We start from the raw sequence: 144,179 nt of genomic DNA, 5'->3' as shown, positions 1-144,179 counted from the left end.
AACGCTCTGACGATATGGGCGGTTTGTACTGACAGTCCAGGTCAGAGCTCGATTCCATCTTTCTTCATCACACTTGCGTCTGAGCGCAAAAAGAAAATGAAAAGGAAAATTCTTCTACCTGAATCTTCACTGAAAAAAACAAAACCAGGAGAACAAGACACTCTGATTTTAGCTTTACTTAAAGCACAAATTAAACACCACAATACGGGAAGAAAACCCGCACTTTAACACGTAGCACTTCGCCGAAATAAACAAACGCGAGTCAAAGAATTCACCACGCAGCTTCGCGTTCGACAACTTCTCACACACACTCTAAAAGTATTCACAATGATATCATACATTCTTTGTCTCCACCTTCTGGGAATTCGTTATTGACAGCACCAAGGTTCTTTAATATTATGTTTCCTATAGTGAAATCGTCTTTCCTTTCCCGTCTTTCCTATCGTCAAGATGATAGAAAAGACGGGAAAAATGGGAGGAGTTACGAGACTTTCTGCGTTGTATGAAGATCTACTGAGAACTTTCTCGCCAAGTTAATTGGCATCATCGGTTCATTCTTATTTCTGTAATTATGGTAGACGGGGTGTTGCTGAACCAAAGAATATGTATAGTTCAAGGAGGTTAGGATAGAAGGAGGGATTACTCAACCGTGAATCTTCGCGGCCATGTTACTACTATGACTTCTGCAAGGAAGTCTGTCATTGCAACATTTTATTTTTATTTTTGAAGCATGGGATCTTGTGTTGTATATGGATGTACGAACCGATTTTCTAAAAAGATTCTTGGGTTTGCTTTTCATGCGATCTTTAATGCAATTTGATTAATATATTGAAAAATATCACAGTGTCATGTTATTTTCTTTCCAGATGGGAAAAAGAGACTTAATAATAATCAAAATATGTTAAATATATTTTAATGTTTCTGTTTATAGCTAATATCTTCGTTCCTTAACATACAATGATATATGCAAGGATTAAACTATAATTTGAACGTTTTAAGTAATTCGTTTTATAATTTTCAAGGAAAGTAATAAATCAGTTGTTACTATTTTTATGAATTGTAAATACAACGATATTTTCCGAATACATACCCCGATTTGCTACTACAGATAATCCCTTATAAAGGGAAAAGTATCTCGGCTGTCTCCCTAGAGGAAACACGTTATCGGATGACAACCACAGCCTGCTCTACCATAATAAGCTGTTTCTCCCTTTTTTGACGTCAAGGCTGTTCTCCGAAGAATATCCGGAATTTAAAACAAGAAAATATTTAGATACACTTATCAGGTTCAATGTTCCGTCTTACTTTCTTTGGGAACATGCAAGGACCTGACTCGGAACAGAGAGCTTACTAAAGCTATGGTAAATAACTGTGGGAAGTAGACAGGATACACAAGAAGGGTATACAAAACCCTTTATTTTTCTCTATTTACAATAATTTCCGTACTTCGGAATACAAAGACCCACTACTTGTGGTCTAAACGTAAGAATATAAAAATATAACTAAACTTAACTTTGAAGTAATAAACGTGGAAGATTGGCCTTATATTAACAGGAAGCCGTATGTAGTACAGAGAACTGTTAACACTACAATACGTTTAAAATTATCAAGAGGATTAAACCTCTGGTCTGGAAGGCAACCAGCAACTGAGTAAAACTTCTAAGGCAACCGGCCTGCTTCGTCTAACTCCTTCCTCTCTCTCGCTTGGCAAAAAGCCACAACTTAAGTACTTGGCGTTCGCCAGACAAATTTTGCATAAATAAGTTAACGCTTTTAATTCTGGCCGGAAGTAGAAAATAAGAAGTGATAGTAAAGATTTAAAATAAAATAAACGTTAGTAAAACTTAAGATCCTTACATACTTCCCGCCAGAGTTAATTAGTTTGAAACTGAGGTCTAAAACGACCTTGTTGAAAACTTTTAGCTCTAGAATATAACGCGAGGCCAACCTTTTACAATCATAACTTCGTTAGAAACTAGAAAATTTAAAAGAAAGAAATTTGTTACAATAGCAGCTCCCAGGATCTACAACAATCTTTTTTTTTTCTTTTCATCTGTATTGCATCTAAACAGGAGCTTTATTCAATTCTGGTTCCTTCCAGAGATCTGGAAGGAAAACTAGTTTAATGAAATGTTACACAATGAAATGGCAATTAACATGCATATTTATATTTATCTTAACATTCTTATTTCATTCATGACTATTTTAATTATCTCTCCCCGTGCTCTCTGACATGTGTTGTAAAAGAACAAACACGAATGTGTTTATGTATACGTGTTCAACACTTCCTCCTACAATCAAAACAATAACGTGTTAAAATTCAACATACCAAGACCTCGTAACATACCCTAATTTCAACTCTAAACCCTGAGGTACTATTCTGAAAGTGGCTAACTCTGAAGTGTAGCGTCAGAGAGCCTAACTACATTCATTCAACCTTTAACACATATTCACCATGATTTAGTCTTTTTACAGTCACACGAATAAAAAAAGATTTTTAACATTACTTTCACTTTTACCATATCACGGTTTCTTAACATTTAAAATAACAGTTCACATTGTATATAAGAACATATTAACATGCCGTTAATTTTACACATTTGAAAACATACATTAGTAGTACATTGTTAACTTCTATTCTTTTCAAAGCAAGTGCCAATTCTTTCTACATTGAAATACTACATCAAAAAGTCTTTCAGACTAAAACTTTTCTTGCCAGAATGTTTTAAATAAAATTTATACAATAACTTTTACAATATGTAAGTCTTTACACATCGCTATTATACATCAACTTTAGTTTTACGCTCGAGTAATTGAAACACATAATACCAAAATCGGTAACAACTCATTTATCGCCTTTTTGGCGATAAAGGTAGACCTCGCATGAGGTAAAACTTCTTGAAATCTGCCACTTGCAGTAAGAATGAAAGATTAACTTAAGTTTGCAAAGTAACATAAAATTTTACTTATCTTTGTGATATTCGGACATTCTTTTCTGAGCCCAGTCCTGGAAGGTAGTGCAGATTCTCGTTTGATTTATCCTCCTTCTTGTGCGGGCTCGCCCTTCAGTGCCTTCCTCTAGAAGCTTTCTTTTTTCTCCAGTTCGGTCACCCTTGAATACCTTCTTTTTCGCCTCTGCCTGTGGTCTTGGCCGTTTGATGGCAGCTGGTCTTGGCGGAACCGGGAAACTTCTTTCGAGTTCCTGCTTGGACCTCGTTGCTGGCCGTTCAAATTTTCCTTGTAACTTTTCCTCCGCCGCTGGTGGCCCTTCCGCAGTTCGGCGACATTTGCTGCGGAGAGTCCTGTCGGATGAGTAGATCTTCCGTTTTAGAGCCGGGTTATAGTTGCCGTCATTTCTCCTGGCTCTCTTTGCATACGTCGTTCTTCTCCGTTCTTCATTCTGGGGGTGTTCGTGAGCTCTCTTTTCTGGACGGTGGAACGGCTTCTTTTTCTTGTTACCTTCAATTTTCCCGCGGGGAAACTTTCTTTTCACTTGCTCCTGCCTCTTAATGGCTTGCCCTTGTACTTGTCGTTGTTCCAACTCTGGAGCTTGTGCCTGCAGTGTCTGCCGTTCCGGATCCTTCAAAAGATCTGTAAATATTTGCATTTTATTACGATCATAGTAGGGTTTGATTTGATCAATGTTTGCGGAGCAGGTTTCACCATTCTTGGCTTTTAACACTACTACAGCGTGAGTTATTTTTTCTATGACATATGGTCCTTCAAATCGTGGAAAAAATTTGGCAGTTTTATCTTCTGGTGCTGAAGAAAGTGAATGCTTAATTTTTAATACTTCATCCCCTACTTTATAAGTTACTCCCCGTCGTTTCAAGTCATAATATAGCTTTTGTTTTCTCTGTGCTACTTCAGTATTTTTTTTTTTGCTTCTTTAATTAGTTTTTCTATATCACCCATTTTAAATTCTGGGGCTCTTTGTTGCACATAAAATAATTTATCTAACGGCGTTATAATCTTTCTGCCTAAAAATAACTCAGCAGGAGTTTTGCCCGTTGTATCATGTTTTGCGGTCCTAAGGGCGAAAGCAAATTTATTGACATAGTTATCGCAGCTTTTATGAAAATTTTTAACATAACTACAGATAATTTTCACTATATTTCTATTGACCCGTTCCGCTATATTTGATTGCGGCAGATACGGGAGCATTTTTAAATGACGTATGCCCAGTTTTTGGCACATGTCTTCAAATACATTACTTACAAATTGAGGACCATTATCCGATATAACTTTTAGGGGCGCCCCGTATTTTAAAATATATTTATTTAAAATAGAATCAGTAACTAATTTCGCGGAGGCTCGTTTTAAGGGAACAATTTCGGTCCACATACTAAAATGATCAACCATAACAAGGAGATAGACTTTTATTTAACTGACTTTTTGGGAAAGGGCCCAATAAATCGATGCCAATTATTTCATTTGGAAATACGGATTTAATACTATTTAGAAACCCGGCCGGGCGGAAATTAATATAATTAACTGCTTGACATGTTGGGCAGGACTGGACATACGCCCTTGTTAACTTTTGCAGTTCAGGAAAATAGACCGCCTCGCGTACGCGTTGGATAGTTTTTCGAATACCAGCATGAGAAGCTAAAGGACTGTCATGGAGCTCCTGCAGGATATTTAATCTAAGACTAGCTGGGATAACAGGTCGAAATTCGTTGTTGGAATTTGTAGTTTTTGTATAAAATAATAGACCATCTATTAGTTCGTAATGGGCCGCCCTATTTCTTATCGCCACAATATCTTGGTGGCTAAAATTTTCAGGATCCTTTAAATACTCATAAATGCTGCCAAACTCAGGATCCTTACCCAGTTCGGTTATTACAGTTTCTCGGGAATTTATTGTACATGCTGTGAGCATTGCCACCTTTACAGTATTACCTTCTTCATCTATTTTAATTCTGGATAGGACATCTGCTACGATATTTTCCTTTCCGGGGGTATGCTTGATTACCAGATTATATTCTTGTAGCTTGAGTGCCCATCTTATTAACCTTGGGGATAAGTTTTTCCCTGAGTACAATCTAGTTACCGCCGCATGATCAGAGTACACTGTTATTGGCGCCTTTCCAAAATAGACTCGGAACTTTTGCACTGCTAACAGAACTGCAAGTGCCTCTCTCTCGGTCGCGGAATAGTTTCTTTGTGTTTGATTTAAAGTTCGGCTAAAAAATGCCACGGGCTGCTGATTTTGCGAAAGTACCGCTCCTACCGCATAATCCGAAGCATCCGCTGAAATTTCTAAATTCTCATTCTTTTCAGGAAATTTCAACACCGGGGCTTGCGTTAATGCTTGTTTTAATTTTTCGAAAGCACTATTGGCTTCGGCTGTCCATGAGAATCTTGCCTTTTTCCTTTTTAATTTTAACAATGGTTCAGCAATAGCTGCAAAATCTTTTATAAAGGACCTATAATATGAACAAAGTCCTAGAAAAGAAGAGAGCTTCTTCGCCGTGTTTGGAGTCGGATACTTTTGTACAGCGATTATTTTTGATTCGTCTGTCTCGATTCCTTTCTGAGATATTTTGTAACCTAAATATTTTAATTCAGGGGCTGCAAATTTGCTCTTTTCGACATTAACTTTTAGACCGGCCTCATTTAATAAAGAAAACACCTGTCTTAAATCCTGTACATGTTGGTCGAGATTATCACTAGTAATAATGATATCGTCTAAATAGATAAATGTGGACTTTCCAAGAACAGGCCTTAACACAATGTCCATACATCGCTGAAATGTTGCCGGTGCCCCTGAAAGGCCAAACGGCATACGCAAAAATGCATAAGTGCCAGACTTGGTTATAAAAGCAGTCTTAGGCACGTCCTCAGGCCTAACCCCTATTTGAAAATAACCAGTCGTTAAGTCTAAAGTCGTCATATATTTGGTGGATGTTATGTTCCTTAGAATTTCTTCAATAATAGGTAACGGATATACCGGATATTTAGTTATGGAGTTTAATTTACGGTAGTCAATTGCGAATCTCCACCTTTTTGGATGTGTCAAAGGATAGTCATTATTTTTCTTACATAAAACCACCGGGCTAGCATAACTACTTGAGATGGGCGTTATGATCTTTTTACGTAGCATATCGGTGATATGCCATTCTATAAATTTTTCCTTATTCTTATCATACCGGTATGCTTTGTGGCGAACTGGCATTGAATCTCCGGTGTCAATACTATGGTTAGTAACCTGAGTAAATCCTGGAATATCACTAAATAACGAAGCAAATTCACTTACCACTTGTCGGATTCTTCGTTGCTCTTCATTAGGCAGGTGGTCAAGGTTTAACATGGGCGGTTCAGCCTTTTCTTCACGAACTGGTTTCATTGTCAGCTTAAGGGACACTTCATTAAAATCTAGCGTTGCTTGTGCCTCTGAAAGAAAATCTATTCCTAAAATAATATGTGCTTGCAGATTCTTTACTATGAAAAACATAACCTTTACTTGTTCGTCCTTGATACGGACATACAGCGGTAATTTCCCTATACACTTACATCTTTCTCCTTGCGCAGCTAACACTGTCGTATTATCCGAATTATATATACGATATTTACGAAAATACTTCCTAAAAAAATCTTCTGCCACACAGGAACACTTCGCGCCTGTATCGAGGAGTGCGGTGGCTGGGATATTATTCACCAACACTTCAATCTTCGGAAGAGTCAAATTTTTCACCATTACTGTATTTAACTTGAAGGAAGAGGGGTTTTCGTGGCCTTCGGATTTCCGCACCCTCCCGTCAGCAGAAATCCGTTTTAGTTTAAATTATTTTTCATGTCCGTGCTTTCCTTCTTTTTCCACTGGCCTTGAGACTTTTTTTTCTGGATTGCTATTGAACTGTCGACGTTCGCCGGCTGTTTTTGAATGCTCGGGTTTCCTTGCCCACTGATTCGCTTTGCTTCCGTAGCCGTGTGCTTGAGTTTGCTGTAGTCTTGGCGCACCAAATTGGTTTCGCTGTTGATATTGGCGTCTTCTTTCAATGTCCGCCGTTCTTCTACTTTCAAACTGGATTGCTAGCTCAAATAACTTTTCCAGTGTAGTCGGATTTCTTAATTCAATAAAGTCTTGCACTTGGGGCAGTAACCTCGGCAAAATCACTTGAATTATCTCAGGATCCGGACGGTTTCCATACAAGAGTTTGAAGACGTGAATTTTTCTTAAAATAAAGCTTGAGAGATTTTCGATTCTTTGCTGATATATACTGAAAAGTTCCGTTTCTAATTTCGCACGATCCCTTACAACAGGGAAGGCTTTTAGTAGGGCAGTCTTGAAATTTTCGTAAGTATAGGTGGGACTTCCTGCTTGACCCAAGAGACTTCTGCCTATACATTTGAACCAATTAAGCGCTTGGCCCCTCAAAGCGCTGGTAGCTAAGGTAACTTTTTGAAATTCGTGCACGGGGTAGAGCATGAAGTGGTCATCCAATTTTTCAAAAAAACTGGTTACCGGTGAGTTTCCATTAAATGTTGCTTCTGGTTTCATCGAAGCGCGCATGGTCTGGACGATGTAACCAAATCCTTAAAGGGCGGCAGCTGGCATTTCTGGATTCTGAGCCGCTTCTGCAGGCAGCACAGGTTCTTCTTGAAACTCGGCCATGGTTATTCTTCTTCGTTGGGCGCCACTATCAGGTTCAATGTTCCGTCTTACTTTCTTTGGGAACATGCAAGGACCTGACTCGGAACAGAGAGCTTACTAAAGCTATGTTCAATAACTGTGGGAAGTAGATAGGATACACAAGAAGGGTATACAAAACCCTTTATTTTTCTCTATTTACAATAATTTCCGTACTTCGGAATACAAAGACCCACTACTTGTGGTCTAAACGTAAGAATATAAAAATATAACTAAACTTGACTTTGAAGTAATAAACGTGGAAGATTGGCCTTATATTAACAGGAAGCCGTATGTAGTACAGAGAACTGTTAACACTACAATACGTTTAAAATTATCAAGAGGATTAAACCTCTGGCCTGGAAGGCAACCAGCAACTGAGTAAAACTTCTAAGGCAAGCGGCCTGCTTCGTCTAACTCCTTCCTCTCTCTCGCTTGGCAAAAAGCCACAACTTAAGTACTTGGCGTTCGCCAGACAAATTTTGCATAAATAAGTTAACGCTTTTAATTCTGGCCGGAAGTAGAAAATAAGAAGTGATAGTAAAGATTTAAAATAAAATAAACGTTAGTAAAACTTAAGATCCTTACACACTTATAATTCTTTCTTTTGCATAAAGTTTTAGATATCTATCAATGAATGACAGCAGTTATTCATTAAACAAACAAAAAAAAAAAAAAAAAAAAAAAAAAAAAGCTTTTTCTTGTGATTCTAGTTTCACGCGGAAAAACCAAATTACCCTTCCATAATCAACACAAATGTAAACAAACATCTCTTCACGACTTGTCGGAATGTGCAGAAATAACAAAAGTGTCTCTGCGCAAGTAGTCGGGCATTTAGCATTCCTGATGAGCCAAAGTTGTATCAAAGAATATGTATTGTTCATAGACGTTCTTTAGCTGGTCTATTCTAACCTCCATGGTATGTATGGTGGTATGGGTATGGGTCTACTCTAACCCATGGTATGTATGGGAGTGCATAGTCTACATTGTTTTGGGTCAGTGCTCTGTGTGTAATCCTTCAAGAAGCATCACCTGCCAAAGCGAGTATTTTTCACTTAATTTTTAATAATTTTCATCTATTGCTATTTGCATATTTGAATGACTACCTTTTTATTTATATTCAATTTTTAATTTTTTTAACTTAAGATTATTTGTAATTTTATATTTAAGAAATTAATATTTATTTCTGCATTTTCTTCTGTCTGCTACTAAACCTTTATTCCTGTACTTTATCAGGGTTTTAGTTTGATATATTTTTAGCTTAAATTTATCATAATTTTTAATTTAAAAATAATACATTTAATTTAATATTTTATTTGCTTTACTTAATTTCACTTTGTTAGGTTAAACTCTTTTCTTTGCTAGGGCTGCTTCACCTTTACTGCAGAAATTCAAGTATTTCAACATAACAGGTATATCGTTGATAAATGATGAAGATAATGCAATTTTTCTAGCAACCGAAGCGGGCTTGCCTCTGAAAAAGGAGGAGGCCTCATCTTCTCCAAATTGGAAGCCACGCCAGGAAAGAAACCAAGCTTGAATGACGATGGATTTACAGTAATAGGAATCGAGTGTCCAGGAATGTTTAACCCCGTTGTAGGCACATTTTTTGAGGGAACTAAAATTCCAATCAGGGAGTGCATGGTCTTCATATTACGCTTTGCATTGAAGATGAATTTCACGTTTATTAAGATGAATTTTATATCCTGGAGAATGGAACAAAATTTGCCAGAAATAGATGATGAAACAATATGCGACTTTATGTCCTAATGTAGAGAAATTTGTGACGCATTCGCATCTCATCTCAGTACACAACTCGGGAGCAGGTAAAGCAATTAATTTTTTTTCATGTTCCTTATTTTTATTTAAAATTCTTTATTTATTATTTAAGATTTCATTTCTTTCAATCCGTACTGTTTGTATTTTTTATATTTAAAAGATTCTTAATTTTTTTCTGTATTTATTTTGTCTCACAACCTTACTGATCCATCTATTTAATTGAACTTTTAATGAGATATGCATTTCCCTTATATTTTAAGTCCATCAGCAGTCGAGTGATAAAATGACTGAATACTAGTAGTTTAACCGTAATTAAGATCCTAGCAAACAGGTTGGCATCCCTTCACAGGAGTAGTCACAGTTTTCCCCAGGTGTAACATAAATATAAGCCAGTTTCTCTTGAAAAGTACTCCATAAAGGCACCTCTCCTTTTAGGCAGATAGCCCTTTATTACATTGTCATAATCTAAATAATCATAATTAATTAAGACACAATAACACGCCGAATAAATACTAATTCAGAAGTCAAACAACAAAAATCAGCGTTAATTTGCAAAATTTTCACAGTTTTTGACTAGTTTCGATGGTTTTACCGAACCATCATCTTCAGCTGCAAAACCGCAAATGAACAAGATAGGAAATAATGTTTAGATAAGATAAGAAAGCCTGGACAAGAATAAGCAAGTGGCGCCATCTGTTGGCGAAACCAGAACTAAAACATAATTTCTCTAAAAGCCGAAGGCAAATTTGGATTGGAATTAGGATCGTTAACTAGAACAGAAAGATTTTTATGAATGTGAAATGCCTCTAGAAAATCCAGTTCTCCAATGGAAGATGTTTTTTGAATAATTTTGGCAGCAGAAAAATTGAAAGTGTGATTTTCGGACCAACAATGTTGAGCAACAGAAGACTTCTGTGTTTCCTTTTTTCTAACATATGCTTCATGTTCTTTGACACGAAATTTTAAGGCTCTCTTAGTTTGGCCAATGTAAATTAAACCGCACTGGCAAGGAATCCTATAAATACCCCAGGAATTCATATCCGGAATGGGGTCCTTGAGTATAGAAGTTGGAATTTTATTGATGGGAGAGTAAACAACCCGAAAGTTAAATTTCTGCAAAATATGTGCAACTTTATAGCTAATTGATGGAAAGAAGGGAATGACAACAGAATTTTTATAATCTCCTAAAATAAGAGTGTGGCTTTTGGTGTGTTGAGATGAGAATTTTTTAACTGCTTGATTAATAATGTTGGGTGAAAAGCCCCTGTCAATAGCTATTGCTTTTAAATAATTTAGTTCTTCATCAAGGGCCAGTTTGGAGGAGCAAACTTGAAGAGCACGGAAAACATAGGAATAAAATGAAGCTAACTTTTGTTTAGTCGGATGACATGATTTAAAGTGTGGTGGAAGGCAAACCGATGAAGGTTTACGGTAAACTGTAGTACTGAAGTTGGATGTGTTACGTGTGACCAGAATGTCGAGAAACGGAAGAGAATTGCAAGTCTCAAGTTCAAAAGTGAACTGAATAGCAGGATCAATAGAATTCATTGTTGAAAGAACTCTATTTAAATCATCTTTATTACCTTCAAACAGGGTAAAAGTATCGTCTACGTAGCGGAACCATGCCGGGAAGTTTAAAGTTTCAAACAATTTTGATTCATAATAATGCATGTAGATATCAGCCAGGATGGGACTGAGGGGGCTTCCCATGGCTAATCCCTCAGTTTGCTTGCAATATTTATTTTGGAAAACAAAATGTGTTTGTTTCAAACAGAGTTGAGTGAGAGAAATTAGCTCATCAATTTCGATGCAAGAGAAATGAAATTCGCGAAGTCTGGTTTCTAGACATCTTAATGCACCCTCCACTGGGACATTGGTGAATAATGATTTTACATCAAAAGAAACCATGAGTAAATTACGAGGAGAAATGTTTTTAACCTTTTTTACAAACTCTATTGAATTTTTTATGGTGTAAATGTTATTGTCTAATAGAGTGGAAAATCTAGAAACTAAATATTTAGCTAATGGATACGAGGCAGTACCTAAATTTGATACAATAGGGCGGAAAGGAATACCACTTTTATGAATTTTGGGAAGAGCATATAATCTGGCACAATTCGCAACAGATGGGATAAGCGAATGTTTTAAGTTGCTTGAAATGATTTGCGAAGATTTGATCGCAGTTTTTATTTTGGATAAGTCCGAAGGTGAAGGATCTTTAGGGATCGGATTATATGGTCCTTCGTTTAAGAGTTTAGTGACACCATCGATGTAAGTGTTCTTATCCATGACGACTATCTGGCCACCTTTGTCGGCCTTTGAAATGACAATATCCGGGTTAGAATGAATCTCGCGCATTGTAGCTCTTTCTCTCGCAGTTAGATTTGGTTTCAAAGGTTTATTATTGAATTTCACATTATGAGCGATATGATGCCTAATCATTTCTTTCTGTGAATCTGAAACTTTACTGAACTTGAAAGCTTTTTCGATAGGAGCCAAAATCTTTGGAATCGAATACTGTGAAAATTTTGCAAATTAACGCTGATTTTTGTTGTTTGACTTCTGAATTAGTAATCATAATTAGTTATATTTCAGGGTATTTATGTATTAGCCAATACTTACAGATGCATCGCTAACAATAATATGCAAATTGTTAAAATCTTATAAAAATTTTTATTTAATTTCCAGTTTGCCAAAGAACAGCAAGTATTCCAGTTACCATACTTTAAACTGTAGATGATAAAAATCGTATAATGGAAATGTAATATTATAGACTGCTTAAGATGTATTCGAGCTGCGAACTGGCTAGTGGAAAGTCGCTTGCCTAGTTATGCAGCAGAATTCGTGTGGAGGAAAGCTGCGAGTCAGGTTAGGTCTTTTAAAAATAACACTGAAAAGATAACTTGAATATGCGTCGGGTATTTAAAAAAACATGCCTACAAATTTCCCACGAACAGTGGTTATTGAAAGGTGTGGCATGAATCATGTGGGATAAAAATAGCAGCATTTTGTAACCAAATTAATAAAAAAAAAAAATTATGCTTGTTATTTGCGTGGAATTCAATCCTGAAACAGAAATGTAAATAAACTCTTGCAATCCGAATCTGCACCTTTTTATAAAGCTGAATGTTTAATCGAAAGATTATGTCGTTTTTTACAGTAAATGAGAGAAAATATTTCTTAAAATATAATTGAGAAACGTTAAAATTTAACTTTAGAGATAACAATCTTTAAATATCTTTACAGATAAATATATAGAATTTAAACAGAAACGAAAATGTAAAGTTAACAAATCAGGTTCTCAAAAATCAGTTGATAGAAAAGATAATTTTCCGGAGGAATGTTTTTTAATGTTTTGAATTTCACAATCAAAATGGAGATACGAAAAATTAAAAAAAATTGTCTTCCGATATTCGAATGTTAATTGATGAAAAATTAATGTCATTGGGTTTTGATAATTTAAAGGCATCAACTTATAATTTAGCCCTTTACTATGTAGGGTTATTATTAACCAGTTATTTTAGGATTTAGATCTTTACTGTCACCTCTTCCTTCCATTTCCTCACCAGAATGCAAATCAGGTTTAGAGTATTTAAGCCAAGATTGTTGGACTGTAACACAGCGTTGCTCCTGCCTTGCTCGGTTCGCCGATGTAATCACTTAACAGTATTCGCTGAGTTTATGAAGTTCCTGCTTTCTACAGCTCTCCTGTCTTGCTACAGCGTCCTGATTGCCAATAATTGCTTATCAATTATCAACTTTTCTGGGTTGGATTTTAATAACTCACATAATTACCTCTAGACTATTTTCTCTAGACTTCTGCCGTCAGGTGGTTGTTAAGGAGCCAACTCCTGTAGAATTTTGATAGCTTCAGATATATCTTTTTGGTTAAGCATTAGTTAAGTTTTATTTCTTAGTATTCTTGAGTACAAGCCCAAGTTGAGGCTTTTATGTTCGTCCTGAGAAAGGACCATCTGTGAACATTATTTTGACTAATAAAGGGTAATTAACGCTTCTCAAGTTTACGTGTCTGTCTATTGAACAAAAGCGATTATTCGCTTACCAGGTCTCAAGGTTCCACATACTTAGCCGTAAATTCTAGGTTGGAAGATTACATTGGCACTCGGATAAATTTTGCGAGAAGAGAACGAGAAGTTTGCATTGCCCCTCTGACCTTTCAGGTCGCTCAAACGTCGACAAACCCGATGGAGGGATTCGTATTCATCGTCGAAACAATGCGAGCCGCAATGAAGCCAGCCGCAACATTCGACAGTAAAGGCTCGGTGATGACTTTCCTGGAGAAGCTGAACCTCGATTTTACTTTGTATCCAGTAAACCAGCTGCAGAAAGTTACAATAATTACGACGAGCCTAAAAGGCCAAGCTCTCAGCTGATATAAAGGAATTGGCAAGTTTTTGTTAGGGGATCCAGGTTCGGAAAGTTACACGTTCGAAAATTTCAAAGCAGCACTATTAAAAGCATTTACAGCAGTGAACGATCGTGCGAAGCTAGAAGCGTAACTGTTTAGCAAGTATCAAACTAATTTTGATGACTTAACGGAGTTTATCTTTAGAAAAATTCAAATTTTCAATTAACTGTACGGAGAAAGGCCGGATAGTGAGCTTATTGAAGTGATATTACTGCGTTTACTCCCGTAAATACAGGACTTTCTCGAAGTGAGAAACCTGCAGACGTTGGAAAACTTGTTTCAGTTAGCGGTAAAGTTTTAAAGCAGAAGACCCGCAGAGAACGCGCATGCAAATCAGTTTCGCCAGTATTCGGCGTTTTCTCCCCAGAACTAACCACAAGTTCAGCAGAATTCGTGTCCGCAGACGGGAAAGGGTGAAAAGCCCGGTAACAGAAATACTGGTCAATCTAAAGCTTTTGGATCTGAAAAGCAACAGAAACAAGGGACAGAGAAGGAGAAGTTAAACTAACCGCGGTAATCGAACAGGGACCCAGTCACCGAGTGGGAAGAAAAGTCCCTCAAATTCACCTAAACACAGTAGAGGTACAAAATTTGGCCTTGCCGAAAATACATATTTTACTCAATGATGTCCCGAGTACCGCCCTTCTCGATACAGGAGCTCAGTGTTGTTACCTCTCGCAAGAGTTTTTTTTTTTTAAAAGCATTTTCGTCCTTATAAACGGGAAAGCAACGGGACAACGGGTAATTGCTGCCCAAGGAAGACAATGCATCTGTATGGGAAAAATTGGGTTGCATGTGCAAATTAAAAATGAGGTGCAAAAAGTCAACTTTTGGGTAGTAAAGGATCTGTTAACTTCGGTAATTTTGGGGGTTGATTTACGCGCAGCTAGTGCTAATCTTAATTTCCAGAATTCTACTTTGCTGGTGCACATGGACGCTGTGGAAGAAGAAGAGGCAGCAATGCCAGAAGTGGCTCTTGATCACCGCGGACTAGAGGAAAAAGAAAAAGGTCGAAAAATTGGTAAGAAATTTTTATACATTATTCAACGACAAACTTGGCTTCTTTCAAGTAGTTAGTTACCCATGCCACTGACACAGAAAACGCCCCTCCAGTCCGGTCTAAGCCGTGTAGGTATGACAGCGTAAAAGAAGACATCCTTTAGCAGCATATTAAAAAAATTCTGGGTAACAAAATAATCCAGCCAACCATAAGTTTATACGCAGGTCCTGTGATACTCTGTAGAAAGAAAAATGGGCTATCAAGCCAAAAAGTATAACAAAATATCCCATGTATCCCCCCTCCCGATAATTGATGAAATCATTAGAAAAATTCGTTCTACTAAACTCTTGACGACATTAGACCAGACATCAGGCTACTTTCAGGTCGCTATGAAACCCGAGGATGTCGAAAAGACAGCTTTCATTACGAAATCGGGCGTTTATGCCTTTTTAAGAATGCCGTTTGGCTTAAGTGGAGCTCCGGCTACATTTCAGAAGGCCATGAATATCGTTTTAAGGCTAGTCTTGGGTAAAAGTACAATAATTTACCTGGATGACATAATGGTCACCAGCGAGACTATAGACGAACACATTAAACATTTGAGGAAGTTTTTACTTTGTTAAATGAGGCCGGCTTCAAGGTAAACCCGATGAAGTGCAAATTTGCTACCAAGAAGCTGCGGTATCTAGGTTACAAAATCCCCAAAAAAGGGTATTGAGACCGATAGTTCCAAGATTTCAGCAATTAAAAACTACCCGCCTCAAACACGGCTTATTATAGAGTGTGTTCATGTGTTCTTATTATAGAGTATCCGTAAAAGATTTTGCGAAGATAGTTGAATTCTTATTAGTTCTTAAGAAAACTAGACTCACATGGACAGCCGAGGCGAACTTGGCTTTTGAACAATTGAAAAATGCCCTAGTTCTTAAGATCGCAGAAGGGGACCAAAATTTAGAGATAGCTGCAGATGCATGGAATTACGTAATTGGCGCGGTTCTCTTCTCAAACGGGCAGCCAATAGCGTTTTTTAGCAAAACGCTTAACCCAACTCAAAGGAATTACTCGGCAACCGAGCGAAAAACGCTCGCTGTCTTACTAGCGGTACAAAAATTCCGCTTTTATTTCGGAAGTGGCCCGATAACAGTATACTCGGACCATGTTGCAATCGGGCCGCTTGTATTCGGGGAAGAATCTCTCCCCCCGCCTTATACGGTGGACATTAAAAATGCAAGAGTTTAATTTGATCACAAAAATACACCAGGGAAAGAAAACGTAGTTGCCGATGCCCTATCAAGAATTAAGATTGACGAAGAAGGGAACACAGTTAAATGCCCTATGCCAGTGGTCGGCAAAGTGCGGCTCCAGAGCCGCATGTGGCTCTTTGGCTCCTTAAGTGCGGCTGGTACAAATATCCACAGAAGGCGCAATAATATTTTCATTTAAAAAAAAACTCTTGGTCAGAAAAAAAAATTACATCTTATTTTGATAAATTAAAATTCTTCTATAAATCGAAAACATGTATAATTTTTTGTTTGAGTAGAAAGATAAATAGGTAATTAAAATTTCATATTGTTGTAAAAATACGTAACGAACATCGAGTTTAATTTTATTAGTTTTCGTAAACGTAAACATAAACCATGTACAAGCTACCGGCATGCGCGTGCATGCTTTTTATAAAGTAGTGAAGGTACAAATTGGCATCACAGAGCAGTAGTTGCAGTGTGAAGAGTTTTGTCTTATCCACCGTGTCTGCCGTTGTCCTGTCTTAAAAAGTTGTTGTATTTTTTATATAGTTGCACATCTTAAAGGTATTTTTATACGATTTTATTACACCTGCTATGTATGTTTGTGGTTCCGGTACAAAATTTGTAATCGATTTTTCGATAACTTCTATTTGTCCAAATGTTGGAAGTTTTCTTCCAGTTTTGGTCATATTAAAAGTTTTGTTATTCTGATGATGGGAAAAAATATTTTTTTTTAATTTTTAGTGCAGTTACATATATTAATAAAAGTATATTTTAAAAAGATTTTTTTAAATTTTCATTTTCACCAATTTAATAATGATAATAATTTAAAGGTTTTACTGGTGGCTTTAGAAAAAAATATATTTGGAGTATTTTTATAGCCACCCCAATTAACATAACTATCCAAAAAAAAAAAAAAAAAAAAAAAAAAAAAAAGCAAAGAAAAACGGAAGATGAAAACCGCGAATTTAGAGTGGACCGAGAATTTTGCGTTTATTCAAAACTTGGATGGACTTCCGACATGTCTTATTTGTAAGAAGAAATTCGCGCATAAGAAGAAGTCAAATTTAGAGAGACACTTTACAAGAAATCACGCGTCATTTAGCACTAAATATCCTACCGGTGATGCAAGGAAGAAAGCATTTGAGGAACTTCAGAAGAGTCCTACAACTTCTGTGTTTAATAACTGGATGCAATATTCCAGCAATATTAATATGAGAAGTTTTGTTTGTAGCCAAGAGATTGCTAAGAGAGGAAAACCGTACAAAGACGGCGAATACATAAAAAATGTTGTATAATGCATCCGAAGAGCTATTTGGGGATTTTAAGAATAAAACAGATATTCTGAAAAGAATTAAAGAGTTACCATTGTCTGCCAAAACCATTAAAGATAGAACGATTAAAATGTGTTCGAATATAACCACCCAGCGTATCGAAGATCTGAAATTGGTTTCGGCTTTATCAATAGCAGTTGACGAGTCTTGTGACATAAATGATACAGCGCAAGTTTCACTTTTTGTAAGATTTATGTCTCATTCAGGCCCTAAAGAAGAACTGTTAGGATTATTTCCACTCAAAGGTCAGACAAAGATATCGCCAATGCTGTAATTGAGTGTATGGATAGACATCATTTTCCCCTCGATAAAATTGTGTCGATTTCAACAGATGGGGCCAAAAGTATGACCGGCGTAAGAAATGGGGTTGCTGCTATTTTGAAAGAAAAAATTAATCACGAGATACTTGTTTATTTACCATTGTATCATTCACCGAGAAGCGCTTTGTGCGCAAACATTTCCGGAAGAAATTTGTAAAGTTATGGAATTAGTGATTACCATTATCAACTCCATTTTAGCTAAAGCTCTTAATCATCGCCAATTCAAATAATTTTATTAGAAATGGAGAGTGAGTACTCTGAGCTTCTGCTTCATAACAAGGTACGTTGGTTATCAAGAGGGAACGTTTTAAAACGTTTCGTGTCCCCTTTTCCGGAAATTAAAGCATTTTACCTTGAGAAGGGCGTTCACTATCCAGAACTAACAGACGATCAATGGATCCAAAACTTTTATTTCATGGTAGACGTTACGTCTCATCTAAATCAACTTAATCGTAAACTACAAGGGAAAGGAAACTTAATCTTTTCGATGTTAGAAGAAGTAATAACATTCGAAAACAAATTATCCATTTTTGCACAGGATTTTAAAAGGGAAATATTGCTTCACTTTCCGAGCCTGCTGAAGCATCGCCAAGAAAATAATTCCTCTATTGATAAACATCATTTTAAATATGAGGGAAGCATTTATCAGCAGGTTTCAGGAATTTAAAAACAGCAGAGCAACTTTAGCTTTTGTCAAAATGCTACGATAACCGAGTTGAAATTTTCTCCTTTTGAAATTGACATTGGTAGCTTTGAAATACAATTGCTGGATTTAAAAAACAAGGAGATATGGCGCTCTAAATTCGAACGTCTTTGTGTTGAATTGGAAATATTGGAGAAGAAAAAACGTGATCTTAGTTCACGAAGTGGTCTGCTTTGAATGACCTAGAGAAGGAAAACATGATCATTTTCAACGCTTGGAATAGTATTCCTGACTCAAGACCTGACAGCTGACTTCGATCAGCTGAGAAAGCTCGCGTTTGCTGTTCTTTCCCTTTTCGGTTCTACATATATATGCGAACAATCTTTCTCAAGCATGAACCTTACCAAGAGTAAACTGAGAAGTCGTCTTATTGATGAGAAGTTGGAATCATGCCTAAAATTAAAAACAACAACATACAAACCTGACTTACTCAAACTTTCCAAGGAGATGCAAGCACATTATTCGCATTAATAAATATTTACTAAGTATTAAATTTAGTTTTATTTAAGTGTAATAAAAGTTTACTAAACAAGCAGATTTGGTTCCCAATTTTTTTAAATATTTGTAATGTTCATATTTGGCTCTTTGGCTAATAAGTTTGCCGACCACTGCCCTATGCTGACCTCGAAAGTTACTGAGTCCCGTCAGACAATAATTGAGGAGTTAAGAAGGCACCCTGAATTCAAGGATAGTTACGCGTATCTGGAAGATCCTGAACATATTGAATATGTGAACTTAACAGCTATTCGCAATAGGGCGGTTCATTATGAACTAATTGATGAATTACTGTTTTACACAAAAATAACTAATGAGAATCAAGAATACCGACCAGTGATCCCACCGAGTCTACGTTTAAATATTTTAGCGGAACTTCATAATTCGCCAATTTCAGAACATTTAGGAATCAGAAAAACCATACAAATGTTCCGCGGTTGCAGAGAGTGCCTACGGCGTATGTCAGGTCATGTCACTTGTGTCAATTAATAAATGATGTTCATTACAGCCCGGCCGGGTACTTAAATAGCATAAAGACCACTTTTCCAAACGAGATGGTTGGCATTGATTTGACCGTACCTTACCCTAGAACAAAAATAAATAAAAACAGATATTTGTTAACTATAGTAGATCATTTTTCGAAATGGGTGGAAATAGTCCTCCTTAAACGAGCTTCATCAAAAATAGTCGCCGATTCGTTTCTAAATAAGTATATTTTAAAACACGGGGTCCCAGTAACAGTAATTTTGGACAACGGTAGACAGTTTGTTATAGTAATTTATTTTAAAATCTTTGCACAGGACTTGTCATACGCCATCTAAAAATGGTACTATATAGACCGCAATCGAATACTGCGGAACGCGTAAATAAGAATATTGTAAAAAAACTATTGGGGGATACGTTAAGAATTACCACGACCGCTGGGACAGCTGTGTCAATGAATTAGGTTTTGCCATGAGAACAGCAAAGCATGATACTACACAAAAAACCCCGCAGAACTGTTCCCAGGGATAAAGATTTTAACGTCTTTGGACAAACATTTCTTTGTACAGCAAGGGCAAGAAGAATTCAATTTGGAGGATATACAGGCAATTATTGATGAAGCAATTAAAAATTCCGATGCAGCAAGGCAGAAACAGAAGATTTAGTATGATAGAAATAGACGGGACGTAGAATATACGGTCGGTCAAAAAGTATTGAAGTTACAACATTCGCTATCATCAGCAGGGTAGCGAAGTTTGAACCCAGGTTTGAAGGGCCTTATATTGTTGAAAGAATTAAACAGGCCACTTTTTATTTAAAGGCGGCAAATGGCCAGCAAGTAATTGCTAATATTGATCAGTTAAAACTGTTCTATAATCGTACTGATTTCTAAGTTTTACAAGATTTATTGTAGGATCCTGGAAATGAGCCAAGAATACCACCAAGTCAAACGCCGAACTGGAATCCTCCAGCAGCAAAAAGGAAGCAGGACGAGAGAGTGGAGGAATCACCGGCCAAGCAGATCCAACCAGCAAAAGGTACAGGTTCAGCGAAAAGGAGGTAAAATAATACCCACGAAAGAACCTGCCAAAAGAGTGGAGTCACGAACAAGACCAGTACCAGGGGTGAAAAGGAAAAGACAAGCTGATGACATTCCAATAAAACGAGTGCAACAACGATTGCCGGAGTCAACAAAGGACTGTTTGCGTTTCCCGGCGGCAGCCATAACAAGAGAGGTCAAAGGAGCTGCAGACCGAAGAATGAGTTTCGAGATGCATAAACGATCAGCCGACGCGAGAGCCGTTCCAGTCCAACAAACAAGACCCAAGGGGAGATGGGAAGATCCTCAGCAACGAACGCCCCCCTCTCCCCAAAAGAGAAAAAGAAAACTTTAACTTCAAAATCTGCAGCCCGGCACGAAAAATCCCCAGGCTTATGGACAAAGGGAAAAAGCGGAAAGGATCACCATGGACGGTGCAGACCATCAAAGCCGAAGGAGGAAGCTGCAACTCTTGAAGTACCCAACATTTGAAGAGTTCTGTCTCATGAGAATGAAGGAGTTCAGAAGAAAAAAAAAAGATAAGTGAAAAATTTCTTTGCTTGCCTAGTTTACATTGAAAATTCAGTTTATGTCATATGGCTTAAAGTTACTAAATGCTGTTAAAGCAAAAAGTTTTAATTCGCAAGTTGCGAGAACTTAGTTGTAATTAATTATCTTTTAAGCAGAAAGATTTTTGTATTCGCAAGTTAGCATGAATTTAGTTGTAAATATTTCTTGTTAAGAATTCGCAAGTTTGCGAGAATTGAGTTGTGAATATCGTTTAGTCGGAAACACGTCATTTAACAGTGAAATTTGTTAACTTAAAATTAAGATTTTAGGAAAAGATTGTAAATTGTATATAGCAACTATAACGATGATGTAAAATGAATTTAAAATGTGATGTGTTAAATATGTAAAATGTATATTGAAAATAGAAATTTTAAATGTCAGTTTTGAAGTACTTTAAATTTAAACTTGTACAAAAGGTAAATTTTGGCCAAAGTGAAAAATGTGGAAGAAATGAACGATTAGAATGTGTGTGTTTAACGTTAGGGCTCTCTAGCCAATACTTAAACGTTTAAATCAAGCTCTCGTTTAGCACATTAGGATAGTTTTTGTGTGTAGGGAGTCTTCTAAGGTCAAGAAAGTCAAAGTTTAACAATGCTGGATGATGTTTAGGGATAGCGTGTGTTCGCGGTAACACAACAACGTTACGTTCAGTACAGTCAGAACAAATTTCTGAAGAGCATTGGGGAAAGAGGAGTTTAAGTATGAATGAATGAAAATTGTGCGAGAGTCAAAAGATGTCAATACACAGTAATGGTAAAGGAACTGGAAATATTTGTAAAAGACGTACTAATACTGTTTCCTTCCTTCTGGCTTTCACAATAACACGCGTAATAATTTGCCATCCCTTATAAATTATTCCCCAAAACTTGGATAAAATAATTTTAATTACGTTGAATTTCTTAAATTATTAAGCATTATTTCTAAAATTATTAAGCGAACAAAATAGTCGGACTAAGTTTTTGGCCATTCAATTTGCTCTGACTTCCATTTTAATCCAAATCCCTTGTTAATTATGAGGTAATTACTAAATATCGTGTCACTAACACCACTGAATATTTCCTTGTAGCATTCATAAATGATAGAACAACAAAAATTATTATCGAAGCATTTCTAACCTCATGTAAAATTACAGCTACTAAAACGGGTACAGCTTTCTGTAATTTTGCTGCGCAAAAAAATATTACATTTCACTTAAAAAAGAAAGATCATCCACTGCCAGTCTTCCAGTTTAGTTAATTAAATTGCCAAATTTTAACTGCTTATGAAATTAAGAAATTCCAGAAATTTGCGATACATAAAAAAAAAATTAAAAACTAAGGATTTCTTTTACTTCCAAAATAGTTCTAATGTCCTTTAATAGTTTAATTTCCTTTAAATGAATAGAAAGTAATTTAAAGGTACAAACTTTACTTATTAAAACATCTAAATATTACGATTATCTAGGAGATCTTGTGAAATCTTTTAGGGGTTATTTATATTTTGAAAGGCACAGTTCAGCAATAGCTCTTAAAATCGGCTCAGAAACTAGTTTTGTTAATACCAGAACATTTCTCATATATTTGCCATCAAAAGCACTTAACGCGGTGCTACAGCAATGACCTCAACTCAAAATAATGCCAATAATAATTTCGCAAAATTTCTCTCCTATAATAACTATGAATTACAATTTAAATTAATTACAATTTAAAGAACCTTATTCTGATCTCTGACTTCTTCAACATATTTAAAAATATTCATGACATGCCCAATACTTTAATTAGTTGTAAGAAATAACAGTCATAATCTGAAACGTTTAAAAAAAGGCTTATTTCACTCATTAATTTGAAAAGGCATGAAATTAATTATGCTTTCGTATTTTTCATTACTTAAAATTCCTCAGTAATAAAATTTTAACTTCCTAAAAATTATTAACGCATATTTCTTTGGTTTAGGTGTTTAGGAAAAGTTTTCTTTACTGATTTTTCTTTATTTATTTTTGACTGAACTGCACTTTTCGTAGTTAATTTATCGATTTGCTAATGGATCTAACTGCAGTTTCTCATCTACATTTTATTTTCTTTGAAATTTTTACTTTTTTTTAATTGAAAATTTTAAATTTATTACATAATGCTTACAGAGGTAAGTAAAAAAAAAATACAACTGCACAACACAAAATAAAATAAACTTACAAATTCACAGATGACACATATAAGAGATAAATTTACAGAAGAAAGAGAAAGCCATATTATCTTGGACAAATACGTGAAGAGGGAGAGGAAATGCAATTTTCACAGAGTTTAACCTAGAAATGAGTTCTTTTCGTCCTTCCGTTAACTTTAAACAATAGAAAAACAAATGTTCGACATTCTGCATTCCTCCGAAACTGCATGAACACAAGTCTGTACTAGATAATCTAAATCTCTTCAGATATGAAATTTCTACTTGGATTATTTTTCAGTTACTTCACATATGTTTTGCTGGCGTGCAAATTATCATTTGCCGAGATAGGATAGTCCATTCCAGAAATTTTTACATCTTTCTCTAACTACCAGCCCACGAATTGCCCAGTAGTTATCACCTCTGAGCACTGGTAATTTGATGTAGCTTTCCCCGTCGAAAAGGCAAGCTTATATGGATGTTTTTTGTTTGCTCTATGTGTAACGTGAATATAAACCAGTTTCCACAACGTCACGCCTCCCTCTTAGGCACATAGGCTTCGCATGCTTTGTCATATTGAGATAACCTAACCTTACCTCTCACTAACTTTAAGGATAGTCAGAGTTTAGGAACGACAATTTTGTTGTTCCAAGTATTCTTGAAGATTTCTGCTACTTTCCCTCTCCCCCCCCCCAAAAAAAAATAAAACCACTGTTTCTTATTGCATCTGATTTAAAACAATTTTTTCCTTCTTTTATATTGATAGCTAGTAAGCCCTCAATCTTCTAACGAATCGAATAACCGAAAGCAATGAAAATTTGGGTATTAAAAAGTAGAGAATAAATGTAACTTTAAAATTGCATATACATTTTGAGACTTGGCTATAAAATTAAATAAACATAAATAATAAATAAATAATATTAAATAAAGGTTAAAAGAGAACGTGGATCAGACTTTGCGTGACAATGAGCAGTTAACAAAACAATTTAACTCATGACGTTAATCAAAAATTTCATTGCCTCAGATAAAAACACAGTTGCGTTCACGTCACACACATTCGCCTTTTCTAATATAAGATGGCAAGAAGTTAAACTTTTTCACGTGATTTACATACTTAGTTTTCGGATCAGTAAATGTGATAGTCTTTGCCGAGATCTGAACGACCAGTAGAACGTGAATTTATATATTGGCGCGTTTTGAAATTTGGCATAACTGTTGAAAGCGGTAATAACACCAAATGTGGTTTAGGCACTTTGTTAAAATTATTTGAAAGTGAGAACGAAGTAACTTTTTTCCCGCTCCTGCACAATGTAAAATGGGAAAAGAAAATAGGTTGCCATATATTAAGAAGTTCGCTAAGTGAATTATTCTTGGCGCAAATTGACAATGTTATATATAAATCTAATTTATAGCCTCAGTCGCACTTTCAAGACATAGAAAACGCAATTTGAATTTTGTCAATCGGCCCAGTAGAACAGGAGATATAGATCTGTCTATCTCATCTTCTTCCTCCTCTTTTTTTTCTTTTTTCCCCCGCAGTGTACTTAAACAAAAAATTATAATTTATGAAGAACTTATAAAGAACTATAATTGGTGAAGAACTGATCGAAAAATAATATAAATGTCTCACAAAAGAGTAAAAAGAAGGAAAATCTCGATAACTAAAAAGTGCTCTTATTTCTAGAGATATTTTCCTTATAAAAGTGTTGAATTCTCTAAAGTGATAGAGGCAAATTATGTATTAAGTAATGGATGGCTCACAGATCGGAAAGAGAAAAATAATATTGTTCAACGGAAAAAAAAATGGTGAGAAGGAAGAGGCGTATTATCACGCAACTGATAACTATATACGTAAATAATGTTTTACGTTGGCTGATAAACGAATACAAGCCATAAGAAATTTATAATGCAGACGAAACTGAACTGCGTTACAGAACATTTCCATAGTACAAATTACGGTTTAAAAGTGAAACAGCATATGTTAAAAAACTAAAGGAAAGAATTACTGTGCTAATTGACGTACAATACGGTCTCCACAATCCGGCAATGGTATGACAGAAGCAAAAAACTTCGATATTTGAAAGAAGCCAAGAATTTACCTCTAGCTTACTATAGCAATAAGAACTCGTAGATAAATAGTATTTTTACTGATTATTTTTAATGGGACAACGAAATGAAAAATGAAAAAATAGCTTTATTAATTAGATAACTGATCAGCATATACACCTCTAATCTATCTTTTGGAAAACATTGTCTCTTCCTGCAAATAGAACTCTAATATTCAGCCTTTATAAAAGGGTATTATAAAAGCTTTGATAGAGCTAAAATTGTGCTGGTGCCCACCGGAGCCGTGAGATAAATCATAATTCTAGCCGGAGCGCACGGGAGCCATGAATCAGAAGGCTCCGGCGCTTCTTTTAAGTAACTAAACAACAATTTCAGCAGAAATTTGATCTCGAAAATTTTATTCTTTGCAATAAAATTATATTACAAATCGCTTATTAAATTTTAATTTATCGCTTTAGATTTTATTTAATTTTAAGTATTTAATTACTTTAATCTTTAAGTATTTATCTATAATAATTAATTTTATTTAATTAAATAATAATCATCGATTAAATAATAATCGACAAATATTAATTATTAAAATTAATTAAATAATAATTAATTTCGTAATAATTAAGTATTTAATTTTTAAATTATTAATGATCTTAATAGTCATTTTTTTATTTACTTACTTTTGTTCTTCTTTGGTGACAGTCATCTAATTTTAGAATTCAATCTTGTGAAAATGCACGCATTTCGCAGGAAATAACTAAATCAATATTTCTGATAGATGCCATGCGATTTATACTCAATACAGCCGGCCAGTCTCTTAAAACATAGTTTAAAAATCGTTTTTAAATATGTATCTTTATTGAAGAAACCACAGAGGACCTGAAAGCTATAGCTATTTAGGTCGTACAGAAATAAATGACACAAATGCTACCACAGAGCGGAATACAATTTATTAACAAAAAATTTATAATACAGTTAGAAATAATCCCAGCCCATGTCAATACACTTCTGCCATCTGGCTGGGAAGTCAGGAAGAACTGTGGTAAACCAGTCTGTGGGGCTGTTGGTGCACCACCTAGTAAAACAGTTGCATGCAATACGGCAGAAGATTCAACATGTTGGTCCCTGACTGCGTCCTTCATCTTGTCAAGTAAGGCGCAGTCCGAGGTCCACCCACTTTGCACACACATTTGTCATCTCCAAATCACCATGCACAATCGCCTGCAATGTTCCTTGCGCAAGCTCTTTCTCTTCCTGCATCTTGTTGAACGTTATGTGGTTATGTGCTTGTTCTCCATGATCAAATCCAACACGGCTGCCACATTTGCTGCTATATGCGATGTTGCTGGTCGTCCGGCGCTGACACCTTTGGCTGCGGTCTCCATTCCACTACAATATTGAGAGCTTTAAGTGTAAAAACTGACGATAATATTATAGAAAATGTTAAAAAGAACAGTAGAAATTGAGAGTGAAAGTAACGCGGAAGAAAGTGATGGCATACCAATATCTATCAAAATAGGAAACTGCAATGCAAATTCTAAAAAAAAACTCTTCAACTGAAAGGTGATAATCAAAAGAAGCCAGAGGTTTTACGGAATTGAGAATACAATTGAAAAACTGTTGAGGGATACTACAAAACAAACACGACTAAACTATAACTGTTTGTGAAATTAAAAAACTCATCAATCAAGTACACAATTATAAAAATATTTTTATAAAAAATAAAAATAATTAATGACAAAATTGCGTAAATAATTTAAATTTAGCATTACATTTTAACTATTTTAAGATTAATTACCAGATGCATTGTTAGTTATTATTTTATTAGATAAGTTTAAAATTGTTATCACAATTTGCAACACACAAATCACTTAAATTCAGCCCTATGTTTAACTCAAATACGCTTAGAAGAGACGTTGCTGTTGCTCCCGTTTCCATGGATTAGCAGTGAGAAGATGGTATGGTTAAAACTTGGTTCTAGGATCAGACCTCCCGAAAGGTCCGGCATACTGTGGTCGCTCGCTCCGGGGCTTCAGGTCCATACAGGATTTCCTGCAGTGGGTCAATTAGTGGTATGGAACACAAGTGATTTTAATAAGAGGCGGGTATGGTATTTCATTCAAGCAGGCAAAAGATTTAAAGAAAGTAGATAACAAAGGAGCCCGATTTCCAGAGCTTGTTTGTATATAAGTCCTTTGTCAGCATGTCCTCTCTTTTCCGAATGCAGGCACTAACATCAACTATAAAGAAAGGTTACAGTAAAAGTAAGGGGAAGGACAGCAAAATTAGTTTTCTCCTGCTTTCCTGACTTGCAGAGAGGTAAGGAAAAAGTACCTAGTAAGTATCATATGGTTTTTTCTGACAAAGATCAATCAGCTTCTTACGTCATCTGACTGGTAAAAGATTTTCTACCATTCGAATAGGAAATATTTTATCCCTTAGATACATCAGATGTTACAACCACTTTCCTTTAATCTACTTAATAGTCACTGAACAGATTTTTCAGTGTCAATATCATAGGTTTAACTTATCATTTTCACTTCAGTAGTGCAAGTATACTTTTTTCTAAACCATTCAAACTAATAATCAAATATTAAAATTTTTTATAATTTTCCTCTAAAAATAAATAAAAGCAGAAGCGATAATGTATGAGAATATTTCTAAGAATCAAAAGTGACAGCAAAAGCTGTTCAAAGTGCAAGAAATGTGGTTCCGTACAGAGTAACCAAAAGCTAGAATAAAATCCCATGTGAAAAATGCACTTATGCAACTTCTACTCCCACCGTTTGTGTATATAATAATGAAATTCTTTCGTAAAGGAACTGCCACTTAAGAAGTGCAAAGAAAGAAACTTATCAGTCTTTGGATACATATGCAAACACGACAATTGAAAGTAAGAAGAAAATTCATGAAACAGTTCCAAAGTTATTTTTTTCATTCATGTAATATTTTTTTCTGTTGTCGAAAATGAACTTTTCAAAATTTTGTTTGATTACTTTGTCCAGGACACAAACTTCTTATTTTAAAATTTCTTGTGTGTGTGATCTTCTCACCAATAACTACACTATTAAAATCCGTGAGCGTCTGTTTGTAATATCATCTCCTCCGGAATAGCGGGAAGTTAAGTAACGAGAGAGGTACTCCCGGATCCCAAAAAATCGTGGAAAGCTAGTACGCTGAAGATAAAAATGCTTTATTTCGAAAAGTGTTGCCACTGCTCGCTTCCAAATCGTAGAGTTTGTGAATAAAAAATTTGTATGCTTTACAAAATTTGGAAAAAAAAAAATGTTACCAGACATTAAATACATTATTATAAAAGTTTATATTCTAACGTTAAAGAAAGCACGCGATTGCATGTGACGTCATTGTATATCGTAAATTTTTCGTTAATGTCAGCATTTTAAATAAATAGATACTGTTGAAAACTTTTTTGTTTCAGTTTAGGATAATTGACACGATACGTTATTGCAATGTTAATTCTTTTATTAATACTGAGAAAATGATGTTATATTACTTTAAATCATGACGTCATACATATTAACTGAAGTTTCAACAGTTTTTGTTTTCTGGTTGGGGGAAAAGATTATTTATAAATTGGTTGTTGCTTGGAAAGAATGAACTGATTTCATTCATATTGAAATGTTTTTATACATTTACCTTTCAGAGGTAAACAAAGGACTTACAAATTTTGCTTTGGCTGCAGCCCGCTCATCTGGCGAGCTTGCCCGCTAGTCTATACAGATGGATATTGTTCTTTTCTCTGGGAAATGGAGAGCATCTAAGAGAGTTTATGCAGTTGTTAAGATGAGAATTGAATAGAAGAAATTTCTGGCAAGTTTTTGAATATACAGTGGCTCCCAAAAGTGTTTGTACACTTATGATTTTCATTGAAATAGGGCTCTATCCATTAATTAAAAGTAAACTTTCTGAATGAGATTTTAATAATAAGATCTAAAATCGGTACTTTTCCGTTTCACCTGTGCAAATTTCGCCAAGCAGACATTATTGGCGACAACACACGGTATACACATAAGACATGTTAACAGATGTTAGTTCTAAGGATTTTTTGTTTTGAAGGCATAAACATTTTAATATCGTTTAAAATTTTATAAAAAGGCAATAAATAAAGACAATAAATTTGTAAAATGAAATTAGTTTAAGAATCTACTATGCTTTCATGGCACAGCATGCTGATTCGCCGGTTCATATCACGTGACTCCAAGTGATCTCATCCCACGTAAACTATGCTACAAAAATCTAATTTTCTCATTTATTTCAAATTATTAAATTTTAAGTTATCCGGTTATTAATTCATTCTACATTAATTTCAAGTTAAATCTTAATATGAAATAAAAGTTTAAATACAAGAATCATTTTTATTCGTACGAATAGCTTACTCAGAAATTATGTAAAACCGCAGTGCTTTACTTCGCTAGTACATTCGCATTAGAATTGATATTTAACAATTTACTTTGCCTTTTCTGCATTTTCGATTTCGGATGAGCGGTGTGATTGCATCCTAATTGACTTAACTACGGCGAATGGCCGTAGGGCATAAAATTGAACTATCTGGTAAAATTTCTATGCAATTTTATGCCAGTATTGAAAGAAACAATTAATCCGATAAGAAATGGCGGTGACTTATTATGAAAATGAGGCGTAAAAGGTTACCGGCGAGAATATCCTGTTTGGCATCGGTTGTACCATTTTCGGCGACTTTATCGCTTGCGCCGGCAAAACGGAAAAGTACCCTATAATCTATTCGTAACAAAATTACATGAAATATTTTTTAAATATAGCGAAACTTTATTTTTAAGAAATTAATAAACAAAAAATTATAAACATTTTACCTTAGAAAAGTCTTCGTACACTTTGGATAAAATCAAAATTAGAATTATCGTTTGCCGCTTTTTTTTTAAATTTTTGCATTGTGGTGGCATTTAAAAAATCGTTTGCTGGGTCGCAGTCGTAAAGAAATTACAAACAGCATTCGAAAATTGATAATTTTTCACCATAGTAGTGGTAAATCAATTCAATATGTCGCTAAATTAGTTAATTTATCCCATTCTACAGTGCAGTATGCGATAAAACGCTTTAAAGAAGAAAATCGGATTGAAAACAAGGTAAGAAAAGGTCGACCGAGAAAGTTAACTAAGATGAATAGTGATGAGAGATTTATTATTAGAAATTTGTGAAAAACCCACGTTTGAGTGCTGTAAAAGTTTCTGCAGAATTTAATGCAAAGTTTTCTACTTCAGTTTCACCTTAAACTGTTCGTTGAGTTCTTAGCTGGATTACATGGGCGTTCTGCCCGTAAAAAACTTTTTGTTAGTGAGAAAAACAGAAAGCTTAGGCTTTCATTCGCAAAATCAATGATAAATACACCCGAAACGTAGTGGAATAATGTCCTATTTTCTGACGAAAGCAAATTTAACATTTTTTATTCCGATGGTCGAATAACTGTATGGAGAAGAAAAAATGAGGAACTTCATTCTGACAGACAGACAGACAGACAAAGTAGACAGATGTCTTGTTTTGCACCCGCTAAGTCTTTCTGCACCGATGGGCGAAAAATCAAGCATAGGTGCGAAGGAAAGGTATATAGAAAGGGGGCAATTTCGTATCTGAGGAGAGTAAAAAGGGAACTTCGTACATCTTGCACGAGTTCAAAAGGTCAGGAAGAAAAGATGGGACAAAATAAAATTTAAAATAAATGGCCCAAAAATAATAGAGAGGAAAAAAAAAAAAAAGGCCTATAGAAAGAAAGGAAAAGAAGTAGAAAATATCCTAAAATACGATTGTGTCCATGAGTGTAGTTTAAAGGAGGAAAATTTGTCTTCATTTACAATAAACAGTGTCTCACAAGTGTGTGTGTGTGTGTGGTGAGTGTGTTTGGTAATGATGAATAGATGTGTTACTGAGGGAGAAAAAAATATTGACGGTGTTAAATTGCTTCGTATCAAGGTATTTAGCATGAAATACAAAGTAATATGTATGCTGAGTATGTGCAAAGTAATATGTATTGCATCCTGAGATATCAACAAAAGTCATCATACAAAGTATATATTAATTTAACTAAAGTAAATTGTGCTATTTTCGTTCCCAACATTTTCATACATTTTTGCAAAAAACAGCAGCAGACAAACAAGATAGAACCATATACAATACAAGACCACAACCGTACACACACACACACACACACACACAAAAAAAAAAAAAAAAAAAGAGAGAGAGAGAGAGATGTGTATGTAAATTACTGAGTATATGTATAAAAAACACAAATTAAACATAGTATTTATTGATTTATATATCATAATTTATTACAAGATTTATTATTTTGCTATCATAATTTATTACTACTTAATTAATTAATTACACAATTAATTACTTAATTAATTACACAATGAGGGACACTGTTGTTTATATAAGCTCATAGTTCTAAGAATTTATTTAAGGCAGTGACGAATAATCCATCCGTTACATATGGACATTCAACAGATAGCAAGGAACAGTATGAGAAAAAATTGGTGAGGTATAATATTATTTAAAGGCAAAAAATATTTAAGCGATCTAAAAAAAAAAAAAAAAGAATCCAGAGGATCCGAGAGGAAATAGCGCGATGCCGTGAGTCCCCTATTTTCCCTCTCACGAGATTCCTCAAAGCAAGATAAGGGGGCTTTGTAAGTGACGACAGACATGAACTGATAACGTTGGCGTCTGTTCGGAATTGTTTAACAAAGGAAGCCACAGCAATTTCAAGTATTTTTTAATGCTAAAAACTGATTAAAAGTTAAAATTTATTGATTTAAAGGCACATATTTATAGAAATTTGATTGAGTTTAGATGAAAGAAGGGTACTTATCTTAAAATTCCAGCCTTTCGTTGTACTTCCTCACATTGTCCGCTGTTTCATTCTTATCAACATCGCAACTGAAAAACTTTTGAAAACGTGTAGGTATTGTAGAAGAATCAGTATTTCAATGTAATTTAATTGATATTCCCCAAGGGGAAAGGAATTTTTTTCACTTTTTTACGGAGCGCTGCGAACGTCCAGCCGCTTGCCTCGGTGATCGCAGCGCCCTCGGAACTTCATTCTAAGAACTTAGTTGGAACAGTTAAACATGGCGGTGGAGGTGTTCTTGTTTGTGTGGGGGGGAGGGATATGACAGCATCAGGATTAGGTAATTTGGTATTTATTGATGGCATAATGAATCACTCTCTTTATTTAAATATTTTAAGAGACACTTTAAAATTATCAGCCCAAAATTTGGATATTGGAAACAACTTTGATCCTAAGTATACGGCTGGCTCTCAACGTTCACCTGTAGTGTCTCTATAATTGCCCACAGGTTTTGAAAACACCACCTCAGTCACCAGATTTAAATCCCATAGAACATATTTGGAAAGAGCTGGAGGTTAGAGTACAAAAACACGACATTAAAACGAAAAGCGAACTCAAAACAACCATGATGGAAGAATGGATGAACATTGATACAGAAATTAAACAAGCAAACAAACAAAAAAACTAGTAAAATCTATTTCCAGACGTTTAAAAGCTGATGTGGATGCTAAAGGATAGCCTGCTAATATTAATTTAATGAAAAATGAAAATATTTACTAATATGTCACGATTTTTTTGAAGTGTACGAAGACTTTTGTGATATAAAATGTTTGTCATTTTTTTATTATTAATTCCTTAAAAATAAAGTTTCGCTATATTTTAAAAATATTGCATGTAATTTTGTTACGAATAGATTATAGATCTGATTGTTAAAATCTCATTCAGAAAGTTTACTTTTAATTAATGATAGAGTCCTATTTCAATGAAAATCATAAGTGTACGAACACTTTTGGAAGCCACTGTAATTTTGAATTGTGTCTACCTTGAGATCACGATGGATATACGAATTTGGAATGAGCCATGGCGCGTTGATAATCTCTCTAAATGCTTTGTTTTGAAGAACTTAGAAATGTTGAAAGTGAGTTTTGGCAGCATGACCCCAGACAGGACTAGGATAGAGTAATGCTGGTCGTATTATATATTTATACAAGAGACGTTTATTTGAAGTGGCTATATGACTACTTCTGACTTTATATTCTGACGTTGAAGAAAGCACACGATTGCTTGTGATGTCACTGTATGCCAGTGCTGCCAGATCGCACGATTTTGTGCAAATTTGCTACTTTTGACAAACTTGTGCTACTAAAATTTTAGTAACTGCGATTTTGCGCAATTTTTGCGACATCCATCATTTTCTTATGCTATTTTTTGCGACTTCAAAGATTTGTTTAATATATCGTAAAATGCTTTTATTTTAAAATAATTTATCAATTAAATATAATTTATATTAAAAAATAGTTTATTTAGGCTTAAATAGAAGTTCACATCTGGCAATCTTATTTAGATGTGGGCTTTCCTTTTCAAGGCTGCACAGCCTGATGCCGGTATAACGACATGGGGGGTAATGTAAGTGAAAAAGTAAAAAGAAAGGGGAAAAAATGCTTTGGGACCTCTCACCACCCTTTCCCAGTTCTATGGTGATAATGAATCGAACCAACGAACTTGAAGCTTGCGTACCATATATTGGGTACCCAAACAGAGAAATTAATTAAATTCATACTCCTATTTATAATATTGCTAAGAACTAAGCAATGGAAATGACTTGAAAATCAAAGAAACGGCATTTTTTCTAAATAACAACAAAAATAAATTTAACAGTGTGTAGGGTTTATATTTATTTTAACTAACATTTATTTTAAGTTTAAACTATCTTTCCTGTCAAGCCTTACTTTCCCCTGGAACTGCCAATGCCAGAGTATGTAAATTTTAGTAGAACGCGCAAGGATTCAAATTTATCAGCGGAAGTATTCTGAGTTAAATAGAAAGGAAACGAGTTCGAAGTGTGCTTTCTTGCTTCACGAGTGTGGAGGTGGCTAGTTAGAAATTGAATAACCACGCGTTTCGGCCTGTGTGCTTGCCTTGGCAAATTGTTAGTCTTTCAACGTAATATTCAGAGTGCTGAATTATCAGCGGTATTTTAGAACGCGGTGAGGTTAGTTACGTTTAGAGAGCCTCGTAGTTAGTCACTTGTTATTATCTCTTTTCAGTTTCTTAGTTTTATTTTACCGCCGGGTCGGCGTAGTTTGTGAGCGTCAAGAGCACGCATTTGTAATTTCTAAAGTTGAATAAAAAGGGACTTACACCCTTCTCAAGACTCTGTCTAATTTCCAGTTTTCAGCAGTCACCACTTTGTTGCGTGCAGGTTGGAAGCGTGCAACTCAACATTGGCGCCCGACCACTTGTCGAACTGAAATGGCCGAAAATTGGATGGAAGCCGCGGGACAACAACAAAAAATGGCAAGCCAATTGGAAGGATTTGGATACCTGGTCCAGACGATGAGAGCGTCAATTAAGCCAAACGTCAATTTCGACGGAAAAAATTCGGTGGCGATATTTCTAGCAGGCCTAGACAATCACTTCCAGCTCTAAACTGTGCCTGAAAGACAAAAAGTTGCCATCGCCACATCTGCACTAAAAGGACAGGCCGCGCTATGGTGGAAGAATATAGGCAAATTTTTATTAGGGGAATTTGGAGGCCAGACATATACATTTGAAAATTTAAAAAAATCGTTATTAAAGGCCTTCCCCATAGTGAAAGATCGAGCAAGGCTAGAAGCCGAACTATATAGTTTCTATCAACGGGATATAGAAGAGTTGACGGACTTTATTCTGCGAAAAATTAAGCTGACGGATATGCTGTATGGGAAGAAACCCGACGCGGAGATTATTGAAATAATCTTACCAAGATTGTTACCTGCTGTTCAAGACTATTTCGAAATTAGAAACCCAAGCACATTGCAGGAGCTCTTCGAATTGGCGGTCAAGTTTCAAAATCGCAGAATAGCGGAAAAAGCTAGAGGGGCATCGTATTCTCAAAGTACCCGAAGGCAATCTTCAAATGAGCAGACTAGAAATGCAAACCGCTCTTATGGGGGAAAGAGCTATCAAGCTAACTCATCGAACCTCGAAGGTCAAGGCCCAAAAATGAAATTTGAAAACAAACGTCCGCGTACCCAGAAGGCAGAAGTTGAAAGGAAAGCTTTAAACGAGTAGAGGGGTTAGTGAAAGTGAGGGTCCAGACCCCGGAAGTTTTTAAAAAACCCTCAAAAAGACACTTAAATACGGTCATCGTAAAGAACTCACATCTACCAATTATACAAGTCCTGGTTGGCGATGTACCAGTAGAAGCCCTCATCGATACAGGAGCAGAAGGTAATTTTATGAGTGATACATTTAAGAAGAATTTTTATAGGTTACGATTATTTAAAAACAAAAACACAGAAATTATAGCGGCGCAAGGAAAAACCTGTCACTGCATCAGAAAATTATCATTAAACATACAGGTAAAAGAGGAAAGCCTCAAAGTATTAATTTTTGTAGTAAAACATTTGCAAAATCCTCTTATTTTAGGTATGGAGTTTTTAAGGGCCGCGAGGGCCAAATTGAATTTTCAGGACAGTTCTATTGTGCTGGAGATGGACCAGAGGGTGGTGGAACCAGTGGAACAACCGCAAGTTGACCTTAGCCATTTGAATGACCATGAAAGTCAAGCCATCCAGCAAGTGGTGAGTACTTTTTCAAACTTGTTTTCAGAAAGGTCTGGCAGCTGTCAAATAGTTACGCATGAGATACAGTTAACTGCCGAAAAACCCTGTAGGACTAAATCTTATCGCTATGATAAACAGAAAGACCTAATTATAGAAGAACATATTCAGGAAATGTTAAAGAACAAAATAATAATGCCCATAAATAGTGAGTACGCGAGTCCAGTCGTATTATGTAGGAAAAAGAACGAGTTTCCTCCTTCGGATAAAAGGGCTTGGAGGTTTGCTATCGATTACAGAAAACTGAATAGTATTACTAAATTCCCAGTTTACCCTTTGCCTGTTATAGAGGAAATTATTAGAAAGATTAAATCTACTAGATACATGACTACTTTGGACTTAACGCCTGGCTACTATCAAATAGCTATGAGACCCGAAGACATACATAAAACCGCGTTTATAACAAAATCGGGCACTTATGCATTTTTACGCATGCCCTTTGGGTTGTGTGGGGCCCCATCAACATTCCAGAGAGCTATGGACATTGTTCTAAAGCCTGTCGTAGGAAAATCGACTTTAATCTATCTAGATGATATAATTATAACGAGTAGTACGTTGGAACAACATATTAAAGATCTAGAAGAAGTGTTTAAATTATTAAAAGAGGCCGGTCTTACAATGAACGCCTCAAAATGCAAGTTCGCAACTAAAGAACTTAAACATCTGGGTTATAAAATTTCGCAAAAGGGTATAGAAACTCAAGATTCAAAAATAAAAGCAATCAAGAATTTCCCACCTCCCAACACCGCCAAGAAACTTTCTTCTTTCCTTGGGTTATGTTCTTACTATCCGTCATTCATAAAAGATTTCGCTAATATTGTTGAACCCTTGTTGGTAATTAAAAGAAATAAAAGTAAATTCACGTGGACAGCGGAAGCAAATACCGGATTTGAAAGATTAAAAGAAGCGCTCATCAATGCCCCTGTTTTGAAATTCCCGGAGGGGGGCGAAAACCTGGAAATTGCAGCAGATGCGTCGGACTATGCTGTGGGTGCGGTTCTTATGCAAAATAGCCATCCTTTGGCATTTTTTAGTAAAACGTTGAATCATACACAAAGGAATTATACAGCTACAGAGAGAGAAACATTAGCCGTATTAATGGCTGTACACAAATTTCGAGTTTATTTCGGCAAAGCGCCAGTAACAGTCTTTTCGGATCATGCGGCTGTTGGTAGACTTTACTCGGGGAAAAACCTAACGCCCAGGTTAATAAGATGGGCTTTAAAACTCCAAGAATATAATCTAATAATAAAATATAAACCGGGTAAGGAAAACAATGTAGCGGACGCACTTTCTCGTATAAAATTGGACGACGAAGGCAACGAACTTAAATGCGCTGTGTTGACTTCAAAAATTTTAGATTCTAGAGATACAATTATCGCTGAACTAAAAGCTGATCCTGAATTTGGAAGTATCTATGCATATTTGAAAGACCCCGAAAGCTTTGAACATACAGATATCGATGCGATAAGAAATAGAGCAGAAAACTATGAAATAATAGATAATTTATTATTTTATACGAAAACAACAAACGAAAATCTCGAGTAGAAACCAGTCATCCCAGTCTCGCTTCGATTAAGCATTTTGAAGGAATTAAACGACGCGAAAACAGCAGGTCATTTAGGGGTCAGAAAGACTTTAAAAAGGGTACGCGAGGCGGTATATTTCCCGCAATTATACAAAATAGTAACTGCGCATGTCAGGTCCTGCAATCAATGTCAGTTAATAAATGATATTAATTACAGCCCGGCCGGGTACTTAAATAGCATTTGCGCTACATTTCCGAATGAAATTTTAGGCATAGATCTTCTTGGTCCTTTCCCCCAGAGTGAGTTAAATAAAAATCGTTTTCTTTTAGTAATTGTAGATCATTTTTCAAAATGGACAGAAATTGTTCCACTTAAACGCGCGTCAGCCAAAACAGTCGCAGATGCATTCTTACACAGATACATTTTAAAATACGGTGCACCGATACAAGTCATTAGCAATAACGGTAAACAATTCATTAGTCAAATATTTGAAAACATATGCACTGGACTTGGCATACGCCATATCAAAATGGTTCCGTATAGACCACAGGCAAACATAGCAGAAAGAGTTAATAAAAACATTGTAAAAATAATTCGCAGTTACCTTAGCACACATCACAAGCGCTGGGATGGCTACATAAATGAGTTAGCTTATGCTTTAAGAACGGCAAATCACGATACTACGGGAAAAACCCCAGCAGAATTATTTTTAGGCCGAAAGTTAATTACGCCTTTAGATAAATTATTCTTTGTGCAACAAAGAGAGCAAGAATTTAAACAGAAAGATGTGCGAAAACTTATTGACCAGGCGATTAAAAGCTCGGATACGGCAAGAAATAGGCAGAAAGTATATTACGATAGAAAACGCCGTGAAGCAGATTTTAAAGTTGGGGATAAAGTATTCAAGCGGAAATTTTCTTTATCAAGTGCCCCAGACAATTTTACTGCAAAGTTAGCTCCAAAATTTGAAGACCCCTATGTAATTCAGGAAATCAAAGGAGTCGTATTGTACCTTAAGAACGAGAGAGGGAAAATCTGTAAAGCAAGTCCCGACCAGGTGAAAAAATATTATAATCCAAATGATTTTGAAATCCTTAAAAGTTTCTTGCAGGACTCAAGCGTAAAAGGAGTAGAAGGTCCAGAAGTAAAGTCACCCGTTCCACCACCCAAGAAGCAGAGAACTGAAGAGAGACCTAGCCCTTCTACAACCCATGCGACGGTACCGAAAAGAAAAAACGAAAACTTTTAGACTCCAGCATTTAAGAAAAACAAGAATGCAAAGCCGCCGCGTAATAAAGAGGAAAACACCACTTACAACGTATCGCAGTAGAAATTATACATCAAGGAGAACGCTCCCAGGGCCAGAGAGTCAGGTGCAAACAAGGCCGCCGTTCCCGAAAATAAAAAGACAGCAGGAGGAACGAAAAGACCAGCACCAACAGAAGAAATTCAAGAATGACTCCAGACCGGAGGACGCCAAGACCAGCCGTCCCATGGAAAAACGGAAACGACAACAAACCGACGATTACTCCGCCAAGAGGCCAGCATGTAGAGGACGCAAAAGAAAAACTAATGTGGACGACACTCGGAGGTCAGTAAGGAGAAGACTGACGTCCATGAAACCTATAACGTGGGAACAGTTCTGCCAGAAAAGAATGACGGAGTTCCAATCATCGAAAACTCAAAGATAAGTTAAAATCTTCTGTAAATTTTTTTTTCTTTTGTTCCAAAATGTTATGCGTAAGCCTTACTTTCCCCTGGAACTGCCAATGCCAGAGTATGTAAATTTTAGTAGAACGCGCAAGGATTCAAATTTATCAGCGGAAGTATTCTGAGTTAAATAGAAAGGAAACGAGTTCGAAGTGTGCTTTCTTGCTTCACGAGTGTGAAGGCGGCTAGTTAGAAATTGAATAACCACGCGTTTCGGCTTGTGTGCTTGCCTCGGCAAATTGTTAGTCTTTCAACGTAATATTCAGAGTGCTGAATTATCAGCGGTATTTTAGACCGCGGTGAGGTTAGTTACGTTTAGAGAGCCTCGTAGTTAGTCACTTGTTATTATCTCTTTTCAGTTTCTTAGTTTTATTTTACCGCCGGATCGGCGTAGTTTGTGAGCGTCAAGAGCACGCATTTGTAATTTCTAAAGTTGAATAAAAAGGGACTTAAACCCTTCTCAAGACTCTGTCTAATTTCCAGTTTTCAGCAGTCACCACTTTGTTGCGTGCAGGTTGGAAGCGCGCAACTTAACAAGTGAAAGAACAAGGCTTTCTTAAGTAATCAGAATCTGAAACAGATCCACCACACAGAACGGAAAACTCACTGAAAAGCATTCCTCAATTAAAATGTTCAAATTAAGCAAAAAACAATGAATTAAAAAAATTAACTGCCAGCTCAAAAAACTTAATACAAAAGAGCTATCAGTCTAAAAGTGGGGAATATCTTAAGAATGGATATCAGCAAATTAATTTAAAAAGTGAAACCTAAATTAAATGAGAATTAATTAGAAAAGAAATGGATATTCAAACCACTGGAAATGAGCAATAAAGTTTTAAAATTTTCGTTAAAGCTAAGATATGTAATTAAAAAGTCTAAGAATAGAATAAATACAGTCTGTAACTTAAAAAAAACAATAGTAGGTAAATTTGTGATGACGTCAGAGGTCACGTGAGCCTGCGTAACTATGACATCACAAAAACACGTGATCTCTGCCGCTATTTGCGATTTTTCGGTCACATTAAATACAGACTTTATCCAAGGTCATCTTGATGGGAGATATCATCAAGCAAGTTGGCCTTGCTTGATTTTTTTTTTCCGTGTACAAAATTTCACCATAGATTGCGCCAAAAGAGTCTGGTTTCACCTATCAACCATAAATAAACTTCTTCATTATTCATAAATAAAGTCTTGATAAATGAACTTCCTCATTGTATTTGAGATTTTAAAAGTGTTAACTGCTGCTTTTTGATAAATTTATGCATTTCCTTTCAATTTCTTTTTATTGATGCTGGTTCGACCCGTGGTTGATAAAGAATAAGTCTGTACACCGTTTTTCTTCAGAACGCTTTGTCAGTTTTCATTAATCATGATAATTAGTATCTAATTTTATTATTGTATATATTATTATTTGCAAGACATTTAATCATTTACGAAATATTAATAAATTATTCCAAAAATGAACCTTTGAACTGCTTAGTTTCATATATGCACTTCAATAAATATACTGTAAAATTTTCTCTGAGTTCGTAGTACTTTCAGAAACTTAGCCAAACAATATAAATCTAATTATAATATTATAAATTTAATTAAATGAAAAAACCTGAATGTATGAAATGTAAATGAGATACTTTTCTTGATTTCTTCATTTACTACGATAATGTATATATAACTGTTATCACAAAAGCTGAATGTGTAGTATTAATAAAAATATATATACAGTACTTTTATCACATAAACTATAGTTCTTAATATTACTAAATCAACTTCCGGGACTAATAATGTATTTTGATGGCTTCTCGCACCAACTTGAGTTGAAAATTTTTATTTTGTACATAAAATACATTACTCTTAGCATATAAATACATACATAACTAAATATATATACAAAATATATAACTCTTATCATAAATAAGTACTTACACATGCATAAATACATACACTGTTTTCATAATAATAATATATATACAGTATCTTTATAACATAAGACTAGTTTTTAATCTTATTAAATCAACTGCTCAGACTAATAATTTATTTTGATGGCTTCTCACATCAATTTGAAGTAAAAAAGTTTATTTTATTATTTATCATAACTGTGGCTGTTTCCTCAAATAAAAGATGATGGAAAATTCACATTCGAGTAAGAAAATGCAGTACCTTATTTAAAACAGGTTGAAGCAAGACTGGCACTTTGCATCCAAGTAGCCATATTAAGTATTGTAGGGTCTTGCTAATTGCTGAGCTTCACCGTGAATCTTCCGTTCCTCATCCCCTACCACCAACTTCTTGAGAGGATTTATCCTTGCTGTGTGTGTTGAGTGTCCCCTTACCACACAAGCAATATATACTTATAATCATCCATGCCTTCTTGAGAATTACTTATTGCAACATTTTATTGACACAGGTACAGGTTGAAGCAAAGCTGGCACCCGTGCATACAGTTAGACAGTTGCTAACTGCTAAGTTTATGTTCCAGATAGAGTTCGAAGGGACAGCATCCTAGGTTGCGGCCCGAGGATCTCCAACACCAACCTCTCGATAAGACTTCAGCTCACCATGTACTTTGAGTGCGCCTTTGCTGTGCAGGTGCACTCAAAATGATTACAAACATGCATGCCTTTCCTAGGATTTGAAACCGGACACTTTGTTACAGCAGTCAGCATTACTAACCATTTTCCCATCTGGATGGCATTTTATTGACACAGGGAGATAGCCTGCTACCTAAATGATGGATTATTTTATTGTTGGATTGGTCGACATAGAGAAGATGGCTAATTTAGATGGTCACTAAGATATTTAGATGGTCACTGAGATCTCCCAGCCTTATGTCTGATTATTTTTCCTTTGGGATTATGTAAAAGATAATGTTGGTATGCCTTATTGTTGCTTACAACTGCTGTAGTTACAGTTTCAGCTAGGAAATATTACAATACATCTGAACTGAGTTGGAGTACTGCTTGGAAATGTATCGTGCAATACACATGTAGAACATTCAGAATATTATCACTGAAATTTGAAAGACGTGTACTTCACTGAAAATATTTTATGAAATATACCATTTAGAAACCAAATAAATAATTTAAAATAAGTCTGTTTTATGTCAAATAATTTCTATTTTATTTTTTACAGGTATAATTTTTTAACAATCTCATAAATTTTTTTCTTGAATTCAGTGTCAGATACAAGTACAGAGGGTATTAACATAGTCTTAGGATGATTTTGAGACCATTTCAATAACATTTTTAATGTAAATATATATTATCGAAATGTTCAACCTGATCGCCTTTCTTTGGACTATAAGTATGCATTGTGCTCTCCATAACAGAAATAATTTATACAAAATCATCAATATTATTGCTATTTCTCTTTAATTAATTTTCAATCAATTGCAATCCATTAATATGAATATTTGAATTTTCTTTTAAAATTAGATTTGCATGTGTTATGGAATAATTTTTTTAATGATTTAACATCCCCAGATGATCTAATTAATTTTCCTAATTTAGATATAGCTCTGTACTCAGGTTTGCGAACATTTGCTGGAGTAATTGGGATCACCAAGAAAGCTTTGCGTTACAGTATCCAAAAATTCAATATATTTTTTACATTTTATATGGCTAAAATCATCTAGAAATTAAATAATATTTTAAACAAGAACACGAAGCATGACTTCAGTTTTTGTGAAAACATTTGCTATCCAGACTAGAGGGTATTTCCTCATTTCTATTTGTGTATGTGTATAGTAAGTATGTATCTTCTGCATATTTTATTTTCATTCTTCCTGAAGCACCAAAACTGTGAAACTCGTTGATATAGGAATCTCATTAGCGAATGTAATGATATCTTAGTGAATAATTATTAGAATGGCATGCACTAATGAAATGGGATGCAGTTCATATCCCCAAAATAAAAAATCTGATTTGGACAACTGATTTGGACCTTGTACACACTATTTAATTTGTCCTATTTAATTATATACACTTTTTGTTGCAACAATAAATTGCTATTAAATATTGTTAGATATTTAGAACAATAAACTGATGTTAATTATTGTTAGACTAATTACATGCATAAACTGTTATTATGCATTTAGTTAGATTTCATTATTTGTTGAAAATTAATTTTTTAGTTTAACATTGCTAACACATGAATATTTTTGTCATATACACTTCTGTCATTGGAAGTTTATGACTGTGACCAACGATAGTGAAAATAAAGACTGGGAAGGTACTTTTAAGCCAGGTAAGAGGTAGGTATATAATATATATTATTATTATAAGAGCACAACACCGATCCTCCTAGCCAGCATAAGCCAGCCATATGTTAAAAAAATAGGACTGGCCAGAAAAAAACAAATGAAGTCCAAAATCTGAGTCTCAGTGCCGAATTCCAATTCTATCTTTGTTCGTATTTATAATTTTCATTATTGTCACTGCAAAATCTTTCAATATATATATGTCATAATAAGAGCACAAGGAAGAGACGGAACACTGTAGATGCGTGATTAGACCAATATTGAAGAAGATTTTGATTGCGTAGTATGCCAGTAATGCTAACTTGGTAATATCTAAAGAACTTGGCAGTCGAGGCAGTTTTAATTCCATTTTTATTTGCAACCGGTATTTGTGGCCACAATCACTTGGCACTCTAATCGTGCCTTTCCACAGAAGATTTACTTTTTGATGTTGTTGAGATAGAAAGCAAGCCAGCGAAATTACATCTTAGCAAAGTAGAGAGCAAAAGCTGAAGTGCGTAGTTATGAAGGATGGAAGCACGGCGAAGAGAAAAGTTTTTGTTTGCAATTTGGTGATTGGTCAAGAGGCATCTGCATTAAAACGTTACATAAGATAGAAAAGTGTGGAACTTGTGAGAAGAGATGAATTTAGGGGTAGATCATCAAATTTAGAATGTTAATTTTGAGTTCATCAATTATATTTTGAAACAGCTATCATATTTTGTCATATCTTACATATATATATATATATATACAATCACCTGTTATGGTGTATGCAATATGTATACCCACCTGAGGTGCAATTTCAATTTTACCGATTGCAGTAAAAAAAATGTGCACAACTAGATGTTATAGCAGACCTGTATACAGAATTTTAATGTCCTACGGCCAATAATTGTTTAGTTATCTTATAATTATATCTGACATCATTTGTTAATTGAAGAAATCCTGTAAATGCAACAGGTCTGTGCCCATACTAGAACTGAAGATAAGATTGGAGATTCAAAGAAAATTCAATGAGAGAAAAACCGCAGATTTGTGAATTTAATGCCATTCAGTAATTATAGGATTAAGAATTCAGTAATTATAGGATTAAGAATCAGCCTGAAATTTTCAAACAATTTTTTGGATTAAAGGCTCTAAAAATGAGAATAAATAACATTAATTAAAAGAAGCTATATAAACTACATATAAACTTAGTACGGATCATTCTCTCGGCAATGCTTTGCTCATTTTCCTAAATAATTGAAATTTATTTTCTTTGAGATAAAGACCCAAATATGACACATTTAAAGTAACCCCATATTTTTGCGCATGCGCGACTGAACTGTTATCATGAGGAAAGGCACGGAATAAGTCTGTAATTAACGTCGCGTGCGATTTTTGCGCCTTTTTGAGTCTATTTTAGTTCAAAAGTCAAAAGTTTTTGTTTTCTGATTTGGCAACAAAAATTTATTCACGAATTGGTCGTTGCTTGGAAAGAATGAACTGATTTCATTCATAATAAAATGCTTTTATGCATTTTCTTTCGTTGTGTACATAGAACTTATAAATTTTGCTTTGGCAGTAAATCGATCATCTGCCAGCTAGTATGGTTTAATTAGTAAATTAGTAATTCAGCTAAAAAAATAGAAAAACATGTAAACTTATTATTATTGGATTAAAAATATGTCTGGATTATTACATTACTAGTTATTACATTAATTATGATATGAAGAGTACTTTAAAATCTCCAGTTTATTATAATAGAACTGATGCAGTACAAATTTTTGTGGATATGTTAAGAAATACTGTTGAAATTAAGAAATTTATTACTGAAAAATAAGAAAAATATGAAGATTAAACATTATAAACATTAAAAAACAATTAATAAATGTCATATATGTGAAAAAGAGATTTTACCAGAAGACAGAAAAAAGTAATTGATCATTGCCATTTAACTGGAAAATACAAAGGACCAACGCACAAAGGATGTAATTTAAATTATAAAATTCCAAATTTATATCTACTATTATACATAATTTATCCGATTATGATGAGCATTTGTTTATAAAAGAACTTTTTATGTTTTCTTCTGTGTTCTTATAAAAGAACGTTCTATTTTCTGTTTACAGAAGAACTAAGATTCGATGATTCCAGATTAAGAGTTATTCTCAGTACGGAAGAATATATCTTTTACTACAAAATTTTGGAATTATTTAAAATTAAGATTTATAGATTCGTTTAGATTTATGCTTAGTAGCAGTGGCGTAGCTAGGGTGGGGCAAGGGGGACATCTGTCCCTGGGCGCAGCATTTAAGGGGCGCCAAATTGATGCTACGAAATTTATTAATGAAATGTTTTCCATTCTTGGCACACAGAAAGGGGCGCAAATTCTTCAGTTGTCCCCGGGCGCTGGAAACTCTAGCTACGCCCTGCTTTAGTAGCACAGAGGATTTATCAAAATTAAAAGAATTACTTGAACATTTAAAAGACAAATTAACATATAATGAATATTTTAAATCTGTGTTTGAAGAAATTGAAAAACATTTTTCTAAAGACACTATAGGTTTAATAACGAGAAAAGACATGGATTCCGAATCAAAATATAAGGAAACTACACTACTATCTCAGAAAGATTTTTAGAATAGATTGAATGGATGTGATGTAAGTGATAACGATGTGATATAAGTTTAGAAAGTTCTTAATATTAAAAATTTAGGAGAATATGCAGATTGGAAACTAAACTACCATCTCAGATTTTTTAGAATAGATTGAATGGATGTGATATAAGTGTGGAAAGCTTTTAATATTAAAAATTTAGGAAAATATGCAGAATTATATGTTAAAGTATGTTTTTGAAAATTTTAGAGATGTTTGTATAAAAACATAATAAATTAGATCCTGCTTGGTATTTTACAACTCCTGGTTTATCTTGGGATGCATTGCTAAAACAAAATAAATTTGATTTAATAAATGATGTCAGTATTGTTTTAATGATAAAAAAAAGGGTAAAAGAGGTGGAATATCACAATGTTGTAACAGATATGCAAAAGCATATAATAAATACATGAAAGAGTAAGGAATTTAACTATTTAATGTATTTAGATGCAAGTAATTTATGTGATTGGGCTGTGGGTGAATATTGCAAGATTATGGCTCAGATTTACCTTTAACATCAGAAAAGTAAATACACGAAGGCTCTACACAAGGAAAGTTATTAACAACTTTGCATGATAAAACTAATTACATAATACACTATAAACGTTCGAAACAGTATTCAGAAATCGGATTAAAATTTGAAAAAGTACATAGAGTTTTCAAAAAAAATTATACGGATTAAAATATTGAAATGAGGAAAAAAGCTACCAATGATTTTGGGAAAACATTTTATAAATATGGAAAAGCTATTCAAAACGTTAGAAAGATAATTGATATACGATTATGTGCTAGTTATGATACAGTTACAAAGTTGACTGCTAAACTAAATTTTAAAAGCAGAACACTATTTGTTGAAATTCTAGTAGCTGTTCATATGAATAAAACAGAAATAAATTAAGTAAACCGATTTATGTAGGAATGGGTAGTTTTAGATTTATCCAAACATTTAATGCAAGATTTTCATTATGATGTTATGAAATTTAAATATAAAGAGCTTACACTACTTTGTATGGTTTTGGTTTGGTTTATTTAATTATGGCAAAGCACACTAGGGCTATCTGCCTAAGAGGAGGGATGCCTTCGTGGAGGACTTTCTAAAGGAAACTTACTCGTATACACGTTACACATGGGGAAAACCTCGAAAACGCCCATGCAGCCAGCCCGTTCGCAGGATTCGAACTTCGGACTGAACTACCAGTGTTCAGCGACTTTACCGCTCGGCCACTGGTGGGCCCCTACTTTATATGGATACAGATACTTTGACATATGATATTAAAACATATGATATTTAATTTTATGATGACATGAAAGGTATGATTGATTATTTTGAGACATCAGTTTATCCTTAAGAAAACAGATATACATTTAAAAAAAAAAGAAATATTAGGTAAATGAAAGATGAAAACAGAAGTGAGATATTTCTTTTTGTAGGGTTGAAATAAAATTGTGTGCTAATAAAACTGAAAATGAAATAATTAAGAAATTAAAAGGAGTTAAGAAATGTGCAGTTGAAAACAGAATTACGTCTGAGGATTATAAAAACTATTCATATAATAAAAATGGACATCATAAAACTATAAATCTCATTAGAATAAGAAACATGAATTTTATTTAATTCATGTAAATAAATTATCTAAAAAAGATAATAAAAGATTTATATTAGAAGATGGAATTCATACAACAGCATTAGGACATTATATAAATGTTTTATAAATTTAATAGTAAATAAACGGATGTGACTGATTGGGTATTGATATCTAAATATCAAAAATTATCAGAAGATGTTATAGAAAATTTTCAAGATACGGTTGATTGGAAATTAATATATATCCATCAGGAATTATCAAAAGAATTTATTGAAAAATTTCAAGATAAGTTTAATTGGAAGGTATTTGTATTAACCAGAAATTAACAGATGAATTTATAAAAAGATTTCAAGTTTAAGTTTGTTGGGCATGTATTTGTAAATTTCATGACTTGTCTCATGAATTTTTAGAAAAATTTCAAAGTAAGATTAATGGGCATAAATCTTTATATAATTGAATACTAAATAACTGGATCTATTATTATAGGAATTTGATTGGGAACATACTTCTACTAAAACGTTTTCAGGAAAATTTGAAGATATGGTTGATTGGGGATATATTTCAGCTTATTAGAAATTATCAGAAGATTTTATAGAAAAATTTCAAGATAAAGTTGACTGAAAATGTGTTTCTAAATATCAGACATTATCAAAAGAATTTATAGAAAATTTTCAAGTTCATTGAGAATACATTTCAGAATGTCAGAATTTGTCAGATAATTTTATAGAAAAATTTCAAGATAGGGCTGACTGGAAATATATCATAAATATAAGATATTATCTGAAAAACTTACAGAAGAAATTCAGGATAAGGTTGATTGGTAATACCCCTTTATAAAAGTTAGTATTAAACAAATGGATAAGGTTGAATACCGTACGATTTACGGCGTATAACCTGAATCTATAATTTCAAGCTACATTTTTTAATTTTACCCAATTCGACGTATAACGTTCACCTAATTCTTTACGAAGAAACCTAAAAGATACATGTATAATGCTGTTATCGTTTGAGGTCACTTATTCGAAGATTTGTCCTAGCCTTTCGAACAGGGGTATACTGAATTGACAAGAGATAAGGACAACAATGTGTGTATCGGTTAAATGCTTGAGCAAATATTCCTGTAAAGAGGGTGGATTGTATTTAATGCAGGTGTCTAAAAAATGCTATTGTAGGGTTTCGAGAAAAGGAGAATATACTTTGGAATAAGAATGCACTTCCAACCTGAATGAATTCGTGGAATTAGGAGTTAAGTTTTAGGATAACGTTATAAACAATGGCCATGCATATTTCTAAATATTATGATTTGTCTGAAGAAGATAAGAAAAACTTCAAGATAATGTTGATTGAAAATATGTACGTATATATCGTGATTTGTCTGAAAAATTTCAAGAGAAATTTGATTGGGAATGTATTTCTGAATGTCAGAAATTAGCAGATTTAAAAAAAAAAAAAAAAAAAAAAAAAAAGATAAGGTTGACTGGAAATGTACTTCTTAATATCAGACATTATGAGAAGAATTTATAGAAAAATTTCAACATAAGGCTGACTGGAAATACATTTCTAAACGTTATGACTTGTCTAGAACATTTCAGCTTTAGGTGAAAACTTTTTAAAAAATAATTGTAAATAAACGGAAAACATTTTCGAAGAAATAAGATCTTCTTTTATTTGATAAAAGTGATAGTGACTATATTAATAAAATAATTCATATTAATAAATTTTAGTCAATCTTCATTAAGAAACATATGATGATCGAAAGGTTTTTTTCTTAATAACAGAAGTAAAGATTTAATTTCAAAATATTTTTAATATTTGTACGAAGCAATAGATCATATTAATATATGTGAAAGAATAAAAGATTAAGTATTTGTATGATTTAGATAAAAACTGCAATATTTGAGAAAAGTATTCAATTCATGAAATTATTTAAAATTTTTACTTAGTAAAAAAAAGATAGAATTTATTAGGAAGGAACTAGAGGCCTTTCAAAATCAAGTTTTTTATTGAGGCTTTTATAAAAAATGTTTATTTATAAATGAAGGAAAACTATTTGAAAGAATATATGGATAAATTAATTAAATTAAATGAAAACTCTTTGGAAGAATATACGGAACTACGAAAACTTTTATACAAATTTTTTAACGAAAGTGAAGAGTGATGGAGTAGGTGAGAATACAGCAGATTTATACATGTGAAATAGTGTGTATTGTTTTTGATTTTATAGAAAGTGACCTGAATTATGGTTACTGTAAATTGCTAAATTACTACAATTGGTAAATATTTGTATAAGTTATTATGCAAATAGTTAAAAACTTTATAATTACTTTTTAGGAATAAAGTGAATAAAAAGAAGTTCAACAAAAAGCATTAGATGCATCAACACGGGAATTAAGTTATTATAAACAATTTACTAAATGCTTGTCTATATATAATGCTCAATTTAACAATATAGAAGACATTAATAAAACTCTTCAATATAACCTTTTCTCGAAAATGATCAGTTTAGCAGTACAGAAAGAGATCCATAAAACTTTTGAATCCATAAAAAATTAACCTATTTTTGAAAGTATTTTCAGACGGATATTATTTACCTTCACAAATATATTGGTTAATAAATAAATGAGTTTCAGATCATACCAAGAAATTCAGAAATTAAAAGATTTAGCACCGGGTTGATATCTTTGTAAAAAATCACAACAAAATAAGATTAATAAAAAATCACAACAAACATAGCTAAATTAGACGTTAATGATACAGAAGCTATGAATATCATCTTACAAAAAATATATTAAAAAAGATTTTCGATGATGATATCGAAAATTGAAGGTATAATGATGGTTTATTTAACATCAGGGATTTGAAGAAAGACAAACATTTTGATTATATAATAATGGAATAACGTTAATTTTATATATTTTCATTTTTTTTTTTTATTTGTTAATTTCAATTTTTTCCTTTGAGACATCTCTACACAAAATACTTCTAAATCCCCATTTTATAATATTTTCATTTTTTGAACTCATATGATATTTATCTTTTATTTAAAAAAAGTGTATGATTTTTTCTGAAAAACATATATTTTGTTATAAAAACTTGACATGAGATAGAGTCATGCAGGGTCTGTTGTTGTTGTTGCTTATGTTCATTTGTCTGACGTAGTCAGCCCAAGCCCACGAATTCCTCGTGGCAAGGAGCGCTACAATACGCCTGCCGTTGGCAACAGCCTCGAGTACCATTCAGGTGACAGTATGATTTAGCTCAGTTCCGCCTCCTAATTTTGATGAAGAGCACCCCGGGGGAACGGATCCGAGGGTCTCGTACCCTCCCCCTTTACACCAAACCACACGAAAGGACTTTCGGCTCGCTGCATATGTGCCGCCATGCCGCACCGACACTATACATTTACCAACAGCCATGCCTTCCAGTCTCCGGGATTAGAACCCGGGCCCTTCGGCAGTCAGCGACGCTAACTACTAGACCAGCGATTCTCACCCGGTGGTACGCATACCACTGGTGGTACTCAAGAGAAAAATAGGTGGTACGCAAAGAAACAAAATATTTTTAATTATTAAATTCAGCAATCTCGTGTAGAAAAAGAAAAATTGATGGAGGGGGGACGGGTCCGAGGGTTTCCCACCCCTTTCCCCTTCCACCAAACCACAAGAGGACTTTCGGCTCGCCGCATATTTAGGGTGCCGCCATGCCGCACCGACACTACACATTTACAAACATCTATGCTTTTTCCGGGATTCGAAGCGGGCTCTTCGGCACGGCAGTCAGCGACGCTAACCAGGATACCGGTTGGGCGGCTTCGTGCAGGTTCTTGACAAAGTGAGCCAGTTCGATTATTTTGACTCAGCGATCATTTTTCGGCTTAGTGAAATGTTCGCGAGAAGAGGTTTCCCTGCATAAGCAATTGTATATATTACGTATGGCTATGTAAATTAATAATTTAATTTTGTATGCTGATTATCTGCATTATTTGCAAAAGGCTTCAAGTAACATAAATTAAAGTCGAAAATATAGTGTCCGCAGTAGCTATGTAACTGCATTTTAAACCTGTTCTGGAAAGGATATCAATCATAAGTGTTTATCTCGGTTTTTTAGTTATATGGTTTTAAGAAATGCATATCTGCATCAAATAAGCAATGATCTTAATAATATAAATAATAAAAAATATTACTGTGCATTAATCACATCGAAGAGTTAAAAAATTTAGTTATAATATTTTTAGTAATTTCTGAAAACATACTTTTAGTATTATCTGAAAAGAAACCTTTTTAAACCCATCATCTATGAAAGTGACCAGTATTTTTGAGAATATAAATTACGGTAATGAATAGCATCTGTTCAAAATGTCCATCTCGACCACTCTGGAAAACCAACCATGTAATAGTCAACTTTGTATACTATATCAAGAACAGCTTTTACAGAAGATTTTGTGCATTGTTTAAATAGGGTTTAAAGAGATCGTCACGATGAAAGGTTTCATTGCACATGCAACTGAATTATAGACATTATGTATGGTTGCACAAATTAATAATTTCACTTATTTAGGTGCTAATTGTCAAGAGATCATATTATTTACAAAGGGCTGTAAGTACCATAAATTAATGACAAAAATATCGGGTATGGAGTCGCTATGTAACTGATTTTTAAACCTGTTCTGGAAATTTCTTTATTAATAAGCGTTTATTTCGGTGTTTTAGTTACAAGGTTTTGAGAAACACATGTCTATGCCCAAGAAGTCGTGGTCTTAATATAGTACAAGTAATATATATTATTACTGAATTTGCATTAATTACACCGACGATCTTAAACATTTAGTTATAACGCTTTTAGTAATTTTTGAAAAGAAATTTTACCTAAGCCTAACTTAAATTTGCTGAGCTTTGGCCTCAACAGGGACATCCATTTCTCAAATCAAATCGGTTCTTGGCATTCGCAGCATTAGCAGATAGAGTGCTTTGACTGCGTCTATTGAGAAAAGTGCCCGAAGGCGATGGTTATTAGGTGGATAAGGCGAAAAATCGCCGCACCATCTGAACGAAATCTTATGCTTTTTCATAGTTTCAGAGTGCGAAGCGCTCTTTTAGCGCCATCCAAGCTCATTGAAATTCGTTGTTTATGTTTTTTAAATTATTTTTATTACTGTCCAATGAGAAACCACAAATGAAAAATCACCGGAACCAATGAACAACCACCGGAAGTTAGATCAATCTCCGAAGCCGTTGTACATGTTGAAAGGCCGGGTATTTTACATCAAATCATTTGGGAATACAGGTAAGTAAAATAGTTCTTTACTGTCTTCCAATATATAACAAATCTAATGCTAAAAATACTTATTACCTCCAATTATTCTTAAAAACTCCCATTTTTTAAAATTTATGTATTCTAATTTAAGCAGCTGTAGTCAAGAAATGGACATTGATAGTGTACCAGCGACAAAGCGCCATAGTCATTTTAATCACCAGCCACTCCCAGACTCATCACGCTAGCTGGGTATTTCCCAGAAAATTAGGCCTAACGCTTGATTAACCTTTAGCGATTAGTCTAGTTAGCGATTAACTTTTCCACAAGGCTGGGACATGTATGTCCCGCACTTTAAATGCATCTCAAGAAATTTCAGTAAATTACGGAGATTTAAAATTTATTCTTTAATATGGTGCATCAAGTGAAAGACTTGTGTTGATGTGTTTTTACGCTATTTCCTGCAAAGGTAGCTGATTAAATAGTCCTACTTAAAAAGTTGGTCCCTATAGCTCACGGGAAAAGGTTAGTTAACGATTCTAGTGACCAATATTAAGGACAGTACTGTTAATTAAATTCAAAACAGGTAAACAATTTTATTTTCTTCAAAATTAGATAAAAACCTTATATTGATGTTGGTCATGCTAATGTCAAATTCAATCATAATTTTAATGACAAACATTGTATTGGAGAAAATTAGAATACTCCATTTAGAGAATAAAATAGTTGTGGCTGCATTGCTGATTATTGCCAATCTTGAAATATGGCGCAAGTTCTTACTGCTGCGAAGAAGCGCTATTATTATAATATGATTTTGAAATAAAATATTTAAAATTTTATGTCCTATGTATAATTCGATTTTGTAATTTCCTTACATTTTTATCCTGAGGGAATCTGAAGTAGGGTAAAACTTAATTTATCCAAGCATTTTGGAAAAAAACAATATTATCTGCACTTAGTATATAAATTTAGTAACGCATTGTTTATTGATGCAAAGCAAAATTAAATGCGAAAATTAACTGAGTATGAGCAAATATTGGCTAAACCTTCATAAAATGTTCTGTAAACATTCACAGCAGATTAGACCAATTTAGGTCAGATAAAGTTTAATAAGAAAAACTGCGCTGAAAATGATTAGGGGCAAAAGGATGAAATATTCATAATTTCATAAAAACGTTTTAGAAATGCATATAGAACATTAACAACTCAGTTCAAATGAGATTTAACAAAAATATACTGAAAATCTCGAGGGATATGAGACTGTTAATTGCCCAATTTTAATTCGGTAAATGTTATTTACTACTGGGAAACATTTTCCTTGGTACTTTTTCATTGTAAACGTTAACAATAAAAAAAAAGCCTGATTAGGTGACTTACCGTGAGACGAGAGAGTTGACAACTATAAAAAGCTTTTAAAAGTGAAATAAAAGAAAAGGGGCGTTTCGACAATTGCGGCTTCTTTTTTTCTAGTTTTTATCTTCATTAAATGTTTTAATTAAAGATACAAATAACCGTTTGGTAATGGATCATACTGATTGTAAGTTTTAGGTAGTTAGTGAACTGAGATTACACTTGCTGTCAAAATTGAAAATAAGTGCATCATTCCCTACTCGCAGTCTTATTAAATTACTTATAATGGTTATTTGATATTTTTACTAATAAGGTTTATGTAACAATTATTTGATGTTTTTATTAGGTATACATGCGTAAGTTGACAAAGCTGTAAATAAAATTAGCGCATAAAATTGTACAGTCAACAAATGCAGCCTTGCCGTCTATATTAAAAAGGAAAAAACTATTCTGCAAAATCTTGGGTTACATCTTTCTCTCGGCAAAGCAACATCTCAGCAAATGTACTTATTAAAAATTATTATCTGTATGCTTCCAGCAAGTAAATTTACATTCCTCCCGTTGATGTTCAAGACAGTACTTGATAAAATGTCCATTTATCAAAACCTGATTATCGCATAGGTTTCGATCTGTATAGATTTTTCTCCCAACTTGGGTACATAAACATTAAAGTTGTGCAAAACATAAAATGCGTTACATAATCTGTGATCCTGTTCGACTTTTTTCCTGGATGGAAAATGTTTTTCACCTTACGTTCAACGTCGCAGTCGCAATATGGTGCTGCGATATTAATCTGTAATGGCAATTTGGCAAATCTGGTAAACTGCCCAATAACTAGTCATAAGCGATTGCACAGCAACGATCTGGATTCTAAGTTCTTTATCGAAACTCTTAGCATTTATTCCGTAAAACTTCATTTTCTATCATATTTGCCTAATTTCTTTTAAGTAAAAAAAACAAATGAGCCTTTTCTTTCCTATGTAGCGTAGAAATACTATAATAATAATTAATATAATCTTCGTAGCTATACCTTCCTACAAAGCGTATATCTGTATAAACACAGGTTTATTTTTTAACATATAAACCATCCCTATTTTCTTCTGATATTGCTATTGAATGTACCATATTCATGCAGAAAATATTAAAAAAATAAAAAGAGGTGCAGCTAATAGCAGAAGTTACTCAAATAAAGGTTTCACATATATATGCTTGGTATAAAAATGTATTTAACAAAAATGATTATTAAATAATATCATACTTTGAGATAAGACTAAGTAAATATATGTATAAAACAATTCTTCTAAAGTAACATTTAAGAGACAATAGGTGACTAACCTCGTCCGTTCCCTCTGGGATGCTATGTGCAGACCATGTGATGTGCCATTGGTATTCCGACAATACCATATCAGTCAGTCAGTCACAAGGGATGAATTACCTTTTTATATTTTTTAAACATTAGGCCGCTCACTTAAAGCATGTCGAGTATTCAAATAGGCAGTTTAGAGGAGGGGAGAAAATTGTGTTAGATTCGGATCATTACAGTAACAGTTTACATTAATGTTATTATTGATAAATAAATATGTGCAAATGAAGTCAGTCGAAAAAGTGATAAAAATATTTTCCGATACTTCGCGATGGATAATAAATGTAAGCTTGAACTGTTGTAAATAATTTATCTGAATGGAAAAAAAAATGAAAAAATAAACTGTTATTATTTTTATGATGAACATGTATTTACTTATTTTTCTCTGCCCCCCCCAACCAGTGAATGGATCAAGTAAGTCATCGTGAGGCTTACAAATGAAGGTAAGTTTGTTATGTCTAAAAAGATAAGTTCTTGCCTCTTATCACCATTTATAATATCCTTTTAATACAGTCTATAATTTATGGGTAAAAAATAAACTGTTATTATTTTTATGTATGAACATGTATTTACTTATTCTTCTCTCCCCCCCCCCAACCAGTGAATGGATCAAGCAAGTCATCGTGAGGCTTACAAATGAAGGTAAGTTTGTTTTGTCTAAAAAGGTAAGTTCAGTTTTGATATTTCACAAGAAAAGAATAATTTCACATCGTTTCTTAGGGGAGTATTTAAAAATAACCATCTTAAAAGTTCTTATATAATATTATGTCTCATTGTCATGGCTATAAATTCATTAAGCCTGTATTTAGTACTACGAAAAAATTACGTCTTATTATCTTGGCTATAAATTCATTAAACCTGTATTCAGTACTACGAAAAAATTACGTCTTATTGTCATGGCTATAAATTCATAAAACCTGTATTAAGTGCTACGCAGATAAGTATGCTTTGCGTAAAGCATATATCAGAGTATTGAACCATATTTTGTCAGATGTGACGCTTGAGTTCGTTAAGGAAATAATATGAATTTGATAAATAAGTTCATTTAAAAACTTTAGTGACTGGTAACAGAAAATCTGCATTTCAAAGGCCTTTGCAAATTATTTATATGAACTTTACTGTTAAAATTTCAGAGTAAGTTTCACATAGCTAATAATGGCAAGGCAACTCGGTTTCATCTGAGTAACGTATTTGCCAACCTTGGATGTACGTCTGAACCGGAATGGTAATATACGCCAGTATTACATTTCAAGCCGGTAACATTAGGTTTGAAGACTCAAATTTGAGATTTTGTTATTAATTATAACATTCTGAGATGCCTGACTGTAGAGACGTAAGTAAGTCTCGCCTTCGCTCGCAATGACAATGACAAGTGAATGGATCTAAATTAATTTTAAGCTTCAGGCTGCTTAAATTCAGGAAAAAATTGTCTAAAATTTATACCAGTCTCAGGTGGATTTTATTTAATTTTGATATCGAAGATAACATGTTTATTTAATAAATATATAAAAAACAAAAAAGTTTTTTTAAAGTAAAATATAATCAACAATCTACTGTTTTTCAAAGGTTTTTTTAACCTAACATTATAACGTATTCCAAAGTTCTTCAGCCACTGGACATGTTGCTTGAATAGCAGTTATAAAAATGTCGCATATATATGTATAATATGTTGTTATAAAATGGTTTAGGTTTCTTTGCTTTTTAATGAATGCCATAAATCTAATAATAAACTGAAGTTTTAGGAAACCTGTTTTTATTCAAACGCTAAGGATGTAGAAATAGAATAAAGGATTTATAGAAAATTTCTTTTAATGAAAACAAAACGTCAGATACCCCGCTCCTTCGGGGGGGGGTGAAAATTGAGGGAGAAGAAGAGAAACGTACTGCATTCAATAAGCTTTTATCCAATATGCCATAATTCTGACAGAATATTTTACAGTTGCTGAAACTCTTGTAACATTTTTAACTTGGAAAAAAAAATTGGGTATGACCTGTGATAATGTTGAAATTTAATGTCAGGGAAAATTTGTCCACAGATGAGATTGATTTTATGGGAAAATATTTCCACTCCTGAGAAGGCTTAACATCGTAGACTCAATTGGTTGCGCAGGAAAATTCTGGTTACTTTTGAAGAAGCGAAATCCTAAAAAAAAAAGCAGACTTAATCACCTTACCCACAAAAGCCAACGTTTAATCTATGGTTGAATTTTCCGTAATTTTAAGTTGATATTTGTTTTACTACAGAATTCAGTCGCAAATATTGTACGTTAATTAAAAGAGACAAAGCGATGAATTTAGTGCCGTGAAATTTTAATTTCAAAATAGCAAAATTAATATTAATATATGTTAGTATTTAACTGCGGATTTTAATGGTAATCATACGTCTATCAAATGAATGTAACATTACGAAATTCTCCTTTAAATATTTTTAATGATTCCCTATGCTTTTAAATTTTTGTAAGTTTTCAAAGGAATTAAAAGTAGTTATCACATTTACCTCTTTTTTATATAAAGGTAAGCTTCCTAACTAACGAAAATGCTGTATTAAGTACTAGTAGTTTGTACACACGTAATGTAAGCAATTGGTTTCGGATGGATTAAGTGAAAACTGGTCCTATATTTCATAATATTTTGCAAGGGTTTTGTGATATACTACATTTCATAAAATTTTGAGGTTACTTATCACATTTAAGTTAAGTGTATTTACAGTTAAAAGATATCAGTTTATTTAACATACGATGCTTAATAGTATATATATCAAAAATACCGTATTTATTTGCATAATCATCCCCTTTTCTTCTAATTTTTCGCGCTAAAGGTGGTCCAACAGAGAACTAAAACATGTGTACTTTTTCTGCCAGAAATGATCCTTTTCTCTTTGATTTTTTGAGCACTTACTTATATCAATGTAGTACTTATATATGTCAAATTTTGTTTCATTCTGACAACTCTTTCTTGGTGCGCAAATTTATATGGCAATGAGTATATTTTCGTGCGTTCGAGAAGAAGATGTCTGATATGTTTTTATCAGGAGTAAATCAAGAAGGATGTCGGCTTCTCAACTTGCTCGCTTTACTATTATTTGTTTTTTATGTGACAGTTTGGAGTTCAACTAGCGTTAGTTAATAACTTTCATTTCTGTATTTGTTTCGTGCTTTTAATGCTTTAACATTGTGACATAGAAAAGAAAAAGTTATTTGTTCAAAGGTTAAAAAAAAAAGCCTATAAAATATAAAAAGAGATTATTTTTCTTTTGTTATAAATGCGCATCAAACAGGAGTTACTCCTGCTGAAAAACGAGCTTTGTCTTCTACAGTAGACGGTCGAATAGAAGACGAGCAGAATTAAAAAAAGCACACTGAAGAGAGATTTCTTTAACAAAAAGAAATGTTAACAGTGTTATAGCATTTTTCTATTTACAGGTGTATTACCATGAGGTCCACGGTTAAACAGATAGCAGTAAAAAAGAAAACCCGTATTATAATTAGCAGAAAAATATTATTAACAATTTACCTGATTTTTTAAATAGTTTTATTTGGTGAATAAGTTCATGTAGTTATGTAAATTAACATTCAAAACAAGAACGCTTTAAAACAGAAGGAACAATATTTTTATTTATGTTACTCTCGTTTGCCCGTGGGAAGCTGAAAATTTAAGTGGCTGTATGCTTACTTTATTTTCAGTGCATTATATGCCAATATTTATGCATTCCAGATTATGAACAAAATCGCATTCTGTTATGGGTAAAAAAAAAAGAGTTCCTGAATACTGTGACATATCTGCTATCACTATACCTCACACAGCTTTAATATTAGTTCTTTTTGGCGATTTTTGGGAGCGATAAATAAAAAATTAGGATAACCCATTTATTGATGGTAACCCTGAATATTAAGGTAAAGGGGAGTCATCACCTTTACACAATCAAAAAATCTTTTTTTTTTTCTTTTCTTTTTTTTTTTTTTCTTCATATTTAGAAACTGCAAACATTTCTGAATCTGTTAAAACAAACGGCATTACGATATTCGAATTAGAACCTTAAAAATTATGAAATAAAGGAAACGATTCTGAGATAAATATTGCCAGATTGGGCATTTAAATCATCACCTTACATTTGTTTACAATTGTACGTGCAGCTGCTTACGAATGTTCACTCCTAGATTGCTTTAATTTTTACTGTTAACATCATGTATTTTGGTAAAATTGAATGTGTCGGACACATTCAGAAAAGAATGGCCACTAAATTACTAAAGAGAAAGTAAGAAATGAAGGGGAAGAAACTTAGTGACAGTAAAACTCTTAGTGAAAAAGGCCGCCTTACAGATGATATAAATCAATTGACAATTTATTATGGAAATGCTACTAGAAAACATTGCAGTTCTGTAAAAGATATGCAGAAAGCAGTATGGGCAATATTTTGCCACAAATGTTTAATCAACGTGGAACCCACTCATAATTTTTGCCCAACAGGGGAGGATTCGTAGTGTACATACCAAACAGCGAGTGCAAGTGGAAATCTGAAATCGTACAAGCATAAAAATTCAATTCCACCTCTGTAATGGATGCTATCAAAGATATATTTAAATATATTAGCATGCCATTATTACTAAAAAAGTGTTTAGGAGGACATACACAGAACTCAAATGAATCGTTGAATGCTTTGATTTGGAAATTGTTTCCTCAAAATTCCGGGTGTGATTATAATATTGTTAAGACAGCAGTGAATGAGGCAGGTATTATATATAACGATGGTCAAGCTGGGCAATTACATACTATGAAAGAACTTAAATACCGAATTGATGATAATGCAATCAAGTTTGCAGCAGACACTGATCATCGTCGTATTCGGTCAGCCGAAATAAGGCAGTGATGTCTGACAATAGATGCTCGCAGTGCAAGAAAAAGAGCCAAACTTGTTGCAATAACAGCTATTGAAGAACAGGAGGGTATGGTGTATGCAGCTGGGCAGTTTTAAAGTGTTTTAGTGTTATTTGAGGGAAAATATATTGAAAATTTTGAACCTTTTTAATTTTGAACTTAATTTTTCTCAAAATGGTGATTTTCATACTTGTGCGCACTGTTTAAAAAAATATATCATAGCTATTGATTTAAAAATTTCAGGGTACTTACATGATGATATTGCAGAAAAAATGCACCTACCGTTTTCTTCGAAAAATTATCTTTTAAGTATTTATATAACTTTACTTAAAATTCTTTTAATGCTTTTTCTGTTTTCTAAGATCTTATTCTAATGGTGTTAATATTCTTTGATATTTTAAAATTTAAATAGGTGAAGAATCATACCTAATGATGTTCCATCACAAAATTGTAAAAATTATTACTGTAACTAAATTTGTATTACTGTCAGTTTGCACGCAAAAATTTTAAAAAATTTGTACTGAAGTACAATTTGTTTTTATTTTTGAAAAATACAGTTTGTTTTTTCTTTATAAAACAAATTCTTATACACTATTAGTAAAATAAATCAAGGACGGTAATCATATATGTATAGAGATAACACACTGAAAATTTCATATATCTATGACCATAATAATTTGACTTATTAAAACTCGAAAATTAGCCAAAATTTTCAATTTTTGTGTTGCGCAAAAGTGATGAGACCCCTAAAACACATGCCGCCATTTCTGTCTGAGAATTTGATAGGTATTGGAGCTTTGATGGCGGGAGGGATAAATTGCAAGTTTTTTTAATAAAGTTACCTAGGAAAGAACATTATAAAAACAAAACTTTTAAATATTTTTTAAAAAGGTAAAATTTGATAGTCAAGACTGATGCTTTTAATATTACACACTTTTCTAAATATCAAATTGTTATGGTCATTCTTGACACTTTTCTAAATGTTAATTCTGCATATTATAATCCCCCCCCCCAAAAAATGATTTTGAGATTTTTTTCTTTGTTAAGGAACCACTTACAAATTTAGACTTCTTACATGTTTCTTAAAATGGGCCATGATCATGGTCTAATTACCATGGTCTAAAAATACTTTTTTGCTTCATTTTTTAAATTAGAACTATAGGGATGTGTTATTGTGTGAATTCATAGAGCAAAATCAGGTTTTCATTACGGCTTTGATAACAGTTTTATAATTTGTCTGACTATAAAAAATATAATGTTGCCTATATTATGGAATATACTGCTCATAATTTACAGTTCAAATTTTGTACATTACTTAGACATTTAATCTAATAGAGATCTAAATTTTTTGTAATAAAAGTAAGAGTACAATTTTTATATATGAAAATCTGACTACATGTCAAGTATTTAAATACTGATTTCAATGTCTTTAAATATAATTGTAATAAAGTTTAGATATATTCTTTGCAATCATATAGTGTAACTAAATGTTAGACATTAAGCAAATTATTGCGATGTCTAAAGTAACAAATGAAGAATGTAAATGATCCTTTAACAAATGAGAAGAGTGTAAAAGATCCTTTTATAAAACTACTAAATAAGAACAGAAGGCACACTTTGTGCTTATGACTCAGCCAGCCACTTGTGGCAAGATAACTTATAATAACAATTAGGTTCAAATGTAAAATTTAAATTCAAATAAACTAGTAGCCAAAGGCTACACAAATCTGTTTAATGCAAAGTTGGCTCAAAACATAAGCGGTGTGGAATTCAATTATCGGCAATTATAATGCAAGACTGAAAGCAACCAGTAGCATAGCCTCAAAAGGCAAAACACGCTTCGTTTTACAAACTGAAAACCTCATTTGCATTGTGGTGGAAAAAAACGGATGGGGAAAGCGACAGTAAAGATCCAAAACATAAAATAATTCGGGTTACAAAGTAAAGGAAACTCACATTAACTTCAGAAATAAGATTTATTTTCTAAGAAATCAATTCATTGCATGTGTTAAGACGCATCACTCAACTGCTATTAAAAAAACTGTTCCAGAATGAAAAAATATGAGGTAACTACAAATATTATTATCACAGCTTGAAACCAATGCCATGCAAAGCTTTCATATAAAAATGATGTGGATAGCTACAGCAGTGTAAAGCATAGAAAAATTAAAACTAACATTACTTTTCAAAATGTTTCATTTAACTCATAATTAAAAGCATTTTTTTTTCTTTATTAAAACAAGCTATTTTTTGTTGCTCTATAGTTCTTGTAAAAGAGCAAATAAAATATAGGGATCTGCATTTAAGAAGACAGAACAGTATTTATGAATAGAAAATAAATATATATGCTTGGTAGCAAAGGAAGGATGCCCTTAAAAAGTACTTTTTAAGAGTAACGGCTCAGATTCCCCATACAGCCAGCCTGAACTACCTGTGTTTAGTGGCTTATCACTCCACCACTAGTGGATTCCAAAGACTGTTTGAATCTTTCATAGCAATCATGAGTTACGGAAATTGTTACTGTGTATTATTACTTGTTATGGTAATTTAATTTTTCCTTATGATACTAAATTACGTGTAATAAATTGAGTGATTAAAAAACATGCAGTTCTTAATATTGTTATTACCATTTACATAATTGAAGTCATAAAAAGTGTTTCTAACACTGGTACAAAATTTCCATGTTATGGTAGTTTAAATCGATTTATTTCAAATTGAAATATTTTTTATTTACTTTTAATATCAGAATCTAAGAAACTAAGGTAACGTATACTAGCTTTAAATTCCATTTATTAATCATAAATTACTTGTAATAAATTGAGTGATTAAAACATACACACACTTCTTAATATTATTACCATTTACATAATTTAATTCATAAAAAGTATTTCTAACACTGGTACAAAATTTACTCGTTACGATAATTTAATTTGATTTACTTCAACTTGAAACTTTTTTTTTTTTTTTTTTTTGGTTATTTACTTTAAATAACAGAATCTAAGAAACTAAAGTAATGTGTACTAGCTTTAAAATCCATTTAATTAATCTTGTAAATTTCATTACTCATAACATATGGCAGTGTTTCAGGAATTTGTCTGAGCAGTACCAAGTGTTGAAAATTAGAGAAAGACCTTTTTTCTAGTATTCTAATAAAGAGCACATTTTTTAGGATTTTTATTAAGTCTAGATATATTTATTGTTAACTGGTTTTGTTGACAATCCATAATTTTTTTTCCAATCATCAAAGATGGGTCTGCCTTGGTGACAAAAGTTTGTAGCCAAATCAAAAAATCACCAAAAGGACTAATACTAACGCTGTTCTCTATGCCGTTTCTTCTCTACTGTGTATCCGTATGGAAAGCTTGTGATGATGCCTGTTGTGATGATATGTAATTTTTTTTAATCATTTTGCTATATGTGTGTGTGTGTGTGTGTGATTATGGCAAAGCCTCGAGGGCTATCTGCCTAAGAGGAGGGATGCCTTCGTGGAGGACTTTCTAAGGGAAACTGGCTCGTATACACGTTACACATGGGGAAAACCACGAAAACGCCCATGCAGCCAGCCTGTTCGCAGGATTCGAACCTCAGACCGAACTACCAATGTTCAGCGATTTTACCGCTCGGCCGCTGGTGGGCCTCATTTTGCTATAAACAAAACTTTTTTTTAAATATAAACCTCATTTAATTTGCCTTTGGTTAATTGGGAGTTAACATTATTATATTAATGTAATAAGCCATTTTGATGAATTTAGATTTTCTCAGAATCATAAACTGTTTTATTGTGCACATTATAACAGCATTTGATCTAACAACAACATGCTTAAGAAATTTGAATGAATGGTACTAAGGCCTAAAATCAAATTTGCCTTAATACATTTCGGATTTTGCTTAGTTACATTTAACATAATATGTAAATTTTTAATTGTATACATTTTTATTTCTTTGTATGAAATAAAGGAAGTATTGTAATCATGAAAAATTTCGGTTATTATAGTTCAACAGAAATATCCATTTTGACTATTTTTTTCTGGTGACATCTATACATATAAACAAAATAAAGGACTCTTCATCCCAAAATGGACTTTTTCATGGTATGTGTATGCATGTAAGATATAAAAAAATGCGCTAAGAAATGATTGGCAAACTCAAAACTATTTTAAATTTGGTGTTTGTCCTCCTAAATTCATCTGTTCTCCCAAATTCAATTTATCTTACCTTTCCTTCTTCCGAGAGTTTTTTTGTTGAAAATTTATTGTATACATCCCCCACAGACAGGACATGAGGAGAGGAAAAAAATTAACACATTTTGAAAATCTGGATTTAATACCAAATTCTCATTCAAAGATAATATGTTTTTATTTTTTTACAGACATGAGTTTTTACACTATGTGTATTACTCCTTGCATTCTCTCTTTAGGAAGGGAGAAATCTTAAAATACTTTTAAAGCATAGTTCATGTATTATCGAATCTTTAATCAGATTTATAAGTAATGAAGAATCAGAATCAAGTAATATTTTGTTAACATCCAAATCCTTAAATAGTCTTGTGCCCCCTTAAATATTTTATCTAGATGCTAAACTTTATCAAAACTTTTATATAAGACATAATATACTGACAGACAATTTTTTAATATGTTCCTGATCAATTTATACTAATAATAGTTATTTCAGAGATTTAATCTTTTTGTATTAGACTGATTTGTAATTCTCATATTTGTTGAAACTATCAGAATATTTTTTATTTAAATTCTCATTAATATTTCAGTCAGTAAACCTTCAAATGCTCTTAACCCATTTTAATACTTAATCAAAACTGCTTTAGAATAATCAATATTCAATACATCACAGATAGAATTTTCTAGAAATTTTGATTTTTATATATCAAATGAATTACAGATCCATTTCCTACATTTTAATTATATTATATATTACAATCTATATTTCTTTTAATGCAACTTTAAATCATAATTTAGTGGTTACGTGTAGATTTGACTAACAAACAGTATTAATCACCAAGTTTGATGATGTTTTTTATAAGCAAACCTAAAAGCAAATAATAAGGATTGTAAAATCTCTTCTGTCAACTTTTTTTTTCTTTTAATTCAAAATAATGACAGTTTTTAGTACTTTTCAGTTAAAGACATATCATATGTTGCTTTTTTGGGGGGAGCGGGGAGGGTCATTTTCTTGGTACTAGACAATGACTGGTTTAAGTTCTTTCCTGGCGATAACTGTTGTTCATAGCCATATTTTTCATTAAATCATACTTTTTGCTGCAATGGATTAGACAATTTGGGATTATGCCAAGAGATGAACAAGCAGCTATTTTATTTGTTCACGAAAATGGTGTGCTTCATAAAGGAAAATGGATTTGAGTAATCATTTCATGAAATTAAAATGTGACTCAAAACTAAAGTAACTATTTAGCCTTCATTCATCCAAAGAAGTAAAAGGTGTCTGAACACTAACATAGTTTGTTGGAACCCACATTTCTTTCATTACTGCCATGCAGTTCATTTACTTATGCTGTCAAGACTTAATGTCTAGTAAGTTTTACGAACGACAGTTTCAAGTCAATCAAGAAGATAAAATATTTATATGCTGGAACCACATCTAAACAAACATAAAAACAAGAGCTTTCATAGCTTGTCTGCTTTGTCGAGGAAGCAGACAGGTCATCTGCGAAAGCTCCTATTGTTATGTTTGTTTAAAAATGGTTTCAGTCTGTAAGGTAAAAATTATTGTGTCATTTTAAATGGTTATTGAAGTTTCCATTATATTATTTTGAAAGAAAACTTTAAATCCTACTAATGTGATCTTGCTGGGGAGTATAATTCATATAAAATGTTCCACAAAATATTGTTAGCAGTTAACAAAATTATGATTTAAATCCTCAGACAGAGGTGTGAAGACAGAGGTGCCTGTGAAACAGTTTTAAAGTGCCTGCCATTCAAATATTTAAATTCCAAATTTTGGATATTTGGATGAAAAACATTCATAATTCTAATGAACAATTTTAGTAAAATTTCTTATTTTGTTTTAGCCAGTTTAACAATTGTATGAATTGTACAATTAAAATTTTAACAAAATTTAATCTTATCATCATCTAGATAACAATGCATGACTATATGAAATAAATTTCGATTGCTAAAAACATTTGATTTTCCATACTGTGAACTGACCCATTATCCTTGTATACCCCATTTCCATTATCCTTGTATACCCCATCTCCATTATCCTTGTATACTCTGTCCAACCGTAGCATGCTACACTTAACATCCATAAACTCTGTTCATTTGTAAACTTATCGTTTCATAAATTTCAAGTTGTAATCAGAATACACATATGGTTGACTAGAATAACTTATCTTCCTCAATATCTTGTTCTAACATTAAAATTGGTAGATGCAATAAAATTGTGGAAAGCCCAAGTTGTGAAAATACACTAATCAAAATCTGTCAATAAGCTGCAGAAAATGTGTGTAATGTGGATCCTAACATCACAAATCTGGATTAAATCATTTTAATGGAAAGATACCCAATTTTAGTTTACCATTAAGTGGAAGCTATTGCATTCTTTCAAGAAAAGGGTCTACTATTACAACAAAAAGGTTTTTTTTAATTTCATATTAGTTGCTATTGCCATTTTTTACTAGCTGAATAAGTTAACGACTTTTTTTAAGTACGAATTTATACTTTTGAAAATGTATAAATTTTCCACATTTATTTTTATTCTATTTATTATTATTTTTTTTAACATTACTGTTAAAAATCCATTATTTAAAACCTTTTTTTTTTTTGGGGGGGGGAAAGTAGGACATCTAAACTTGGTGACATGTTTTCCTTGGTGCTTTGGTTGCCATTAAAACTCACAAGTCTTGCAGAATTTTATTAGATATCCCTTAGATTAACATAATTAATTTATATCACATTTCTGACAGCTATAAAATTTTGGTTATAATCACTACTGATTACTTTCATAAAAATAAATAATATTCTTGGTAGATCTTACAAAAGCACTTCATTTAAATCAATGTAAAATTTCTTTGTCTCAGAATTTAGTTAAATATGTTTTAGAATTATTGATTAATTATTAAACTCATATTGATAATATGAGTTTCATAAATGTTTTTAACCCTCAATTATTGAAAGAGATGAAATAATTATATTTTCTTTCAATCTATATAACACTACTTTCTCGCTTTTTTTTTTTTTTTTTTTAATTTATCTGGATAAGATTATGTTCTAAGCATGATAGCTAAGTGTTTCATAACATTTTGGTTTTTAAGCAGTACACATTAACTTTTAGCCAACATTTCAGAAACATTTATTGATATTGAAGAATATATCGGCCCATATGGGTTAAAATGATCTTAAAACAAGATAAAATATTTACGTGCTAAAACCCCATTTAAACTAACATAAAACAGGAGCTTTGCTGACGACCTGCCTGCTGAGGCAGGTCATCTGTGAAAGCTCCTGTTGTTATGTTTGCTGAAAAGTGGTTTCAGTTTAAGCCATAACATATTCTGTCTAGTTTAAAATGTTTATTGAAATGTCATTTGTATTATCTTGAAAGAACACTTCAAATCCTGCTTATGTAATTTGCCGGGGAGTATAATTCATACAAAATCGTTTGAATAAATTAGTGTCATTTTTGCATAATAAAACTCGCCAGCTTCAAAACAAAACGAGAGCCCAGCGATATATTATCAAGAGGATTCAACCTATGTTTTGAAGCATATTAGGAAATAGTATTTTATACTTATTTATTTCCTAACATAAAAATAAAGTATAGAACAAGCAAAAAACATTTATGAATACAAAAACGTAAGTGATGCCATTCACAAAAGGGTAATGTTATTTTTAATAGTTCGCTAGCTTTGCCGCAACAAAGCAGAAGTCTTAAAAAGATTTTGTACTTACATTGTACTTGAACTTCATTCTTTTCAGCCATGTTACCTTCTTTTTTTGGAATATACTCCCGACAATGTTGCCTAATAGGTACGCCTGAAAATATTTAAAACTTATAAATGAGTCTCTTGAAGTTTCTTTTTTCAGCACGTCAATTTAAGTAAAGATTGTTAACTTTGATTAGTATTCTATTTGAGCTAAGCAAACTCTCTAACTTCTTAATAAAGATTTCATTGTTATTCTAACTCATGATTCATTAATAAAATTATGCTGAACAGAAGATAGTGTATGATAATATGAAAGCAAAGAGTTTAATAAAATTATGGTTTAAATCTTCAGACGTAGATCAGGGTCGGTGCCTGTGAAGCAATTTTAAAGTGATTGCCATTCAAATATTTAAATTCAAAATTTTAGACAGCTGGAAGAAAATCATTCATAATTAAATAATTTTAAGTAAAAATTCTCATTTTATCTTCACCATTTTTAACACTTGTATGATTTGCACAATTAAACTTTTAATAAAAATCGAAGCTTACCGACATGTTGATAACAAACAGACATGATTATATATAAAAAAATTTCGATTGCTAAAAATATCTGATTCCTCGTACAGTGAACTAATTTCTGTTTCCGTTATCCTCGTGTACTCTGTCCAATTGTGGTATGCCTACGCTTTACATCCGTAAAACTCTGTTCTTTCATAAATTTATAAAGTATTTTCTCTCTCCTTTCGTGGTGTAACTGGAAGCATCCTCTTCTAAACGTATGCAGAAAGCTCGAAGTTTGAATTCCGGCGAAGGCATTGCGGATTTCTTCAGTTTCTTGACATCGAAAAATTCTAATGACTTCACGAGTTGCATAAATTAAAGGTGATGGACGATAATTTTTTACCAGCAGAATTCTGTGATTAGGTCCCCTAATCTCCCAATCGCCCTTTAAAAGGGGGAGTATACTGGGTCATATAAAATGTCTCCGCGGTTTTTTGCCACTAGATGGTTTTGATGTCTATATATCCGGCAGCACTCACCCGATTGTCTCAAACGAACATGTGCTTAAAAGGTGACATTCAGCCTCCATTGTTTGTGAAAATAGTTTCCTAATTTGTTGCTCTTGTCAAACGATATATTGATTTGAAATATCTGAAGAAATACGGTATGTGATGCTTTTGTACTATAAAAATGTAAAAACACTTCAGTAACATGCTGAAAAATTTGCGAAGTGTACGGTGAGAATGCTCTGAGTGAATGAAGGACCTAGGAGTTGTTTGCTCGATTCCGTTTCGGAAATTTCGTGTCAAGATTGGAAGTGAAATGTCTATTATGAGCTGCTGCAACCTGGTGGAACCATCAATTCGGCCTTGTACTGTACACAACTCGACCGTTAGAACGAAGCACTTCAAGAAGAGCGGCCAGAATTCGTCAACAGAAAGAGAGTTGTGTTCCATCATGACAATGCGTGGCCACACACATTTTTGATGACTCGGAACAAATTGACGGAACTTGGTTGGGAAGTTTGATGCACCCACCGTATAGCCCAGACCTTGCACCGTCTGACTACCATTCGTTTCGGGCTCTGCAAAACTCTCTTGATGGGAAAACACTGGCCGACTGAAGCGCCGCTGAAAATCACTTGGCCATGTTTTTCGACGATAAACCACAGAAGTTCTATACCGATGGAATTATGAAGCTACCCGAAAAGATGGCCAAAGGTCATACATAATAATAGTCAATATGTATTTCATTAAAACTGATTTTCAATAAAGAACATTTTTTTTTTCCAAAAATGTACCAAAAAACCGCGGAGACTTTTTATATGACCAAATATAAGTTATTTTCTCCGAAATGAAATGTATAGGATTTTCGTAAAATATTCACTTAATTTGTTTGTAATTATGTCAAGTCATTTTAATGAACATAAATAAGATACAAAAGCATTCGAAAGCGAAAAATAGTAAATGTTTCACTATTTGGCAAAGAATCAAATTTCACTGTAAAAGAAATGGTTAGAAAAGGCCGAATTGTAAAAAAATATTCATACAGAATATCTTGACTATAAAGTTTGAATGTGTCTGTTTCAAAAAAAAACTCAAGTTAGTAATAAAACAATGAATTCGGTCAAGATTTCATTGAAAATGCAATAAAGAGTTCTGTTTAAACTGTTTGCTATTAAAACTATTATCTCTTTTTGCATACTCAGATGCTGATTTTGTTGGAAATCTGACATTTTCTTCCCCCATTTTATATTTCACTAATGCTTTTTGCCATAGGAAGAAGATTTTGATCTGAAACAGTATTTTGTTGCATTGCAAAATAGTGTGAATACAATCCCTAGATATAAAGCAATTATCTTGAATGTTTACTTAATCTGAAATGAAGAACACTTCCCATGTTCAAAAATGGCCAAAGAGCAAGTTTGCCTTAGAATCTCTTCTAGGAATGCTTTTTCTTTCTTAATCTTTGTATGCTTTCCGTACCTATTAATTAAATTCATTGTGTTCCTATCTTCTATTTTTTATCTTTTTTGTGAGGTATTCCTGGTTGAACATTTCCATGTGAATTTTTTTTTTTAGTTCACTTTAAAGTACATGTGTATTTTGATCAATGCGTGGAGAAATGAAGAACAATGGTACCAAGTGGTTCTAAGCATATGTACTGTATCTCTTCGTTTTAAGGATAGAACCGATTAAAAGAAATAACGTGTTTAGTACATTAAGGAATGTATTTTATTTACTTGTATGATCTTGATGAGAAATTAAATATTATATATGTTCAAAGAATTGTTTTGCTTAGGTGCTTAATTAAAATAATGCTTCCTTGAGAATATGGCCTTTGTAAAACTAATTCACACTAAAATGTATTTACGTTTAAGTTACCTACTATGTTGGATCATTATATAAAGTTCTTGTCAATAGTATCTAATATGTATGGTATTTACGCATTATTTGTTATCCATTGAAAATTAAATGTCAAATATATTTAAAAAGGCCTGAGAGTTCAATGTCGGTCTGAAATGCGTATTTTAAGTTAGAATTAATATGTTGAAACGTTTAAGTTAAGTTGGATCATTATTTGGAATTCCTGTCAATATTTCTTGTTATGCAGGATTTTATTTGCTATATATAATAAATTAAATATAATTTTCAAAAAGCTGTAAGAGTTCAGCATTAAATTAGATCATTCCCATTTGAACGCGTATTTTCATTGAATATGTTGACTCATAAACAATAATGATGATGAATTTTGAAAAAGAAAATACAATCCAAACTGGGAGAAAGGAAACACGCTTCCAAGTCCTAGTTGAATATTAATTCCATGTGTATTATAGATATTTTTTTTGAGTTCTTCTAAGTATGGCTATAATTCGAATTTAAAATATACATTACAGTGTGTTTTATTCCTCCATGTAGTTAAAAATAATTCGATTTCTTGTTCCTTCTTAAGAAAGTAAGCCTGTGCATGTGCTAAGTTAGAATATAGCAGTGTTCCTGAAGTCCTGCGACGGAAAATTAAACGTTAACATCACGTTTAGAAGTGTCGCTTACCATCATACGGCATATGTGGCATAGATTACAGATCCTTGCATACTCTGATTAGAGTTTTTAAGGAAATATAATTTTTTCTTGAACTTTAAAAAATAACGAATTGCATTCTGCCTTTGAAGACATAACCCCATTCGGAATTAATGACGAAGGAGTTAAATCTGTCCACAAAATCATAGCTCAAGAAGATATGACAATACAAGCAAGAACAGAATTTCCACTTCCTGGATCTATAGCCGAAGACAGAAATTTAAGGTACTGTGTTATGGAATATCCCAAGAACTATAGTACTAGTAGCCTCCGCACTTCGTCGACTTATCGAGAAGAGTTATCCGGGTGAGAGTTGCCAGCGTCAGTCATAAGCAAAAATCATTTGGAAAGCTTAAAGCTGAAGTGGTTGCAGCATGTACTCGAGTGATCTGTGTTAACGAAACAGTGACCCTCCTGAATCTGTGCCATCGGAGTTATTGCAGAATACGCAACTAAGCTCTGAACATAGAAATCCTGCCGAACGTGTCATTCAAGAATTTCAAGCTGTTTTCTCCCGCTAATCTTCTGACGTAGGTTGAATCAGTTTGACACAGCATAGAATCGATACTGTAGATCATACACCAATCAAGCAACATCCAAGACGTCAACCGATTACTAAACAGGAAAAGGTAGGGAAATTTCTAAAGTACATGCGAGAAAGCGACGTTATCGCGCCTTTAGCAAGCCCATCGTTCTTGTCAGAAAGAAAATTGGTTCAACTAGATATTACATTGACTATCGCCGGTTGAATGAGGTTACGAAGAATGACAGCTACCCTCTTCCTAGAATTGACGATATTTTGGACACTCTGGAAACAAGTGTTTTCGAGCCGTGATTTAAAGAGGGGATATTGACAGGTAGAGATACACCCTGATGACCGCGAAAAGACCGCATTTAACTACCGGACAAGAATTTTGGCAGTTCAGGTTGATGCCGTTTGGGTTAAGTAATGCCCCGGCAACATTCGAACGCCACATGCAGACCGTGTTGAGAGCTCTTTCCTACGAAGCCTGACTGATATACTTGGATGACATCGTCGGGGAGCGTTTTGAAGAACATTTAGGAAATCTTTGAAAGGTGCTTCAGAAACTGAAGGAAGACAATCCAAAAGTTCCGCCAAATGTAAACTATGCAGATAGGACCTGACTTACCTTGGACATGTCATCTCTGCCAAAGGATCCAGCAGATAGACTGGAAACTCTCCGAAAATGCGCATCAGCTGCGAAGTTTTCTGGGGCTTTGCACCTACTATAGGAGGTTTGTGAAGGACATCTCTTCCATCGCAAGACCTCTTCAGAAATTGGCAGAGAACAAGCAAGCGTTTTTGTGGACTAAAGAATGTGAGGACGCATTTAACAACCTGAAAGAAGCTTTAACATCTGCTCCGATTCTGACATATCCTCAGCTCGACAAACCATTTATTCAGGACAAGTGCTCCATAACTAGATCCTCGACTTGGGATTCCTTACGAGATTACTATCCGGGTCACGTAGGACCCCTCAGTGGCTGCGCAGGCCCCACAGTCCCTGCCCGGCTTTATACATAGCCTCAGCAGGACGAGAAAATTAAATGTCGCTTATGCAGTAAGATTAGAACGCTATGTCACCTTTGCCTTGGGGCACCACTCACTCGGCAACGTATAAATTCATTTCGGTGCCTTGCCTTACTCTGTCAGTCCCCGTCACTGGAACTCTGAGGGCTGAACCCCCATCGAGAAGGCCACAAAACTATCTAATCATATAGCTCCACCACAGCCGGAGGAACAGACACGACAGTACCAGTACGGTCCCTGCCAAGCCTGAACCAACCTGAGTACAATACTCGGGCTCTAGTCCTGTGAAGTCAAATTATTTACCCCCGTGGTTGACACTGCCTAGGTACAGATCCTAACCAGTACTTCCCAGGCGTTCGCCTGAGTCAACCCCGGGGGGATTTATTCAGGACACGGCTATGAGCAATGAGAGTGTCGGTGTTATTTTGTCCTAAGAAATAAAGTTCAAGAACGTGTCGTGGCGTAGTGGAGCAAGTGTGTAATCATTATCTTAACAGCAGAAAACTCCTGCTCAGCACAGATCATGCATTGTTAACCTGGCCTTAAATTTCAAAATTCCCGAGTCATCGGAAAGGATCATCACATGGAAATGCCGAATCCCTGCCTAGAAGACCGGTCCCAGAAAGCTCCTGATATTGTTCCAGGGTCGAGAAGCGAAATTCTATTTGCTTTCCGGTCGCACGACAAATTACATCATCACCATCGGCTGATCGAGACCCATGGAGTGACAAAGAAGTCAGGAAAATCCAGCTGGAAGATGGCGACATTAAATAATTGACTTAATGGAATCATCAAACATAAAAACCTATCTGGCAGGACATTTCGATCTATTCTAAGAAAAAACTATATTGGGCTGTCTGAGACACACTTCATATTCGAAACGGCGTCTTGTACCAGAAGTTTGAATCAGATAATGAAAAGGCATTTCGATAGCAGCTGATACTTGCACGATCCCTGATCGCGAACGTTCTTAAAGAACTATATAGCAGCTCTACAAGAGGCCACTTCGAAATAATGAAAACAGCACAGATTTCGAGAGCTGGAGTAATGCAAAGGATGACTTGCAAAAGTGGTACCAATCTTGCGATGCCTGTGCTAGTGGGAAAGGACCGAAAAAACGCAGCCGAGGGAAGCTGCAACGTTACAATGTAGGAGCACCTTTTGAGCGTATCGCCTTTGACATCTTGGGACCTCTGCTACGAACTGCTGATGACAACAAATACTTCCTCGTAGTCATTGATTACTTCACCAAGTGATTCATTGATTACCTTATTCCTGATCACGATAGCAGAGGTAATGATGCAGCATTGGATTTCCAGGTTCGGAGTGCCTCTTTAGTTACATTAAATCAAGGAAGAAATTTTATCTCGGCTGCAATTAAAGAACTCTGCAAGCTACGTAATATCGAGAAAACTGAAACGACACCCTTACATGCCCCGTCAAACGACATGCTAGATACGTTTAATAAAACTATCCTTAATAATCTCTCGTTGGTGGTGTTCAGAAACCAAAATGATTGGGACAAGAAATTGTAACTGTTCCTACTGGCGTATCGCAGTGCTATCGACGAGACTACCGGCTATTCCCCATCTCAGATGCTCTTCGGTGACTTCGTCTGCCTTGTAATCTCTTGTTTGGTCGCCCTCCAAACTACGCCAACTACACTAAGACCTCCAGACACGGTTTGAAGTTATGCACGATTTTGCACGACAGCTAGTCAACTTGGCGACGGAGAAGATGAAGCCTTCACACAACACGATAGCTACATGACATCGATTCAACGGAGGTGACAAGGTGTGATTGTGGAATCCAATTTGACGGAAAGGACTCTTTCCTAAACTACACCTTGGGGTGGCCCTTACACAATTCTAAAGAGGTTGAATAACGTAGTTCGGGTCCGTAAGTCACCGAATTTTAAGCTTAAAATCGTTCGTTATGACAGGCTAACCTCATCATATGGCCATAGTACATGTAGTGTATATAATGTAAATAATAGTATAAGACCATCATCCTATTTGTTTCTAAATTTGTAAGTTTAAGTAATCAGTTATTGATTTAGTATTTTGATTTGTTATTAACTGAAATTATTGCTTTAGCATTATACTGATTTTTCTTAGTTGTAAGTATGGCTTCCTGTCCAGGGATTGTACTACCCGGGACGTGCAGTCCTTGGGAAAAAGGCAATATTACGAATTTTGAACATAGGTAGGTAATTTTAGTGAATAATTATATGTGAAATTTTTGTTTTTTTTCTGTGTTATGTAACATGAAAATTCTAGAGAGATAAGCTATCTCGGAAAAGTAAACATACAGGGACAAGTCTGTTTAACATTGAGTAAATGAGTTCGTCATTTTATACTCATATGAGTTACAAATGGAACTGATAGATTTACAAAACAACACTGATTTTGGAAATAAATATTAGAATGTGGACATTCAAAAATTTCATTATTTTTGAAAAGCTTCCACGATCAGTTACGCATGCAATGCAGATCTTGACACATTTTGGAAGAATTTATCTTGCTAGCGATTATTTTCCACGATCGAGGCTAAATGAAAGCAGCGTGCAAGTTGCTGTGTTGTCTGTATCTGCTATTATAGACCAACTGATTACAAAGAAGTAATGCTAAACTTCTGATTAAAATTGATTTAAGAATTTTGTTATGAGTTATCTTTAGTTGTTTTTTAATAATATTTTTTATATGTTTTGTTTGTGTTATTTTTATAAGATTTGTATTTTACTTATTTCGTTAATGAAAAGATAATTTGTTTTTATGATCTAATGTTGATATTTTAATACGCTTCTTACATCCGGTCTGCACAAAATTTTTAAATTCTTAATTGGCCAATTGTTAAAAAAAAAGGTTGCTCATCCCTTGTGTAAAGTGGTCATAAATGTGATTTAACAGAGGTTTCATCTGTACTAGTTTGTCACATCTTGAAATTTCTAAGTAAATGAAATAAATGTACTTCTCTAAGACGAACAGTCGGTACAAATGAGTTTGGTCTTATATAGAAGTGTTTCTCTGATGATTGATTACCCTTCAAAAAATTATGGTCACTTTCAGAGGCACTTTTCAGAGGTCACCAGGAGAGGATTCACTGTACATATTTTATTATTTTTGTAAAAATAAGATAAGAATTTGTTCCCGTAAAACGGCAAAAATGTCAACCTGTGCCTAGAATAATTTCACATTTACATTTCATTAAATGACAAACATATTATTTAATCCTATGAATGTATGGTATTATGAACAGACACATTGATTATATTATAGCCATACTATACTAAGCTGCATCTGTAATATAACACTCTACGTCAAGTACTTCCTCTACTTTTCACAAAATAAATAAAATGAGCTATTCAGCACACTTTCACTCCCCCCCCCCACAAAATAAGGATTGAGTTTAAACAGACACGCTTAATTGCTGTGAATTTTCAGCCATAAAGATTCTTTAATTCGTTTCTAATGTATACGCCACACCTACTTAATGTGCTTCATGTTTTATATCTAGTCTTTATTGGCGGAATACTTTGAAGCCGGATATGGGGGCGTGTGAATTGTGAATAGAGCTGCGAATGGCTAAATTTATTTAAAAGATATGCTTGATAAAATAAATTCGTTTGCTTTAATATACTTGGCACCAGATGTAATTTATTTTTGAATGTACATTATTTTTCGGATGAAGTATCATTGTCAAATAAATGCTCATTGTGCTTTGGATTAAACTGATTATTCCAAACGTGGTAATCATTATTCGACAGTAGAAAAAAGGAGTGCTATTTCGGATAGCAGCCATTTTAGGATAATTCGCGTTAAAAAATGGTTCTACGTTTGACTGATAGCCAGCTTTCATAAAGCGCCTAGTATCATTTTTTGTTTTCAGAAATTTGAGTTGCAGTAAGAAATATACATCATCATCAGATTTCAGTATGAAAAAGTCGACTCACGTAAGTGGCTTAATGAATGTATATGCTCATTATTTTTTAATATTCAAATATATCTAAAAATTAAATGAATAAAATTCAAATGCATGACTTCTGAAAATTTAGTTCATTTGTGTAGGAAAACTGCGAAAAGGTTCATACGAGGTCTACACAGCAAATCAAATTTTACATGAAGTTAAAACTATATTCATAGCTATATACATAAAAATATGATTTTATGCATTAAATAGGAAACCGACTCTGGTAAAATCCTAGTATACGGTATCGCCTTAGCGCGATTTTGAAAATTGTCGCCAACACCAAAATAACCCCTTTCCTGCTCATCATTAAATGGGGCATTTACGGCTCATACTAATGTCGCCAAATCCTGTGGTATCCCATACTAATTGAACCTTATCTCTTTTATTAAATAGCGACGAATGTGTATGTACAGTATGTTAATGCATGTTCCTCGGGGGAAAACGGTGGCGCCTAGATCCATAAAATTTTGAACATAGTCCTCCACACAAGAATGTGCACCTCCGAAGCTTCAGTTTTGAATTTCGAATTTGTTTTTCTTATGTATTTTATGCTTTGAACAAATTTAATGAAATACTGATTATCAGATTCAGTGATTTAAGAGAAGTATGTTGCCACTCGGCAATGCGTTAAAATATTTGCCATTAAGTTTTAATCAACTTGTGTTGCCACTGCCCGAAACTGAATCTTTTATCCTCCACACGCCAGTATGCTGCCATTCGGCAAAGCGTAAGATATTTAGTTTTTCAAGTTTATCTTTCCATTATCGTTTAAGAAACTAAAGATATTCAAAAGCAATACCCCTCAAAATAATAAATTAAAATAATATCGTATATACCAATGGTACTCAACGTATTTTGCCCCATGCACCCCTTTCATAATATTGCTAAAATACAGTTTCTAGCATTGTCCTTCCCTCCTTTTCAAAACACGAAAAATACATTTATACATTTATTCAGATTATTTTTAACGTGTTTTATAAACTAAACTATAAAAAGTGCTGATAAATATTAAAACTTCAATGAAAGTATTTTTTTATATTCATGAGCTAAAACTAAGTATTTAAATCATAAACTAAATCTAAATACTTAAAAGCTAATAAAATACTAAGAACTAATAAAGGGAATTCTCCCGAGGTTGAGAAACGCAGGTTCACAGGACTGTCAATATACACATAAAATAGGTTATAGGCCATAAAAATAGCATGTAAATTTTTTATGTGATGCACATAACCAACTAAAAAAGTATACTGGTAAGCTTTTAATCCACAAACGTTATTTTATGTTTAAAATATCATTAATAAAAATGTTTGGATGGGATATTTTATTCAGGGTTTTGATATAAAGTGGCATGATTTATGCACGCTGTTTTTTATAATACATATTATTTATAATTTGTATTAATTAAAAAATAAAAAAGCAAATTTGTATTTTAAGCATAAAAGCAGCATTTTGAAAACTAACGAATGTTTATTTTGTTGTAAATAAATGTGTCATATGGCCCTATGTTGTGTCTAACATCCGCAAGATTTGAAGATTTCAATATCATATCTCTATTTTGAACAAGGAGAGAGAATTTTGTACTTTTTATTTGTCAATTTATATTTGTACAAAGTTTTGTATAAAGGAATTGACATTTATCTACGTATCTCACCCCCTTGAAAATTAAATACGTAATCCACGCTTTTTTCTATTTTTACTATACTAAAATTAAACAAAGAAAATAGTGAAATTAAGTACATAATTCACTTCTCTTCAAGTGAAACATAAGATATTCTGGATTTTATTGGTAATAAAGCATTATGTTATAAACTGACTAAAAACTAGCTATATATAAAATTATACGAGTGTTTTACATTAATTACAATAACGCTGTAGATGTTTATAAGATTATAAATTTCGTATATTATTAATTAAATGTATGTAAAATTTAATTAACTTAGTAGTGTTATCAAGACATAAAATAAGGATTCGAATTATTCACAAGTATGATCATCGTTTTTACATCAGTTTGAATTAAAAATTGATGATTCGCGCGGCAGCATTGGTTGTGACCACGGGCTGGTGGAAAATATTAACGCCTGTTTTGTCACGGCGCATGGATTTTAGTATTCATGTGAGCAGAACGTAAGCATTACACATTTGGGGAAAACTCCGCTAAGACGTTTCTAGGGAGCGTAAATGCAAATAAATTAACAGAAAGTTTACTTCTTCTAAATCTTGAAAGAAAAATTAGCTCTATGGATAAGACAGGCTCCAGCTATTTAGATATACATTGAAACCTGTCGAGGCGACCACCTCTGAAAATAACTAGTAATTTTTTTACACAACCTCTTTTTACAAGTAGGAAACGATTCTTTTATTCAGGGGATTAAAAAATATATACATGAGTTTTTCTCATACTGTGTATTTATTTACCGCCACTCTCTTGGTAGACTAAACAAATCACGAACATATGGCGAAGCTGGCGACAGGTCGCTACGCGTTAGCCAAAGATAATCGGGTTTTTCCACCTACTATTTATTCACCGAAAGGGAAATGTTGATTAATTGTTGTTTCCAGTTAAAAAAAATAATCATTCCTGGATCTTTCGTTTTATATATATTGACAAAATAAATCTTTCTCCCCATGCCGGCCATAAATTTACTTAATCAATATTACACTTACGGAATAATGTTCTTGCACGAAATAATTGCAAAAGGCTCCAGAAAAATTATTGGTCACATCTTTTTTCATGAAATATTAAACACGAAAACTTATGGACGTATTTTCTATAACATAAACCCTTGAAAAAAAGTATAGCATATGTAAATTACGAATTATTTAAAAGGATAAAAGGGATAAAGAATATAAACAATATTCGTTCAGAACGAAATTTCATTTCAAATATTCAGTAATTTAAATTCAAGATAATAAAAATTCATAGCAATATTAAAAAAAAATTATATATGTTTTGGCTGTAGCAAAGGCAGAAAAAAGTATTCAAAAAGTAAAGACGATAAATAATTTCTGATGATCGAATTTCCTAAAACAATCCAAAATTTTAAGAAAATGTAACCAAATAAAAAATTTACGATTCTACACCAGATTAATAATGTTTTACGCAGTAACTGTTCATAAAATTTATCAGTTAAGTATGCCATTAAAAATAAAATGAAAATTTAGATTGTTAGAAACCGAATTTATTGCTTTTAAAACTCTCAGCTTGTGTATGCATTGCAGACTGGTTGAATTCTAAAGATGGGGGGAAAAAAATCTTAAATGATACGCCCAAGGATGTTGTTTTAACGTTTTGTGTGTTACCTTTATTAAGTATCACGTTCAATAAAATTCAATTCAAAAATAATATCACAAAATATTTAAAAACATCATATCTTTAAGCATATCAGAATAGACAGCCTCGCTCGCTGGAGTTTAAAATGTATTTTTTTCGTACAGTGTTGCAGTTGCTCGCTTTGAAACGTTGAGTTTGTTAATCAGAAATTTGTTAAAGTTTTACACAATATGAAATAAATAATAAAACAAATTCGAATTTCGGGCTTCCAGATGCCCATGCGGGTGGAGAATTACGTTATTCAAAATTTGATAGCCAAAATTTAAAAATCGGCGGGACGCGGGACAGTCTTGCTTTTTAGAGGACTGTTCCGCGTCCCGCCGATTTTTAAAAATGTCCCACTTCTTAGAAAAATCTGCATTTCTTATTTTAAATGTACTGTAAAAATATATTACCTATTATTTATTAATTATTATAGTGAATATAAAGAATTAAAAAAACACAAAATGCATGCAGAGTAAACTAAATTAGGCGATGTAACGATTAGATTTATTCGGTGGTGTTCGATCATTGTCGTTACGTTTCGTCAAGGAATGTGTATTGTTAACGGAGGAACAGCTAGCATTAGCTGAAGGGCTATTTGCTTTCCACATCATAAACCACAATCAAAGTTTCAGATCAATTGATTGTACGTCGCAAATGATCAAAACATTGTACGACAAAAAATTTGCACGTGCAAGGACAAAAGCCGAAGCAATTATTTGTAATGTTTTTTCACCATATTCGTTTTCACAATTGCAGAAAGAGTTAGATTAAATGCACATTTATATCCATATATTATGATGCTTCCAACCACAAAGATTTTAAATTATTTCCCACAATTGTTAGACTTTTTGATCCAGAAACAAGAATTCAAATCTGAATGTTAGATTTTGTTTCATTGCCGGGTGAAACTTCACAAATAATTTTTGATTCAATAAGTACTATTTTAAAAAAGAATAATTTGAACAATAAAATTATTGCCCATTATAAGGTTAACACTAAGGAAAGTTTTGGTGGAAAAGCTAGAAGAGGTATCAATAACGTTTTTACGAAACTTAACGAACGTTTGAAGAAAAAAAAAAAATATTCGAGTAGGTTGTGCAGCGCACATTCTGCACAATACTATTCAAACAGCATCTGACTTACTTCCAGTTGGATGTTGAATATATTGAAAATTTTTATTCGTATTTTTATATATATATATATACTGTACGTGTTGAATGTTTGAAGGATTTTTATGAAAGCGCAGAAATCGAATATTAAAGAATTATTGGTTACAGCAAAACACTATTGGCTAGCTCTTTTACCAGCTGTAGAAAATATTTTAAAAATATACGAACCATTAAAATCATACTTTTTATCACAACGTAAATGTCCAAGAATATTGCAGCTCTTTTTTAAAAATGACACATCTCAAATTTGGCTTCAGTTCGTCCACAACCAAGCTACATTATTTCACAATGCTGTGAAAATTATTGAAGGGAACAAAATTTCAAATACTGAAGAGTCAAATGAATTCAATAATTTAAAGATAAATTGCGAGAAAGAATTGATAACGATTACGTTCCTTTAGTTATTCGAAAGGGAATTTTATTAGTAGAATTTTATTGAATACTGAAACATTTTTACTGTAATCGCACAGCGATGGGCACACGTTAAACGATCTTCGGGCGCCATGGTGCACGCGGCCATATAAGGTTTGGAACCCCTGCCCTAGTCAAATGACCTGGCGTGCAAGCTTACAGTGACAAAGACAAATCCCTAACTTATTCATTTTATCTTTTTTCCTTCAGCAGCACTTGCGCACATTATGTCTCTAAAACTATAACCACTATAAATAATTGGAAATAATTAGTAAAATTTTAAATTGCTAAAGATATTTTCAGTGTACAGGATTTGAATAAAACAACGCATATATTAAATTGCAAAGTTAGATAATCACATCACCGTCCCATTGGGAAGCAACAATTAATCGTGTTTTCTATGGTTTCTTTAATTCGTCACTGTGGTTTTTACTACTTCAATGGCTACTGTCAGATCACTGGCTTGAATCAGGTTTCGCAACGATAATAATAAAATAAAAATAAAACCTAAAAAGTTTCAGATTTTAAATTACGTCCAAAGAGACGTTTTTTAACATCTTGTGTGTTACCTTTATTTATTAAATATGTTCTTCGCACTTGAACCGTAAAATTCAGTTCAAGAGCAATATCGCAAAATAATATTAAATTGAGCATATCTTTAGAATTTCAGATACACAGTCTCACGCACTGGAGATAAAAGTGTTTTTTCTGTACAACGTTGCCGTTGCTTGCTTTCAAATCCTTGAGTTTGTTAATCAAAAATTCGTTAAAGTTTTAGAAAATATTAAATTGATAATAAAACAAATTCTAAATTTCGAATTTGGGCTTCCAGATGATCATATTCACAGTAGAATTATGTCATTCAAAATTCGATGGTTCTATGTACCGTTGTTTTATTACAATGCGAGAAATATACATACACTTATGCAGATTTTTCATTATTTAATTTCTCCAAAAACAGGGCGATAATATTTGGTGGCAACAGTTTGAAAAGTGAAACGGACATTCAGAGTGATTCGACGTAAAATTGCAAAACGGAAACAATAGTCCCTCAGGGACAAAGCCCCTTTGGACTAATAATATACAGGGAAAAAAAAACCTTTTAAATTACACGGTCTTGGTTAAATATTCTTAAATATTTTAGTTCTTATGACAGAATTTAAATCAAAATTGCCAAACAGACACTTAAGCGAGTTGAATCTCATTAGTCTTATTGTTACGGATTTCGTATTTAAATAACTAATGTTAGTTGAATTATAAATTAAATGGTTTTATTTCCCGCGCAATGCAGCGCGTGACGAATATTAAAAGAAAGCTAAGCCGGAAAAATTGAAAATACAAGAGCGCGTGCATTTAACATTTAATAAATATCTCTTTTTGATTTCGAGAAAGTACTAGAAAATTCTCGCGCGCGATTTAAAAATATTATAAAAAGAGGAAAACCTCTCAGTTCGTTGTATGCATCAGGACGAGTTATTACCCTTCGCAGTGGAAACATTCGATTATTATCACTATACTGAAGCCGGGGGAAAACCCCTCACTTGCAGACAGTTATCGTCCTATTAGCCTTCTTCCGGCTATCGGAAAAATATGTGAGAAAGCTTTAAACAACAGAATTACAGACCACCTAGAAAGATTGGATCTGATAGACCCGGCCCAATTTGGTTTCCGGAAACACCACAGTACAACCCATCAAGTACTAAATATCGTTGGGATTATCACGAGAGCTTTTTTCCACAAGACTGGTGTGTCAGCATGCTTCATAGACCTTGAGAAGGCCTTGCCAGACCTTGTCTTCGACAAGGTCTGGCACGAAGGCCTGATTTACAAGCTAAATAACTTTCTTTTTCCTGTCAGCCTTGTGAAGTTAATCATCTCATACCTAAAAAGAAGAACCTTCCAGGTGAGAGTTGGAGACTCTCTTTCCGGAAGGAAAATCATTGCCAGCGGCGTCCCGCAAGGGTCTGTTATTGGCCCAAAATTATTCAACATTTTCGTTAATGATTTACCCAACCCACTGAATGCTAAAACCCTGAAATATGCAGACGACACGGTGATTTTATCGGAATCTAAAAGCCCCCAACTTGCTCTTACTAACCTACAGTTTCACATAAACATAGTAGCTGCTTGGTGTCAACTTTGGAGAATTAAAATTAATACCGCGAAATGTAAAATTGTCCAATTCCGTCGTACAGAAGAAATGTCACTACGAACACGGATATCAAGATAGAGAATGATGTGATTCCAGTTTGCTCGTCCGCAAAGTACTTGGGAGTTACCCTAGATGATAGGCTCACCTTCAAAGAACACGTAACCAACCAAGTAAATAAAGCAAACATGAGTTTTCATGTCGCTTTATACTGTTATAGGTAGAAAATCGAAATTGAGCTTAAAAGCTAAACGCATGATCTATCTCACTATGATTAGGCCAGTTATGCTCTACGCCGCGCCAGCGTGGGCAATTGCCAATAAGACGGATAGGAGAAAACTAGAAGTCCTTCAAAACAGAATTTTGAGAACCATCACTAACGCGCCCTGGTTTGTACGAAATGGCATCATTCATGCAGACTTGAAAATAAAGCCCATTACTGAACAAATCATCATGGAGGCGCACAACTTCTTCGAAAAAATGGATAATTCTCCAGTGCACACGCTAAGAGAACTCGGTAATTATGACCCTACGGTGGACAGCGTGGTGGAGAGACCTAGGTCAATTCACCATAATGCGCGGTGGTGATGTAAATATGTAAATAGTGTACATATGAAGTTGTGTTTTGTGCTCTATCTAACCTTATTTAACCAAGTACTGTGTTACTGCCAAAATTGGCTATTTGCCTGGAAGCAGGCTAGAGACTCTGAATTAATTAATATGTGTTAAGGACTGCGTATTGTGTGATCTCACCACGCCCACTGCTGTGGTTCTACTCCTGATTACCTGCTGGACTGCGCACCCTATCTCAGTAACCTTACGCTACTATCCTGACCGAATGCATCATGCATGGACTTGAATGCTGGATTATTTTGTTTTCCAAGTACTAATTTCCCAATTTTCGTATATTCAGCTTGACTTCGCCGCGGAATGATTGCACATTGTTCTAATGTCACGCCCCCCCGGGCGAGGGGCAGTAGCACTTTAATGTACTAAAAACCATGAATGGCCTTCATACGCTGCACAGATTGAACAGGTCAAAACTCAAAGTAGTTGTATACCTGAGGTGAATCAGAAATAAATAAATAAATAAGTTCGTTGTAGTTAGTTTGTTGTTGTTTAAGAGTTTGTTTAGAAAACTGCTCTTGTTGACTGTAGCGAATTCGCGGATTAGCTGTTTCGAATTAAGTTCTTTTGAACGTTTGAGTAGTTAAAAGATAACTACTGTGAGATATTGTAATACTGCACGAATATTTTAGGAAATTTAAGCATATTTGTTGTGATAATAATAAATTTTTGTTCATTTTTCATCGGACTTGTACATTCATTTCGTAACGAAACCGTACGCACGCAACATTATTTTTAATTATTTCTGAGCGACTATTTTCTTGAAATTACGTTATATATTTTGGTTCGCATATGGATGTCTTATGCTTTTATTTCTAGCCAATTATGTTTAAGAATATTATAAGAGATAAAAAATTATTTTCCTCCTTTTAGAGCATTTTAAATAAAATCTTGTAATTAAAAAATCTGATGTGTACACCACATGACTTCCTTGAACAGAATATTAAAATTATATGCACTTTTTCCTACATTTCATTTAAACTTATTGAAATAAATTAAATCTACTTCGCCGATAGTGCATAAATCACATCAGAATAAACGCGCTTTTTAAAATTCACTATAAAATACTCTGGCGCTAGGTTCACTTGAACAGCATTAGTATATATCATTCATTTTATAATTCAAGAATGGGGGGGAAAATGTCATCTGAAGAATTATATAATCATTGCCACATGTGCTATTCAAATACTGTAATGAATCTTTAAAAGAATGTGTAAATGAAATTAAACAGAAAACATAAAACACCAAATACAGTTAATAATAATAATAATAATAATAATAATAATAATAATAATAATAATAATAAAAGTTTTACAATTAAAATTACAGTTTCTACGCAAAAACAAGCAATTAGGCCAGCGGGCAATAAGACAGATTTTTCGGTGCGCAAAACTGAAAGTTTACTTTTGGTATCACTCGGCAAAAAGACACTGAAGGCGTAGGAACTGATTTAATTTGTTGTGGACGTTATACTGAGTCAATATATGGGATCATTGAATAACTTAAGTGATGATTCCAGATTGGATTAAGCATAATTTAATTCGGAATAATAAAAGAAGATGTTACTTTGTTGTTGAGAAGCTTACTTTCTTTAGATTGGCAACAAATCCACTATTCTGCTAAGTTTCAAATGAAAACAAATATGGCTGTTATGGTAAAAATAAATAAATAAATAAATAAAAATAAATAGGCGTAGCCTCACTTAAACAACTTTTAAGTTGTAGATAATTAGACAACTAAAACATGCAGGTTAAATAAAGACATAAAAGCCTTAACGAGAAGATAAGAAAAATATAATTCAATCATTTTTAAAGCAAAAAATGCAGTATTTACAAACATATAAGAATAAAGAAACTAATCTCACTGAGCCGATAACAGAGTGGATATATATATATATATATATATATATATATATATACTTTTGGTGCGGCCGATTGCAGTCAAACGGGAGGTGCACATCTATTTGTTATAACAGTCCCACATACAAAATTTAAACGTTCTGAGGCTATTCGTTTTTCAGTTATGAAAGATACATACATACGCAAGTACCGAAGCCACGAAAAAACCTCTTTTGAATCCATTTTAAATCAGTTTTATAATTCGTTTGGGAAAATGAGTTTATTCTGTCCTTAAATACAGAAGTCAAGCAGAAACATGGTTAAATTGCATCCAATAGCGGTCAAAATGGATATTTTCGTTGAAATATGATACCCGACATTTTTCGAGATTACAATACTTCCTTTTTACTTCGTACAAGGAAGTAAAAAGTTTCTTTTTATAAATTTATTTTATAATATCTATAGAACAAGGAAAAGTATTTAAAGGAAAAATAATTCTGCTTTAAAATGTAGAAAAAATACTCCTTCCAGTCATCAATATAACCATCTCATAAATCTGGTTTTTCCGACTACATAATTTTATATTTTCATATTATATTCCATAACGCACGTTCAGTTTACAAGATTTACTATTTATTAACAATACATCTGTCTGACTTTAAGATTGTAAGGCCGTTAATAATGATGGATTAATTTTTTTTAATCCGTCGCCTCCGTTAAAGAGGAGATGAAACAGGTCAAGAGGAAAGGAAAAAATAAATTACTGCCATAGCAGAAAACAAATCCGTGGCTATATAAGACAGAATATGCACGATTGAAAATAAAACTGGAGAATTTAAAGAAAGAGTTTCTGCTTTCGAATAACAAATCGAAGACAAGTTTCTGCTGCTGTCACCAATAAGTTTGACAGTTTAGAAGCCCTTAATGACAGCTGATCACAATTAAAACACCTTTAAATTCGATCATATGTCGTCTCGACACTCTCTAAAGATATCCCCATATGATGGAAAGATCTCCTGGCAGCTGTAAAAGACGCAGTTCATTATAGTGGCAAATGCAAATGGATGGGATTCCGAAGCTAAAGCCCTGTATCTTGCCTTTTCTCGGACAGCAGACGTTGCAGATATTTCTGAAACGCTGTCCGAAAACCATAGAGTTCGAAGTTCTATCCAGCGCGTTGGAGCTGCGCTTTGGCGAGAAGTGTTTAAAGACTGTAGTATACTTCAGTTAAAATCTCGGCAAAAGAAGCCCAAGGAAACACTCTTTATGAGCTCGCCGTAGATATTAAAAGGCTGTCTCATCTCGGTTTTTAGGACTGCCCAACAGAAATACTGTCTCTGCAGTACTTCATCGATGGCTTCCGGGATCCTGAGATACAGAATGGCGAATATCAAGGATTTAAAAAGCGCTTTAGTGTATGTCATGAAATTCAAGGCAGCCCAGCAAGCAACTCACAGAGACCGCCATCCAGTCAGAGCTGTTAAAGTCCAGGAGCCAATGGATCAACTCAATGCTTGTCTAGACAATTTAACTAAGCAAGTCAATGCCTTGAGACGGAACAACCCTATCCTAAAGGTCCGGAAATGCGGTGATTGAGGCTACGTACGAAGGAGCAGCAGAATACCCCAAAATAATACACTGAAAATGAGACCGCTCCCAAGCAAGGACGTAGGAAAGAAATTAGTGGCCATCTCGCGCAGCGGAAGTTGTCAGATACTGTGAAGCCCCATTTTAAAGCCGTTCAGATTTCTGCAATGAGTAGCGGCAGTAATAGACTTCTCAATCATGGGACATAGCAGTGGTTTTCCTTGTAATATGACCACCGATACAGATACCAATGTTAAAATCATTGGAAAAGATTTAGCTCAACAATTGGAAGGTAAACTCATCTGGCCGCCGCCCTGCGTTACCCTCCACAGTGTCCGGTGATAAAATCCAAATCGATGGTAGGCTAAACGTTAATGTAATATTTGAGAGTACCGCCCAGCATCACACGCCATATGTAGCAGATATTACCGAACTTGCATACTCGTATTAGACTCTCTAACGAAATATAATTTGTTTCTGGACTCTAAAAATAACGAACTGCATTCTGCCTCTGAGGACAAAACACTATCTTTACCACTTTTTTTGGATGGCACAGACTATCCTTCACCATCGATAGAGAGACTTGTATCATCCATAAGAAAGTGGGCTTAGTTTATCGATTACGAAATTTTCAAGTAAATAAAATTCAATGATCCTTTTTCTCGTATGCTCTACCATATGCAATTATCATTTTAAATACAATCACTAGATTCTAATATCTATTTTATAATCATGCATTATTTCTACTTAGACAACAATACAGATATATATTAATTTTCATTATTTTCATTATACACGCGCAATTGTTGTGTTTTGTTAACAAGAGAGTTAAACCAAGCATATCAATATTTTTTGTCATTGTATGAGAAATCTGAGACAGTTTCCGTTTAGACTTTTATAAAGTTGACGCGATTAATTAATTCAAATAATAGTAACGGTTGTATCATAGAGATGTATTCGCTTTGCATCCAGTCTTGCATATAACGAAAAAAAAATTAAATATGAAAGTAGGCTCTTTTCCTTCTGCAAGATTTTCTATAGCCATCCTTACCACAATTCCGCACAAAACGCAAATGAAGCTTCGAGATTTCGTAATCGATTACAAAGTGCAAAGTATCTATTCCCATCGACGACAGTCTTCAAGGACAGTCTGTGCCATCGGAAAAAGCGGCGATCTAACACCATTCGGAACTAAAGATGAAGGATTTAGGTCAGTTCACAAAATCATATTAAGGTGTATTGTACAACTAGATTTTGAATCCCCTCTGCCATCTGATTTAACAACCACTACAACACGGTCGTTTTGGTCTCATCATCGTCGTTGTGTCGAAGACCAGCCAGATGCTTTTTTGCAAGCAGGAACAAGTGATAGTCACTGGGCGCTAGATCGAGACTGTATGAAAGGTAATCAAGAGATTCTCAGAGAAATGACGCGATGAGATCTTGAGTTCGTTTAAACGCGTGTGGACAGGCATTACCATGAAGCAAAACGATATCTCGACTCAGCATGCCACGCCTTTTGTTTTGGATTGCACGGAGAAGATTGTTCAAAATGGTACTTTCTTTAAAATCATGCCTCATATATTTAAAGAAAAAAGGTCAACAACGACTTTCATGAATACGCTATGTTAACAGGTTTAAAGAATACTATATCTTCATGAATTATAGGTACTTTTCCGTTTTGCCGGTACAGGCGACAAAGTTGCCAGTGATAAAGTAAAGTACAGCTGATGCCAAACGGAATATACACCCTGGTAACCTTTTATGTCTCATTTTCAAAACACATCGCAGCCATTTCTTATCAGATTGATTGTTTCTTTCAATACTGGCATACAATTACATAGAAATTTTAACCAGATAGTACAATTTTATGCCCTAAGGCCATTCAAAGTAATTAAGTTAATTAGCATGCAATCACACCGCTCACCCAAAGGCGAAAATATAGAAAAGTCAAAGTCAAGGGGTAAATTCATCAATTCTAATGAAAATGCATTAGCGAAGTAAAGCACTGCGGTTTTAATTTCTGAGTAAGCTATTCGTACGAATTGAAATAATTCTTGCAATTAAACTTTTATTCCAAATTAAGATTTAACTTGAAATTAATGTAGATAATTACTGAGAGAATAATACATATATACAAATAATAATTATAATAATAATTTTCTTAGTATCTTGCGTATAATCTTGATACAAGAATGCATTACCCAATTCGGTACTTTTCCGTTTCGCCGGTTTAAACGATATTAATAAGAATTAGATTTTTGTAGCCGGGAGAATAAGATTTTTGTAGCGTAGTTTACGTGAGATGAGATCACTAAGGGTCACGTGATGTGAACCGCCGAATCAGGATGTGGAACCATGAAAGCATAGTAAATTCTTAATGTCTTTTTACAAATTTATTGTCTTTATTTATCGGCTTTTTACGAAATTTTAAACGATATTAAAATGTTTATGCTTTCAAAATAAAAAAGTCTTAGAACTAACATTTGTTAACATTTTTTATGTGTATACTGTATGTTGTCGGCAATAAAATCTTCTTTGCGAGATTCGAGATTTGCGCCGGCGAAACAGAAAAGTACCGAATTGGGTAATGCATACTTGATACTAAGAAAATTATTATTATAATTATTATTTGTGTATATGCATACACTATTCAATGATCCATTACATTCACTTTCAAAATACATGTTCAAGACGAAGTCAAATTTGGGATGAGCTTTAACTTCAACCGCGCAAAATTATTATTTTAAACTTTAAATAATAGAAACTTTAAATTCAAGCCACGTAATATTCTACTTCTTAATTATAGTTAAGTTCTTAAATTATGGGAGATGTGCCTTATTCTCAAGTCAAACCTAGACGGGGGAAAAATAATTTTTGAATACTATTTTTAAACGTAAAGCTGAAATTTTACTTTAGTTTTTCAATACTAAAATTTGTCCACCCTTGAAAAGGATCTTAAAATAACATAAAAAATTCAAAAAGAATTCAAAGAATTTAAAAAAATAATCTACTAACTTGATTTGTTATTTGGCTTTTATTAATACCAAAAACCAAAATATTTATCTACAAGAAAAAACTTAGTTTGCTGCTGAATCCTCTCGTTTTTATATTTTCAAAAAACATTTTTAAGCATTGATAATAAAGTTGAATAATTAAAAAAAAATTATTGGCATTCATTAATTTATATTTGAAAAACGAAACATAAAAATTTTATCACCTTAATAATCCTGTTCCTTCCGGTAAATATATGCTTATCTGCATGTTATCAATTATTAGGTTGTAATCCTACAGTTTGAAAAATCACGAAACAGTAAGTGAATTATAAATTAAGACGGTATAAATGAATAATAAATTCAGGAGCTAATTTTTCTTTTCTTAATTAATAATAACAACAATAAAAGAAAAGAATAAATAATAATTACCTCAAACGAAATTGGTTTGTGTTTACTGCCGTATTGCAATTTCTTGTGTTTGAAAAATTAGCGGCAAGAATTTTCGAAAGAAGCATCTTCAATACACGTTTCGATCTCATAAAATGAGTGACGTCATAGCCTAACTGGAGCCAACAGATGGTGCCAATTCGAAATATAAATCTCCTCAGGTTTACATTAGAAGGCAGTCATAAGCCTTTAAACGCATGCGATGAACAATGCTTGTTAATATCCTGTTGAGTAGTATTAACTGGTGGTTAAGAACCTGAAAGGGGGTCGAAATCACTTTTTTTTTTCTTCCAGCTAGAGGTGGGACGAATAATAAGCCGTTCTTGAATTTTGTGAACAGCTCGAATCTTTCGTATGAAAATAAGAACAAGAGAAAAGGCAAGGAATTTTCAATTTAAAACCTACGTTTACTGAGAAGCAAATTTAAGAACATACTTTTAAAAATATATTTGTATATAATATTAGGCTGAATAAAAACTTTAGTCGGGCTTAAAACGCAGAAATCAACATATTTCGTCGTAGATTTCGATTAAAACTCTTTTGGTTTTGATGGCGATCAGATGCAGTTCCTGCTGTTCAGCATCAAAAATTTTGAAAATGAGAGGCATGATTGTAGATTTTATTCTGAAAGAACGAGCGCAGCAAAGTAAGTCGAAAAGTAATTCAGTTTATCAAGGAAAATAGTACTGAAATGGGGAAAAATCGAGATATAAGAGTTCCGAAAGCATTAAAAAGAACTGGGTAGGAATTATTATCCTTAATTAAAGAACATCAATTTTATGAATGTGAAAAGCTTCAAAGAAATCCCACTCACTAGTTGAAAAAGCGTTAGGGATAAATTTTTCAGAACTAAAATCAAAATTGTGGTCAAATATAAAACTACGATTAAATATCGAAAATCTGCCCCCCCCCCTCTTTTTTGGAGCATAAGATTCGTGATCTTTGATGCAAAATTTTAACGATCTTTTTTTGTTTGGCCGATATATGACGAACCACATTAACAATATGCTATAAATTTTCTAAAAAATTAAAATTTCGTAAAAAAAAAAAAAAAAAAAGAAAAAAAAAAAAAGAAAAAAAAAATCTGAAAGGTTTTTCAGATTTTAAATTACGTCCAAATGGGCTTTTTTTTAATTTTGTGTGTTACCCTTATTTATTAAATATCATGTTCTTAGCACTTACACCATGAAATTCAGTTCAAAAGCGATATCGCAAAATAATATTAAATTGAGCGTATCTTTAGAATTTCTGATACACAGTCTCACGCGCTGGAGATAAAAATGTTCTTTCTGTACAACGTTGCGATTGCTCGCTTTGAAATTCTTGAGTTTGTTAATCAAAAATTCGTTAAAGTTTTACAAAATACAAAATCGATATTAAAACAAATTCCAAATTTCAAATTTGGGCTTTCAGATGCCCATATTCGCGATAGGATTACGTCATTCAAAATTGGATGGCTCTAGGTACCGTTGTTTTACCAGAATGCGAGAAACATACATACTTTTATGTAGGTTCTTCATTATTTAATTTCTTCAAAATATAATACAGGGCGATAGTATTTGGTGGCAACAGTTTGAAACGTGAAACGGACATTCAGAGTGGTTCGACGCAAAATCGAAAAACGAAAACAATAGTCCCTCAGGAACAAAGCCCTTTTGGACCTAAAAAAGAAAAAAAAGAAAAAAAAAAGGGGGAGGGGGAATCTGAAAGCTTTATATATTATGTATTATTAAGCTTTATGTATATTATATATATATACATATACATACACGTCCAAAGAAGCGTTTTTTTTTAGGTTTTCTGGAATACCAACCTTTATTTATTATTAAATATCCTGTTTTTCACACTTAAACCATAAAATTTGATTCAAGAGCAATATCACAAAATAGTATTTAAAAGAGCATATCTTTAGAATTTCCGATGCACAGTTGCACGCGCTGGAGATAAAAATTATTATTATTATTTTTTTTTTTTTAAATCCCGTACAGTGTTGCCATTGTTCGCTTTGAAATCGTTGAATTTCTTGATCAAAAATTCATAAATGATTTGCAAAATATGAACTAGATAATAAAACAAATTCCAAATTCCAAATTTGGGCTTCCAGATGCCAATATTGGAGTGGAGACGTATTCTATTCAAAACTTGATGGCTGTAGGTACCGTTGTTTTATCACAATGCGAGAAACATGCATGCTTTTATGCAGACTCTTCATTATTTAATTTCTTTAAATACAATACGGGGATCTAATATTTGGTGGCAACAATTTAAAACGTAAGTCGCCGTGTATGGTGCATCAACGCAAAATGCCGAAACGAAATTAAGAGCAGTTTTGGGCAATCTGGCCCCTTGGGCTAGGGAAGGAAAAAAAAAAAAAAAAACTCCTTAAGCTCGAATAACGGAGGATTTTAATAGTAGCTGAGAAAATGAGAGTTGAAGAAATTCTAAAGAAACTAAGCGATTTTGTAACTGATAGAAAGATGTAATGGAATACCGACGTAATGGGGTTATTTCTAAGCGTGACATGTCCTTTTTATTAGAAATACGAAAACATTTTAAAGGCTTTATAATAAGTTTGGTTTATTTGAGTAAAAAGCTCTCGAGAGCTCTCTGTCTAAGAGTAAGGATACCTTCGTGGAGGATTTTGTAAGGTAAACTGGCTCGTAACCATGCTACACAGGGAGAAAACCGCGAAAGCGCCTATACAGCCAGGCCCTTTGCCTGGAGTCGAACCTCGATCGAATTGTCATTTCTGCGATCACTCAGCTGTTGGTAGATCCTTAAAAGCTATGGGAAAAAATTCTGTGTCAGTAGCAATCGATTTCAGATAATTGAGTTCATGGGAGGGCAAAGATTCTGAAGAACAAACCTCACGAAAACACATAAACGTAAAGATATTTTTGTTTAGCTTGATAAATAAAATGTGTGTGAATGTACCTTCCTTGATTATTTCATTATGAATTGTGTTAAATGTATATATGTCATAAATACATAAAGAAATATTGTGTTAAACCTCTTACAGATATTGTGCTAAACCTCTTACACGTATTGTGTTAAACCTCTTGTACAAGGATGCAATTTTGAATATTGTTGAGGCCTTGCTTTGACTCCAATTTACTTTTTCTTTAGATGCTTTAAGTTTATATTATATATGCCTATATATGAGCGTGTGTATGATATTTTTGTAATTGGTGACCAGATGACTTGAGGATTTGAAGATAGCAATATTTTAGGGATGCGTGGGAAGGGAGATGCTAGTTATTTTTTAATCATGGTGAGATGGTCCTAGTATTTTCCAGTTACAGCATTTACTATTGAAAGAGGTACTGCAGTTAGACGGGATCCAACTATATTGGGGCTAATAATTGAGGCAGCAAACTGGAAAAGGAATATCTTGAACGTTGAATCAGATGCGGTAGGCCAATTGTCTGGCCAGAAATTGCTCCTCTAGACATCTTTCTTTGGGAGTATGTCAAACATGTGGTATATTCTGGCCAGACGATAGAGGACCTACAAGAACTGTAGGACCATATTTAGAGTGCTATTGCTTCGGTAACCAGTATCTCAGATATAGCAGAACACGGACAAAGAGATTAAACACAAGTTGAACATTCTCCGTAGAACAAATATATTTCGTGTGGAACATGCTGTGTTGTAACTACTTTCAGAGACAGGGAAAAGTGGACGGAGCACCAGAACTTTGCACATGCTCACACAGACAATTAGAGACAATTAAGACGATTAGAGACAAAGGGCAGCCGTAACAGATTCGATACAGACTCTAGTTTTTATGAATTTGGAGTACTTATAAAAATTGATAGCTCCAAACATGCTGTATATGCTTCGCCTAAAACATGCTGTATATGCTTCGCCTAAAACATGCTGTATTGAACATGTCCCCTCCGAACATGCTGAACTTTCCCTAAGACGATCATGCAATGTTTCAGATGATTCTGGTCTGCAAAAGTGATAGTGATGAGGTAATGTTTAGTACCGGACACGAATTATAAAATTACAGGCCCACGACAAAACTTGAACCACTCCTTCTCCCCCCTCTTTCTAGTTCCTAACATAGTAGATAATACTAATGTAAAGTTCATCTCTTATAAAGTATTTCAAGAAATAACTTTATACTAATTCGGTATACTTTCATTCTATTCGGTATACTTTCATTATTTAAAGAGAAAGTATATTTTACCTCTTTGTGCTTTTGTTTTTAATTTCACTTTAACGTGCATTTTATAAAACATAATCTTACACATTTGCACATTTTTAAATGAGGAACTTGTTTTCCCCTTTTTTCCGTGAAAGAAACGAAAGAAGGTAAATTGTTTATCAATTTAGTAATAAAGTGTATAAATAAAATATTTCCTTTACAGACGTGGAAGAAGGTATTTATGGCTTCACTTTCTTAAAAATTAATTTTAGTCCTTTTCGTAAATAATAATTTAATAATTTGTAATTTCAAACTAAACCTTCAAGTTGTAGGGTTTATATTTATTTTAACTAACATTTATTTTAAGCTATCTTTTCTGTCAAGCCTTTACTTTCCCCTAGAATTGCCAATGCCACAGTATATAAATTGTAGTAGAACGCGAAGTATATTCAAATTTTAGAAGAAGTAAGTTGAGTTTAAATAGAAGGGAAACGAGTTTGTAAGTGTAAGTAACTTCTTGAATCGCTACCGTGAAGGTTGCTAGGTAGAAATTTAAGAACTGCGCGTTTCGGCCTGTGTGCCTATCTCGACAGTTCGTTGAATCTTTCAACTGCTAAATCAGTAATCTTGCTGAATCTCAGCTGTATTTTAGAACGCGGTTAAGTTAGTCAAACGATTTTAGAGCCTCGTAGGTAGTGATCTAGTTGTTTATTCATCCTGTCATTAATTTTTAGTTTCACAGTTCTGTTTTTCTTGAACCGCCGGGTCGGCGTAGTTTGTGAGCGTCAAGTGAACGCAGCTGTTATTTCTAAAGTGGAATAAAAAGGGATTTAAACCCTTCTTACGAGTTTGTGTAATTTACAGTTCATAGCAGTCACTACCATAGTTGCTGACAAGTTGGGGCCACGCAACACTACAAAGTAATTAATTATTATATAATTATTGAGAATTAAAGAAACGACATTTTATATTCGTGTAAGAAGATGACAAATGAAGCGCAAACTTTTTTTTGTTTGTTTGTTTTTTTTGAGGAGGGAAGTTTCTGTAGATTCCATGTAGAATTTATTTACATTATTTATTATAAAAATTTCAAAGAATCCTATTTATTTTATAAACATCAGAAAGGGAGGATGAACTTTGAGTTTGGTCTGCATCAATCTACTTTATAGAGATCATTAGATATTTTGGACCCGCGAACAAAAAAATGAACTATGCTTTGGCCGGGATTCGAACCACGTATCCTACATTTGTCAGCAGAACGTGTTAACCCTTTGCGACACAGTGTGTCCGGTGTGGACACACCTAAAAATTTCCTTCTGTACGCACAGAAAAATTGAATGAGAAAGGATTTATACGTTACTATAGGTTACTCTGAACCTTCTTTATTTATAGTAGATGGCAGCTCAACACAAACCAGTCCATATATTTTAGCCATGTTTAGTTTTTTAAGACCCTCATTTTTCAAAGAAGTCTTCCAGATTTTTTTAGGGTATAAAAGGAATTGTTTGAAAAGAAATTTCTCTGTTATTTTTTTGGCTGTATGCTAATCTCCTTATTCTATATTAGTTTTAAATTTTTACCTTGAACTCTTGCCTAAAATCAAACGGCGAACCCTAGGTGTGCCCAAACCGGGCTCACGGATAATCTAGGACAACTGAGAGTCTGTATTCTTTGTTTCTCCTCATCTCATCGGTCAGTTCATGGACAACAATGCTCGTTTCAGCACTTTTTTTGAAACTCTTTCAATCAGTGTGCCACTTTGGGCCCACCCACAAAATTAAAACGATAAGCGCTATCTTCACAAAATTTTACTTGTGTATTCCTCTAAGCCTAATTAGACTGCCTACTTTTTTTTTAAATCAAAACTCCGACTTTAAAAGGTAGCGTGCCGGATAGGGTTAACCAGTTACACCATGATAGCACAAAAAAGGAACTGGAACGACTTTTTAATGTTCTCTCTCATCAAAAGGGGACTGGGGAGAGGCAGGATAGCGAGTCGGCTAAATCTAGGCGGTGGCGAATGATTGTCCATCACATTTTAACTTGAGCACTACTATACAGACCATTAGATGTTTCGAAACAACTGCTAGAAGAACGCGATAACTAACCACTTACACGAGAAGAGAACTAACTGCGTAATGTAATAATTACGTATCATATTAACTTTTGATAAAATTACTTTTCTAAAACAATACTTAAACTTTGAAATAAACGATTTACTGCTGCTTAAATAATATTGTTGCGAAATGTCCAGCCGCGGTGAGGTAGCTTCCCCGCAAGGCGGGTTTAGGGTTGCCAGAAAATGACAAAGGAAGGCAGGCTTACCTTATTTGGCGTAAAATCACCCATTTGGCGATAAGATTGGCGATATGCCATAGACGGATGAAGAACCTACTAGAACAAATTTTTACCGGTTTGTTTCAGAATGTTGTCAAAAGCAACCCAAACGCTATATAAATCTTGCCTGCATGCAGAGTAACAGTAGTGTGTCTCGTTAGAATCTCTTAGTCGATGAGTCTAGTAGTGTTGATCAGCAGTCTAGTGTCGAGGTATCTCGTCACTGTATCGCGATTTGGTGCATCGAGAGAGTGCAACGTGAATTGTAGCGTGGAGAGGCTCGAGAGTACGTTGAGTTCCGAGAACGACCGAGCCGAGTCGGGAGCTGTACTCTAGTGCTTTTCCTTGAAACTGTCTTCACCGTTATAGCCTGATAGCCTGTATTGTTTCAGTGTGTTTGTCGTTGTTTCTCGAAGACTGTAAACGTTTTTTGGAGCTGTCCCGAGTAATACTGGCTAATAAATTGTGTTTTCATTCCTCATCAAGTGTTGTCGTTAATCACGCGAAACCCACGAACCTGTACAGAACTGTATCAATATGAAATTTGGAGGCAATCCCGAAGGCCAAGGATCTGCGAATTCAGTTGAGATAATTTAACCACGACCGTTTCCTCAAGATGACCGTTTTGAAAATGACAAGTATTTCTGAAAATATAAGCACTAATAGTGAACATTACATAAGATGCTTACACCTACAGAAGACCGAAATTACGTAGACCCATGGATGATTATCTTAGAAACAGTTTACTGTATCCATTAACATATAATAATAACGACATTCGTTATTTTACTTTATTTGCTTATTGTTGAATGTTTTCCATGGTCTTTTTTATTGTAGGGGCAAAGATTAATTCAGGATTTTATAATTCCGCATTTGAACAACAAAACCTTTGATGATTTACTTATGTGGGATTCAGAGGACCCCAGCATTTTCAAGATTATGTGGTTGCACAAAGCTAAATCATCATGGACATCTAAAGATGCAGCTGTTTTCATAGTAAGTCCAGCTTCTATCTATTTAAGTAAATTTTAGTTTTGTTGTACATAAAGGATGCATGAAACTAAATGTGTCATCTAATTGATAATTTGTAACTGATTTATAACTGAAAGTGCGATCATCTATTGAAGATAGTAGTATTTTATTGTATTAATTAGGGTTGCCAGAAAATCACGTGAATGTCATTTCTCTGATGGAACGGATAACTGCGTAGTGGATTTTCTATAGAACTTTCCTCGCATTTGCTTTGCGCTCGCAGAAAACTATGAAAACCCAAAGAAGAGCATTAAGTCGCCGGAAGCATATACTTTAAGTGAGATTAACGCAGTAATACTAATGAAGCCTCTCACGGCGGCCACTTCCTTGAAACAACTACCTCGAACAACTTGTTTTATTCCAAATCGTAATTTTGTTGTTCCAAATTCTATATGTAAGCAGTGTTCCTACATTAATACTTAATTCAAAACTTGATTAAGAAAAAATATTTTTTTCATACCCTATATACAGATTCATGATTAAGCGAATCCATATATTTGTTGCGTGCGTACGGGTTCGTTACGAAATGAATGCACAAATCCGATGAAAAATGAACAAAAATTTATTATTATCCCAACAAATATGTTTAAATTTCCTAAAGTATTCGTGCAGTATTACAATATCTCACAGTAGTTATCTTTTAACTACTCAAACGTTCAAGAGAACTTAATTCAAAACAGCTAGAGAAAGCTAATCCGCGAATTCGCTACAGTCAACAAGAGCAGTTTTCTAAACAAACTCTTAAAACAACAACAAACTAACTAAAATCACTGACTAATTAAATTGAGACTTTTCCTCCTTTTTATGAGATTTTTAAATCGCGAGAGAACTTTCCCGAAATCACAAAGAGATATTTATTTATTAATAAAACCATTTAATTTATAATTCAATTAATATTAGCTATTTAAATACCAAATTCGTAACAATATGATATCTATAAATCAAAGGATATGGCTTAATATGCCATTCCCATCTAATGTCTATAATCTATCTAACCTTCCTTTCCTTTAGATGGGGCGCTACGATCGATGTATGACGTCACATTTCTTTACCCCTCCTCTCCTGAATTCGTACAGTTTACACAGCACTGGAGAATAATAATTAAATCTAAATAAATAAAAATACTTGCAATTACTTACTGTTACAAATTTTAAAAAAATTCTTCTTTCAACATCCACTAAAATATAAAATAAGATATATTAATCAAAAATAAAAGAATTAGTAAGTAATCAATAAGTTAAAAATTGTTTTGATATATTGCTGGAAGTGAATAAAGTTCTTACTTCTTTCTTATCTTCTACTGGATATAAGAGTTGTACGGATCTCTTCAATTGTGCTTTGTATGTTTTAATTAAACTCAAACGAAAACGTTGATCTCGTTCTTCTTACAAGTCTACTGTCACACCAAGCTCCCATAACACTTTGGACGTTGTAGTCCTTCTAAAGGGACTTCCAACTTTTAATTCTTTACTATACTTGGGAGTGTTCTAATGGTGGGCTCTTTTTAAATCAAGCAGATATTGTTTGTTCCGGCTTTTCCAAAAAAGTTACAGAATTCTAGTTTGGTGCACCTGGCTTTTCATCAGATTATATCTACTCGAATTCCGAGTGAAAAAAAGACACTGAAGGCTTAGAAATTGATTTAATTTGTTGTGGATGCTGTGCTGAGTCAATATATGGGATGGTAATTCCAGAGTGAATTAAGCATAATTTAATTCACAGTAATAAAAGAAGACGTTGCTTTGTTGCTGCGAAGATTAATTTCTCTAGATTGACAACAAATCCACTATTCTGCTAAGTTTCCAATGTAAACAAATATGACTGCTATAGTAAAAAATTAGGCTTAGCCGCACTTAAGCAACTTTTAAATTGTTGATAATTCTATAACTATAGCATGCAAGTTAATTAAAGCAGGGTTGCCACGCTACCTGGAAAACCGGGAGAACCGGGAAAAGTCAGGGAATTCGAAAATTGACCAAAATATTCAGGGAAAAGTCAGGGAATTTAAGTATTTTTGTCAAAATCTGGAAAAGTCAGGGAAGTTCATACAACGATCCCGCCAAAAAAAGCGATTTTTGCGCCGACGTCGGAAGAGGTAACTTTTTTGGCGAATTATGTATCACGTGAGTGTCATTCGGGTAGCTGGCATAGAGCCAATTTTCGCAGCTCCAATTTGATTGTCTTTTAGAAAGGCAAAGCAACTTTCCCGCAACTTTTGGTTTCCAGTATTCTAGAGAATCGCATGTGCAGTGCATGAACTAAAGAAAGTACCTGTTCTCGTATAAAACAAAATGGGTTTAATCCTAGTATACGGTACTATGGAGGTTAGAATCAAAGAATATGTATTGTAAAGAAGGAAAACCTCTCTGCAACTGACGTGGCTGTGGCTTCGTTCCATCATAGAGGGAAACAGCTGTGCATGTCTGATATATCTGTCACCAAAACTCGAAACCGGTGTCGAAGTTCGAAGGTCACGTTATCAAGAGTTCATAAAATGAATATCGTTTAAAATTTCTTTAACCACTTGCGCTAAAAAGACGTGCCACGCATGTCAAGATGCTTTTGTCTCAAACCGCGAGCGACGTGAACACCACGTCGATAAGCATTTATCGCAAAAATGAAAATAACGTGGTGCACACTGTTTATTTCTCGAGTTACAGCTCTGGATTGCACTCGCAGATGCGGAGCGGCGTAAATGAGACACTTTAACCGCTTGTTATATTGTAGCGCACGGCACCGCAATCGTGAAGTTTAGTCTTAGCGCAAGTGGTTAAACTCTAAAGGAACAGAAAATATTTTTTGGCGCAAGTAAATTAATTCATGGATTAGTTATTTTCAGAGGAAAAAAAAAAAAAAAAAAAACTACGAAAATAAGTTTTTAAAATTATTGCGAAAAATCCAAGAAGAAACGTCCTTTGATAAAACGTTTCTTCTTGGATTTTTCGCAATAATTTAATGGCCCACCAGCGGCCGAGCGGTAAAGTCGCTGAACACTGGTAGTTCGGTCCGAGGTTCGAATCCCGCGAACGGGCTGGCTGCATGGGTGTTTTCGTGGTTTTCCCCATGTGTAACGTGTATACGAGCCAGTTTCCCTTAGAAAGTCCTCCACGAAGGCATCCCTCCCCTTAGGCAGATAGCCCTCGTGTGCTTTGCCATAATTAAATACACACACACACATACATACACACGCAATAATTTAAAAACGGATTTTCGTAGTTTTCTTTTTGTCAAAGAGCGTTTCTTCTTAACACGTGTTTCTCAATTTCCTGTACACATCGCGGAGAGGGAAATTCTGACCGCCAGGTTCCGTCGCCAAATCCCTTGGAAAATTTTCCCTCCGCATTCTAGCGGCGTAATAGCATTTTACTTGTATGGAACATTTTCTTCTTTACATAGACGTTCTTTGGTTAGAATAATAATGGGATTTGGCGACATCTTGATGCGCAGTAAACGGGTCATTTTGGTCTTGGCGACAATTTTCAAAATCGAGCCAAAGCCTTACCGTATACTAGAATTTTACCGCAAAATCTTTTTAAACCATTTTTTTTTCTTTTTAATAAATACCTTGCCATTTTGCAGTAAAATAAAAAAATAGTAATCAGTCATCTCGGCTAGCCATGTAATATAACTATATTCGCTAAAATATAGATGATTATTCTAATTCAATTTTTAAGTAATTATTTTTATGTTATTCATATAAGTTAATGTTGCTTCTTCCCTCTAAATTTATTTATTATTAGTAAATAATATTTCCAAATTTCAGGAAATTTTCTCTGGCACAATCCTGAAATTAATTATAGCAGTATGATGACATACCATCACGAAATTTAATGCACATATTTTTTCCTTATGTATGCTGCAAAATAAATATAAAATATCTCAATTTATTAAAATAGATTTCTTTCTCTCGTTTAGCTGCAGAATGTCTGCAAAAAAAGCCTTATTTTATTCCAGATTGGGAAGATTCTAATCTCAATCTTCAGTATTGAAAACAACAACTATTATAATTATATTTGTGTTTTCAAGTGTTAAGGTTTTAAGAACATACCTCACGCAAATTAAATTTACCTAAAATCTAACCTAACTATTTAGCATTGCGTTGTGATTTATAAGGACCGCATTAGCATCGTGTTGAACTGGTGATGATCATGAGTAATAATTAAATAAAACATACATTTGTTATCCAATATATATATCTTAAATTTTATTAAGTTTCTTAAGTGGAAAACTAAACAAAATTATCAAACAAAGTATACCAAGAATAATTAAGAATAAATGTCCTCTGGGATTTATTGAATAATTAAGTGAATTTGCTACACAATACAAGTAATACCATAATTAATTTACCTCTTAGCACAGCCAACGTACATTACGCGGATAGACTGGAATTTTCTTGAAACATATCTGGAAAACCTGGAAAAGTCAGGGAATTTCATTCTCCTGTTTGAGTGGCAACCCTGTTAAAGGCATAAAAACCTTAACCAGAAGGTAAGAACCAATCATTTTTAAGGCAAAAAATGCACAATTTACAAACATATAAGAATAACGAAACTGAACTCATATATATATATACATGTATTTATATACTTTTGGTGCTGCCAATTGCAACCAAAACAGCAGATGCACATCTACATGTTATAGCAGTCCCACATACAAAATTTCAACGTTCTGAGGCTATTCGTTTTAGAGTTATGGAGATACATACATACACAAGTACGTACAGACGCCACGAAAAAAAAAATCTCTTCTGAATCCATTTTAAATCAGTTTTGTAATTCGTTTTGGGAAAAAGAGTCTTTTATTCTGTCCTTACGTGCCGATGTCAAGCAAAAACATCGTTAAATTGCATTCGTCAGCAATCAAAATTGATATTTTCGTTGAAATATGGTACCCAGAATTTTTCGTGATTACAATACTTCTTTTAATTCGTACAAGGAAGTGAAAAGGATTTAATTCTTTTTAAAACATTCTTTCTTTTGCATCACTTCGAAAGTAGAAGTAGTTAAAGTCAGGAGCAAATTTATAAAAAATTATCTTTATCTTAACAAGCAGTTGTAGACAGATGAAGAAATGAGATAAAAATTAAAACTTTATCACGACGACAGCCAAATGTGGCCAGGTATTATTATGGAGAAGGAATTAACAGCTCGGTTTCATTTATTCTATTTGGTTTGCTTTTATTTATTAAAAAGTCATGTATTCTTATTAGTAAGGAAGTCCTGTGTCAACACATATATAGGTATTTCAAAAGCAATGCAACAAAATTTAAGGGGTTATACGTTACTTCAAATTAAATGCTTTTTATCACAGAAAGTGCGATCCCACGTTAAGCAGCTTTAAGCGTTAGAAAGTGTTTTCTTTCTCGTACGTAGTCTTCCACAACTCAAAGATCCTACGTTTCACGACCTATTTAACAATGCATTATAGTATCCGGGACTTTTTTGAGAAACGAGATTCTGGTAACACTGGTTTAAACGGGAGGATTCATAGAAAAAACAGCTGCGCAGGAAGCGAAGTCCCGCCTAGCTACGGAAACGATGTACCGGCTACGCGGGATTTTTTGAAGCCTCGCCGAAAATATTTTGGCTGCAGCTCTGTTCCGGGTAGAGATCAACCAATCAGACGAAAGTTCTGCTTCTGAAGGATCACGTGATCCCAATCTGAGCGATAATTGATTGCTGGTTGGCATTCAAGTCTTTTTAGTAAGTGAAAATGGCTAACCTAGCTACGTAGGTTTTGTGGAAATGTGCGAGTTCTGAGAATTGCCCCTTTCGATGGCCAGTCCCTCGTAGCGGAAACATATGTGACTGGGACTTACACTGCATGAACCATGAATCTGATTATTTACCGAATATCGAGCGAAGCGTGATTTTCAGGTTTAGTGAAAAGCAGATCAATGAAGACACGTGATATAATGAAGTCCGGAGCTGAGATTCTCTGAGAAGATTGATGGAGAAATGAGATAAAATTAAACTTTATCACGACGATAGCCAAATGTGGCCGGGTATTATCATGGAGAAGGAATTAACAGCCTGGCTCTGCGTATTCTTGACGTACACGACGACCACGATAAATTTGCCAGAACAGTATTCATTGCTGTTCTTTCTGGCTAATATCTTCTTCAATTTTTCAATGTTTTTTCACAGCGATAAGTCACAGGTCTACCTCTTCGAACATCATTTTAAACGAAACGAATTCCACTCCGAAAACATACCCGTATACAAAGCTAGGGCTTCAACCCTGTAAACTTCTTTCAGCATGCCATACCTTTCTTTCGCAGATTTAACAGCTTTGAAACAAAATTTTGAATGTATTCGTTGCTCTATTTTACAGCCACTGCTACCTCTAGAGAAATCTGTAATGTTTATTCCTACGGGACGCTCAGACATGATATGGACACCTCTTCCGCACTTCATTGTTCGCCCACGATCATACGTGTGCAACTTACGACATCATTTACCGAACTTTATTCTATGTACAAAAAGTAAAATAAATGCAAAATGACTAATGACAATGCATGGAAAAACCACCGCATCTATATCAGCGTTTGAAATGTGGGAAAAAAAGAAAGAGCCTTCCAGCACTTAACCGTTTACGTGCAAGTGATCATTTTACGATAAAAAAATTTTTCTTTCAGTGTGTTCTATCATCCATAAAATTTGCCACATTTCGCACACCTGAAAACTATTTTGACTTCGCAGGAAAAGAGAGGGTGATGCTGAAATTGACTAAATACTCACCTGATATTGAAAAATGAATTAAGGAAAACAAAGGCAAGAGTATCGTTATTTGACTAATAAATCTGATCAATAATAATGAAGGATTAATTAACATTTCATTTTAAGATACAAGTTTTAACGTGATTCAGAATTGTTATGTAAAAATGTGATATGGTGTTGGAAGACATGCCAAGTGACTTTGCAATATTATTTAAGTAAAATATTATTAAAAGACTGTCTGCACTGTCTAATGGATTACTGTTACCCTATAGTATCTAATATTACAAGGAATTTTCTCCTTCCTTGCTGCATCCCGCGAGCGGGCTGGCTGCATGGGCGTTTTCGTGGTTTTCCCCATGTGTAACGTGTGTACGAGTCAGTTTCCCTCAGAAAGTCCTCCACGAAGGCATCCCTCCCCTTAGGCAGACAGCCCTCGTGTGCTTTGCCATAATTAAATACACCAATGCACCTTCCTTGCTGCATGTAATCGTGGAATTATTGGAAGTACGTCCAGCCAGGCAATCGGAAAGCAGGGAGCTCGAATCCCTGCAAGCGTTGTGGTTTTTTTTTGGGGGGGGGGCTAATCGCTTTAGAATGAAGCCCAGCTAAAAGGTAGTGGATGATCATTTGTCGCTAAGTAGATTTGGCAACTGTCTCTCCCAGTAGCCCTTTAAATGGGAAATAATGTAGGCAATTTTCTTCTTTACTAGCCTATGCCTATGTGGTGTTTGTTCCTGGAAGCATTTCCAGGAGCCAGCCGAAAGGTCCGAATCCCGATCAGGGGGGGTTCATGTTTCTCGCCCCAAACAAATAGCTTAATTGCTCTGCGACGTAACTGCAGTCAGCTGCTCTCTCTATTTTTATTTCGATGTTTATTATTTTGCTGTTTGTGTGCGATTCTGATATTTTTCATGAGAATGATAAATTTATTACTGAAACAAGTACACCTTATAATTAGTACTATATTGTCATTTTTATTAATAAATTATATACTTCTGTAAAAAACAATACCTCAATTTAGTTTTGATTAAATAGAAATAAGTTGTGCGTTTCGTTTTATTCAAAAAAATTTAATTGTTTTGTTCAATTTTAGTACCGTAAACATAAAAACAAAATTATGTTTATAGTTTTAAAAAAACTGTGCAGGAAAAATTAATTTTGTTATTTAATTTTACTTAAAATGTAAATAAACCGTATGTGCTGAAGCAAAAACAAAAAAAAATTAATTTTTCAGTTTTGATCGGAAAGTGGTTTTATGTGAAAGACAACCTTTTGAAACAACGCGCTTTTGAGAAGATTCGAGAACGCGTTTTCGTTAGGTAGCAAGATTTTTTTTCTTCTTTTCTGTGTGTGTTGTTATTGTTGTTGTTGTTTCCCTTTGAGATAAAACACCTTTGCTTGTTTTCTTCCTTTATTATTTTCTAATAAAAACTGTGTAAAATATTTAAATAGTTCAGCATAAAGGAAAAGCAAATCCAGCTGTACTAATAAAGCGGGGAAGGGGGAAAAAAAAAAAAAAAAAAAAAAAAAAAAACATGGAGAGAATCCTGCCTTACACAACTATCCATACACCCTATTTATTTACAAGCATCATTTCGAATCTTATATGTGTTTTTGCGCGTCTGGTAGCGACAGCCGTTCGCAGACAATATTCAGTTTTGCATTGCTTAGTGTTTATATTGTTTGAATTTAAAGCTGCACAGTAATCATCTAAGTTTTGCTTATTTTCAGGCCTGGGACCGTTTAAAAAACAGACCCCCTCCAAAGACGCCGGCTGACTACGTGAATTCTAAGCAAAGATTAAGAGCTGCTTTACGAAATATGAGAACGATTGAAGAAGTGTCAGCCACTGGTGGCTACAGAAAGTACCGTATCAAAGGTAAGACGTACATTAAGGTTAAAAATTTGGCAAGCCATTATCAGAGCTTTATACTGTGAAGATTTTATGCATATGAGTATTACGCATTTATGGGCGCAATGAATGCTGGGCAAAAGAATCCAGAGAAGAATAATATTTTTGGCTTAAGAAACATCTATAATCTAGCGCCTTCCCATTTTTGGCATTACGTTAAGTTACTGTACAGAGACATTAATCACGTTTTTTTAATTTCATCCTAAGAGAACCTAAGAGAGAGTACCTGCCTGCGGCAGAAGATCTTTCATTATTTTTAAGTCTTTTATTTATTTAAATGTTAAAATGCCCTTTTAAAGCAGAAAAAACATTGTTATTGACTATCACTGAAGGAAATGCTTTTTTGTAGGTCAAATACAAACATATTATTAGAGACACACTGCTAGCCATTAAGATTGCCATATCATGAAGAGAAGCAGTTCGCAGTATCATATAGCCCTGGGTCATAAAGAGCCCTGGGTCCAGCAGCGGTCGAGCGGTAAAATCACTAAATACTACTTTCTCTCCGAAGCTCGAATCCTGGCGAATGGGCTGGCTGGAAAGGCGTTTTTGTTGTCTTCCCCCGTGTGCAATGAGCTAGTTTCTATCAGAAAATCCTCAAGGAAGGCGTCCCTTCCCTTAGGCAGATAGCGCTTTTTGCGAAAATCAAATAAACCTATAGTGCTTGCCAATAGTGCTTTGTCATAATAAAATAAACCAAACCGTTGCAAGAAAACCATGAAATCATTAAAATTTCAGATAAGTTTGAAGTGCAAATCATGCAGAAATGAAAATTTCGAGCATTTGTCTCTGCCTAAAAGCAACTGTTATAGGGCTGGTCATGAAATCAAATAGACTTTGGATGACATTTTCGGATAATGCCACTCCACGCGGGCTTCATTTCTATGCCAGATTTCCTTTGTGATCTTGGCTTGAAGCCATTGTCTTATAAGTCCTTCTGAAACCATTGATCACATATTTTCAGTTGGTAAAAGATCTAAAGAAGACGTCGTCCAAGCCCTGTGTATTGAGGAAACATAGGAAAAGAAAAAGAAAGGAAAAGTCCTCCCAAGAACTCCTTCCTTTCCTTAGGCCTCGAGTGTTTTGTCATAATTAAATACACCAACCAAACTAATCATTGCCTTCTATGAAAGGACAGACAGTTTACATACATGCATTCTCCAGGATTCGAATCGGGCCCTTCGGCACCGCCGTCAGAATCAATAAGCACTTTCCCGTCTGGGCGACTACATGCACTACATATTTTTTTAGTATTTTCTCTATCTGCGTGTTTATTTCATGGGCTAAATTAGGAATAAGACAAAAACTAATTAAGCAATTAATTAGCAAGGATAATTAAGATCTTAGAACTTCTTTCATGGTGGAAAATATTTCTAACTGGATTGAAAAGATAAGAGAAATATAAAATAAAAGATTGAAAACCAATAGCTCAATAGTTAAGACAATGCATTCGGTTTGCCTTCTCGCTAAAAGTCTGTACACGAATATTATCATGTTGCACAAACTAGGAAAGTTAATTTTAGAAATTCATCCCTTGTTGCTTTTCTAAAAGCTTGCCAAATACTATTATTATTTGTTTAAGTAATATATGAAAGATCAATCCTTTGAACAGAAGTCCACATAAAATGAAATGTTATTGAATCCTCATTATTTTACCAATTTGTTTTTTCTTCTTTACAGACATGCAAGACATAGAAGCTACGAGATGCACTCCTAAAGAAAATAAAATAAAAAGAGAAATCAAAAGTGAAATTACAGAGCGTAAGTTCTTGTGAATTTGTTTCCTCCTAAATTGTGTTCATAAACAGCATCAGCAGCGGATTAAGACTTTTACAGACTTTAAGAGCTTCGAAGATTGGGTGCGCGCTTTGAGCGCTTCGAAAAAATATGAAAAAAATACTACTATTATTTTCAATAATATATTATTTGTTTCAAGTGGTATATGAAAGACAAATTCTTCTTAAAATGAAATGTTACTAAATCCTTATTATTTGAACTTTTTTTTTTTTTTTTTTTTTTTTTTTAACTTTTCAGAATTGAAAGACATCCAAGGGACCTGCACCCCTAAAGAGAAAAAAATAGAACGAAAGAGTGAAAATGCAGAGAGTAAGTTCATGTGAATTTTTTCCTCATAAATTGTGTTCATAAGCAACATCAAGGCCGGGTTAAGACTTTTAGAGGCTCTAAGAACTTGATTGATTTTTTTTTGGGGTACCCCAACCATATTTTTAAGCCAATTTTGTTTCTTCATTCCTTCTCGCTCTCACGATTTTGTTTTAACTGCACCATACTACAGGAAAACAGGCAATGGAATCTTTTTTGGTATCCTCCCCCTTTCCTGGATGCCTAAGGATCCTTGTGTAGTGTCCCCTTTCCTTTGATGCCCTAAACACGTGCTTATATTGTTTAGTCGTTAATCCAGCCCTGAACAGCATACATACGTGAAATTCATATTAGCTGGAAATTTTTTATATTATTGAAAAGAAAATATCTTTTCAACATGATTTATAGAGCACCACATAGTCTATAGAGCTAGAAGTGATAGAGAGGTAGGCTTCAGTGCTAACGCTGATGGTCGCTAATGTTCACAGAAATGGTGGTTGCTTGCAGATATGTTTGGCTTATGAAGATTATCGCGAACACGGCGCCATGTAACGATTTTAGTAAGAATTGGCACTTGCTTTGTTATGGGTTATGCCTTTTTTCGAAAGTGAGCTTTTGGAAAATGACCATTCACACTGGCCGATTTCTTCACTATTTTCGAAAAGTTCACGTGAAACTGATAGCGTGGAACAAGCGCATTAAAATTCTGCTTTGAATGTTCCGTACTATGGAAAGTTCTAAACAGTTTTAAAGAGTAAACAAACATGACGCCATGTAAAGGTTTTAGTAAGAACTGTTAGCGGGGAGACATGAAGTTAAGATGGGTGAAGCCATTTGCAAAATGAAACTGTGTAGAAACATTAATATTTATTTTTTTTGTAATAAAAAGTATAAATTCCTGTCTTAACGTATAAGAGTTCCACTGATGACGAGAAAGAAACAATGCCGACATGAATTTAAGATGGCTAATACAGGCGCAGCCTTCTAATACGAACGCCCTGATTGCAGACCACCTGAAGTGGTTTTGAGAAATCTTATGGAGACAGTGACCTTTCTTTTATTTTAAAGGTCAAGTCTGCAAAATTTCATCAAGATCGGAATAAAACCGCAGAATAATTACACCTTCACACACACAACACAATTTCCTTTATATATGTAGATTGTTATAATGAATCCGACTAGTTAAGTTCATGGGTTCAGCCAGTAAATATTAGTTATTGAAAAGAACCTGCGTTTATTGCTTTTAAATCACTTCGTTTGTTAATTAATAACAGAATAAATTTGAAAGAAGAATCGAAAGTTCTTAAATTTTGTTGAACGACAACATACTGCCGGGTGAAAGATAAAAATGTTTTAATTTTGCCAGTGACGTATACCCTCTGTAACAACACACTTCTTTTACATCGACGGGTTTTCTGGTTAAATTCGAAACATAAATATCTTCTACTTTGCAGAGTGGCAGCACAAATAGTAATCAATAAACGATGACTGATGACGCACATCTTTATCGCGTTATATTATAGATAAGCTATTCTCAATTAGAGGTACGCAACAGAAAAATAGGTGGTACGCAAAGAAACAATGTATTTTTTAACTATTAAATTCAAAGATTAAGTACTCCAACATCATGTTTAAAGTTTTTTTTCTCTTCTAACACTTGTAAATTTATGCGATCTGAGCTTTTTTCAAGGTCAGTAGCAGCTCATAGACATTGGGAAAATAATCCGTTTTTGCTTTCACAATTATTCCTTTAGCCATAGACATAAAAGAATTTATCTTAAGTGATACTTTCAAAAAGAGTAATAGAAATGGATGTTGTATTTAACAGGAAATAAAGATAGTTCCTATAAAAAGATAATATTATCTCATTAATTCTTTTATAGTTGATTGATTTGTTAGCATGTCTACACTTTACATCGGCTTACTTCCGGGCTCATGTTGCTCTATTTTCCATTAGAATCGTTTTTTTTTTTTTTTTTTTTTTTTTTTTTTTTTATCTGGATTTACTGTCTCTAACAGCAGGTACTTTGTCGTCTTGTTACTTTGTATTCCTTACGTTTCTAGACAGTTTGAGAATATCATCGTTTGGTTTTGAAAAACTCGTAATATAGTGTGCATTTAAATACTTGTGAAAAAATAACAAAACAAGTCTAGATTTTCAAAATGGAAAGGACAGATTGAACGGAAAAATTATGATTCACAGGTGATAGATCCAGGATAATCTACTAGCACCAGAAAAACTGTTTATAGAAAATATAATGAAAATTATTTATCATTTGGATTTACTTGGAATGGAGATGAAATAGACCATCAACCTCAATATGTTTGTTGTTTGCGGTAAACTATTTATTATCCAATCAAACTAGGAAACCATCATTTCTTAAAAGACATATTGAATATAATTATGCCAATTTAAAGGATAAATATGAAGAATATTTTAAGAGGAAATTAGTTCAAAAGCAGTGAACAAATAATAAAAGAGTTTTGTTATTTCAAGTGAAAAAGCTTTGGAAGCTAGTTACCTAGTAAGCCTAAGAATTGCCATGACTGGCAGGCTCACACTATTAAAGAAAACCTTATATTACCAGCAGCTAAAGATATGGTTTTAACATTATTCAACGAAAAAGCAGCTAATGAACTAAATCATATTCCGTTATTAAATGATAGGTTAAGTCAACGAATTCGTAAAATGGCAAATTCCATCAAAGAGACACGTATTCAAAAAATAAAACACAGTGAGTATTTCGCAATGCAATTGGATGAAAATACTAATATAATGAACTATGCTCAATTATTAGTTTGCATACGTTTCAAAGAAGATAAACGAATTGCCGAAGGGTATTTATTTTGGAAATCTCTTCGTGATAGAGAACCTGAAAATAAAATTTTCTAAGTTGTAGAGATATTAGGATTTTTGGAAGCAAGAGAGATTGAAAAATTAGCAAAGCCTTCACCGGGACTCGAAACACGGATCTCCGAAATACCGGCTCATTGTGCTGACCACTACACCACGAAGGCACGCTTGGAAGGAGATAGAAATACCTTATAAAGTAATTGACAGTTTTATGTCTGTAAATGATTTTCCTTGGAATAAATGCATTGTCATATGCAGTGACGGAGCTCGGGCTTTAGCTGGAAAACATTCCGGTGTTATTTCTCAAATAAAGAAAGTCGCACCTGAAACTAAATTTACTCACTGCTCCATTTCATCCTGAAGCTTTAGTAGTTAAAAGAATCCCCGAAAATGGTTTTGAATCCAACTGTGAAAATTGTTAATTTTATTAAAAGCCGAGGTTTAAATTCAAGAATATTTATGATTTTATGCCAAGAGATGGGCTCTGAACATGAAACGCTTTTGAAAATCCAGAAGAAATGTTTTGAACAGTCATTTTAAACTTCGATCAGAAATTGATTTGCAAAAATGTTTATTTAGTGAATTACAGTTGGCGAAGTTTAGCATATTTAGCTAATAGTTTTGGAAAGTTAAATGAATTAAATTTAGGATTACAAGGACAAAGTGTTAGTTTGTTTTGTTTAAAGATAAAATAAATGCAATGATAAAAAATTCGAGCTAATAATCGAAGGACTGGATAATAATATTTAAAACTTTTTACCACTTTTAGAAAGTTTTTTTTACGAAAAATAATTTGAAAGTAGAAGAAGAATTAACATCCGACATTAAAAATCTTTTTTCTTCGATAAATAATTTCAACATGTACATTATCGAGGACTGTGAAAAAGAAAATTTCATTAGAAATCCATTTTGTTCAAACGTACCTGAAATTTTATCTCGTGAAGAAAAAGAAAAATTGATAGAAATTTCCTATCATCGAACTGTAACTGAAGATTTATATTAAAAAAAAAAAAAAAAAAAAATGAAAAAACACGCTTGTTAACGTTTGGCTGAACTTGAGAAAAAAAAAAGAATTCTAAAGGCATTTCAAATAAAGCTATTAAAATTTTATTGCCTTTTCGAACAATCTATTTCTGCAAACAAGGATTTTGTTCCATGTTATGTTTGAAAAATAAATACAGAACAAAATTAAAAATGGATCTTAATTTACGGTTAAAACTAAGTAAAATAAGACCGGACAGAAAAATATTGATCTCTCTTAAACAGGCCCAAATTTTGAACTAAATTTTATAGCTTAAATTTTGATAATTAAAATGGTAACCAATTATTTTTATGTGCGCATGTTTAATACAAATAGCCAATAGGTTAAGCAAATGACAATATACTATATTAATACTTCTATTCAGAAATTGGAAAAATAATCATTGCAAAATGTAGTGATGGTACTAAAGTTTGCGAATTTCTATTTAGATGGTAAGTGTAAGTCAAAAGTTGAGAACCGCTGTTATAAATTGTTGTATTATATTGGAATAAACTGCAATTTCTTATAAATAAATAGTTATAGCTTTTACAGAGTTTTTGAATTCAAATGTTTAGAAAACAGTGTTGGAGAATTATTATTTGCACTTGAATGCTCTATCTGTGCAGATATTTCTTGTTTGTTTGTTATTATAGAGAAGATTTTTAATGTGTCAAGGTTTGAAATAGTTTCCCTTATATTTGTTTTCTCTTAGCAGCAAAACCTGGCTGCAGTTTTTGGCAAAACGCAGATGATGAAAAAAATCTTCCAAACCCTGAACGTAAGAACCCATTTTGTCCTTGCCCTCTCCCTTTTCTCTTTTCTTTCTCCTTTCTCTTTTAATTTTTACCTAGAGATGATGCTGTGTTTGCATTGCGTAAAATGCAATCCGAAAATTCTCCGAATTTTCTGTTATTAAACTATCCACCTTTGTATCCCAGGTTCCACGAAGGCTTTAATACAGAATTTGTTTAATAAAGAAACCCTTACCCATCAAAGATCTCAAAGACATTTTTATTCAAAGCATGTAATTTTACCAAACAAGATGAAAGAATCTCACATTCTAATTAATATACGTATAAATTTTATGAATATTCTTTTTTGAACAAATATAATCTGAAATTAAATATTGTTGCCACTCACAAATAGCATTAATAACATAGTGTTTGTATTTATATAAAGCTATATTAAAAATAAGTAAAATAAATAAATACTTATATTAAAATAAATAAATACTTCACAAGCAGACGATCACACAAACGATAACATCCTCCGACCTTCTGACTATACATTATAATCATATTATTGTGCATTATGTTTTTAGATCATTTTGAATACAAATAAATGGCAACAAAAATTCTAATGTGGACAACACAGGACGTTTGTGTACAGCCTATTAAATTATACACATTTTCTGTTGCATTTCATTTAAACTTATTTCCTTGAATTTCATTAGAGATATATTTCTTATTCGGTTAATTCATTTCTAACTTAACGGCAAAGCAAAAATGCATAAAAACTAAAAACACCTTATTTAAAAATGATAAAATATAGAGAAACATAAAACACCAAATACACTAAAAGGAAACCAACATTTTTATAGTTAAAATTAGAGCTTCTACGAAAAAAAAAAAAAAATCCTGTTTAGCCAGCAGGCAGAAAGACAGATTCGGTACACAAAACTGAAAGTTTACTTTTGGTCCTACTCGGAAAAAAATTCACTGAATTTGGTGCAGAAACTGACTTGATTCACTGTTCTACTAAGAGTTTCAAATTCAAACAAATGGCGGCCGGCTTCGTTAAGCTTAGCAACGCATAAACAATTTTTAAATTGTTGATATTCTTACAACTATTGAATGCAGATTAACTAAAGGCATGAAAACATTAACCGGAACATAAGAGCAACATAATTCAACCCCTTTTAAAACAATTTACCAACATATAAGAATTAAAAAACTGGGCTCACTGAGGCTGGTAACAGAGTGGGTGTATATATTATGTATGCTTGATGCAGCCGATTGCAACCTAAAAGGGAGATATACAGCTGAACGTTGTAGCAGTCCCATATACAAAATTTCAACGTCCTACGGCTACTCGTGTTTGAGTTATGCGAGATAATTCGTACGTAAAAACATTGTTCAGATAGATTCGAAAGCTATCAAAATGGATATTTTCGTTGAAATATGATACCCAGAATTTCAGACAAATACTCACCAGCTCTGTTCTCTAACTATGTATGCGAGAGTAGTTGAATCGCTTCTTTAGAAACGTTTTACATACTACTAATTCAGTGTTTCAAATACCGAATTTGTCAATTTTGCATCTATGAAGGCAGCTAAAGTTTCATACGGGCAAATGTTCCGCTTTTTAAAAAAGCTACTCTGGATTTAGCAGCAAGCAGTAATAGGTTGTAAGGATCCTAAGTTTTATTAACGTTTATTTTATTTTAAAACTGTACGATCACTTCTTATTTTCTACTTCCGGCCAGAATTAAATGCTTTAACTTGTTTATGCAAATTGTCTTGCTAACGCCCAAGTATTTAAGTTGTGGTTTTTTGCCAAGAGAGAGAGAAGGAGTTTTAGGAAGCAAGCCGCTTGCCACTGCAGTTTTACGAACTTTCACTCGGTTGATGGTTGCCTTTAAGGCCAGAGGTTTAGTCCTCTTGATATTTGCAAACGTATTGTAGTTTCAGCAGCTCGGCGTACTACATACGTACCCCTTTTAAATAAAGGCCAGTCTTAGTGCTAGGCATTTGTATACTAATTCAAAGTTAGCTTTTAATTAGAGTTTTAGTTAGTAGTTTTATATTCTTACGTTCAGACCACAAGTGGTTGGTCTCTGTATTCCGAAATTAGGAAGTGCCTGTAAAGTATTGAAAATAAAGGGTTTCGTATACCCTTCCTGCTTGTGTCGTCTGTTATACACAAATCTTGAACATAGCTTGAGTAAGCTCCCTGTTCTTATTCAGGGCATACCATGTTTCCAAAGAAAATAAAGAGAAATAGAAGTCCTGACAACGTTCACCGAATTTTTCTCTTCTGATCTCAAAAATACTACAGCAGCATAGGCATCTATCTTTGATAGCATCACATAAAATGTGAATTGTTCAGTGCTTCAGATTTACTGCTATAACATGAATCCATCTGGAAATATAAATTTCTTCCACGATTAATTCTTGAAACCAGTGAAAGAAATCTTTCCTCAGATTACCAGTGATTTCTGTGTTCCATTTCACAGTCATCTTCCAAGCCTTTCGTAGCATTATAGGGACAAAGCATAACTGAAGCAGTATATCCGATTAGATCAAAACCTTTAGTGAGCTACTGAAAGCATAACTCGATTATTTATCTTTATCTTCTCAAGGTTTAGTTTTTTATTCCGGCTCACATTAACCTTTAAAAAATCCAGTTGACGATTGCACATCAGGCCTAAGACAAGTGTTTTCCAATCATGTTCAATTTTGTCTCCTCCTGTATATTCCTACTGGTAGGAGATCAAAACCGCCTTTTGACACTAGCAGAACTGAGCGCCACCAGAGATGACCACTGACTTATGTCTTCCGGAGTATCGTAATCTTGACAGATGGAAGACCTGAGTATGAAAATAGGTGGCCTTAATTATTTATGATTAATCAAGATTTACGGAATACAGGACCTACAAAAAATTCCGATTTTGTATCAAAATACCTATATTAGAACAACGCAATATCTAAATCTAATACGCACTAAGTCTCACTTTCGAGACATGAAAAACGCAAATCGAATTTCGTCAATCGGCCCAGTAGAACTGCAGATATAGAACTGTCTTCTTCTTCTTCTCCCCCCCCCGCAGTGTACATCTTTACCACATTATATTATAGATTTATTATATTGAAATAAACTGCAAATTCATATAAATACATGTTTATAGCTTTCACAGATCCTTTTGAATTCAAATGTTTAGAAAACAGTATTGGAGAAGAATTATTTGCACATGAATGCTCTGTTGCCTTTGATTTTTTTTATTCGTTGTTATTATTGAGAAGATTTTTATGTGTCAAGTTTTGCAACATTTTTAAATCTTTCATATCTTTGCAGCACAACCTGGCTTCAGCAATGACGAAAAAAAGCCTCCCGTCCCTAAACGTAAGTTTACATTTTGCTCTTCCCCCTTCTTTGCATTTCCCCCCTGTTTTAAGTTTTACCTAGATATGGCACTATGTTTGCATAGTGCAAGATGCAATCCGATTCTCGGAGTTTTCTGCTATTAAACTATCTGCCTTGGCGACCCAGCGGCCATCTTGAAATTTTGCCTTCCTGGCGCCGATCTTGGCGTCAAAAAAGAATCGCCAAAAAAATAAGGAGCACCCAATTGTAAACTTTTACCCAAATATTAATTACCATAATAAATAAATTAACAAACTTACCGTTGCTTTCTCTCGACAAACCTCTGGTATCCAAGAGAAAAATTAAATTTAAAATCTGCACAGAATTATCGCCCTCATTTTTTCGAGTGGCAACAGTGCTGATATCAGCAACAATCCCAACAGTGATATATCAGCAGCAATGGGTGCGTGCCATTGTTGCTGATATAACGAGATCGATTTGATGCAATTTCATTAAAAAACATAAAATAATAAAAAAACTCATTTAAATTTTGAAAAAATCGCTTCGAGGTGCACTGGCTCTTGTCTAGATGCACATATGTACTAAATTTCGTAGCCCTGAGTCTATTAGCTTACGCGCAGCACGAACGAAAGACACACACACAGACAGACTCTTCCTTTCATTATATATAAAGATAAATCATTTCTAGAAACCCATTTATATGTAAAGAAATTAAAATCTACATCAGACACTGAAACTAGTAAATGGGTTGATTTAAGTTATCTTAGATAGACGAAATTTCATTTAAAACGTAGACAATCTTGAAAGTTTTTATGTATAGATTATCTTTTTTGAAAGGTAGATTTATCATATTTACTATATTGATAAAATTACCTGATAAATTAACTTTTATAATTATTTTTTCCATTTTCCTTTATAGTTGTGGTTGCTCTTAAAGGGAAAGGATATGTTTGTCTACCAGAAAAAAATAAATCATCGCCTCTGGAAACAGAAATTTTGGATGAATTGATATTAGCTCCAAAAAGTAATTTTATTTTGATGATTAATCATTGAAGACTTTTTCGAAATTTTTGCATTTAAGTGTTTTTAATCAAATGATCATCTGCAAGATAATTGAGCATTGTATTATAATTTAATGCTAAGATGTTAGTTTTTTTTAATTACATTTAACAATTATTTGCAAATAATCGAAGTCTAGCTCTTTAGTCGATAAATATTCATTACTAAAAATTAAAAATTTCGAGAATAATCGGTTAGATACATTTAAAATCCAGTTTTTAATAAATTATCTAATAATAATCTGACCACATTTTCTATATGAAATTTAAGTAAAAATTAAAAAAATTGATGGAAATTTTGAAATCTGTTTCATGCAAAATGTATTCATATGCTCGCATGTGTTTTAGAGTTTTTTTTAAATTTATTTGTGAAAAAGTGGACTAGTTATTAATTAAATTTAATTATTAGTTAGTTGTTAAAGAAAATTTTCTCATAATGTACTATTATATACACTCATGTCCATAAATTAAGGATAATTCGGAGCTACGCGGAAATCGAACTCTAAAATAAATATATCACCTGTAAAATCACTACACACATCTTCAAGAATCATATGCAAATTTCAGGAAGTAACCAGATGACACCAGATGACCTCTTACACTCTCGTCATTGTGATGTACCAGTAACGATGGTACATCACAATACGAGAGTGTAAGAGAGTGATATATAAGGAATACAGGCAAAGAAGTAAAATTGTTCGCAGGCGCTTTATAAGCACAGTGCAATAACCGAATAGTTATGACACAAAGGACGCATTTGGATGATTTTTTACGTGGTAGAATTATCGGCCGTGTGGAATGTGGGCGTACCCAACTGGAAGTATCAGACGAACTTGGAATTCCCCAGAGTGTCATCTCCAGGCTTTGGCAACGATTCCAAGATGATGGTAATGTGAGTAAACGTTACAGCACAGGTCGCCCCAGAGTTACAACGCCGAATGAGGACCGGTATTTGGCAGTTACTGCCAAAAGAAACAGGCGGAGCACAGCCTCAGACCATTCTCGTCAGCTCTCTTCAGCCACTGGTACGACAATTTCAAGGCAGACTGTGTACAGACGTTTAGGGCAGATTGGTCTATATGCTCGTAGACCTGTCAGACGCGTTCCACTTACTGTAACTCACTGTCGCCTGCGGTTAGCCTGGAGTAGAGAGCATGCATTGTGGACACCGCAATAGTGGGCTTGTGTGATGTTTTCCCACGAGTCCAGGTTTAACTTGCAGTCTGATTCTCGCCGGTCTTTCATATGAAGAGCTCCAGGTACCCGTTACCACCAAGAAAACATCATTGAACGACACCGTAACGGTGGTGCAGGAGTGTTCGTTTGGGGTGGAATTATTCTGGGTTCTAGAACTGACCTGCATGTTCAAATTGGAACCATGACAAGCCAAATCTATCGGGACGTCCTTCTGGAACAACATGTACGTTTGGTTCGGGGCGCCATGGGCGCACAATTTGTGTTTATGGATGACAACGCTCGTCTACACCGTGCAAACATCGTAAGCGAATGCCTTCAATCGGAGGATATCACCCATATGGACTGGCCAGCATTCTCACCGGACTTGAATCCAGTAGAGCACGTGTGGAACATGCTTGGCCGACGAGTTGCAGCCCGTCAACCTCCTCCTACATGTCTACCGAAACTTCGGAGAGCATTGCTTTTTGAGTGGTGTAATATCCCCCAAGATCAGAATGATAATTTGATACTCAGCATGCCTAGGCGTTGTACGGACTGTATTGCATCGTCTGGGAGACATACAATGTATTAACAATCATACCAACCATGTAATATTGTTTTTTTTTTTTTTTTTTTTTTTTTTTTTGTAAATAGGTTTTTTTTTTGTAATTTTCTCCAAGGAGAAAAAATCGCTAATTTTTTTAATAATATCAAACATATAGCATCTTTTTTTGCTCTTTACCTTTTGTTTAATAAATAAGCTTTACAAATAAGTCAAATTTGTTTTGCTTCTAACTCTTCCTTTGCCTGATTTTGCATTATCCTTAATTTATGGACATGAGTGTATTTATTTCTAAACATTTTAACTTGTTTCTAAATTTGTTGGAGAAATCTGTTCAAAACGCTTTTATTATTCAAAGAGTGCTAAAAACAAACTCATTTAAGAATTCGGATGAAACATATTGCTGAAAAGTTTTGCACATGATGATGCTTGTTGCAGTCTCTGAATTTAACTAACAATACATTGCGAAAATTACTGTCCGTAGTTTGAAATTATTATTCCTCTGGCAAAATATTTCAGTAATTTCAAATTTGAAGTGCACGTGAGGAGACGCTACAAAACAAAGCAGCTACAAGTTATATTAGAAATTAAATTAAACAGCATTTTAAAAGTCATAAAGTATCGCAGAAATGCTTAATATAAAGCGTTCAACTGTCTTTGCTGTTGCAGAGCGGTGTATATTGAGGTAAACAGGGTTACCAGATAATCTAGCTGGCCGATGGGTTTTCACGATTTTCTTATAATTCTTAGCAGGTTAGGGTATACATTAAAGAAGCAAGAAACAACAGTCTTGCTTAAATCTTCGAAACATTCGGTTTGCGGTCTACAATACACTTAATAAAAAATATAACAACAAAAGAAAATATCTAATGTAAACCACCATATGACTTCCTTGTACTGCATCTTAAATTATACACATTTTTTGCTGCACTTCATTTAAACTTATTTTCTCGATTTTATTTCATTTAAATTTAATTAACCGATCCCTCAAAACAAGTTGAAAATGATATCAAATAATGCAAATTTTGAAATTAAATATCCCGCTCAATTTTAGTCGTGCGGGAGTCAAACTTCTTGTATTTTTATCATGACGAGTATAAAATTTTCAGAAACTTAAGTTTAAGACTCTGCAGACAGCATTAAAAGTTAGATCTCGTTATTTGTCAAAAATTAATTTTTTATTTTATTTGGTCTTTTCCAAACATGGATATTTCCCACATTTAAAACACTTCTGTAACTGTATATATATGTATGTATATGTAAGAAAAATAAAGAATATGTAAAAGATTAAATTATCAACGTAAATTTCCCTTCTGAATTCTAAAACTAGTAACCTCTCTATCTGCACTACGTCATTTCTAGATTAATCCATGTCGTATGACTCTTACATAATTCTGGTGATGTAAGTGGAACTAAAACTCAATCAACCAATAGTAATTTACAGTAATATTAACTGTAAAATTACTGTTGGTTGCATGAAATCAAAATGCATTGGGAACCAAAACTAAGTCTGAATTGAGATCTTACCCTGAGCATAACGCACTTACTTTCTACGCTTTGGCCTAGCTGGACTGCAGTCTGTCTGTTTCTCCTTTCTTACTGCAAAATTATCTAAAATGTAAACTTTTTGGAATAAGCACAATTAATGTGTCAACTTGTTTGTGGCCACAACGTGTTTGCTGAAATAAAAAATGAATATTTAATATGCCTTCTCCTCCAATTTCATATTCATTATGGATCAACACTTCTAGACCATCAAAATTTCCGCTAGTCATTAGTTCTAAGTTTGTTTCTATTACATTATCAGGACTTGTATTCCTCTTTACTTGCTTTGGAAACATGAACTGTCCTGACTCGTAACAGGGAGCTTACTCAAGCTATGTTTAATAAATTGTGAAGTAGACAATACACACAGGAAGGGTATACGAAACCCTTTATTTTTCTATCTTTACAGCGATTTCCGGAACTTCGGAATACAGAGACCAACCACTTGTGGTCTGAACGTAAGAATATAAAAATATTAACTAAAACTCTAACTAAAACTAACTTTGGATTAATATACAAGTGCCTAACTTTAAGATTGGCCGTTATTTAACAAAAATTCGTATGTTGACAATACACACAGGAAGTGTATACGAAACCCTTTATTTTTCTATCTTTACAGCGATTTCCGGAACTTCGGAATACAGAGACCAACCACTTGTGGTCTGAACGTAAGAATATAAAAATATTAACTAAAACTCTAACTAAAACTAACTTTGGATTAATATACAAGTGCTTAACTTTAAGATTGGCCGTTATTTAACAAAAATCCGTATGTAGTACAGAGAGCTGCTAAAACTACGATATGTTTGAAATTGTCAAGAGGACTAAACCTCTGGCCTTGAAGGCAACCAGCAACCGAGTAAAACTACTATGGCCTGCTGCCTGCTTCTAATAACTCTTTCCTCTCTCTTGCTTGGCAAAAAGCCACAACTTAAGTACTTGGCGTTAGCAAGACAAATTTGCATAAATAAGTTAAAGCTTTTCTGGCCGGAAGTAGAAAATAAGAAGTGATAGTAAAGATTTTAAAATAAAATAAACGTTAGTAAAACTTAGGATCCTTACAACATATATATATATATATATATATATATATTCAATTGCAATAAAAACATTTCAAAATTTTGCATAAATTCAAATTGGCACTTCTTCGTCATATTATAAGGGATACGCGTAAACGTTTATCTAAAATTGAATTTGAATTATATTACCTCCATTTAAAAATTGCTTATTCAACTGAAACTTTTTCCTCATTTGAACATACATCCTGGTCTAGAACCGATACCGTTTGTCAACGGCATAAAAATGTGCTTACTTCTAAATTCCTTAAGCTCACACACCAGTCGAATAGTCCCACTTATCTAGCTAATCTTCTCACTGTAAACGTTAACCTCATCGTTAATATCTCCAATAAGAATCTTTCGGAGGATCAGTTAAAAGTATTAAAATATAATTTCAATTTTTCAAAGACATCTAAACCTTCAATTCCTCAAATCCTCGCCCCTATAGAGAAAGCCTTTAAATTCTCCAAAATTTCGGAAACGCAGGAGGATACAATTCGCCACATAATTAATCATAACGTTAATTTTAACAACAAATCTTTGGGTTCGAATCTTAGCAAAAAGGAAAATGAGATCTTACGTGAAATTCATTCTGATTGTTAAAAAATTTTATCAACTTTGTACTATTAAAATTTTTTGATCATTAAATAGATAAGTGAAAGTTCACTTACCTTCTAAATAGGGCTGCCCTGAACTGCCTGCTTTTCCTTCTTCTCGGTATCTGTCTCTATGATGAACTTCGATTTACTGCGCAACACAGCTATAAACTTTTTAAGAAATTTTAATTCGTATGAAAGATATCTACAAAATATTTACAAGTTATAATGATTACAAGCATAATTTATACGGAGACGGTCTATCGTTATACATCTGTTAGACGCGTCAGCCGTTCAACTGACTACTTTTAGTCTCTTACGCCAGAGGGCGTTCGTGGAAGTAAAGTTCTAGTAAACAAACGCGACACTCCCACCTTGAGGTCCAGTATCAGCAAAGGATGGACCTCAACTGACCTGTAGTTCAAGTCTTTTGAGTTTTCGTCATACGTCGAGTTCTGTACCTTACTAGCATATCCGACTCAGGTGTAAAGTTGAGTTCAAGAGGTATGAGGTTCTTAGTAGGTCTTATAATCTCCCCTTGTGCAGTTTTCAGTTTCACTAATCTAATGTGTCCGTCGTGGGATGGAAAAATTTCCACGATTCTAGCTAAGGGCCAGTTTATCCTTTTTTCGTTGTTGGACACAATTACAAGATCACCAACTTTCACAGAAGATGGTTCGCGGATGAATTTTGAGCTTTGTTTTAGTTGCCCTAAATATTCTGATCGAAATCTTTTTCGTAAATCTTTTCTCAATTTGGCTCTGTAAAGGTATCTTTTATTGATGGATTTAGAATCCAAAAGATCTAATTCAGGAACTCCAGTCTCTGTAATTTCTGTTAGAAACATTGCTGGGGTGAGAGCTCTTAAATCCTTTACGTCTTCTGACAAATACGTGAGAGGACGGTTGTTCATAATGCTCTCGCAGTCACAAATGATTGTCAACAGTTCTTCGTAGTTCAGAGAAGATTTTCCTAGTACCTTTCGAAGAATTCTCTTTAGTACTCCAATTAATCTTTCCCACCACCCTCCCCACCATGGCGAGGAAGGGGGAATAAATTTCCATTCAATTTTCTTAACTGTTGCATTTTCTAAGATAGAATTCCAATCTATGGTCTTAAACAAATTATTTGATCCAACAAAATTGGTTCCATTGTCGGAGTATACAGTGACAGGTCTACCCCTTCGAGCGATGAATCGCCTGAACGCGTGCAGGAAACTTTCGGTTGATAGAGATGAGACTAGCTCTAAGTGAACTGCTCTATATATTGCGCAAGTAAAAATGACGATCCATGTTTTTTGACCTCCTTTTAAAATTAAGGGACCCGTCAGATCAACACCAATAATCTCAAAAATTAAAGCTTCTCTTATTCTGTCTTCAGGTAGTGGCGCTTGAGGAATCTTATATGAATCAGAGTCGAACCTTCGACATCGTACACAGTTTTGGATAACCTTGCGTACCGTCTTCCTACTCTTTATGATCCAATATTTTTCACGCAAAGCGCACATAACGAATTGTACTCCAGCGTGACTTAGCGTTTCATGTTCAGATTTGATCAGCTTTAAGACTAATGGATGTTCTGAGGGAAGTAAAACTGGGTAACGAAAGTCAGCATCATCGTCTCTCTGAAAGATACGTGTCTTCACTTTTATAAGGCCATTGGAGTCCATGATAGGTTCTAGAGCACGTATTCTTTTATCTTTCAATCCTTCGAAAGATTCTCGTTGGATGAGTCGGAAAACCACTGTTTCAGCTCCTTTTAGTTCTTCGACTGAAATTCTCCCATGAGTTCTTTCAGATGGTGGTGTTGTAGCATTTTTAATGAATCTAAAGATCCAAGATACGACCTTTATGATCTTTTCGAATTTTGAAATATTGTGAAAAAGGTTAAATTTATCTGTATTCGTGTTATTGCTGGCTGAAACCACAGTTCGTTTTCTCTCTCCATTTACTATATCGAAGTCAGGATGTTCTCCATCTGCAATAGGCCACTCTTCTGGAGGTCGATAAATCCAATCTGGTCCTTTCCACCATTCGGATTTCCTCAATTCTTTTGCAGAGCAACCGCGTGATGGCAAATCCGAAGGATTAAACTTTCCGGGAATGTGATGCCAGTGATCTGGGTTACTCAGTTTTCGAATCTCATTTACTCGATTGGCTATAAAAGTGGACCAATTTTCTTTCTGTTTTATCCAAAAGAGAGCATTTGTGGAATCCGTCCAGTAAAAAACTGGAACCTCTTTTAATTTCACGTCTTCTCTTATTGTATGAGAGAGCCTGGCTCCAATAGTGCAAGCGAGTATCTCTAGTCGAGGTATGGTGAGTGCTTTTAGGGGAGCAACTCTCGCTTTAGATTGTATCAATTGACAAGTGACTCCACTCTCACCGCTGTGTCTAAGGAAAATGCAGGTCGCATACGCGTCCTTGCTTGCGTCTGAAAATACATGCAGAGTGGTACTTTCGTCTATTTTGGGAAGCAATCTAGGAATTTTGATATCTTTCAAATATTTTAACTGAGATGACCATGTGAAAAATTTCCTTGCTAGATCATTCGGCAAATTAGTATCCCAGTTAATTTTCTGTTTCCAGCACTCTTGCAGAATCATTTTAGGCAAGAGAGTAACTGGACTAGTAAACCCAATTGGGTCAAAGATTTTACTAAATTCGGAAAGAACAGATCTTTTGCTCGATACAGGGTTTTCTTCATATTTTACGTGACAAGACAAAGTATCGTCAAACAAGTCCCATTTCAATCCCAATACTGACACAACATCTTCATAATCTTTATCAGAGAGGTTTAGAATTGAAGTTTCATTTTTAAGTCTATTATGTTTCCATCCTCTTAGGTCAAATTTTGCAGTAGCCATTATTTCCTTAGATCCTTTGATAAATGAGTTTAATTCTTCAATTGATTCCACGCTCGCTACGCAGTTATCCACATACATGGCTTTCTTTAGCTTTGAAGCTATTTCCTGATGATGTTTTGGTACATTTTCCAAATGGTAGTTAATCGTGGCAGCGAGTAAAAAGGGGCTGGCGTTTACGCCGAATACAACCCTTCGGTGCCGATATATAGTCAGTTTTTCAGGCTGTCCTTTCTCCCACCATAGGAATCGGAGGAAATCTCGATCCGCTGGGTTCACACCTATCTGAAGAAATGCTCTTTTTATATCCGAAATTACTCCATATTTCCCCTCTCGAAATTTTATCAAAATTTTGGGGATCAATTCAAGATAATTAGGACCCTTTTCCAGGCAGTCGTTCAGAGGTACCGAATTTTTCTCCTTTGCAGATGCGTCGAACACTGGTCGAATTTTGGTAATCGAATTTTCCCGAAACACTGCTCTATGTGGCAGATAATGCCCTTTGATCTTTTCTGCCTCCGAAATATCGATAGGTTCAATTATTCCCTCTTCTACCCAATCCTTTAAAACAGTTTCGTAGGCTTCTAAGGAATTCTTTGTCTGAAGGGTTTTCACGCAAGACTTCAGACGCTTTTCTGCAAGGATTCTATTATCTGGCAACTCAGGATGAATTTGAAGCCATGGCAGTGATACCTGATATCTTCCAGCGTCATCTCTTTCTAAAGTACGGATAAAATAATTTTCTGTAGCCTTTTCTATTTCTTGTTTTGTTTGCGAAAGAACTGGTTCAGTTATTCCGATAGAATCAAGAGACCACAAGTCACAAATTTTTCTGTCACTAATGTGTAGTGATAAAAGAACTTCATTAAAATTTTTTCCCTTTACCTTCGTTCTCCCTAATATTGTCCAACCAAGGTGTGTATTCATCACTACTAAACTCTCCGTTACGTGTATTATTTCCCCTGTAAAGAGTTTTCCGGCATAATCTGCTCCTACAAGCACGTGTATTTCGTTAGGGTGTTTTTCAAATAAACAAGAATTCTCATTAATTACATCACTGGGAAAAATTTTGTAACCTCTTAGTTTCTTTAAGCATTCCCTATCCTCCAATTTTGGAATATGTGAGCATATGGTTTTTTGGCTCAAAACCTCCATTTCGCATGTGAATCCTGTTTCTGGATTATTTAACTTAATCAGATACTTGTTGTGATTTTCCCTTTTTTCTATTCCTCCAAAAAGCCCATGAGTCACACTTTCCTGACCTAAAGATTTTAGTTTTAATTTCTCCGCAAGAAATGTGCTGATATATGATCTGCTACTTCCGGTATCCAGAATTATTCGTGTAAAATTGCTTTCACCATCTCCGTAAACATTGGCAATTAAAGTTTGCAAGATTACACTTTCATAGGATGAATTATTCGTTAAGGCCTTATTTTCAATTTGTTCTTCCTTAATTTCTCCGTTTTCGTTTTTAAAACACATTATAGTGGCATGTCGTTGTTTACATAATTCACACCTTATTCTAGAAGTGCAAATAAAACTAAGATGCCGTGGGTGTAAACAGCGATAACAGATCCCTTTCGCTTTGCATTTCTCCCTTTTTTTTCTCAGTAGACCATAAAGATGCTTGTTTACACGTTATAGACTCGTGATCAGAAGAGTCGCAGAAAACACATGGTGTTTGTCCCCCCCGCAAACTTGCGTTCGTTAACTCCGAAGCTGTGTGTTTCGCAATAGGTCTGGGTTCACTCAGTTTGTTATGCTTTTGCGGCGCCGCCTTTGGCTGGACCGTCTGGAATGTACGTTCCCGCGCAACTAATTGCTCAGAAAGAAATTCCACTAGGTGACTCAAATCGTAATTTGATTTCCGAACTGTTTTATTATACTCCAAAACCAAATCTGGGGGCAATGTTTTAAGCAAAATAGGTGTTAATAAAGCTCCATATGTTTCTGAGGTCATATTTAATGATTCAAGACATCGAATATGTTTCTGTATATAATTGAATAACTTACGGAAATTTTGAATGTCATTACAATCTTTTAGAGGTCTTATTTTCAGTAATTTATCTATATGGGCGTTGATCAGTACATCTTTATTTCCAAATCTTTCTGTGAGGAGTTTAACTGAAGTTTAGTAATTTTCTTCGGTTAAATCGAAACCGTCAATGGTGTTATAAGCAGTGCCTCCCAAAAAGGATTTCAAATAATTAAATTTGCTTATAGCGTCAAGCGTTTTATTTTGGTGTATGGCTGATGAAAAAGTGTTCCAAAATGTCAGCCATTCGCAGCTCTCGCCATAAAACTTCGGAATCGTAAGTTTAGGAAGCTTCACATTATGACTTTCGATTTTAACGTTTTCTATAATACTTTCACTTAACTGTTCAGTGCTTCGTAACACATTAAATTTTTGTTGTTCTATATTAATTTCTTTCAATTTTTTGTTAGCTTTGTATTTAAATGTAGTTATTCTTTCACGATATTCGTCAACACCGTTTAATTCCTGGTCTAGATCCTTTATGTTTATTAATTTTTCTATATCGGCATCTATTTGTTTTAACTCGTTCGATTTTTCATTTAAGAGTTCTAAAGAAATTTCTAGTTCCTCTGCATTCACTTCTGTTTTTGGTAATTCAGTTTCTATTCGGCCAATTAATTTTGTAACGGCAGCCCTTATGTGGCCGCGTTTCCTTTTCAATGTATCGATGAATTCCGTCATTATTTAATATTCAACAATTCAACAAGTATCAGCAATTCACTAATTATTTATGCTTATGTATTATCTATATAACTGATATCAATTTAGACAGTTTCAATAGTTAGGAAAACAGCAGTTACTGGCAGTCCCTGTTCGGGCGCCATGTTAAAAAATTTTATCAACTTTGTACTATTAAAATTTTTTGATCATTAAATAGATAAGTGAAAGTTCACTTACCTTCTAAATAGGGCTGCCCTGAACTGCCTGCTTTTCCTTCTTCTCGGTATCTGTCTCTATGATGAACTTCGATTTACTGCGCAACACAGCTATAAACTTTTTAAGAAATTTTAATTCGTATGAAAGATATCTACAAAATATTTACAAGTTATAATGATTACAAGCATAATTTATACGGAGACGGTCTATCGTTATACATCTGTTAGACGCGTCAGCCGTTCAACTGACTACTTTTAGTCTCTTACGCCAGAGGGCGTTCGTGGAAGTAAAGTTCTAGTAAACAAACGCGACACTGATACTAATATCATTATCTCTAAAGCTGATAAGGGCGGACAGATCGTTGTTATGGACAACCACACATATATTACTGGCGTCTCTAAACTGATAAATGAAGGCCCATACTGCTTGATCCCTAAAGATCCTTCAACTTCGGACCTCACGCAGGTTAGAAGTGCTATCAAATCTTCTAATATTCTGCCGACGCAATTGAAGAAATTACTTATACCACCTATTACTAATTTCGCTAGGCTTTATGCTCTTCCAAAAGTCCACAAAACCGGTATTCCTTTTCGACCAATTGTTTCCAACATAGGTACTGCTTCATATCCTTTGGCCAAATATTTAGTTTCCAGATTTTCTCCTTTACTTGCTAACAATATTCACACTGTAAAAAATTCTGTTGAAGTCATTGATAAGCTCAAAAATATTTCTCCACTTCGTTCCATTATGGTTTCATTTGATGTCAAATCACTGTTTACTAATGTTCCGGTCGAAGGAGCACTAAATTGTCTTGAAACTAGGCTTCGGGAATTTCACTTCACACATACTGAAATTAATGAGTTGGTTTCGCTTACTAAAGTCTCTCTAAGTCAAACTCACTTTGTTTTCCAATATGCATATTTTCGTCAAGTTGAAGGATTGGCTATGGGTAATCCTTTCAGTCCGGTACTTGCTGACATTTATATGCACTATTTTGAGATGAAATTATTTGATAAATTATCTTTTCGTCTTTGGATTCGGTATGTAGACGACACTTTCGCGCTTTTTGACGGTTATAAAGAGGATTTATCCGAGATTCTATTTATTATGAATTCAATTGATCCAGCCATCCAATTCACTCTTGAAATTGAATCCAACAATTCCCTCCCCTTCCTTGATATTCTTATGATCCGCAATGAAACTGATTTTAGCACTACTGTGTACCGTAAACCCTTTGCAGTTTGTTTACCACCCCATGCCAACTCATGCCACCCTCTTTAAGCAAAAAATGGCTTCTTTTTACTATTATGTATTCCGCGCGCTTAAAGTTTGTTCCTCTGAATCTTTGGTTACCAATGAACTTAATTATTTGAGAGCAGTTGCGATTGACTGTGGATTTTCTCCCGTGATTATTGATAAAGCCGTTAAAAATTTTCAGATTCCCATCAAAGAAGACATTCCACTGTTAGAAATAATATTAATGACCTTGTCGTGCTTCCATTTTATCCTTCTGTTAGCTATAAAATTGCACGGATTCTCCAGAAATTCAATTTTCAAGTCGGTTTCTCCCCTATTAATAAAATTCACCCTTCGATTCTAAAAGATTGCGTTTCTGTCTTGAATTCTTGGGGAATTTATAGTATATCGTGTCAGTGTGGTTTAAGATATATTGCCCAAACAAAAAGAGCGTTAAAGTTTCGTATCAGGGAAAATGAATCTTATGTCAGAAAAGGCGAAATTAACAAGTCTTCAATAGCGTATCATAATTGGACATTTAACCATAATTTTGACTTTGGGTCTGCAAAAATTATCCGAAAGGCTTCTTCCATAGGTGAATTGGATTTTCTTGAGGCTTTTCATATTCACAAAGATTTAGCATGTTTAGTTAATGATTTTAAGTCCAATCCAATCCTTCCTAATGCCTTTAAAATTCTACTATCTTAATTCAGTTATTTTTGCCGATAGATGGCGTTACCTCCTCGCGTTTGGTACTACCAGAGGGTATAAAATCTGTTCAGTGGTTGCTTTCCATTATTCGAAGTTCAGATTTTGAGCGTGAAGGTGCATTTGCCCCTCGCTCCCTATTTTTAACTTCGCCATTTTTCTTGTCCTTTGTGTTACATGTTTGATCAGATAGCCTGGCTCAGTAAAAGTAGGCGGCCAGTGCAACTCTGATTAAAAATCTGGTTACAACCACGTGCAGTGCTGATAAGGACCACGTGTTTCTAAGACTCCTTTCCCTTTATTTATTTTTTTTTCCCTTCTTTCTAGGTATTTCTTTCTCCTGATGAGGAGGGACCTTTAGCTGCCCTCGAAATCGATTGAGTGTTTCAATGTACATACGCTAAATACAAGGTTGTTTTTACGATGTTGATTGTCACATTAGCGTGTTTCTCTTCTATTCTAATACAGGACTATATTCTTCGGCGGATGCACATGCCTTCTAGCATATCTGGTGTTCTCAAATAAGGTTGACAGTTAGTATAATCATGCATATGTATGTGCATATACACTGTAACACAGTTATAATCATGCATATACCAGGTAGCCATAATTAAATTGACAGTGCTCACAATGCTCTGTAGCGCGATCTATTTGCGAGAATGACGCTGCATTTTGTAGGAAGATTAAACAAGACGGGGGACGAAGGATTCCGCGAAAAAAAATTAGTTCCAAAAGTCACCGCTAGGGGAATATTTGGCGCTATGTAATAGAAAATAGAGTGTTAACAAATGCAAATTAATACGGAATAAAATTACCTTTTATTATGGATATGCCTTATGAAATATGGATACGCCTTACAGTATGGTATGAAAAATATTACAAAAGATTATCAACCGTACAAGATCAGCCGTGTACAGCAGTTACTGTACCCCGACTATGATAAGCGATTGACTTTTGCTCTCACCTTTCTTTCCAGAATGGAGGTGAATGACGCTTGGCCGTGGAAAATCTTATGGGGAGACGAGGCCCACTTTTACCTGAATGGAACTGTGAATACCCAGAACTGCCGAATTTGGGATGACAAATCACCACATGCAATCACAGCAATTCCCTTACATTCACCAAAGGTAACTGTTTGGTGTGGGTTCACAGCGGAATTTATCGTAGGTCCATTCTTCTATGAGAACTTTACCCCGACAGGACCGAAAACCTGTTCTGTTACCGGAGAGAAATATCGCCACATGTTGAACAGCTTTGTCATTCCGGCACTTCAGCAAAGACAATGCCTGGGGAAAATCATTTTCCTGGAGCCCCTCCATACGTTGCTGTACGGGTGCAACAGATGCTACGACAGAAATTCACAACAGAAAGAGTCATTAGCAGCTACTTTCCAACTGCATGGCCACCTCGGTCGCCTGATCTTACCCCATGCGACTTCTGGCTATGGGGTTACCTTAAGTCTAAGGTCTGTCAAGGAGTGGTCCAGGACCTGACTACGTTGAAGGATAACATATCACGGACTGTACGGGAGATTCCTGCAGACATGTTACTTTCTGCTGTTGTGCATACTGTGCACAGAATGCAGTATGTGGTCCACAACAACGGCAGCCACATTGAACCTCATTTGAATGCAAAATAAAAGGTAATTTCGCATTGATTTGCATTTGTTAACACTCTATTTTCCATTACTCAGCGCCAATTATTCCCCTAGCGGTGGCTTTTGGAACTATTTTTTTCGCGGAATTCTTCGTCCCCCGTCTTGTTTAATCTTCCTACAAAATGTGGCGCCATTCTCGCAAATAGATCGCGCTACAGAACACTGTGAGCACTGTCAGTTTAATTATGGCTACCTGTTATATGCGCATATACCCCAGATACTCACTTGTGCTGCTGATTATAGTAGTTAGTGTACAAAATCGGGTCGGAAAGAGATGAAAATGATGCATAGCATTTCATAACGGATCGGATTACGCAATCAGAACAGCCGCATTCGGCCTCGGGTCGGCTTTTGCCCACATCTGCTTCATATCCATTTCTTCATCAACTGGTGACGTTAAGAATTTCGCTTCCTTTTATCCATTTTCCTAACATTTGGTCATGAAATCTCGAATCTTCGTATGCTTTGAAATGCTCCGTTACTTCTCATTTGAAAAATTCGCAGCTGAGGATTATAGATTTTCTTTGAAATTCAAAACTTAAGTACCATAAATATGCTTATATAAATTTATCTTGCTAATTATTAATTTATATAACATTAGCAATATATGAATTTCAATATATAACAGATTATTTTTACCAAGTGAAGTAACAAATTATTGTTGTGCAAAGTATTTTCCTTGTGGGAAAATTAAGAACAGTAAATTACTGTTTAAAGTTTAGTTTAAAATAAGGTTATAAATAATAAATTAAAGTTATATTTTTTATTTATTATTTATTTTATTTTATTTATTTATTGCGTATTTATGTCTTGAAAGCCGTTTTCAGCGTACCTAAAAACTCATTGTTACATTCTTTGTTTTTATTTCTTGTAGGAGCTTGCCTAAGGAGTTACAAAAACAAAATACAAGCTGAAGTTGCCTACTATCCACCACCTAAGAAAGGAAAAATAGAAACTAATGAGAAATTTAATAAGGAAATTAACATCAAGTTTGAAAATCCTGCCACCACCATAAAAGAAGCTGCTCATTCGTCTGCTGGAACTGTATTAGATGAAGTAAGATTTCGAATTCGGCAGAAACATTTCGAAGCTAATAGATATTTCCGCGCTTTGGTTAAGTCATCTTTTAATTATCCAAATTTTCAAACTATTCAGACGACCTATGTGTCGTTTGCAGATATTATAAGATATTGTTATATAAAACATTTTACAAGAAAAGATAAAAGAGAACACTTTTAGACATAAAAATATGTCTAACTTGATACTTTGAGATAGTAACAATATAATTTTAAACTGATTCTTACACATTTTATGTATATATTTAAGATATTTTCTCTTTATTGCATCGAGCTGAATTACATTATTTATTGAGAAAGAATGGAAGCTAATTAAAGGATGACGCTTATTCATGAATATCATCAGAAGTATGACACAGTCATTAATAGTAGAGTAGATAGAGTAGGTTATGTCTCAGGGGATTCAAGAACGCGTCGCAATAATGAGCTTGAGAATGAAATAAATTTAAGAGCATGAACTTTCAGGAAACACAGCTATCCGTTCTGTTCAGAAAATACATCGATCTTGCTCGAGATTACGTGTTATTGTATATGATCGCGATTACGTAAAAAAGAAGACAACCTGTTACGGTACACAACGGCTCATAGCGACGCGGGCACCTTTTTTGCGAGTTGACCACTATTCTCTGCGGCAGAAACCTTCACATGGAGCTGGCATGAAAGTGCCAGTATCTTTAAGAAAATTAGTTTTTAATTTAAAGATAGCAGTCTTCATAAAAGTGTCGGCACTTTTATGCAAGTAGAGGTTTAATTTACTACTCTGTACAATATTCCTTCTGAGGCTATCATCCTTCGACCCTCATGTACCATGAACACAATGAAGTACACGCGAATAAGTTAAGTATATTTACAAAATTACGTTTTTATTTTCATTTTTCTTAGATGTTAATAGGATGAGGATGAAGAAAGGAATTAGTTATAAGTTTTAACTGTAACCAGTAGAAAAATAACAAAGCCTTATATCTGATATAATTAGTAAATGGTTGCTGTTCGTGTCCCTCAGGTGCATGTTTTTCTATGATGACAACTGACATTCTTGTAGACCAGTGATCGGCAAACTCATTACTCATCATTATCGAGAGACTCATTATTATTATACGATAATTATCGTATTTATTGACAAAAAATAATTTTTACATTAAGATAAAAATATGAGAAAACACGCATTTAATGTAAACTTTGCATTTCCTTGGAATCGTCTTCATTTGATACAATAAGTTTGAATAAGTCAGGTTTGTATGCTGTTGTTTTAATTTCAAGCAGAATTCCAGGTTTTCGTTAATAAGACAATTTCTTAATTTACTTTTGATCAAAATCATGCTTGAAAAAGATTGTTCGCTTGAATATATAGAGCCAATGAGCGAAAGAACAGCAGATGCTAGAAATTTTAACTGATCATGTAGAGTTGGGAGTACCATTGCAGGGGTTGAAAATTACCATATTATCCTTCTCAGGTCTTTAAAAACATATCACTTTTGGTGGGAACTTATTTTTTCAAACTTACACAATTATTTTTATCAAAATTTTCCATATCGGTATTAAGGCGTTCAAATTTGAAATTCATATTTTGTTTTCAAACCTCCAGCAATTCCAATTCAAAACTGCTAATGTCCATATTAAACGGAGAAAATTTCAATTACTTTGCACCAGCGATGAAATGCTCTTTAAGAAAGGCTAAATTTGCTTTGCCTTTTCTGAATTCTTGAAATCTCTGTAGAAAATGTTTTCTTATACTTAAAATTGTAGCAGTAAATGTCAATTAATTCAATTAATCAATTAAAGAAGTAAGGAATAATTTGCTTTCGAATGAAACGACTTGTTCCAACATTGGAAAAAAATTGTGTCCTTTCCTCTGTGGTTACATTCAATTAAAAATTATTTGAATTGCCGATGATAAAAGAGCTTAGCTATATTGACAATCTTGATCACCAATTTCGCAACACTGCAAATTTCTTTTAGCTATGTCTGGCCAAAATGGCTTCTTGATGAATGATGCAATGGTCATCTTGATGAATAATGCAATGTTCTTGCGACTAATCTTTTTCTTATTAATTTTCTTTATTAATAAAATAGAGATTCTAATATTCTTCTTTTCTCATTCCGGTCACTTTTTTTGCCCTATCTATTGAATCTGATACATTTTTTTCAAGTAGAATATGACGTCTCTCCATGCATTCAACGACAGCATTTGCAATATCCCCGCCATATGTTTGATCTTTCAGTGGCAACAATACTTAAAATTCTTCTTTAAGACCCGTACACGAAATAATTCGAATTACATATCGAAGGTGAAGCTTTCGCTGTGTCATTTATGTCATAAGATTCATCAACAGCTATTGATAATGCGGAAACCAACTTAAGATCTTCTATTTGCTGACTGGCTATATTCGAAGACATATTGATTGTCCTGTCTTTTACCGTTTTAAGAAACAATAATAACTCTAATTTTTTGTAAGAATTCTTGCTTTGCCCATAAAATCTCAGAACAGCTCCTCGATGCATTTGTAAAACAACTTTTAACCGTCTGTGTATGATTTCCCTCTCTTAGCAATCTCTTGATTAACAATGAAGCTTGAAATATTAAGTGTTCTGGAAAATTGCTTCCAATGTGAACGATTCGGTCCATTCAATTTTAATTTCACGGTTTTTGTCTTCACGGTGTCTTTTAATTTCACGGTTTGTTAAATAAATTGCTCCTAAAAACATGTTACATTAAAACATATTAAAACATGACTTCCTTGTACGGAACACAACATGACTTCCTTGTACGGAATATTAAATTATACGCATTTTTTCCTGCGTTTCATTGAAACTTATTGAATTGAATTAAATCTACTTCGTCGATAGCGCATAAACCACAATAGAGTAAATGTACTGTTTAAAATTTGCTATAGTTACTTACCATAGCGACACCCTGGCGCTAGGTTGCCCTTTAACAGCATTACATCTCATTCATTTTGTAACTCAGAATGCACAAAAATTATACCATCTGAAGAATTATCTAATCGTTGCCACATGTTCTATTCAAATACTATAATAAATAAATCTAAAACGACGTATAAAAGAAATTTAAAAAATAAAAAAGAAATAGTTTCTCACAGATGATTCAGCGTTGCTTACCTAATGCGCATGCGCTACTCGTCAACATTCTCCTCTGTCCCAGACAGACTGGTGACAGTATTTGCTGAAAATACGAAAAACTTATTTCTTATCTTATTATCTTTAAAATATGATACCCGGAATTTTACATGATTTCAATACTTCTTTTACTTCATACCATGAAGTAAAAAGTTAAACCTAAGCCAAAAATACCTGTAAGATCTCCAACTGGTTAAAAGCTACAAGTGGCTCAATGCGCCGAGTAGGCGGTCTTGTCAGTCGAATTAGACTTTTCACTATGTCAGCTACTGACCACTGTACACACTGACGAAAAAGCTGTGGCTCGAGTGCCTTCTCTGACCCACATACCCCGCGCTCGCCTGCGCTACGCCGATCCGCCCGATACCCCGCTCGCCCGCACGTAGTCGAAATTGATATGTGGCAGAGCCTCATGCTACTCGCGAGCTGTTGTTTTCCGACCACTGCTGCATAGGAACGTAATACGAGTTTTGCAGAGCATCGACAGAAAGTCGCTCCCATGGTTGTTCCGGCGATTTGGAGTTTTTACACACCTGTAAAAGGTCCCATTTTCTACTAGTTACTGCGTTAGTGCATTTTAAAATGAAAAAGCTTCAGTTTCTTTTTATTTAATTGTATTCCTTTCTATTGTCAGAACAAAGAAAATAAAGCAACAGCAAGTAGAGCAAAGAGGAAGAATTCCAAGAAGCAACAGGAGATCCCGATTCAACGACCTCAGCAATCAGTCATTCAGCAACCTCAGATATCAATATATGAAAGACCTCAACAATCGGCACATCAACGACCTCAGCAATCAGCAACTCAGCGACTTCAGAAATCGATATATCAAAGAAATCAACAATCGGCCCATCAACGACCTCAGCAATTTAAAGGGCAAATCAACTGGCCTGAGATCCCAAGTTACGTAAGTAACTGATTTCTGTTGCTCATTTCTTTTGCAAGGAAGAAATTATCTTTTGAAACTACTGAAATTGTTCTAATTGGTAATGAAGATCTGTGCCTACGCTCATGTTCAGCGAATCTTGAACAATTCTGTTTGATGAAGTTCGTGTGGCATAACTGAAAAAGGAACAAATATGTGAGCCTCATGCCTTTGACGTACTAATCATACCATCATGCAGCACAAAATGACGTGTTGTATTTGGTGTATAGCAGGATTCTAGTCTGGACTGACTTGGAACCACAGTTGGTCTGGATTTGGATTTTATTATATGATATGATCTTGTGGAATATTTATTGTACTCGTCGAAGTCTCTCACAGGATCTTGATTCTGAGAAGAAAGCCTATACGAACCGGCTTCTTAAATATGATCCTTTCGCGGCCAGAGCGCGACCATTCCTCCTTATACCTGTAGGAGCCGAGACCAGAATTTTATTTAGTTGCATAGGTGCAATAACATGCAATAACTGTATTATGCAACACAAAAAGTAGCTATTGTTATTTAACGAGTTTTAATTAACTGATATTCATTCTTTCTTTTATTTTTAGGTGGAAACAAATACATATCTGAAAAATCCATTCGAATTATTTGATCAAAATCTATACGAAGACCTTAATTTCGAAGAAGATGAGGTAATTTTATGATATGACTGAGATGATGAGAATTGCCATCTTTGATTTTAATCTGTCTGTCTTGTGATAACAGCCAAATATTCTAATACAAAATTATTTTATTATGACGGAATGTAATTTGATCATTGAAAAATAGGGATTTGATTTTACATTACTCTGTTGTGCTTTATTGAAAAATCAATCTTAGTTTTTATACCAAAATAATCGGGAAGTGCTGGTTGTAGGGAAGAGCGAGGTAATTTGACATTAGTAAAAAAGATTAAAAGATTTGCCCTGATGGTGTAGCCGTTAACCAGCCAGTTCATATGAAAATGTCGAGAGTACAACAACAATCCCTGTAAAAAAAAAAAAAAAAAAAAAAGTTTGTTAGGATCCTCCGGATTTTAACTGTGCTATAACTGTCCAGAGCAGTTTTGGACAAACTGGGATGAGACACAGACACCTTTTGCGAAATAATCACTTATTGCGATTGCAGTACTCATATAAGCAATCCATCTAATTCAAATGACTAGACGCCATACTGTCATATGATCCATATACTAGCTGTCCTATGATAACAGTTAATACGCATATATAATCCGAGCTGTTGATTATCCGAAATGGCCTTGGTGTATATTACCTTCAATAATCAATGTTCTATTGTATAAGGAATGGATATTTATTAATTCTTGGATAAAAAAAAATATCATCTCTTTTTCAGTTTCTCTTACAGGGCATCACCCTGGAAAATGTTTAAACAAATCTGAAATAATAATACTGCAACAAATTGCTATCGTCTGTCTGTTGCCATGATGGCTAGGTCTTAAACCAGAGACATTAATAGGTTCTCGCTATCAAATGGCAATCAGCTTGGCTAACTTCATATCTGAGGGAGATTTATGGCAACATTTTTTGTCGCCTTGATACCTGGAGTTAGAAGCTTGTTTTTAGATATATTTGAAGCATATAAAATTTCAGCAAACTTATAGGTACTTTATAGATGATGTTTATAGGTTTTCATGACCCTGAAGCTGAATACTCCTCAGTCGCAGTCTTTAAATCAGTAAAAGTGCTAGGATGCATTTCGAGCTCTTTTTCTTTGAGATAGCCGCAGAGGAAGTAGTCAGATACTGCTAAATCGGTATGAACAGCTGATGTCGCCATAAAACGCATATTAGTGACCATGGAGATCCTAACTGTGTAGACAGTTACTCCGAACTACTGAAATTATTACTTACAATAATGATAATATGTGCTGCTTTGGGGAAATGATTCGAGAATGACTGTGCATCGTTGAGTATTCACAGCAACTACTTCGTCTATCCCACTTTCAAAGAAATATGGCAGGTTCGACACCATACTGTCACCTTAGCAATGCCGAGAGGACTTTTATGAACTTCCTGGGAATTCGTTGGAGCACGGTTACAATAATAGTTTTTGTTGCTGTTAATTCCACCTCAACAGTGCAATATTTCAAAGAACAGTGAACCATTTTATTTGTGAATACCCCATTTAAATTACTATGGTAAGTGTTACTAAAAAAATGCCATAAACCCGATTTGTACACGAGAATATGATATAGTCAGTTTCTTTTCTTAAACGCATCCTGTGTAATTTTTTAATATTAGGTTATTTTAAATTTGAAAGAGTGTCATTTCTTCTCAAAATTCAAGTTTCTGTTAAAATGGTTTCGAAATGAGTTAAACTTAATTACAATGAACCTGCTCTAGAACCAACCACCCACAGTTCCAGTTGATTTTTTTTTCTGTAGAAGTGGTCATAGTGAGTCGATGTTCAAAATAATATTTACTTCTATTTTTGAAAATACTTGTAACTTCAGAGGTGATCATCTCGGGAAAGTGATCGCGAAGAGAAACTGTAATTATTGCTGTAGTTTTTAATTATTATATTAGCAGATATTAGGACATTAGTAAGTTAATAATTACAATAAATTGTTAAAATAAATGTTTTAAGCAGTTTTTTAAACTATGTACATTGAACCCTCTAGTGGTGACCACGTTCGGTACATAATTAATTGCCTCTGAAAGCGATCAGACTTTTAGAGCATAATTAACTATTCAATACCAAAAATTATGTATCTAAAATGACTTTCTTTACAGAAAACCCAAATCATCTGGAACCGTAAGTGAAAGTTTTAGAGAGAGTACTCTGTATGAATGTCAGTTATAGAAAAAGCGAAAAACAAATAAATTGACAAATGCATGCATTGAAGAATAAGCGTATGGACTATATTAGAGTTCCTGCCAAACACAATTCTTTTACATTTTCTTTACTTTCTTGTACGAAGTAGAAGAAGTATTGTGATTGCGAAATATTTCTAGTGTCATATTTCAACGGAAATATCCATTTTGACAGTTACCGAATTCATTTGGACCACTTTTAGCGTGATGTCGACAAATACGGACAGAATTAAGGAGTGTTTTTTTCTCCCAAAACAGATTGTAAAATGTGTTTATAATGGATTCAAAAGGGATTTTTTTCGCGACGTCTCTACGTATGTACAAACGTATGTATATATCTCGTATAATTCAAAAACGATTAGCCGCAGAACGTTTAAATTTTCTATATGGACCTGCTATAACATCTATTTGTGCACACCCTTTTTTATGACAATGGGCAGTACCGAAGGTAATATATATATATATGTATATATATTTGAATTTAACAAATATTCTCATTTCGTATAAAGCTAATATAAATTTTTAATTTAATTAAGAAATTTTAATGCAAAAATTAAAAAAGATTAATTATTGCTGCGAACTACTAATTTACAATATCATTTAAATTCTAAGAACGAGCATATGTAAATTAAGTGCACGTATCTAAAACCGTGAAAAAATATATAATATTCCAAAAAATTAATCTCAAAAAAATTTTAAGGAAATTAAGAGAGAATTTTTAAGACCAAATTAATTTGCATAAGTGAATAATTGTTGAGCAGGCAGAAGAGAGACTTATAAAGGGAAAGTTGCCTCCAAACCTAACTCTTCAATTACTCAATTCGTGTTTCGTCATCTATATAGGCAAGGGTACAGTAAATTTTAAAACCAAAAGTAGAACTAAATGCTGTGAATACTAAAAAGGAAATTTAAACAAGTAGGAATTTTGAGAAATTTAACAAGTAAAATGACAAGGAATTAAGATATTAATTAAATGTCAATATAATTAAGCATAGAAAACCAAATTTTAAGAAAACCAATGTAATTTAGAAACTCTTGCCTATTGAAAACTTTCCTTACACGAATTATGCAAGTAAACCTAAAATAAACTATACACAATCTATCGAAATATATATAAAAAAAAAAATACTAAAAAGGATAGTAAGATAAATGAAATATATAATTTAAACAACTGAATTTTTATGTTTATTTTCTTTTAAAACTATTTTAGTAATAGTGTTACGGATTTTGTATATACGTAAATAATTTTAGTAATAGTGTTACGGATTTTGTGTATACGTAAATAATTTTAGTAATAGTGTTACGGATTTTATATATACGTAAATAATTTTAGTGAAATTGTAGTACCTCGTGTATAATGTAACATGGAATACCTCAAGAAGCGAAGTGCGGTTGGAAAAATTAGGTTAAGGACGAGGTTTTTAACATTGAGGAGAATAACTATCTCGCCGAATTTCCAAGCTACTACTAAGCTAGCGATTTTAGTCGCCACACTCGGTGAAAAATTGCCCAAGGTCGTCAAACTTGGCCACCATTTGGCAACATTTTGTTCCGATCCCTGTATATCTGTAATTGATACTGTAAATGAATAACTGTAATTGATTTCCATATGCAACTGTAATCGTATCCGGCTCTTATACGTACCTTTTATATGCCTTCTAGTAATTTCGAGAAATGGAAGGTAGTGGAAATTTCTCGGTGGCTGAGAGAAAGCTATATAAGATCGGAGAGAGCGTAAGTTCTCAGTTTTTAGTTCTGAGCTCATTCCGGAGTATTCAGAGATCTCCGTGCGAGCTCTTCAGATGCTCTTTACATTGTATTGTGATTAATGTTATTAGTTCTGAAGTGGTTCTGAAGTTATTAGTTCTGAACTAATGATTGTGATCTGTCCTACTGAGAGAAGAGTGCGAGTCCTTTCTTGAACAGTTTCAGAACTGTAAAGTGTTTCTTCAGGAAAATAAATCTTATCAAGTTATCGTCGGTTCTGTGTGCATTCAGTCCATTTCGAATCCATACTCACATAACAAATTTGTTTATCAGACGTAGGACTGAATGCTGTTACAAGAGCGATAGTTGAGCAACTAAGCAGCTAGTGACAGCTTTTGCTGCATTCCAAGAAGAGATGGAAAGTGTACGAGAAAAAAAGAGATGAATGGTGGCCAGAAGTCCGTTAAAGACGAAATGAAAGCTTTTCAAGAAAAGATGGAAACGAGCTAAGAAAAGATGGAAAAAGCTATCAAGTCAGTTTAAGAAAAGACAGAAGCACATCAAGAGGAAATAAAAAGAGAAATTACTGCCATAATAGAAAACAAATTCGAGGCTATGGAAGGCAAAATAGACAAGGTTGAAAATAAAGTTGGAGAAACTGAAAATAATTTCTACTGTCGAACAACAAATCTGATGGTAGAGTTTCCGCTGCTGATGCTAATGGAACTGACATTTTGAAGAAATTCATAGTCACAGCTCGAAGCAATTCTGACGTCTTTCTCTAAAACTAAGCGCGTATGATAGAAGGACCTCCTGGCCAGTGTACAAAACTCAGTTCTCTATAGCAGCGAACGCAAGTAGATCGGATTCCAAAGCTAAAGCTAAGGCCCGCCATCTAAACACTTCTATGAGAACAGATGCAGCGAATATCCT

The 144,179-nt window shown here is 34.0% G+C and overlaps 2 protein-coding genes across 18 annotated transcripts; one reads left to right on the top strand and one right to left on the bottom strand.

The window, feature by feature from the left end:
- Positions 1 to 26,156: 26,156 nt before the first annotated feature.
- LOC118181133 (uncharacterized) lies at positions 26,157 to 130,263 on the bottom strand. 17 transcript variants are annotated; one of them, XM_085814694.1, is made up of 6 exons: positions 124,273 to 130,263; positions 103,837 to 103,946; positions 100,629 to 100,666; positions 68,351 to 68,434; positions 57,542 to 57,693; positions 26,157 to 26,612 (listed from the first exon to the last, which is right to left on the bottom strand). In XM_085814694.1, exon 1 carries the CDS (start codon positions 128,540 to 128,542, stop codon positions 124,619 to 124,621), a length of 3,924 nt encoding a protein of 1,307 aa, XP_085670820.1. In that variant the 5' UTR covers positions 128,543 to 130,263; the 3' UTR covers positions 26,157 to 26,612; positions 57,542 to 57,693; positions 68,351 to 68,434; positions 100,629 to 100,666; positions 103,837 to 103,946; positions 124,273 to 124,618. The 17 variants fall into 17 exon arrangements, 15 of the variants coding, with proteins under 15 accessions (XP_085670820.1, XP_085670821.1, XP_085670827.1 ...); XM_085814695.1 differs by lacking the exon at positions 57,542 to 57,693; XM_085814701.1 differs by lacking the exons at positions 57,542 to 57,693; positions 100,629 to 100,666 and adding an exon at positions 100,486 to 100,596.
- LOC118181132 (uncharacterized) lies at positions 95,903 to 119,255 on the top strand. Its single transcript, XM_085814218.1, has 6 exons — positions 95,903 to 95,944; positions 99,295 to 99,453; positions 107,940 to 108,087; positions 109,801 to 109,881; positions 110,155 to 110,226; positions 119,122 to 119,255. The coding sequence occupies exons 1-6, from the start codon at positions 95,903 to 95,905 to the stop codon at positions 119,253 to 119,255; spliced, it is 636 nt and encodes a 211-aa protein (XP_085670344.1).
- Positions 130,264 to 144,179: the final 13,916 nt, after the last annotated feature.

This window comes from Stegodyphus dumicola, chromosome 4 (genome assembly GCF_044657685.1).
Source record: "Stegodyphus dumicola isolate Sdum_Otavi_A_Nest chromosome 4, ASM4465768v1".
Classification (NCBI taxonomy): domain Eukaryota; kingdom Metazoa; phylum Arthropoda; class Arachnida; order Araneae; family Eresidae; genus Stegodyphus; species Stegodyphus dumicola.
This window is presented reverse-complemented; position numbering and strand designations above follow the sequence as displayed.

Bases quoted from the DNA above. Each gene is read 5' to 3' on its own strand.
- LOC118181132 (XM_085814218.1), top strand. From the start codon at position 95,903: ATGTTTCAGATGATTCTGGTCTGCAAAAGTGATAGTGATGAG. The intron at 95,945-99,294 runs GTAATGTTTAGT...TTTTTATTGTAG, and splicing joins GCAAAAGTGATAGTGATGAG to GGGCAAAGATTAATTCAGGA. The intron at 110,227-119,121 runs GTAAGTTCATGT...TTTCCTTTATAG, and splicing joins AAAGAGTGAAAATGCAGAGA to TTGTGGTTGCTCTTAAAGGG.
- LOC118181133 (XM_085814694.1), bottom strand. From the start codon at position 128,542: ATGTGTTTTAAAAACGAAAACGGAGAAATTAAGGAAGAACAAATTGAA.